Source organism: Nycticebus coucang, chromosome 10, assembly GCF_027406575.1.
Source record: "Nycticebus coucang isolate mNycCou1 chromosome 10, mNycCou1.pri, whole genome shotgun sequence".
NCBI classification, from domain to species: domain Eukaryota; kingdom Metazoa; phylum Chordata; class Mammalia; order Primates; family Lorisidae; genus Nycticebus; species Nycticebus coucang.
The window spans coordinates 122,527,575-122,669,295 of NC_069789.1; the positions used below are offsets into that span (position 1 = coordinate 122,527,575).

The 141,721-nt window shown below is 47.8% G+C and overlaps 4 protein-coding genes across 12 annotated transcripts in view; 1 reads left to right on the plus strand and 3 right to left on the minus strand.

The window, feature by feature from the left end:
• Window positions 1-1,883: 1,883 nt before the first annotated feature.
• On the minus strand, window positions 1,884-47,819 carry HNRNPUL1 (heterogeneous nuclear ribonucleoprotein U like 1). 4 transcript variants are annotated; one of them, XM_053605178.1, is made up of 15 exons: window positions 47,707-47,819; window positions 41,573-41,698; window positions 39,670-39,823; window positions 36,656-36,729; window positions 34,627-34,766; window positions 31,285-31,384; window positions 28,423-28,535; window positions 22,660-22,926; window positions 20,857-20,979; window positions 20,631-20,759; window positions 9,186-9,354; window positions 8,059-8,340; window positions 5,153-5,442; window positions 3,644-3,835; window positions 1,884-3,126 (listed from the first exon to the last, which is right to left on the minus strand). In XM_053605178.1, exons 2-15 carry the CDS (start codon window positions 41,691-41,693, stop codon window positions 3,010-3,012), a joined length of 2,271 nt encoding a protein of 756 aa, XP_053461153.1. In that variant the 5' UTR covers window positions 41,694-41,698; window positions 47,707-47,819; the 3' UTR covers window positions 1,884-3,009. The 4 variants fall into 4 exon arrangements, with proteins under 4 accessions (XP_053461153.1, XP_053461151.1, XP_053461152.1 ...); XM_053605176.1 differs by lacking the exon at window positions 47,707-47,819 and adding an exon at window positions 45,823-46,446; XM_053605177.1 differs by lacking the exon at window positions 47,707-47,819 and adding an exon at window positions 45,823-46,437 and having other exon boundaries at window positions 39,670-39,820.
• A 704-nt stretch (window positions 47,820-48,523) lies between these two features.
• AXL (AXL receptor tyrosine kinase) lies at window positions 48,524-82,979 on the minus strand. Of its 2 annotated transcripts, XM_053605174.1 has the most exons (20): window positions 82,454-82,979; window positions 81,221-81,443; window positions 80,831-80,931; window positions 80,032-80,208; window positions 74,792-74,872; window positions 74,549-74,664; window positions 69,541-69,751; window positions 69,097-69,236; window positions 68,430-68,580; window positions 68,182-68,208; window positions 66,211-66,343; window positions 65,834-65,925; window positions 60,275-60,370; window positions 60,066-60,143; window positions 59,353-59,445; window positions 58,841-58,962; window positions 58,146-58,255; window positions 54,774-54,933; window positions 54,059-54,195; window positions 48,524-50,397 (listed from the first exon to the last, which is right to left on the minus strand). In XM_053605174.1, the coding sequence occupies exons 1-20, from the start codon at window positions 82,515-82,517 to the stop codon at window positions 50,046-50,048; spliced, it is 2,664 nt and encodes an 887-aa protein (XP_053461149.1). In that variant the 5' UTR covers window positions 82,518-82,979; the 3' UTR covers window positions 48,524-50,045. The 2 variants fall into 2 exon arrangements, with proteins under 2 accessions (XP_053461149.1, XP_053461150.1); XM_053605175.1 differs by lacking the exon at window positions 68,182-68,208.
• An 8,047-nt stretch (window positions 82,980-91,026) lies between these two features.
• LOC128595949 (cytochrome P450 2S1) lies at window positions 91,027-106,144 on the minus strand. 5 transcript variants are annotated; one of them, XM_053605184.1, is made up of 10 exons: window positions 104,856-106,144; window positions 103,643-103,808; window positions 103,366-103,422; window positions 101,500-101,649; window positions 100,926-101,086; window positions 100,659-100,838; window positions 97,516-97,657; window positions 96,280-96,467; window positions 92,345-92,486; window positions 91,027-92,038 (listed from the first exon to the last, which is right to left on the minus strand). In XM_053605184.1, the coding sequence occupies exons 1-10, from the start codon at window positions 105,024-105,026 to the stop codon at window positions 91,983-91,985; spliced, it is 1,413 nt and encodes a 470-aa protein (XP_053461159.1). In that variant the 5' UTR covers window positions 105,027-106,144; the 3' UTR covers window positions 91,027-91,982. The 5 variants fall into 5 exon arrangements, with proteins under 5 accessions (XP_053461159.1, XP_053461157.1, XP_053461155.1 ...); XM_053605182.1 differs by having other exon boundaries at window positions 91,027-92,191; window positions 100,701-100,838; window positions 104,856-106,141; XM_053605180.1 differs by having other exon boundaries at window positions 91,027-92,191; window positions 104,856-106,139.
• A 28,697-nt stretch (window positions 106,145-134,841) lies between these two features.
• LOC128596593 (uncharacterized) overlaps window positions 134,842-141,721 on the plus strand; it is an 8,172-nt gene continuing 1,292 nt past the window's right edge. Inside the window, 2 exon segments of the mRNA XM_053606165.1 lie at window positions 134,842-138,834; window positions 138,836-140,082. Coding sequence (XP_053462140.1) covers window positions 134,912-138,834; window positions 138,836-140,082 — 5,170 coding nt within the window. The 5' untranslated portion in view covers window positions 134,842-134,911.

Genomic DNA, 141,721 nt, shown 5'->3' on the forward strand with positions numbered 1-141,721 from the left:
GCCAGTGAGGTCCCCAGTGCTAGACTAGGTCATCTAGAGCCTCATAAGCCACATTAAGTAGCTTAACCTCCTTATATGCAAAGTGTGCAAGGGGATCAAGGGACTGCAAATAAAAGATTTATGAGGAAGCTGGTGTAATAATCCAGAGGCTGTGGCAGAGAGCAGAGGAAAAACTTCCCTTGCTTTTCTCAACAGATCCATAGATGTGGAAGAAAGCCAGAGGTCCCTATTTGCCTACTAGATAGATGTGGACAGAGTACACTTCGGCGGTTACCAGAAGGGGCCAGCAGAGGGTGGTGTTGTCCAGCACATGAACCTACAAGGAAGGACTGGGACTTCCCACACTAGGGGCCCTTAGGCGGTCTCAGCCTGCCTTCTGGGCGGCACTCTAGAGTCCCTTAAAGCCACCAACCTTGGCCTTTTCTTGTGGTCAGATGCCTCACTCCAGACTTTGAGACAAAAGTCTCACTTTGTCTCTTTGGCATGGAGTGTGGCGACATCACAGCTCACAGCAACCTCAAACTCTTGGGCTTAAGTGATTCTCTTGCTATTGGTTTTTTTTTTTTTTTTTTGTGGTTTTTGGCCGGGGCTGGGTTTGAACCCGCCACCTCCAGCATATGGGACCGGCGCCCTACTCCTTGAGCCACAGGCACCACCCCTATTGTTTTTTTTTAATTGTAGTTGTCATTGTTCTGCAGATACGGGCTGGGTTCGAACCCGCCAGCGTGGGTGTATAAGGCTGGTGCCTTAACCACTGAGCTACAGGTGCTGAGACTTTTTGAGACTGATTGCCTTTGAGCTTCTGTGAGAGGAGCTGGGGCTGAACTGACCTCCCCTGTAGTCCCACATTGTCCCTCACAAGGTGCCAGGACATAGCATGTAAGGGAATGAAGAAATAAATGAAGTTGCTAAGGAAGGAGGGCAATGGGCAGTGAGGATACAGTCTGAAACCCAAATCTTTTACCTTGGCTCACTCCAATCATTTTTTAATCAATCCTATCTCTAGGATGCCCTCCACTCACACACCCCAGGCTCTCACAGCTGACCACCTGGGGCTGGCATTGATGACAGATCTGTGTTTTATCTCTAGAGTGGGATCTTCAGGACTACTTTGGCCATACTATGTCTCCAGCACTGTCGGAACAGTTGAACAGAACAGGTGCCCAACGTATACTGGCTGAAAAATGAAGCTCCAGGAGTCCCTATTAGTTTGGGGACCACCGATGGGAACTATCCTAATACAGCACACAGGCCAGGACAGAGGTGGTTAATCCATCTCAGCAATTATCATGAACAAACCAGCATAAGTTTCTGCCCCATCAGTCCCATTCCATCCCTCCACCTAGGAACCTACTCCCTGCCTTTTTTTTTTTTAAAGACAGAGTCTCACTTTGTCACTCCTGGTAGAGTGCCGTAACATCATAGCTCACAGCAAACTCAGACTCCTGGGCTCAAGCAATTCTCTTGCCTCAGCCTCCTTAGTATCTGGGAATACAGGTGCCTACCACAATACCCTGCTACTTTTAGAGGCAGGGACTCGCTCTAGCTCAGGCTGGTCTCAAACTTGTGATCTCAAGCCATCTGCCCACCTCGGCCTCCCAGAGTGCTGGGATTACAGGTATGAACAACTATGCTGGGCCCTCCATGCCTATTAAGAAATTTCTAGAGGGATTTTGGACAGTGAGTAGGGAACCAGTGAACCACTTTAAAAATGGACTTTAAACCAGGGGCCCTTTATTTAAGGGGGGGGGACCTAAATTGGGCTTATAAACACAAATCCTTCAGTGTTTGTTTAATGAATAATTTCCCTTGAAAGGGCCCCCACCCCAATTAAAGGCCAACTGCAGTAACACTTCAGGGTTTTGACCCTGCTTTCTTCCTGCTAGGAGGTGCCACGTCATTTATTGAAAGAAAACAAAACAAAACAGGGCAAACACAATTTCTTAATAAGTGCAGTTTGTTGAAATTCTGTTAAAACATACGGGGGTCAAGGGGAAGTAAAAATAATGAGAGGATCACTCTGGGAAAAACTTTTGGGTCTGGCACCTGGGAGACCAATGAAGAGGCAGCGCGAGAAACTTCAGGTTCTAAAGGGAAGGAGCCTCCCCCACCTCCCCTTCTTCCCTCTCACCCACTTAATCCCCACCAGAAACTACCAAGACGCCTCGAATAAAAGGTTTCAAGTTCAATAGTCACACTTTCTCCAAATACAAAAAGCAGTTACAATTCAACTGAACACAAAAGCTTGTGTGCCAAGTTATGGGGAACTGAGACATTGTATAAAAAGTTAGGTTAATGATTCTGTGGTTTTGTTTTTTGTGTGTTTTGTTTTGTTGAGGGTGTGGCTCTTCCTCGGTCACCTGAACTCAGCAAAGAAATGGTTATCTTGATGAAAAATATCAACAGCCGACCCACAGTAAAAACAGACAAATTCTAAAAATTAAAAAAAAAAAGCATAATTACCAAAAAAATATGTCACTGCTTCCTCCCTCTGCATTTCTTTTTAAACTCTTTTTTTTTAAATTTTTGATTTTTTTTTTTTTTTTTAATCCTGAAAAGTTGACAGTAAAACAGCTCCTGGAAGAATTTACAACCAACTGCATGAAGGTTTGGGAAGCCGAGGGGCTGGAGCAAGGTTGGGATGAGTGAATAAGAAAGGGGTCTCCCCTCAGTCACCATAGCCTCACTGTATGACCAAGGAGGGGGTGGAATTATTTAGTCAAAAGGAAGAAGGGAGAAAGAACAGGGGGTGGGAGGTTGGAGGGTTAAGGAGAGAGAAACAGAAAATAAAAGGTCATTGTTTCCTGTTTGAATCCAGAGGAAAAAAATGCCTGGCCCTGTGTGGAGGAAAGTAGCCCCTCAGAGGGGTGGTGGTGGGCTGGAGGGAGGCAGCCCTGGGATGACCCCATCCTCAGCACCACAGGACCTAGTGGGAGTAGAGGAGGGGCCGAGGCAGGCGCTGGTGGAGGATGCCGGCAGGGGCCTCTGGGAGCCTCTGAGGCACACTGGTTACTGTGTGCTTGTGCCACCCTGTGTGTTCCCAGAGTAGCTCCCGTAGTCGTAGTTCCCGTAGTATGGTGGCCACTGGCCCTGGTTCTGATAGTACTGGTTCCACTGCTGGGCATACTGGGGAGAGAGAAACCAAGAGCACCAAGTTGAGCTCCATCCACCCCAACAGGGGACTCATTCCTTGCCCCTTTCCCAGGAGAGGTGGGTCCAATAGAGAATTCAAGGCACCTTAGGAGGACAAGTGACTGAGCTGATGCCACACAGGTAGGGAGTGAGGGACTGAAGTCCAGTCTCCTCACTCGTCAACCTAGCATGCTTCCAGGTATAGCTAGATATTATACCCAAAATATTTAATAGCAGTTATGAGAACCGCCCTGAAACGGGATTTGAAGGCCCCTGATATTCCTTCCCCTCTGCTTGCTGCACTGGGAGAGGGGCTAGGATACCAGTTATTCAGCAATCAGTACAGAAGTATTTACCAAATAACATGGCTGATGGCAAGATAAATGCAGGCCTGAGGCCAGCAGACTATACATCTTTCTAGGGATAAGCAGGAAGTGGAGTCTGGAAATATACACCTAGGAGGGGCCCCTGAAAGTCGCTCCATCCCATTGGCCCCAAGTCTGGCACCTACCTGCTGATACTGGTTATAGTTGGGCTGAGGGTAGGTCTGTGCGGTAGGGGGTGGTGGTGGGGTATAAGGGGCTGGGTTATAGCCGCCGTAGCTCCCATAGTTGTAGGCAGGTGGTGGCGGAGGTGGTGGTGGTGGGGCTGTGTAGCCCTGGCTGTAACCTCCTTGGCTGTAGGGTGGCTGGCTGTAACTCGGCTGAGAAGTAGAAGGAAAAAACCCAAAGCTCTGTGAAACAGCCAGCACAAGGTTAGGAGAGAAGGGCCTTTATAACAGTTAGTGCTCAGAGACACTTCTCTTCTGGAATTTTGAGACGTTGAGAAGGAGGTGGGTCAGGTCTGTGATATGGCAGAACCGAACAGGACAAGCCCTAAGGCTGTGTTCTGGACTCTAATCCCAGCCCTGGGATCCTGGGAGAGCAAGGCATATGCTATCTCTTCAAATCTGAGTATCTTCTCTGTAAAATGAGAATCATCATAGAACTACCTCTTCAGATAGCCTTGTATTTTCAATAAGCTTCTATGTACAAAACACTGGGCACTCAATAAATGATGATTGGTGCTACTAGAAGAACTGCTGAGAAGAGTAGTGGTAATTTACTAAGTGGGCCCCTCAGAGAGGCTGAATCATTAACTCATTTAATCGTCACATCAGCTCTGGGGATAAATTCCTAGTTAGCCTTACAGAGAAGAAACCTGATGCACAAGAAGGTGAAATTTCACACAGCTAAACAGACTTGACCCCCAGTCTGCGTATTCCCCAGAGCCTTGAATAACAAAGCTATAGTGCCAGCCATCCCTTCTCATAAACTTTAAAAGTTCTAATACCTCTAGTACTTTGTGGGGAAAATGGGGCCCACAGAGGTGAAGCTCTCTGTCCAACATTACTAAATCAGGACATTTTAGATGAAGATAGGAGTTTGATTTTTGTCCACTCAACTCCTGTTCTAGAAAACTAGGAACTATTCATCTATCTCCTGGAAGCTGCTTCCAGGTCTGGCATGTAGAAGGTCCAGGAAATGGCTGGGCAATAAATGAAGACTGTTCTGGTTAAGACCACAGCACTGACTTTACAAAAACTAGAACTTGGAGCAAAACTCTCCAAGCAGAGGGCAAGACCTCATGACGTTGGGGCCCTGTGCTTCACATCCTGAAAACAAAGTGGTTAGTCCTTTCCCACCTGAGCAAGAGGCAATGCTAATCAAGTGCTTTCCTGGGGATTCAGTGAGGTCAGTGACATAGCCAAGAGAAATGTACTTGTTTGAATTGATGCTTATAGCCCATCCCTCTACGAATAGAAGAAGCAAATTCCAGGATTTTCTTCCGAGTTTGGAGGGAATCTGGGAATGTCTAGGGTCCATCCCAGTAAAGAGCACTGCCAGAGAGAAACGGCAAGCAGGAACTAAAAGACCAGGGGCTGGAGCATATGTTCATTTCATTAGACCTGCCTCATCTCACCTGCTCAGGTTCAAGAGCACACATGTGCACATCTACATGTATATGCTCATTCTCTCACCTGTGGAGGGCTGTAACTGCTGACGGTGGGTGTGCTGGTATTGGCGCTTGAGCCAGGGATGTTGCTGTTCTTATTGTAGCTGCTGGTCCCTGGGGGGTTCCGAGCAGGGCTGTAGCTGGGTGGTGGTGGAGGCTGCTGGGGTGGTGGTTGTGGCGGTAGTGGTTGTTGTGGTGGCGGTTGTTGCTGGGGAGCCCGGTTGTAGCTGCCTCGGTTATTGGAGTTGTTGTTATCCCGGTTATTGTTACCCCAGCGGTTCTGGCTATAGCCACCACCTCCACTGCGGTTGAAACCTACATAGGAGAAATCCAGATGAAAGTCCTCATCATTAACTTGCAATCCTTGGGAGCTGGGCTGCCTTGGTTGTTGTGGCTTCCACATGGCCAGGCACAGAGCAGAAACCCAGTTAAGGTAAATAAAGGACGTCCCCAGGGATTCCTCAGACCCTATCTCAACCCCAATAACACTGGGTCCTCACTGCCTGGTAACAGGTTTGTCTCATCTACTGCGTTGTGAGTCTCCCATAAAGAAAAGACCAAGGGCTTGGTGCCTGTAGCTCAGCAGCTAAGGTGCCAGCCACATACCCCAGAGCTGGCGGGTTTTAATCCAGCCCAGGCCTGCCAAACAACAATGACTACAACCAAAAAGTAACCAGGTGTTGTGGTGGGGACCTGTAGTCCCAGCTACTTGGGAGGCTGAGGCAAGAGAATTGCTTAAGTCCAAGAGTTTAAGGTTGCTGTGAGGGTGACGCCACAGCACTCTACGCAGGGCAACATAGTGAGACTCTGTGTCAAAAAAAAAAAAAAAGGAAAAAACCAGTCTTCCTGTATCTCAACAATTGTTGAACAAACAGAAATAAATGTTCAGGAAATGATGCTATTCAGGCTTGCACACATGGGCCAGCATCTCCTAACCCTTTATGTCATGTGGCTGTTTCTTGGGCCTAGAACACTTTCCCCCTTCCTGTGGGAACTTTTTTTTTTTTGTAGAGACAGAGTCTCTCACTTTATGGCCCTCGGTAGAGTGCCGTGGCCTCACACAGCTCACAGCAACCTCCAACTCATGGGCTTAAGCGATTCTCTTGCCTCAGCCTCCCAAGCAGCTGGGACTACAGGCGCCTGCCACAACGCCCGGCTATTTTTTGGGTTTTTTTGCAGTTCAGCCGGGGCCGGGTTTGAACCCTCCACCCTCAGTGTATGGGGCCGGCGCCTTACCAACTGAGCCACAGGCGCCGCCCCCCTCCCCCTTTTTTTGCAGTTTTTGGCTGGGGCTGGGTTTGAACCCACCACCTCCAGCATATGGGGCTGGTGCCCTACTCCTTTGAGCCACAGGCGCTGCCCTGTGGGAACTTTTTTTGAGACAGAGCCTCAAGCTGTTGCCCTGGGTAGAGTGCTGTGATATTACAGCTCACAGCAACCTCAAACTCCTGGGCTCAAGCGTTCTCCTGCCTCCGCCTCCCAAGTAGCTGGGACTACAGGCGCCCACCACAACGCCCAGCTATTTCTTGGTTGTAGCCATCATTGTTGTTTGGCGGGCCTGGGCTGGATTCAAAACCGCCAGCTCAGGTGTATGTGCCTGGCTCCTTAGCCACTTGAGCCACAGGCACCGCGACCTCTGTGGGAACTCTTTAATGGTTCTATGGACGTTAGCTCAGAGAAACACACCTCGAGAGGCCTTTCCTGAGCCCTGCTGTCAACCTCTGGTCTGTACTGGAGTCACCTAAGATCACTGCATCCCTGGGCTTTCCCATTAAACTATTTGGGTCATGGCTGTGTCCCTAGAACTGTCTAGCACAAGACCAAACAGAGCAGGAACCAGGACTTATTTATTAAATTATGAAAAGATGCTTTACTTCAAAGATGGCAACACTTTGTAAGCAAGTGACTAAGAGATCTGGCTTGGGGTCATTTGAATACCAGTTCTGGATTTAGCTGGGTGATCTTGGGCAAATCCACCAATCTAACTTTGTCTATTTGTTTTAAAACCAAAACCCAAGATATAGTCCTAACATTTGCCATGTGCCAGGTCCTTAGCAGGGACCTAGAATTGGCACTAAAATTGATATGGCCCGTATTCCTATTTCAAGGAGCTCGTGGTCAAATGGGGAAAGATTCACAAAAATGACAGCCATGCGACAAAGAGCACTAAGACATGCAAATGGGAAAAGGGCTTCATAAGCAATGCCCAGGGCAGTGGATCAGTGAGAGGGAGTTCTCCTGAAATCCCCAGTCTATCTTGTCTTGGTTCTTTTCTTTCTTTTTGTTTTATTTTATTTTTTGTTGTTGTTGCAGTTTGGACGGGGCCGGAGCTTGAACCCATCACCCTTGGCATATGGGGCCAGCGCCCTACTCCCTGAGCCACCGGCGCCACCCACTGTTTTTTTTTTTTTTGAGACAGAATCGCACTCTGTCACTCTGGGTAGAGTGCTGTGGTGTCACAGCTCATAGCAACCTCAAATTCCTGGACTTAAGCTATCCTCTTGCCTCAGCCTCCCGAGTAGCTGGACTACAGACACTTGCCATGATGCCCAGCTACTTTTTTTCTTTTTCTGTAGAGATGGCATGTCACTCTTGTTTAGGCTGGTCTCAAACTCCCGAGCTCAAGCAATCCACCCTCCTTGGCCTCCCAGAGTACTAGGATGAGCCTCGTCATGGTTCTTAACCAGAGTTCAAGTCACAGTTGGTGCTCAAAGCACCTCAGCTGCTGGCCCAATAAAGAGTCAAAGCTCGGGCAACGCCTGTGGCTCAAAGGAGTAGGGTGCCAGCCCCATATGCTGGAGGTGGTGGGTTCAAACCCAGCCCCAGCCAAAAACTGCAAAAAAAAAAAAAAAAAGAAAAGAAAAGAAAAGTCAAAGCTCAACCCTGACTTGGCAACAAAATGTGGGGAGACCTGTGTATGTGACATCTCACCTCCTCGGTAGTTGCCTCCTCCACCACTGCCTCCTCCTCGGTTCTGGAAGCCTCCTCGGTTGCCTCCAGGAGGGCCTCGGTTGTCATAGCGCTGAAAGCCACCGCCACCCCCACGGCCCCGGAAGCCTCCACCTCGGTTATCAAAGCGCTTCTCAGGGGGTGGCCCAGCCTTGCGGCCTTCCTCATTGTATTGCCTCACCAGCTTGTCTGCTTCTTCCCGCTGCAGCTCAATGAAGAGAACCTCATCCAGGAAGTCCCCAACATCTGGCAAGGTGAAGTTGGCTAGAAGGAGGAAGTGCCATCGGAAGCAACAAGGAGAGGTTACAGTTTTTTTTTTTTTCCTTTGACAGAGTCTCAAGCTGTCACCCCTGGGTAGAGTGTCATGGCGGCATAGCTATGTCATGGCGGCATAGCTCACAACAACCTCCAACTTGGGCTCAACTGATCTTCTTGCCTCAGTATTTCTATTTTTAGTAGACAGGGCCTTGCTTTTACTCAGGCTGGTCTCGAACTTGTGAGCTCCAGCAGTCCACCTGCCTCAGCCTCCTAGAGTGCTAGGATTACAGGTGTGAGCCAACAAACCCGGCCATGTTTACAGTTCTTTTTAAGGTCTGGTACCTCAAATCACTGGCCTCCCAGAAGGGAAAAGGGAGAGAAACTGTAGTAGTAAATAAGAGGCTAACAAAGAGCTTCCCTTCCCTTACCTAAAGAGGTGGCTAAGCCAAGAGTGTTTAGCTCCCTTCAGCATCGCCCCAGAGAATGGGTCAGGCAGGTGGAATCTCATCCCTATTTTAACATAAGAGCGAATGGACGCTTGCCCACTATCAGCCCACCATACAGGTCTTTCAGCTTCTGGTAACACATATCCTACCCTCATGCTACCCAAACCCTATCCAGTCTAAAAACCCCAACAAAAGAGAGACAGGTAGTTTTTGTATTCACAGTTGTGGCAGACAGAGAAGGGGCAGAACAGAGGCAGAGAAAGAAAAGAGCAAGAAAAAAAAGAAAAGAAAGCGCAAGAGCAAGAAAGGAATTATAAGGGAGCCAGGACAGGACAGACAGAGTAAAGAGCCTTTTCTCTGAAGGATCCTGTTGTGATGCTCCTCTGGGAACCACTTGTTTCCTACCTTTCATTTCTAAGACTGCATGATCAGGGACATCCTTCCCTTCCTCGTCAGTTCGCTTTATTGTTCGGTCTTTCAGGTCTTCATCAGTGGGACAAATTACAATAGCTTTGCGCTGGAAGCCTTCAAATGGTCTCATTTTTCGTCTCTGGGCTGACCCATAAACATTTGTCTAGGGGTAGATAACAGAAGAGGCAAGAGATGTTATATTAGAAGTTGTTATTTTCCTCTTAGGGGTGTTATGTAAGGCAAGGACTGAGAAAAGAATACCAGTGCTCCTCCTAGGCAAAGAAACTCAGGAAACTGCTCTTCATGTTCAAGATTCTTAAGTCCAACCTCAGCAAATGAACTGATTTAGGAAAGTGGCCACTGACAGGCATTAGGCAAAGAGTTCCTAATTGTTGGGGCTTTGCTCTTTTTTATTTATTTATTTTTATTTTTTGTAGAGATAGGGTCTCACTTTCTGGCCCTCGGTGGAGTGCCATGGCATCACACAGCTCACAGCAACCTCCAACTCCTGGGCTTAAGTGATTCTCTTGCCTCAGCCTCCCGAGTAGCTGGGACTATAGGCGCCTGCCACAATGCCCGGCTATTTTTTGGTTGCAGTTCAGCCTGGGCCGGGTTTGAACCCGCCACCCTCGGTATATGGGGCCGGCGCCTTACCTACTGAGCCACAGGCGCCGCCCCGGGGCTTTGCTCTTTAATCACGTTTGCTATTGGCATTGTGCTTACAACTTCTTTTTTACTATTTTAAAAGTAACACATGCTCACAATGAAAAAATTCACAGTATGAAGTTTACAATAAGAAACCCTGGCTCGGTGCCTGTAGCACTGTGGTTATGGCACCGGCCACATTGAGGGTGGTGGGTTCAAACCTGGCCCCAGACAGCTAAACAATGACAACCGCAACAAAAAAATAGCCAGGCTAGGTGGCGCCTGTGGCTCAGTGGGTAAGGTGCCAGCCCCATATACCGAGGGTGGTAGGTTCAAACTCAGCCCTGGCTAAACTGTACCAAAAAATAGCCGGACATTATGGCGGGCACCTATAGTCCCAGCTACTTGGGAGGCTGAGGCAAGAGAATCTCCTAAGCTCAAGGAGTTGGAGGTTGCTGTGAGCTGTGGCGCCATGGCACTCTACCAAGGGTTAATAAGTGAGACTTTGTCTCAAAAACAAAACAAAACAAAATAGCCAGGCATTGTGGTGGGTGCCTGTAGTCCCAGCTACTTGGAGGCTGAGGCGAGAGAATAGCTTAAGCCCAAGAGTTTGAGGTTGCTGTGAGCTGTGATGCCACAGCACTCTACCAAGGGCAACATAGTGAGACACCGTCTCCAAAAAAAAAAAGAATCTCTTAGAGTGGGCACAGTGGCTCACATCTGTAATCCCAGCACTCTGGGAGGCCAAGGCAAGTGGATCATTTGAGCTCAGGAGTTCAAGACCAGCCTGAGCAACACCGAGATTCCTCTCTAAAAATAGCTGGGCATTGTGACAGGTGCCTGTAGTCCCAGCTACTTGGGAGGCTGAGACAAAAGGATCACCTGAACATATAGGACTTTGAGGTTCTAGGTTCTGTGAGCTATGACACCACAGCACTCTACCAAAGGTGACAAAGTGACACTGTGTCGCAAAAAAAAGAAAGAAAGAAAGAAAAGAATCCCCCCCATCCCCCCCAACCCCCCAGTTTTTGGCCGGGGCCAGGTTTGAACCCACCACCTCAAGTATATGGGGCTGGTACCCTACTTCTTGAGCTACCGGTGCCATCCCATCCCCCTACTCCTTGTAAGTAGTGCCAGCCCTACTTCCCAGTGATTAACTCATATTAAGTTTGTTATGAATATTTCTACCAACACCTATGTGATTTTTTTTTTTTGTTGTTGTTGTTTTTTTTTTTTTTTGTAGAGACAGAGTCTCACTTTATGGCCCTCGGTAGAGTGCCATGGCCTCACACAGCTCACAGCAACCTCCAACTCCTGGGCTTAAGCGATTCTCCTGCCTCAGCCTCCCGAGCAGCTGGGACTACAGGCACCTGCCACAACGCCCAGCTATTTTTTGGTTGCAGTTTGGCCGGGGCCGGGTTTGAACCCGTCACCCTCGGCATATGGGGCCAGTGCCTTCCCGACTGAGCCACAGGCGCCGCCCAACACCTATGTGATTTTTAAAACAAATAGAATTATCTTATCCAATTTTCCTTTTCATGTCATGTTCCACTAAAATTTTTCTGTGTAGTTTTTTTTTTTTTTTGCTTGTATGAAAGGTTTTTATTGGTGAGGGAGGGATGCAGGGCAGCACCGAGGGGGGAGAAAGGAGAGAGGAGAGACCACCAAGAGAGACAGAGAGAGAGGGGAGAGCTGTGTAGTTGTTTTTAATGCCCATATAATATCTACAGAATGACTATACTACAACTTTTGAGACTGTTTTGAGATTGCTTCTTTTACTTTTATTTACTTATTTTAGGGGGGACAGGGTCTCCTCATTGCTCAGACTGGTGTGCACTGGCTGGTCATAGGCATGATTGTGGCAAATGCAGCCTCAAACTCCTGAGCTTAAGCAATCCTCCTGCTTCAGTCTCCTGAGTACTTGGGTCTACAGGTAGGTGCCTGCTACCATGCCCAACAATACTGTGCTTCTTCTATTCCCTCAGTCCTTCTTGAAACATTAGTCTGACCTAAAACCTTATAACCATTGAGCCTGACAAGGCAATTCTAGGGCTTTTCACAAGTGCCTTTTTGCCACTCATATTTTCCCTCCTTCGACACCATGGCAGGTGCGTTTTGGTGCCGGCACAGAGCAATGCTCTAGAACATGTGTAACTGAGAGCAGTAATAACAACAGATTCCACTTAGTGAATACCTCCTACCTGCCAGAACCTTTGGAACTGGGTACCACATCTATTGGACAATCGGATTCCATTGATATAGCCTGTGTAATTGAATCACCTGGACCCTACTGAAAAAGCAAGCAGAGCAAACTTCACTTACAACTTCCTGAGTCTGAACCAGGCCCGGTGACACACCTATAATCCCAGCACTCTGAGAGAGTGAGGTGGGTGGACGGTTTGAGCTCACAGAGTTCAAGACCAGCCTGAGCAAGAGCAAGAGCAAGACCTGGTCTCTACGAAAACTAGAAAAACTAGCCAGGTATTGTTGCAGGCATCTACTTGGGAGGCTGAGCCAAGACATCTCTTGTGAGCTACGATGCCACGGCACTCTCCCCAGGGTGAAAAAGTAAGACTCTTGTCTCCAAAAAATAAATAAATAAATAAAATAGAAAACTAGGGCGGCGCCTGTGGCTCAGTCGGTAAGGCGCCGGCCCCATATACCAAGGGTGGCGGGTTCAAGCCCGGCCCCGGCTGAACTGCAACCAAAAAATAGCTGGGTGTTGTGGCGGGCGCCTGTAGTCCCAGCTACTCGGGAGGCTGAGGCAAGAGAATGGCTTAAGCTCAGGAGTTGGAGGTTGCTATGAGCTGTGTGATGCCATGGCACTCTACCCAGGGCCATAAAGTGAGACTCTGTCTCTACCAAAAAAAAAAAAAAGAAAAGAAAAACTAGCTAGGTGTTGTGGCAGGTGCCTGTCATCCAGGCTACTCGGGAGGCTGAGACAAGTGGATCCCCATGAGTTTGAGATTGTTGTGAACTATGACTCTACCCAGGACAGAGTGGGACTCTGTCTCAAAAAAAAAAAAAAAAAAAAAAAGACTGCCTGAGTCTGAACCTCTGAAAGTAGAACCTAGGCATCTATACAGGTGCCCACCCAAACTCAGAAACTCAACAGAACTGGAGTAATGAACTTTTTACTGCATTTATTCAATTTTTTAGTGGCTCTCATAGGGACCCATAGGAGAAACCAGAGTAAAAAAGAATTTGTAAAGGGGCCATCTATAAATGGATGCCCCCCCCTCCCCAAAAATTATATTTTGAAAATGTAGCCTGAGAGGGTGGAAAAAGCCTATGGTCAAGTCCTGGTGTGGCTACTAACTCACTGTAGTCAGTCTTTAACAGTGCTTTATTTGTAACCGAGAGCTACAAAACCTCCTTCCCAGGGCAACTAAGAATTGAGCAGGAGGATGACCACTAAGCAACTGAACAAGTATAAGGAACTACTCAAGTGGGGAGATGCAATGTTTCCTCCATGGTGGGAGACAGGCAGTGCACTGGGATGATACAGCAGACCTTGGCTCTAACCTGACTAGGGCTTGCATGCTTGTGTGGCCGTGGATGAGCGACTTCACTCAGAGTCTAAGCCTGCTCTTCGCTAAGATCAACTTACTGTGTGTTTATTGAGTCTCAGTCCCTGAAAGGAGAAAACTATATGAATGTTCCTGGTTGCTGTGAAGACTGAATGGGTTCATGTGAGTAAAACCTCTTGCCTCAGCCCAGGCCTTGGCTCAAAGCCAACACCCTACACCTACGAGCCACCATTGACATGATCATCACTGGGCAGGGTGTTGTGGACATTTCTACTGTAACACTGATCAAAGAAAAGGTTAACTGTAGTCAACTCCCAAGTAGAAAGGCAGGGACAGAGAGATAGTAAAAAGAAAATAAGCTTTGGGGAAGAAGAAAGGGACTGAAAAGCCTTCACTACTTGTGAGACCGTAGACAAATCACCTAATTAGTCTGTCTTCATCTGAAAGGCAGGGATCATAATACTATCATTCCCCTTCTGGCTCTGGTGGGGATTTGCAGATGTAAACATCTCTGACAAGTGGCAGGGAAGAAGACAGGAAAAGAAGTCAACACACAAGGAAGATCTGAGAATATGGTCAATAGGACTGATTTTCCTAGAAGAGGCTTCCCAATGGAGAGTATCAAGGAAAATTAAGTCCTAGGAAAAGATGAGGTACGAGAGAGATCCTCTTCAAAGACAGGAAGTGGGGTGTGGATCGGGCAGGGGCCAGAAAACTCAGTGTAGACCTGTTGAGGAGATCTGGGCTACGCGTATAGCTGTTTTCTAAACCAACTAGATTGGCCTTGACACGCATACCAGGCAAAAATATTCTTCCTTGTTCCCCAGATTAAGTACTCTAACCTTCATGAGCAAGGGACATGGGTAGTTACTTGGGTGGTAGGCATAGACATACTGTTACTGCAACCTTGAGCATAAGCCCAAGGAGACGCCATAGGCCACAAATGGTTTGAAAAGGCACATCATGCTACAAAGAAAAGTGAAGTCAACTCTCCCCACCACTCATCCTTAACTCCATTTCCTAAAGCAAGAAGATGGTGGCTTTTGGTTATAGAAGATACAATTTGGCTTCTTTCAGCTAAATAATCAAGCCAGGGTAGGTAGGTGCAAGGGTGAGTGTGGCCCACTTAGAACATTCTACACATAATCTACTCCATCCTGTCTGCCTGCCTGTACGTGCCCATAGCCAGGTGTGGTGGCTCACACCTATAATCCTTTAACTTTGGGAGGCCAAGGTGGATCTAAGACCAGACGGAGCAACAAAGTAAAACTCTTGTCTCTACAAATTTTTTGAAAAGTTTGCCAGATGTAATGGCATATACTATATGGTATAGTTCCAACTACTTGGTTGATCTTGTTTGATTTCTCTGAATCCTAAGGGCATAAAAAAATACTTCCTAGCGGTTTCCTATGTAACAGATCTGCCCTATAAATGTTCTGATGAGGAGACAGAGAAGCAACACTGCCAAGAAGGCAAGTCCCTGCAGCTTCGTGGAAGAATGGGGACAAAGCAGATTTGACTCATAAAAAGCTGGCCTTTGTTTGGGGAAGTGGCTCCTTTGAAGGATGGCTTGTTAGATGCTTTGGAACTGAGGTGGCGAGAACCCTCTGCATGATGGAGTTTTGTTTTTGGAAATAGGGTCTTGCTCTGTTGCCTCGGCAATGGCATCATCACACCTCACTGAAACCTCAAACTGCTGGGCTCCTTCTGCCTCAGATGTTCCAAGTAGTTCAGATTATACAGGCACATGCCACACTATACCTGGGAAATTTCTGAAAAAATTTTGTAGAGACAGGGTCTTGCTATGTTGCTCAGGCTAGTCTCAAACTCCAGGTCTCAAATGATTCTTGTACCTGGACCTCCCAAAGTGCTAGGATCACAGGTATGAGCCACCACACCTGGCTATTCTTTTATTTTTTTAATTTAATCTGCCTTTGCCTCCCAGGTAGCCAGGACTACAGGCACATGCCATCACACTTGGCAATAAAAATTCTTTGTAGTGACAGCATCTCATTGTGTTGTCTTGGCTCATTGAGAACCCCTGACCTTAAGCAATCCTCCCTCCTCAGCCTGCACAAGTCTTGGGATTATAGGTGCAAGCCACCATACCTGGCCCCAGACATGACTTCTAGCAATGATTTCTAAAATGTGCCTCCCCTACCCTTGCTCCTTGCCTTGGCAAAGGGAAGAGCATCTAAACCAGACCAGCAGAAATGCAAATACTTGGCTTTCCTCAAGGAAAGGGAAATTACCTATCGGTGCCGTTGCCACAGCAAACATGATGAGGTCAGAGCCCCAGGCCAGCCTAGCACTTCTGTGGTCACTGGGGGCTGTTGGAAGCTGTTGCTAGGAGATTAGCACAACAGTCAGGTCAGCTTTTCCAGGTTTCTTCTGGAAACTTAGTTCTTGCTTCTCCCAGCCCTACCCTGCTTGAAGATACTGACTCTAAGAGAAAGCCCTGGTGATCTGTGTTCCCTGGCCCCCTGACCACCCTTCAACCCCGTGAAAGGGCCAAAGGACGGGAATAGGGTTTCTCAGAGGAAGTACATAGATAGTAGTTTTGGTGTATGATAGTCTGAGGGAGTGAGAGAGGAACACAGTAAAGCACAGGTAATGACTTGTAACATAGCCAAGTTCTCTAAAAGCCCCACTGTCCCCTAACTACTCTCCCTTGTCACAGTTTAACAGGGTCAGGTTGGCAGCAGGAGACACCTAGCTAGATCCCAGAAGATAAAATGTAAGGCTAATGGCAAAGAGTCTGCCTTGGGCTCCAGTGAGGGGCAAACCCCAGTGGAAAGAAACACATGTATAGGAAGAGAACTGGCCAGAAGTTCAAGAATGGATTGACCTTTAGGCTCTGGGGAAAGTGAAAAGTAGAGAAAAGCAACAGTGCCTGCTCTCCAGTGCCTGCCAACAAGGGGTGGTTTCCACTGGGCCTCTATTCTAAGCCTGAGTTTCTGTTTCAGATGAAAGTTTCATACCCACCAAGGGGTATGAAAATCAAGACTTAGCGCTCGGCGCCCATTGCACAGTGGTTATGGCACCAGCCACATACACCGAGGCTGACGGGTTCACTGGTGGGTTTGAACCTGGCCTGGGCCAGCTGAATAACAATAACAATTGCAACAAAAAAAATAACTGGGCATTGTGGTGGGTGCCTGTAGTCCTAGTTACTCGGGAGGCCGAGGCAGAGAATTGCTTCAGAGTTTGAGGTTGCTGTGAGCTGCAAAATAGTGAGACTCTGTCTCAGAATGGCCTGACTCTGGGCTGTCTGAGTTATCTAAGAGAACTCCTAGTCCATAGAGCCCAAATCTGGGGGTGATTTGGGCACCACGGCCTTGTCAGGGTCCTCTTAGAAGCCTCCAAGAGGGCAACTCTTGTCTCCCAGAAGGCTCTGTACCCCATTTTAAGGCCTTCTGGTAGCTTAGGGACAGGTCAGAAAGTATCTCATTCCAGGTTTCCCAACCATAACAGAGGCTCCCCAAAAAGACATCTAAAGCAATACCCCTCCCACTTCTCCTTTTTCTGCAGACTTTTACTAACCAGGCAAATTTAACCATATTCTTCCCTGATGAAAAATATGACCATGGCTCCCCAACGCCTTTAGGAAGAAGCCTCGACTCTTATCATCCTCCATGCCATAAACCAAACATTTACCTCCTGAAATTCCTCCCACAATCCTATGCATTCTAGACTTAGGCTATATGGGATGTCAGAGAGCTGTGTTCTATACAAGTTAACTATCGTGACTACAGATAGGGTCCTTTCCTTTGTGAGACTCTTCAGCACTCTACCGAGGGCAACATAGTGAGACACTTGTCTCAAAAAAAAAGTGGTATATGTACACCATGAAATATTATGTAGCTTTTTAAAGAAAGATGGAGACTTTACCTCTTACATGTTTACATGGATGGAGCTGGAACATATTCTTCTTAGCAAAGTATCTCAAGAATGGAAGAAAATGTATCCAATGTACTCAGCCCTACTATGAAACCAATTTATAGCTTTCTTATGAAAACTATAACCCAACTATAGCCCAAGAAGAAGGTGAAAGAGGAGATAGAGGGAAGGATGCGTGGAGGGAGGGTAATGGTGGGATCACACCTATGGTGCATCTTACAAAGGTACATGTGACATTTACTAGGTGTAGAATATGTCTTAACACAATAACTAAGAAAAGGCCGTGAAGGCTATGTTAACCAGTTTAATAAAAATATTTCAAATTGTATATAAAACCAGCACATTGTACCCCATGACTGCATTTTTTTTTTTTTGTAGTTTTTGGCTGGGGCTGGGTTTGAACCCGCCACCTCCAGTATATGGAGCCGGTGCCCTACTCCTTTGAGCCACAGGTGCTGCCCCCCATGATTGCATTAATGTACACAGCTATGATTTAATAAAAAAGAAAGAAAGACCTGTTTCTACTAAAAACAGAGAAACTAGCTAAAGCATAGTGGCAGGTGCCTGTAGTTTCACCTACTAGGTAGGCTGAGACAACAGGACTGAAATTGCTGTGAGGCATGATGTCACGGCACTCTACCCAGGGCCACAGAGTAAGAGTCTGCCTCAGGAATAAAAAAAAAAAAAAGATGCATCCTAGGGTAGGACCTATGGTCCTGGCCAGATGAAGACAGAATCCTGGCTTTCACAGGCCTGTCTGGCTTCTGCAGACACATTCTTCTTCCCTTTCAAGGATGGACATTTCTGAAGCCAATTACATAACAAGAGGTCTAGAAGAGCCAAATGCAGGGAGCTTTCACCACTCAGGAAAAATCAAAAAAGGAAAAAGATGACCCTGGGATAAAGTCTAGGAAATGGAGGGACTTTGCCTGTATTACTATTCTCCCCTTTGTAAGTTCCACCTTGCCTAGAAATAATCTATCAGCTATGTATCATCAACTTATCTGTTACTGCCAAAACTATTGGGGTGAGAAGTGCTGGGATCTGGCCAGGGGCCTGCCTGCCTGCTTAGACCTCCTACACACACACACAGCTTTGCTCAAGTTTTCTGGTCATACTTTTGGGATTTAGGCCAAGCAGTCAAACCACTGATTTAGACTTCCTTCCCAGGCCTGAGTAACCTATGGCTTCAGGCCCAAGTCAATTCTCCAATCTGCGGTTAACCAGACAATTTTTCTCCTCCCCCACCTTCAGAATTTAGATTCTTCGCCTCAATGTTGGCCTGGATCAGTGGCCAAACTTGCATGTCACTCCACCAGAAGGCCGGCACCCCTGAAAACCACAGATACCTGGTACAGCCTTGGACTCTGTCCTTTGAACAAGCCAGCACCAGCTATAAAGGCGGACAGTAAGCCTCTATGATGCCTGGTTGAGTTGGCAGGGGACTATCCTCCAGAGAAAAGCCACTTAGGATTCTTAGAGCTGCTGGACAACTCCATTCCCTGAGCATCATTCTTCTCCAATGGGCCACATATTTGAAATAAGTTTCATAGCTGATTTATCCAGGAAACCAAAAAAAAAAAAAAGGCAAGGAAAATACTTGCTGGGATATTTAAAACAGGTATATTCAGGGTGTTGAAATACTATTATTCTGTTTTTCAGGACAATGAGTCCAACTGGGGCCAAGTTAGAACAAATTTCCCAAAATGTCCGGATGAGAATGGCACAAAGTGAAACCAAAGGTCTTATAAACAAGTCTTCAAAGTGGGAAGACGGTTGGCTGAGTGAATTATTGATGGGGTGGAGGTGGGGGAATAACTTTGAGTAGCTTTCAGATTACCCTGTGTTCAACTGTTTGCATAAGATCTTCACCCATAGGTAAAGGCAACTTGGTTCCTGGTAACTCCTTTCTGACAAGCCAACCACTATCTCTAGCTCTACTCTCACAAGGATCCTTCTGAACGCATAGTAAAAAAGAGTGTGGGGCTACTTATACAGAGAGTATTTCAGTAAGGCTACAAGGGTGTGGCATTATTCAGTTTACATATTTGCTCACTCACAGGTTCTTTTCTTTTACCTTTTTTTTGTCGAGACAGAGTTCTACCCTATGCCCTGAGCAGAGTGCAATGGTGTCGTAGCTAAACTACAACCTCAGACTCAGGCTGTGGGCACCCTGCTGCCTCAGCCTCTAAAGCTGCTGGGACTACAGGCCACTTGCCATGGCGCCAAGCTGGGTTTTTCCTTTTTTTCCCTAAGTCGGGGTCTCACTCCCGCTCAGACAAGCCTCGAACTCCTAAGCTCAAGTAATCCTTCCGCCTCAGCCTTCCACAGTGTTGGGATTACAGGTGTGAGCCACCGCACCCGGCCATTCACAGGTTCTTAAGCACACATTTGGGCGGCACCTGTGGCTCAAGGGGTAGGGCGCCAGCCCCATATGCCAGAGGTGACGAGTTCAAATCCCACCCTGGCCAAAAACTGCGCGCGCGCACACACACACACACACACACACAAAGAAAGCACACATTTGAGGCTGAGGGAAACAGAAGCTTATTTGTAGATCCCCAAATACTGGAAATTAGGAAACATACTTTGCAACCTGAGAAAGTCTTCAGAACAAATGTCAAGTATGAGGTTGCACAGGTAATAACCAACTAGAACTCATTACTGAAACAGGGATCCTTAATCATTTTTGGGTCATTTATCCTTTTGAAAATTCTGGAAGTTTTTATGTGTGCATGTTTTAAAGGACACACCTGCACACAGCATTATATGTTCAATTTCAAAGGTTCCCAGATCCCTTGATGTTAAGAACTGTTCCTTTAATGGAAATGAAGGTAGAAAAAGATATGACTTATGCCAGCTGTGAAAGTTCCCAAGAAGGGCTGGGATGTTATCTATTCTGTAAAATAATTAACAATAATCACCAGCTGCCAAGTGCTAGATCCTGTTTGCTATGTGGGTGTCATTATGATTCCTATTTTACACACGAGGAGACAGAGATTCAGAGGATAAAGTTAGCTGGTACACAACTGGGAAGTGGAAGAGGTGGGATTCAAGCCCCAGTCTGTAGGCTGAGAAGTCCACACTTCTTCCCATTTGCTAAATAGCTCCCACCTGATGTGTTCTTTGGGCTCCATGATGAGCCTAAGATAGGAGGCCTAAATAATGGTCTTAGACCTCAACCACAGACCGGGCTCAAAGATATCTCCTAAGGGACTAGGACTGTGTCAGGAAAACACAGCTGAACCCCCGGATGAGCACTATGATCAAAGACCACTTAAGAAAAAGAAGTAAAAAACTAGTGAGTTCTCAGGCTCCCAACAAGTTCACCACTTCCAAGAACATCATGATCACCAGTAAGTACCTGATCTAGGATATAGTTGCGTTTCTTGCGGGCAGCAATCTGGATAAGGCGGTTGAGGCACTGGGTGGCCTGCTGGATCAGGACATCCCAGCGGCCAGCATAGTTCCGCTGCCGACGTAGGCCCATCACCTATGGGCAGGACGTGGTAAAGAATGAGTAGTCGTAGTTGCAGGGTAGCATTCAGAAGGTAGGAGGTGGATAAGGAGAGTCCAGCAGCTATCCTTACCCGCATTTTATCCATGATGGCATTGGTGCCCAGGATGTTGTACTTCTTAGAAGGGTTGGAGGCTGCATGTTTAATGGCCCATGTGGTCTTGCCAGCAGCAGGGAGGCCTACCATCATCAGAATCTACAAGAATAAGATGGTGAAGAGATGTAGTGGCATGGTACCGCCCTGGCTTGCTCGTGACCATGAGAGTGACCCTGAACCTCATGGCCATCTCTGGAAAATGGAAGCAATAACAGTATGAGGTTTGTAAGACTCTCAGTGTTAAGTCCTCGCAAGGGTGAGTACCAAATCAAGCTCTGTCATCATCAGTATTTATATTTTTGTTCACACAGGATTAAGTGGCCTCTAAAAAGCCCAAGGAAGGCAATGCACTAAAAATGGCCTACAGAGTAGGCAACAAGAAGTGGTACAAATTTTTTGGAGTCTGATATGAGAATAAAGCTGTACAGGTAAGGATACAAATACCTGACCTGTACATTTAGAATTTGAAAAACACTAGATGCAACCTAAATGTCCCCAAACAGGGAAATGGTTAGTCTGTGAGGCCAATGAGAATAATATTCAATGGTTGGGAAGGGTGGCTCACGCCTGTAACCCTAGTACTCTGGGAGGCAGAGGCAGGTGGATTGCTTGAGCTCAGGAGTTTGAGACTATCCTGACCAAGAGCAAGACCCCATCTCTACTAAACAGAAAAAACTAGCTAGGCAAGAAAGCACATGCCTGTAGTCCCAGCTACTCGGGAGGCTTTGAAGCAAGAGGATCTCTTGAGCCCAAGAGTTTGAGGTTGCTGTGAGGTATGATGATTCCACAGCACTCTACCCACGGTGACTGTGGTTCAAAAAAAAAAAAAAAGGAGAAAGGAAAAAAAAAAAAAGGCAGTGGTTCATACCTGTAATCTCAGCACTCTGGATGGCAAAGGCAGGAGCATCAGCTTGAGCTCCAGGATTCAAGACCAGCCTGACCAAGAGTGAGGACCCCACCTCTAATAAAAACTGAAAAACTAGGCTCAGCACCTGTAGCATGGTGGTTATAGCACCAGCCACATACACCCCAAAGTTGGTGGGTTCGAACCGGGCATGGGCCAGCTAACCAACAATGACAACTGCAACCCCACCATTCCCCCAAAAAAGCCGGGCATTGTGACAGGCATCTGTAGTCCTAACTACTTGGGAGGCTGAGGCAAAAGAATCGCTTGAGCCCAGAGTTTGAGGTTGCTGTGAGCTGTAACACCATGGCACTCTACCGTGGGCAGATGGCAACGTAGTGACTCTGTCTCAAAAAAAGAAAAACCAAAAAATCGAAAAATTAGCCAAATGCCTACAGTTCCAGCTACTCAGGTGGCTGAGACAGGAAGAGTGCTTAAGCTCAGGAGTTTGAGGTTGTTGTGAGCTACGATGATGCCACTGTATTGAGAGCCCACAGACTGGGCTCAAAGAAAAAAAAAAAAAAGAAAAAAGATGTTCAGAGAGATTTTCCTGAGATGGGATAAAGCTTGCAAAACGTTAAGTGAGAATGGCAGGATAGCAAAATGCTTATACCATAAAATCTCAATTATAAACATGTGTATATAAAACAGGTACCTAGCACATCAAAAAGAATAAGATAAACTTTAAACCTCTGGAAATAAACTTACCTGTGGATGGTGAAGTTATGGGAACTGGAAGACAGTTGGCCAAGTTTACTAACATAGCAAATTTGTGCTTGTTTCACCACACCCAGCTACTAAGTGTCTCCCCTTTGCTTTGTTAAAAAGGTGAGTTTGGAGAGGTGGCCATAATTCAGTCTTCTGATCCTACTCACCTCACATTCTGCCTTGCTCTTTGGTCCAATGGTGCCCCGAATCCGCTCACTAAGGGGAAGGTGCTGGATGAAGGTAAACCCTGGGAGAACAGAACAGTAGGGCTCTGCCCTCTGCCCAAAGTTGAACTCCACTGCACAATTCTTCACCAGGACATGAGGGTAGAGGGCCTGACCCCCTAAAGCTTCCTTCTGGATTCGGAAGGCAATGCCCATCCACTTCCCATTCTTGGTAAAGGAAAGTTCCACATCATTTCCACATTCAAAGTCCTAGAAAGAAAAAGTCAAAGGAATTTAATTCCCAATTCTCATCTTAAGGCACTGGGAACCCCAAGTTGGAGAAAATAGATGCAGGTGGTGGCAATACAGTTTGCTGTCTAGATTTAAACACCTTCCTGTTTTGCCAGCAAAACAGGCAAGCTGAGCAGTGCCAGAGAACATCTCAGAGAACCCTCCTTACCCAAGACCTGGAAGCTGATGGATGTGTAACCTCAAGTAATTTAAAGAAACTCCAAGTATTTGAGTCTTGTGCCTAGTCTAGGTGAAGATGAAGAGGATCCTGCCCTGTCCTCAAAACTAACAAGGGCCATCTATGAAGGTAATAGATAAAGGAAAGCCATGACAATGATTTAAACCGAACCTAGCACCACCAGTAGATTTGTCTGTTTGTTCCTATTCTTCCTGATGATATGTGTCTGTGGTAATCTGGGCCTGACAGAGCTGAAGGACCAGTTAAGAGGACATACCCAGAGCAAGTTTCTCAGAGAAGGAGACTCATAAACTAAGTCCTGAGATGAACCAAGTTTGGGGGCGAGAGGAGAGTATTCTAGGCCAGTGGTGAGAAAACACAGGGTCAGATCGGCTGAAGCATAAAGGATAAGAGGGAAGTAATTTCAGGCACAACTGGAGAGCCATGCAAGGACTACATTCATTCATTTAGTAACAACTATTTGTTGACCTGCTGAACTTTACTGGTTAAGATGCTATTGTAGAAGGTAGACAGCTTCAGTTCTACACTGTCTCAAAAAAATAAACAATAAAAATTAAAGACAACAAAAAAAGAGACCAGCACTCTCAATCAACAAATCCACCACCGAAACAGCCATCTGTCCAACAGGCAAGTGTTAAGTTGTATTGTTCCTGCCAAAATATTCCCCTGCGAATCAAGAGCCGAAATACCCAAATCTATGAAGTGTGGCACTATTTTGTGTGTGACATGCTTGTACCCTCATCTCCCACACCTGTGTTATCCCCTAAGCGCTAAGTATGTATTACGCTCTTTATGGTTTGCTGAGATAGTTATCTTCTCCTCTCCACTTGGAAAGAGGTTTTGTCCTTTTTGTTTTGTGAATTGAAGACTCCGATCTGATACAGAAGTCCTCCCCTATGGTTCCTAGAGGTCACTCATCTTCACACTTCTTTAAAGCCCTAACCCTTTTAAAAAGTGTGTCATCTTCAGAAAGAGGGACAGAGGGAGGAGGGTGGGGCCTTGGTGTGTGTCACACTTTATGGGGGCAAGACATGATTGCAAGAGGGACTTTACCTAACAATTGCAATCAGTGTAACCTGGCTTATTGTACCCTCAATGAATCCCCACCAATAATAAAAAAAAAAAAGAAATAGATGGACTAGTATAATGCACCCTGTGTACCTGGTCCCCATCTGCAACAATCTTCAACAGTGACCAACTCTGGTCAATCGTGTTTCATCTGTATTCCTACCCTCCCAACCCAGATTTTTTTTTTTTTTTGAGACAGAGTCTCACTTTGTTGCCCCCGTAGAGTGCCATAGTGTCACAGGTCACAGCAACCTCAGACTCTTGGGCTCAAGTGATTCTCTTGCCTCAGCCTCCCAAGTAGCTGGGACTACAGGTGCCCACTACAATGCTGGCTATTTTTTAAGAGTCGGGGTTGTGCTCTTTCTCAGGCTGATCTCGAATTTGTGAGCTTAAGTGATCTGCCTGCCTTAGCCTCCCAGAGTGTTGGGATTACAGGTGTGAGCCACCGCGCCTGGCCACCAACCTAGATTGTTTTCAAGCAAATCTCAGATATATCATATTTATTCATCATTATTTCAATATGTATCCCCAAAATACAAAGTTTTCTTTAAAACTGCAATTCATAATTGCTAAGTCATGGAAAAAGCCCAAGTGCCCATCAATCCACGAATGGATTAATAAATTGTGGTATATGTACACCATGGAATATTATGCAGCCTTAAAGAAAGATGGAGACTTTACCTCTTTCATGTTTACATGGATGGAGCTAGAACATATTCTTCTTAGTAAAGTATCTCAAGAATGGAAGAAAAAGTATCCACATGTACTCAGCCCTACTATGAAGCTAAATTATGGCTTTCGTGTGAAAGCTATAATCCAGTTATAACCTAAGAATATGGGGAAGGGGGAGAGGGAAGGGAGGGAGGGGAGGACACAGGCAGAGGGAGGGTGATTGGTGGGATTACACCTATGGTGCATTTTACAACGGTACATGTGAAACTTACTAAATGTAGAATATAAATGTCTTAACACAACAACTAAGAAAATGCCAGGAAGGCTATGTTAACCAGTGTGATGAAAATATGTCAAATGGTCTATAAAACCAGTGTATGGTGCCCCATAATCACATTAATGTATACAGCTATGATTTAATAATAAAATAAAAATTAAAAAAAAAAAAAGTGTGTCATCTTCTGAAAAAAAGAAAACTGAAAACTGCACACAGAATCTTAAAACTAGAAGTAGAGGTGATCTGGTTGAAGCAAAAGTCAAGGCCTGGAGATCCATATTGCCATACACCCACAAGAACTCATGTTCTGATGGAACAGAGTTTGGAAAACACTAACACATATTGACAAGTTAAATTGCTGCAACATGTCTGGAGTGCAGTCTTAGTGGTAGGTATAAAAATTTAAGAATATACCTAGCCACTGACCTACAGGCGCCACACCATAATCATCATCTTTTTGGATAAAGAAACCCTGACTGAGTACCAGTGGGCTCACAGGTAGGGAGGATATATGTATATATATGAAAAATGGGTAGAGGGAAGTCTGAAGGCAACTCCACACAGTGTATCTTTTTATATTCCTGGACTTATCTTGGAAAACATAAACTGATTAACTACTCGAAAAATGTTTTTATTAAGCTAGATCTATATTATCTGTGTGTACAGAGAAAGATTGCCAAGATTGACTGTTAAATGACAAAAAAAATGTGACATTTAGTATAGTTTACAGAGTATAAAGTTGCTTAATTATTATTAAAAAGATGATGAGGTCATGAAATGCAAAGGAAGGCTGAGAACTGTTTCAGACTAAAGAAGACTAAAAGGACATGACAAGAGACTGCAATACATGATCCTGGATCAGATTCTAAACTAAGAACTAAATTGTGCTAAAGGATACTGTTGGGATAATTGACAAAATTTAAATGTGGACTATGGAGTAAATAATAACATGATATCAATGTTAAATTGGATAACTTTACTATCGTTAATAGTTGTTTTCTAAAAAGAGATAGGATCTCACTCTGTTACTGAGGCTGAAATGCAGTGATGTGATCATAGCTCATTATAAACTCAAAAACTCCCAGCCTAAAGTGTACCACCCACCTTTGCTTCCTCGGGTGCCTAGGCTGAGCTGTGATGGCCAGCCAATAGCTTTGTTCTATAAATATAAAATGAAGGAATAAAAGACACAAAGTATGCAATCATCAAATGTATCAGATGAAATTCATATACAGTTGACACTTGAGCAAAACATATAGGTCTATGTATATACAGATTTTTCTAATAAATATATTGAAAAAAATTTTGGACATTTCTAACAATTTAAAAAATCTCATGGGGCTCGGCGCCTGTGGCTCAAGCAGCTAAGGCACTAGCCACATACACCTGAGCTGTCGGGTTCAAATCCAGCCCGGGCCCAAACAGCAATGATGACTGCAATCAAAAAATAGCGGGGCATTGTGGCAGGCACCTGTAATACCAGCTACTCGGGAGGCTGAGGCAAGAGAATCGCTTAAGCCCAAGAGTTTGAGGTTGCTGTGAGCTGGGACACCACAGCACTCTACCAAGGGTGACACAGTGAGACCCTGTCTCAAAAAAACAAAAATATAGAAGAGTACAAGCTCCATCATCAGGGTAGTCACTTCCTCTGGGGCCTCACAGCACATTTTACAACCTCTCTTATAACTCTTAATAATAAGATATGTGTGTGTGTGTGTGTGTATATATATATATATATATATTTTTTTTTTTTTTTTAATTGAGACAGAGTCTCATTTTGTCACCCTCGGTAGAGTGCCATGGTGTCATAGCTCACAGCAACCCTCAACTCTTGAGCTCAAGCGATTCTCTTGCCTCAGCCTCCCTTGTAGCTGGGACTATAGGTGCCTGGCACAACACCTGGCTATTTCTTTTTTGTTGTTGTTTAGCAGGCCTGGGCCGGGTTCGGACCAGCCCCCCCATCATGTGGCCAGCACCATAACCACTGAGCTACGGGTGCCCCCTAATAATAGTATTAAGTAGTAATTCCCAAGCAGTGTTATAAGTGCTCTTAATAGATTAATTTGATGACTCCACACATCATTCTGAGGCAGGTGTAAAGATTCTCATTTACAGAAGACTGAAAGAGAGCATAAGTTGCCCAGGGCTGTGAATGGACGAACAGAGAGTAGGTCCAGGAGTCTAGCCCTAAACATACAACCATATTCCACAGCACTATCATTGTTGGTCACTGCTTTGCAGGTACTCTATACTGTTCTGTTTTGTACTTGCCTCTACTCTTCCAAAAGGTAATGCATTGTAAGAAGCTTGGCTTAACTAATGTGAGGTGAAGAAAGGGACAAGTGTGGGGATACAATGATGCCAATGTGGGGCAAAAGCTAACACCACTGCCTTTAATAGCTATTTCCTAACATGAAAGATGAGAAATTCCTGGGTTTGGCGGTGCCTGTGGCTCAGTGAGTAGGGCGCCGGCCCCATATACCGAGGATGGCAAGTTCAAACTTGGCCCCAAATTGCAACAACAAAAAAAATAGCCAGGTGTTGTGGCGGGCACCTGTAGTCCCAGCTACTCAGGAAGCTGAGGCAAGAGAATCGCCTAAGCCCAAGAGCTGGAGGTTGCTGTGAGCTGTGATGCCACAGCACTCTACCCAGGGCAACAAAGTTAGATTCTGTCTCGAAAATAAAAAGAAAGAAATTCCTGGGTTTAGAAAACATTGCTCTGGTATCTAAAATGGGAGAAAGGCTGTGCACACCTGAAATTCCCAAACCTCTTCAGGGTGTCATCTGACAACTTCGCACACAAAATGAGAGGGGGCAGAATGATAAAAACTTTGCACATGACAGTAAACATTCTAGTCTGTTAAGCAGAGACGAAGTATGGTGAGAGTTGCTGGATACAAGGGCCGACAATAAATGGAAGTATCCTAAAAAAGAAGTCTGTAGCCCAACATCTTGTTCTGCCTTTTTTTTTGAGACAGTCTATGACGCCCTTGGTACAGTAATGTGGTGTCATAGCTCACAGCAACTTCAAACTCTTGGGCTTAAGCAACTCTCTTGCCTCAGCCTCCCACGTAGCGTAGACTACAGGTGCCCGCCACAATGCCTGGCTATTTTTTTGCTGTCGTTATCATTGTTGTTTGGGCGGCCTGGGCTGGGTTCGTACCCGCCATCCCCGGTGTATGTGGCTGCTGCCCTAACCACTGAGCTATGGGCGCCAAGCCTGGTTCTGCCAATTTTCTTACAGGCTGCTAGCACTCACCGCAAAGCAGCCAATCACATCATTCTCTGCAAATTTGTCTCCGTAGTTGTCAAACCGGCTATTGGTGGATTTCTTCCCAGTGCCTCCATAGCCATAGGAGAAAGGCTCTTCGCCTGATGGAAGAAATAGGTAGAGGAAGGTTAAACCTACAATGTTTTTTTCAAAGGAAAAAAATCGTATTGCCTCTTACAGATGTCTTTTTTTTTTTCTGTTTGGAGAGGTGGGGAAAGTTAAGGAAGCCCTTTATAACACAGAACTCTGGAGGGTCTGATGGGTGTGATTAAGACTGGAAGTAGGAGATAAACTGAACTGTTCTATACAAAAGGCAGAATTTGGAAAAGACAACAAGAAAGGAAGAGAGAAGCTGGGATGGAGGATGGCTGTTATGCTGAGATGTAACCCTTTCCTGTGACATTTAATGTTCAGTAAAGCCTACTAATGTCATTAACATTTAGCATTAATGTGTTGTTGATATAAATTAGTTAAGGGGCTAGGTTTTGGTTCTAAATATCATGAGGACTGACCCAGGGGAAAGGTATTGGTTTTTCTCAGGCTACAAACCTGGATGCTAAAGTGATCAGAGATCTCAAAGGCTCTGCTGATACCTGGATTACACAGAAATCCTTGGGCAGAACCCAAAGAGTATCCAGCTAGAAAAGCAGGAATGACAAAATTCCAGGCCTGGTTCTGTTATGAACCATCTGTGTACCTCTGGACCTTTCTGGGCTCTATTTCCTCATCTGTATCAATTGCCCACCACTCACATCTCAAAACTAAGAAAACATAAAATGAGATGACCTATGAGTCTTAAATAAAACATGTTAATACATATGGAGATGAAACCTATATACTCCTTTTGATCTAAGAATTAGTCGTTAAGTGGTCAGGCAATTACACACAAGGATAATAGCTCAAGTGTTTAAAAGCAAAAATTTGCAATATATTAAGCTTTTGTAAAAGAAGACTTGTTAAGGCTCAGCGCCTGTAGCTCATTGAGTAGGGTGCTAGCCACATATGCCAAGGCTGGCAGGTTCAAGCCCAGCCTGCTAAACAACAACTCCAATCAAAAAATAGCCGGGGATTGTGGCAAGGCACCTGTAGTCCCAGCTACTCAGCAGGCTGAGGCAAGAGACTTGCTTGAGCCCAAGAGTTTGAGGTTGCTGTGAGCTGCGACATCATAGCACTCTACTGAGGGCAACATAATGAGACTCTGTCTCAATAAAACAAAAAGAAAATTTGTTAAATAAATAATACAACTAAAAAATGGAAAATTTTGCAGTGGTCAAAAAATTATACTTACCTACAAAAATATGCCCATGATGTGTTACAAGAAATCAAGGGCAGAGCCCATAGTTCAGTGGATAGGGTGCCAGCCACATACACCAAGGTTGGCAGGTTTGAGCCTAGCCTGGGCCTGCTAAACAACGAGTACAACAAAAACTAGACAGACGTTGTGGTGGTTGCCTGTAGTCCCAGCTACTTGGGAGGCTGGGGCAAGAGTTTCAGATTGCTGTGAGCGGTGACATCATAGCACTCTATGAGGGTGACACAGTAAGACTGTCTCACAAAAAAAGAAAAAAGAAAGAAGGAAATCAAGCCAGGTAAAAGTACTCATAGCATGGCCAGTTTCAAATGGTACAAAAAATGAAAGCCCAGAAGACTGAAGTTGAAAATATTAACAACAGTTGTTATCTTTCAGGTTTAGGGAGGATTTTCATTTTCCCTTTTCTATATGGCCTTAATGTTTGCAAGGAGCACATGTTAATTTTATAATCAGAATGTTTATGTGACCAAGACAAAAGGTCTCAGCACTAGTTATTATAATCGCTTGGGGCCAGAAGGTCACTGAAAACTGGGGATCTGCAAAAATTCAACACTTTTCTTTTTTTGTAGAGACAGAGTCTCACTTTATGGCCCTCGGTAGAGTGCCGTGGCCCCACACAGCTCACAGCAACCTCCAACTCCTGGGCTTAAGCGATTCTCCTGCCTCAGCCTCCCAAGTAGCTGGGACGACAGGCGCCCGCCACAATGCCCGGCTATTTTTTGGTTGCAGTTCAGCCGGGGCCGGGTTTGAACTCGTCACCCTCGGTATATGGGGCCGGCGCCTTACCGACTGAGCCACAGGCGCCGCCCAAAAATTCAACACTTTTCAAGGGCAGACTAGACTTCCTTCTCTCTGCCAACCATCCCTGACCCCTAGTTTCTCCTTCCTCTTTTACTCTAGTGTAGGCTCTTGATAGAAAATCCAGACAAAACTTAATAGAACTTGAGAACTTATTTTTAGTATGGTTTGAGGACAGAAGACATTAATCTTTTTTAAAGAAAGGGAACTTTCCTAAAGAGAACTTTGGGCCCTTTCTTTTTTAGACAGTCTCACTTTGTCGCCCTGAGTAGAGTGCTGTGCTGTCATAGCTCACAGCAACCTCAAACTACTGTGCTCAAGTGATTCTCTGGTGTCAGCTTCCCAAGTAGCTGGAACTATAGGTGCCAGCCACAACACCCAGCTATTTTTAGAGATGGGGTCTCACTCTTGCTCAGGCTGGTCTCAAACTCCTTAGCTCAAATAATCTGCCCATCTTAGCCTCTCAAAGTGCTAGAATCACAGGCGTGAGCCACCTTGCCTGGCCTTTTGGGCCTTTTCCTAAAAGATGAAGGATAAGAATTAATTCTTCACTAAAAGGTTATTACATGATCACAGTCCTCCCAGTTGAATCTAGTATGCCTGAATATAGCTAGTGGTATATACTTGTGCCTGCTCCACCAAAGGTAATTTCTGACACTGGGAAGGGAAACTTATAAGCCTTGAGAATCCAGGAGTAGGGGTAAATCACTCTCTGGACTGCCTAGCTGACCTCCTCTTACCTAGCTGGGTGCTGCAGGAGTCCAGGGACCAGCCAACACGAACAACGTGGGGGTCAGGCTCTGTAGATGGAAGGTGCTTCACAGAGATTTCCTCGTTGATCTGTAGAGAGGATAAAAGGCTTAACACTAATTCTCTAGAGGATGGTGGGAGACAATATAGAAAGGAAGCATATCAGGCATTAACAAATAGCAATGGCTTTTATTGCTGGAGAAGAGGCATTTAAGCAGCTCTGAAGAGGCTGTTACACTGACACCAGGGCCTCCAAAAGCATCAGGAGAGTGCAGAGCCACAGAAACAGGCATTACAAAATGTAGTTTTGTTTTTGGCCGGGGCTGGGTTTGAACCCACCACCTCTGGCGTATGGGGCTGGTGCCCTACTCCTTTGAGCCACAGGCGCCCCCCAGTAGTATCTTTTCATTTAAGGGAGTCTCCTAACATCTGCTAGAAGGATAAATTGGTGCAATGCCTTTGGAAGGCAATCTAGCAACCTCTATCAAAACTGCAAATATAACTCAGCAATTCGACTCCTAGTGTCTTCTTACAGATACATTAGTATGTGTATGAGAAAGTGTATGTATGTGTGAATGTGTGTAGGCAATATTCTGTGCAGCATTGTTTTAATATAAATTTTTTTTTCTTTTTTTGAGACAGTATCTCACCCTCGGTAGAGTGCTGTCATATCATAGCTCACACCAACCTCAAACTTTTAGTGATTCTCTTGCCTTAGCCTCCTAACTAGCTGGGACTACAGGCGCCCAGCACAATGCCTGGCTAATTTTAGAAATGGGGTCTTGCTCTTGCTCAGGCTGGTCTCAAACCCATGAACTCAGGCAATCCACCTGCCTCGGAGTGCTAGGATTACAGGCACGAACCACTGCACCTGGCTAATACACATACTTTTAAAATTAGAAAAAATACCAATAAAGCACTGGTTATATTATGATACATCCATGCCACAAAATACAATGCAGCATCTAAAAGACATGAGGCACAGATAATGTGCTGGTGTAGAGACATGTCCAAAATGTAGTATTTAAAAAAAGCCAGAGGGGAAAAAAGCACTTGCTGACTTAACCTCTTATTAAGTTAGAGATTAGACTGCTTGGATACCCACATGTACCTATGGCCTTTGTAAAGTTATCATATTTTGACTTTTCAAATGCACATTTTCCACATTTTATTTATTTTTTTGAGACAAAGAGTCTCGTTATGTCGCCCTCGGTAGAATGTCGTGGCATCATAGCTCACAGCAACCTCAAACTCTTGGGTTTAAACCATTCTCTTGCCTCAGCCTCCCAAGTAGCTGGGACTAAAGGCACTCGCCACAATATCCGGCTATTTTTTGATTGTAGTTGTCATTGTTGTTTGATAGGCCTGGGTGGGGTTTGAACCCGCCAGCCCCAGTGTGTGTGGCCAGCGCCCTAGCTGCTGAACTATAGGTGCCAATTTTCCCCATCTTAGGATCTCTGAAATTACAATCTGTCTCACAACTGATGTGATAAGAAAACACTATTTGTTTAGTTAGCAAGTTTCTCTATGAGTAGTGCATAACATGCAACTTACATTCATGGTGTCTTAAGTTAATAAAATGAGACCCTCTGGGGTTTGAGGGAGGGGGAATTAATTATATGTATATGTGTAATGTACAAAAAAATACATGACGCTCTGTCTCAGCTTCTTTTCCTAAAACCCGGGAATAAGAGTATCCATTTAATGATAATACCATGAGGATTAATGGAAATAATCTTTGTAAGAAGCTTGGCATTGGATCTTGTGCATGAAAAATCTCTACACGGGCGGCGCCTGTGGCTCAGTCGATAGGGCGCCAGCCCCATATACCGAGGGTGGCGGGTTCAAATCCGGCCCCGGCCAAACTGCAACGAAAAATGCTCTACAAATGTTAACTATCATAAACATGCAAAGGATACTTGGATATGTAAAAGATCTGCAAAAATTGTTAACATAGCAATTACCTCTAGGGAGTAGGATGGAGACTGAGTGACCCTGAGAGTAACTTCTTTTTTATCCTAAATCTTTCTGGCTACACGAACTTCTATTAAACATGAGCATGTTTAATTTTCTTCCTTTTCTATTTTTGAGATGAGATTTCACAATGTAGCCCAGATCGGTCTTAACTCCTGGGCTCCAGTATTACTCCCTTGTAGTTGGAATTACAGGTTACATCCAGCATGTATTATTTTCATAAACTTAACAACATGAAACTTTGGAGATATCATGGTAAAAGATGGCCTAAGCGGCAGTTCTTTGCCCTGCTTTCCTTCTGGCCTTCCTTTAATGATACCCGGACCCAATCTTTCTGGTTTACTTTTTCTCCAAAAAACTCCTTTTTCCAGTTATATATATACATTACCACTAGAATGGCAGGCAATATAATACCCAGGTTAAATTCTACCAATGGAAAATCTGCTTAATGAAGCAATAAATGGTTGGCCTGCTTTTCTTACATGTATTTAGCTATGATATAGTTCTCTCTCTATATATGTATTTTTATGTATAAAGAGCAGAAGGGGCTCAATCTTTGTCAGCTTCTTTCTTCATGGTGGCCAGGATGTTGCTTGGCTCCTCCCACTTCCTCTTAGTGTGGATGTCTGTTCCCATCCCCCCCTTTTTTTTGAGACAGTCTCAAGCTGTTGCCCTAGATAAGAGTGCTGTCGAGTTACAGCTCACAACAACCTCAAACTCTTGGGCTTAAACCATTCTCTTGCCTTAGCCTTCCAAGTAACTGGGACTCCAGGCACGCGCGCCCCCCCCCCCCCCCAAAAATGCCCGGCTATTTTTGGTTGTAGCTGTCATTGTTGTTTGGCAGGCCCGGGCTGGATTAGAACCCATTAACTCTAGCGTATGTAGTTGGTGCCCTTGCTGCTGAGCTACAGGTGCCGAGGCCCCACCCTTTTCTTGATGAACTCAAGGACCCATTTGTCCCTGGAGACCTTCAGCAACTCCATAGCATTCACATAGGGCAAAGTCACAAACCTCTTGGATCACGTCCCACATAAAATTAAGTGTGTTTGGTAAGGTGGCTGTGGCAGTAGCTGTGCCTCAGAGTGCTTACATTCTCGGTCACCTTGTGGCCGTTGTTGAGACCCACAGCCACGGGGAAGCACAGAGCCATGGCTGCAGAGAATAGCTGGCTGCCATGGTGGAAGAGGATAGTTCCCTTGAGTTCATCAGACTTTGTGATTATTTGGACATAGTCCATGCTCAATACAATCTCTTTTTTAAACAGAGATTTGTAGTTCTGACCAAAGTTAACTAATAATAGGCTATTCCAATGGATGGACCTGCTTTCTCTTCCCATCTCTTCTGTTGTTCCCACTTACCTTCATTTCAAAGCACACGCGGCCCCTTCTAACCCCATAGCTGGCACGGGCTCCTGACCACAGGTATGCAAAGCCCTCGATTGTGAGTGGATAGCCACTACTCCGATCTCGAGCCACTTTGAAGTGGAGGTCGCAGTTATCTATGGAGGAAAAAGCCTGAAGTCAAGTGATGTTTAAAAGTCCCAAGACAGGGGCATACAGAGGGAGATTCCCCAAAAGTTGACCAGGAATAAACAAGTGGGTTCAAGAGGAAGCAGCATAATCTCTAGCCTCTCTCCCTTTGAGTTGAGAGCGTATGGACTACTGCAAACTGGCCTGTCCCACCCCAGAGAAGAACTGGGGTCCTCCACCTGGCAGACTACGAGATGGGCTTCCAGGGGACCCTGAAATTGTACACAAATGTTTCTGAGAGGAATGTATACTTGCTAAGGAGAGGGTCCACATCCTTAGCAGTTTCAAATTTAGATTTTAGAAGACAAAAGGCTGACCCCCCTCACCTCCACCACCTTATACTCCAATCCCTTCCCTGTGCTAACTCTCTCAGCTTGGGAGCCAGACTTCTGTTGCCAACAGCTATAAAAGCATCTAAACCTGACCCCCACCTGCTACCCAGGTGCACCACAGGATCCTATCTCTTCTGATGGGCCTCTCTTCTGCTGCTGCCACTCTTCAAGGAGCCAGTCATGCCTCCAAGAAACCCTTTCCTGACCATTTTGGCCACAAGATGCTCTCCTTACTCTAAAGGCTGAGCAACATGGTCCGTACATTTGACATTTGATTAGATGCTGCTTCATGGACCACTACCACTCAATACTTATAAAAACATTTAGTTTTCAGTTAAATTCAAGTGGGGAGAGGGGAGTAGGGAGATTATTAAGCTCTCACCTAATAGGTACAATGCAAAGGTATGTAGCACACCCCCTGGGTGAATGGCTCTTGAACTTTACCTAACAAAAACCACATAATGTAACCTAATCATGTGTACCCTCATTTTAATATGAAAAAAAAATTTTTAAGATTTAGTATTCCAGGCAGATTTTGTCTTTGAGAACTTGTAACAGAAAAGACTGTATGTCTTTATTTCTTACCAAACATGTAGCCAGTGCTCTATAAACATGAGCTACATAAATACATGAATGAAATGCTGCTAACTTTCTACTCTGTTGCAAAGTGCAGTATTCACAGACCTGACCAAATTACCAGGTGTATGTAAAAAATTTAGATTCACAGGCTTTACCACTTAAGATTCTGACGTAGGAGGTCTGAGGAAGAACAGAACCTCTACAATCAATCCTCCAAGCGTTTCAGAGGTCCTCAAACTTTTTAAACAGGGGGCCAGTTACTGTCCCTCAGACCGTTGGAGGGCCGGACTATAGTTACAATCAAAACTATGAACAAATTCTTATGCACACTGCACGTATCTTATTTTGAAGTAAAAAAACAAAACGGGAACAAATACAATCACACCGCCTCATGTGGCCTGCGGGCCGTAGTTCGAGGACCCCTGCAAGGGAAAAACCACTTATCTAGTAGAAAGAAAACTAAATTGGAGGACAGAGAGCAGAGTGGGCAGGTTAGTGCCTCAGAGGACAAAGTGGTATTGATTTCACCAGGACCATGAACAGCCGATGCAAACTGGGGAACTGGTTGTCAAATAGTTAGGATTCTCCAGCAGCAATCAGATTCCCTTCCTGATTAGATGACAACCCTCTGTGTGTACAAGGTAGTTTAGGGTTTTCGAAATTACTCTTGTATCCATTATCTGAGGAGTCTTACTGAAAATCCTATTACAGCAGGATTACTCCTCAGAAGTAGAAGCTCAGAAGTAGAATGATTTGCCCAGAGTCCCATAACTAGAACTAGGAGTAGATCCTCTATCTCCAAACAGTGTTCTTGCTCCAGAGCTATGCTATCTATGTCTCTCCTCTGGACTAACAATGGCTTTGGATGGTATAAGGCATCAAGGTCAAGAAATAATTTCCCAATACTAACTGGAAGGCAGAATCAGATGGGCACTCCAAGGACTTACATGTGTCAATGGCGACAAGGGTGTCATCAAAATCATCTTCATCCTCTTCAGCGGGAGGCTGAGGAGAGCGGCCCCTGTATAGGAAAGGGGGTAGGTCACAGGAGAAGAGCTGGATAAGCACAGAGAAATGGAAATGAAAGTTCTGCTGGAATTTACTAGTGCTCTCCAGATTGCTTCCTGGATCTCAATTTTTTCCAATAGAGGTTAGCAAAAGAACTCTGTAATACTATACTTGCAATGAGAGCAATGACTGTTAACTCCTAGGATGGAGACAGAGTATGGAAGGGCAAGCTCTGCTAAAGGAAGCTTAAGAATCATTTAGGGGCTTTTCCAAATATTCTTTTCTCACACCCCATAATGCTGATCCATGCCCTCTGCATGTTGAGAAATGCCTCCACACTGAATTGTTGCTGACTGGAAGCTGTGGTATCCCAAAGGATGCTGGCCAGAAAGGAAAATGTGCAATAGCCTAGATCAGTGGTTCTCAACCTTCCTAATACTGCGAGCCTTTAATACAGCTCCTGTGAGTCACGACCCACAGGTTGAGAACCGCTGACCTAGACAAACTCCAGTAATCACAATCTATCCATCAATCAGCCTTCTTAAAATCCTGTATCTGAAAAGGTTTGAAATGACCTATTTTTTTCAGTTTCTTTTCTCTTTCAAAACTGTCCTAAATTATGAACAAGATTCATCTTCCTACCAAAATACTAAAAATGGGACTTTGTTAAAACACTACTAGTTTCTGTCTACAGGAATAAGGGAGAGGGGTAGAAAGATGGGGTCTAATGCCTAGGGTCCTGCTTGGACAGTCTAAAGGGCCCTGGACCACCATGGATAGTGATCAGGTAGCCCACACCCACTTGGCTGTTAGGACTTCCCCCAGCAGCAGAGTTCCACCAGAGCCTGGTACAAAGAGGCTCATCACATATTAAATTCATGCTAGGAAGCTTTCCCTGCCAGCCTGAGATCAGAGCAAGTATTCCTCCTCTGTTCTCCATCAGCAACTAGCCTGTAGGCCTCTGCTCTTTGGAAGGCAGTGTAAGAAACCCATGCAGTGGGTACCATGTCTTAATTTTAATTATAGTGTGTGAGATCCAGGCTCTGTCTCAGAGAGTAACAAGCTTGTTTAGAAGGTGTACTCCACAAGACAGGAAATAAAATGTCGCATAACCAGTCCATATTAGTATAAGAGTGGTCATATCTAGTGTCCAAAATTAGGGTGGGACTGGGCCTTGAGGGAAGGGAGGGAGAGGGGTTGTCAGAAAAAGGAAAAAGGCCTGGCGCCTGTAGCTCAAGCAGCTGAGGCGCCAGCCACATACACCAGAGCTGGTGGGTTCGAATCCAGCCTGGGCCCGACAAACAATGATGGCTGCAACCAAAAAATAGCCAGGCATTGTGGTGGGTGCCTGTAGTCCCAGCTACTTGGGAGGCTGAGGCAAGAGAATCGCTTAAGCCTAGGAGTTGGAGATTGCTGTGAGCTGTGATGCCACGGCATTCTACCCAGAGAGACAGCTTGAGGCTCTGTCTCAAAAAAAAAGAAAAGGGAAAAAGGAGGCCAAGGACAGTGGCTCACGCCTATAATCCTAACCCTCTGGGAGACTGAGGCAGGTGGACTGCCTGGGCTCAGGAGTTTGAGATCAGCTTGTGTAAGAGAGAGACCCCTTTACTGAAGATAAAAAAAATTAGGTGGATGTCCTAGCTGGCATCTATAGTCCCAGCAACTCGAGAGATTGATGCAAGAGGACGGCTTAAGTCCAAGAGTTTGAGATTGCTGTGAGGTAGGCTCACAGCTACAGCTGCCATGGCACTATAGCCTGAGAAACAGAGTAAGACTCTGTCTTAAAAAAAAAACAAAAAACAGGCTGGGTGCCCATACACTGTGGTTATAGCGCCAACCACATACACCAAGGGTGGTGGTTTCAAATCCGGTCCAGGCCAGCTAAACGACATCTGCAACAAAAAAATAGCTGGACGTTGTGTCGGGTACCTGTAGTCCCAGCTACTTGGGAGGCTCAGGCAAGGGAATTGCTTAAGCCCAAGAGTTTGAGGTTGCTGTGAGCTGTGATGCCGCAGCGCTCTACCAAGGGCGACATAGTGCTCTGTCTCTAAAATAAAATAAACAAAAACAAAGAAAAATGAAAAGAGACATAACTAGAGCAGAAGCTACTCCTGAAACTCACCTGTAACCTAACTACTCACCCTTGAGGTTGTGGGTTACTTGTGTATGTGTCTGTCTCAGTCTTCACAGTGAGACAATGAAGGGTAGAACCCACTATTCAAATTATCTCTATGTCCCCAGTATCCAGTCCAAGATAGGCACCTTATGAAAGTACTGTGAGGGCTGACTGAATGAGTGAACGCATGGAAGGAGGATGTGTGTTTTGGAGTAGGGTTGGGAAATAGATCTTTCAACCAAGCATTTGCTGAGCATTCTCTGTGCATGAATGCAGGGGCAATAAGGCAAAGAACTAAAGAGGCAGGCTGGCACCTCCTACATGACAGTCTAAGTTGTTTACAATTTACACTGCAGGTAATAAGAAGGGAGAAACTGGGTGGCGCCTGTGGCTCAGTCGGTAAGGCGCCGGCCCCATATACCGAGGGTGGTGGGTTCAAACCCGGCCCTGACCAAACAGCAACCAAAAAAATAGCCGGGCGTTGTGGCGGGCGCCTGTAGTCCCAGCTACTCGGGAGGTTGAGGCAAGAGAATCGCCTAAGCCCAGGAGTTAGAGGTTGCTGTGACCTGTGTGAGGCCACGGCACTCTACCGAGGGCCATAAAGTGAGACTCTGTCTCTACAAAAAAAAAAAAAAAAAAAGGGAGAAACTGAGGGAGAGACCAAAGTTTTAGGGAAGCCAAATCTGATAGTAAGGGCAGGAAAGATTAGCAGAATAGTGTAAGGGCATGAGGAACCCTGCTCAGCCCCTCTAGATTGGTCAGAAACCCCCAGCAGGCGTGGAGCTACAGGCATACAGACCTACTGGAATAAGGGTGACTGTCGCCTCATACACCCACCTCCTATCCTCTCGGTGCTCAAAGTACCCTCGTCCCCGGTTTTCTTCGTAAGGCCTCTTGCGACTCTGGAATTGTTGTCTGTCTGGCTTGAGTTGAGAAGCGTCAGGTGGGAAGAAGCTGGTGGGTGCTTCTTGCTTTATCTCTGTCTTTACTTCTAGTGTCAAGACAAAACCAGATAGTCAAGACACTTGGAATCTTCCCAGATACTGCTTTTCTGGTCCCTTTTGCCTCAGGAGACATCAGCAGGATCCTGACCAAGCTGGTGAAGGGCTGTGCACAGGTAGCTTGCTGGGTTCAACAGAAACCTGCTAAGCCAGCCAAGAAGGCAGTAATGGACACCAGGACTAAAATGGCATGACCCTGTATTTTCCAATTTCTTCTCCCAAAGAACCTCTCCACCTCAGTTCTTATAAAGATTCTTCAGTCTGACAAGGGAGGGGGAGAGGGCTAATTCAATAGAGAACTATGGTCCTATAGCTAACTCTACTGGCTCCATACCATAAAGCCCAGAATCACTCTAAGAAAAGGGGACAGATCTGCAGTTAAACTATCCATAGGTGGGATAATCTCATTAAGTCATCCTATAAACAGGAAGTCAGGATGGAATAATAGACTATGGACCATGGAAAAGTCGCAGGGTCAGGTAGATTCCAAGAGTCGGTGCCTAACCAAATGCAACCCATATACTCAGCCTAGCTTCCCATAGCACTTAATCTGGGTCACTCCACTCTACTCATTTTAGCATTCAATCTAAGACCACCTTCGGACACTTCCTAGCTTTGGCATGTAGACCAAATCTCGCAGAATCTCCTAGTTCTCTAGGGCAGGGATGATGCTCAGTCATCTTGAAGAGAGCCTCCACGGATCCCAGCACAGGGCTGGGCTCTCAGATAGCCCTGGGTGAATATCTGTGGATAATGGCACAGAAAATATTCTCCTTGGGCCAAATGATCCTACGAGTTTCACAGAGCCTGACATAAATCAGCAGTTTAACCTACATTAATTCAAGTCCTGAGCCACCCAAGAATGCCAGGGGATTTCACTTTGTGGAGGAACCAGGATGGAAAAGAAAAGGCACGGGGGCTATAAAACAGCGAAATGAACACAAGATTAGAAATGTTAACCAAAAAAAAAAAAAAAAAAAAAAAAAGATTAGAAATGTAATCACTCTTAGCTCCATCATTTTTCAGCAGTGGGACCCTGCTCTCCAAATAGTACCACACAAATGGTGAGGAATGCTGTTTTTTTAAGCAAGAGGACTAGCCTGGCAGCCAGTTTCCCAGGTACTAGCCACAGCTCTGCCATTATACAGACAAACTCCACAATCTGTAAAATAGGAAGATGAAAGTTGGATTACATCTTTTCCCAAAACAGCTTTATAGGGAACTTTGTTCTGTAAAAATAATGTATATTTGGAATCCTAAGTTTATATATGACAGAGTTTTTTTTTTAAACCCAGGACTTTTCAGAGCCTTTAATGCTCTAATGAACGTAGTGAGTCTCCAAGAGGTGCCTATGCTATATTTTCCAAACATATTTGGCTAAAAAACCTTGTTTTGATGAGGTCCCAATAATATCTCCTGAAAATAATATTCTTTAGAAGGTAGAAATAGCAAAGTAGACTTAGAGGGCTCTCTCTGGCTTCCACATTCTAAGATTCCAAATAGATATTTATTAGTCTCCAGGTCTAAACTCTCCAGGGTATGGATACTAACATCTAAAAACATCAATACTTACTTGAGAATGAGACTGAGTTTTTTTTCTTCAAATTAACCTTATCAGAGTGACAAAGCCCAAGTGAATTGCCCAAGACACAAAATTTCTCTGGGAAGATAAGCTCTCAACAAAGGGTAAAGGCACAGGAGATTCTCTATTAAGAGATGAACCACATGTGTCTTCCTACCTGGGCGATAGGCCTGTTGCTGTTGCTCCATTTCCAGTGGTCTCCTCTCATAGCCTGACTGGTTTTCTTGCTTGATGACTTGGGTCTCGTAGAATTGATTCTGCCTGGTAATATTGTCCATGGCATCTTAAAACAAAAAATCCCAACCAGTTAAAAAGAGTGCTTCATGGAGGACCTTGAACCAAAGGTGGCTTCTTTTATGCCACATGACACCATCCCCACTAGGCTCAGTTAGTCTGCCAAAGGCTAAAGTGTGAAAACACTTTCTGATGGTAATCTATCTGGGTAGTCAATGGCCTCAGATGCCTGAGGATATGCCCTCTTACCCCTTAGAAAGTTGCCTATCTACCTGTGACTAGGTTCTACAGAAACCCAATAAAGAAAACCAATCAAAGCAGAACTGTTCTAATTGAAGCAAGGAGATGGGAAGGTCAGAGAAAGGGTACAGTTTGACATCCCCGACTAAGTCTCCACTCCAGCGCATGGGGCATCTCCACAAAGAACTGGAACTTTGTGGAACATAGTTAAAAAACCACCAAGATGGTATAATACTTAGGTAGTCACTTTTAGGGCACAACCTTAAAAATGGTCAGGCCGGGCATGGTGGCTCACGCCTATAATCCTAGCACTTTGGGAGGCCAAGGTGGGAGGATTGCTTGAGGTCAGGAGTTCGAGACCAGCCTGAGAAAGAGCAGGACCCCCGTCTCTACAAAAATAGAAAAATTAACCAGCATGATGGCATATGCCTGTAGTCTCAAGCTACTCAGGCGGCTGAGGCAGGAGTATTGCCTGAGTCCAGGAGTTTGAGGTTGCAGTGAGCTATGCCACTGTACCCAGGATGACAGAGTGAGACCCTGTCCTCCACTCCTACCCACCCTACCCCCCAAAAATGGTTCAGAGCAAAAGCCAGCCCTTTGCTCAGTCACTATTCCTACCTGCACAGCCAACCCTCTTTAAGAATCTCTTCTATTGGCTTGATGCCTGTGGCTCAAGCGGCTAAGGCGCCAGCCACATACACCTGAGCTGGCAGGTTCGAATCCAGCCCAGGCCCGCCAAACAACAAATAGCAACAAATAGGCTGCAACTAAAAAATAGCTGGGCGTTGTGACAGGCGCCTGTAGTCCCAGCTACTTGGGAGGCGGAGATAGGAGACGCGCTTGAGCCCAGTAGTTTGAGGTTGCTGTGAGCTATGATGCCACAGCACTCTACCCAGGGGGACAGCTTGAGGCTCTGTCTCCAAAAAACAAAAAAGAATCTCTTCTATCCCACAATAGCTGCAAAGGTAAGGGGTAATGATGACAGCTGAAGGGAAAATGGGAAACCAAAGAAAGGAGCTGTTATGAAAACAAGAACCATAACAGTGACCTTCAGACTCATTATGGACAGGTTCTGAAATATCTGAAGTTGGAAGAGTTTCAGGAAGGCATCTTGTTGGTCCAGGAGCTCAAGTGAAGAGTGGTAGTGTATACCATACTCCAGACACTGAGATACAGCTGAAGATAAACTTACCTCACTGAAACCTTCCGTTTAATGAGACAGACACACATTAAAGAAATACACAAAAATGTAATTATGACTGTGTTAGAGGCTAAAAAGTACCACTTGGGGCTAACAAAGTGACCTAGAAAATAACAGATAAGCTTCGACTGAAAGGATATATAGGAGATGATGACTCATGAGAATTGAGAAAAATTTTCCTGAGGTTGGGATAACACAAATGAAAGCTTAAAGGTAGGACTAAAAGAACTTAGTCAAGGAGGAGAACCTTAAAGGCAACCAAAACAGAACTTTAGAAAGGTAGGATCGGCAACACAAGCTCTCCACCCAAGAGGCAAGCTCTGTTAGTGCCCCAGGGCCCTACTAGGAGCTGTGCCAGGAGCCATGTGGCAGAACCAAAGGGAAGGAGAGATTACTACTGTTCTGCCACATGCTAAATGATCAGATCCTTTCTCGGAGGACAAATATATCTGGGCACAAAGGAGATGCAGCCCAAAGGGAGGAAAGTCACAGGTCACATGATTTACTACAGGTTTGTTTACTAAGGCTAAAAGGATTGGAAGGGGAAATGATGGGAGAACTCAAAGGATTTTGTTGTAGCGTGTAGAGGAGAGAGGAAGATATATAATTATCTTCTTAATTGGAACAAGAGGATCTTTCAAACTGTTCTGCTTTATCCAGGCTCCAAATCACAGTGCTCTTCGCCCCACAAAGCCTGGTGTCTCTCTTCTCAAGCATGTTTCTATGCTTAGAGGTGGCCTCACCTTGAGAAACTATGATTCTAGAGTCTTTTTCCACTCTCTAACAGGGTGTCCAACTTTTTTTCTACTGCACATTAGAAGAATAAGAGTTGCCTTAGGCCACACAATAATTAAACTCTATGCACACTTTTCATCATACTGACACCTCAGATAAGCAAAAAAAAAAGTTCTCACAAAAATCAGCATGCTAGGGCACAGGTTGGACACCCTGCAAAAAAAGCCCCCCTCCTAATATCAGGCAGGCCCAATGCTAAACTCTGGATACATGTGATCTCATTCATAACCCCCTTCCCCCGGGTGGGGGGCACTGTTATTAACCCCATTTTACATACAAGGAAACCAGACTCACAAAGGTGAAGTGACTTGCCAATGTCATGAAGCTAGATTTTTTTTTTTCAAGGCAAGCAAGGAACAAAGTTTATCCAGGAAGAGAAAGATTTACAGAGTAGAGCGAGATACATTCAACACAGATGAATGAATCTCCATTGCCAGGACAAGTGGGCAAAGAGGCCCATTAAGCCAGAACTGAAACAAAGTCTGTGTCTAGAATCTACACTCTGAAATACAGAACTTGTTTTCTCTTAGCAACACACTTCTGGCCAGAACACTGAGTCAGGACTGTTTCACTGCTCCTCTTCCTAGGCATTCCTTCCAGTCCTTCCTACTCTAGACACACACACAGGACCACTCCTTCCCTCACAAGTGTCTGCATTGTGAAATCTTTTCCTAGCACCTAGGTCCTGACAGTTCCTAGGCCACTGTCTACCCTAAATGTACACTTGAATTGCTTCCCTCCATGAGACCCTATTTCTCATGAATGAGTATCCAATGCCCACCAGAAATCTAGTCTCTTATGTGACCTCATCTCTCATTCCCTTAGCCCCAAGTCCTCTTTTTTCAGAGAAACACCACAAACTCTGGATGCCAGAGTCCCTTGTACTTACTCTTAAAACTCTCCAGTCCCCCATTTTCCAGTCCTGCTAGAGAACTACCCTTTTTTTTTTTTTTCCAGAACTGCCCTTTTCTAACTCCCGATTAGCTCCCACCCACACCAAGGTCTCCTCTCCAAAGACAACTGCAGACCTACCCTAACCACTTTTTTCCCCAGGGACGGTACTACTGGCCGAGGAAGACGGTCTCTGCCACTTCCCTGGGGCTCCCGCTCCCACTCCCTGAGCACACAAGAGTTTTCTCCGCTCTAAACCTCGGGTCCTTTGTCCAGCACAGCATCCTTCCCTCCCCCACCAGCCTCTGGACACCAAGATTCCCTACGCCTCCTCTAGAAACCAACCAGGAAGTCCTCAGATTTCCAGCACCAAACGTCCGCGCTGCGCCTGTCCCGAGGGTGGCCTTCCAGCCCAATCACAAGCTGGCCTCACCATCCCCTACATGCTCACCATCCAACCATCAGAGCACTCAGTGCATCAGACTCCCCAGCGCCTCCACCTCACCAATCCACCCTGATACCACATACGAGAATTCCCATTATCCCGTCCAGCCACGAACTCCAGGATTCTCCTCCCTCAAAACTCTGTAACAGCCTCAGACACCTGGCCATTCCTTCCCGGTCCCTGGAAACTCGGCTCCCAATTCCCGGCCCAGAAGGCGGGCTAGGACCGCCAACGAAGCCCACCCAGCCCTGAGCCCCAGGACCTCCACGACCTAGACCCTCCCCAGCCCCCAAACAGAAAATCCCTCGTCCTTCAGACTTTCATTGGCCGCAGAAACCAGTTTCCGGTCTCCGAGCCCGAAGGTCCGGAATCCTCCCGTCCCCACCCTCCGACCACCCCGCCCCAGCAGCGCCCCTGCGCCGAAAGTCGGGATCTACCCTCCGGTCGTCCCGAGGCCCTAGTCCCCAAATCCTCTTAGCGGCGGGTAGCAGGAGCCCCCGGTCCTCAGACAGCCCGACCTCAGGGGCCGGACTCCCGTGGCCCACAGCCCTTCCTCGGCCCAGACTCCGGGCTCCCCGGCCCCCGCCCCGCGCACTCTCACAATGTCCGTCCGGCCCCGAGTAGCCGCCGGGCTCCGCGTGCGACTGCAGCCCGGACGGCGGCGGCTGTGCGGTCCCCTCCAGCTCGGAGCCCCCCTCGGTCTCGACCTCCTCGTTGTTGCGCCCGGGTCGCCCCGGTTCGCCGTCGGTCTCGAGCTCCCGCTCGTCGTCAGGCTCCTCGGCCTCCAGCGCCGCCTGCAGCCGCTCAGCAAGCTCGGCCTTGAGGCCGCGAGTGTCCAGGCCGCGGCGCTGCAGCTCCTCGCGAAGTTCGTTCACCTTCAGACGGCGCACATCCATGGCCCGGGCCCCCGGGGTGGCCCCCGAGCCCGGCCCGGCCTCCCAGGGCTCTGTCCCCCTTAAGCCTTTCCTGTCAGAAGGCGAAGGGGGAAACGGGGGGGCCCCCCACTCCAATGGCGGCGGCGGCTCAAAATGGCCGCCGCCGCCACCTCCCCCTCCCCCGTGCCCCGTGCTATGCAACACCAGTTCTAATTGGCTAACGCGCGGGGGCAACGGGCGCGGGCCTGGAGACTCAGCCAACCAGAGCGTGGTTTGCAAAAGAACAGCCAAGAGAGGGGCCAAGAGCTGCCGGGAAGGAAGCGTTGGTCTACGTCTAAGCCGCTGCCGGAGCGGAGGGCGGGAAAAGGCAAGAGGCGAAACATCCGCTGATTGGATAGCGCCCGCGCGCCAGCTGCCGTAAGGTTAAATGAGGAAAAGGGAGTAACGACTTGAACCAATCAGCGATGAGATCTCAGAATGAGCACCGCCACACATACACACCATAACCTCGCCTGCGCAGTCCTTTGATCAAACCGTCTCTGTAACCCACATTCTGATTGGTCTACATCTCCCGCCCCTTGAGCAGTGCGAGCGGGCAAAATCACTAGAACCAATCAAATGGAGGGTCAGCAGAAACCCCGCCTTCCTGTTGCCCTTAAGAAACCGGAAAGAGATACAATCACCAAGGGCCCGCCCCTTGCCGTTAGGGCGGTTTCACAACAATCTGTCCGCCAATCGCAGTTATTGTTTTATCTCACTAAAGCTGGTCGTTTTAGGAAAAGTTAACCAGATTAGTTATTCTTCAGTGGATTGCCTCACAAATTTGGTTGTACAAGATGCACGAAATAAAGATTAGGTAGATACGCTATTCATAATCTGGAAGAAACTCAGTTGCCTTTAAGAAAAGCAAAATTTTGACTTCAGAGAGTGCTGTAGGTTTGAAAATACAAGCTAGACTAACAACGGGGGGAAAGTTGTAATGGCAATTGCCCTCCTCCTCCCCCCGGTGGTAGTGCACAGAGCGCCTCCCACGGTCACAGCTCGGCCGTCCCGCCCCGGATTCGGTACCTGTAGTGGGATGCGCGCTGTGCACGCGACCACACAGCCTTCCCCTGCACAAAGATCGCCAGAGATTCGCCGAGCGCTATCCTGAATCCTCTAATCGTCTGTCCAGTGAATCTGGCTGTTTGGCGTCTATCCTGACAAGCTTAAACACACGGACCCGTCAATAAGCCTCACGCCAGTAAATAACAACGCTACAGTTTCACCGTATCTAACCCTGCACCACCTGTCGCCTCTAAAGACAAAACTTCAGTGAGATACACAATGCAGACGCCCACTGCCCACCGAGTCCTATCTTAAGCCCACGAAAGGCCACACACGGTCTGCTTAGACAAAGGCACACACCACACAGATAAACAAATAGGCGGGAGTCAGATCAGATGCATCAGATCAGGGTAATGCACCAGACTGCAGTGTAGATGTGCCCCCTAAGGTCCGCTAGGTAGGCGGCATCAAATAATAAAGATATACAGGACACTTAAGCTACAAGCGTACACTACGGAAACCTAGACACCCAGCACCCACTCAGAAGCGGGACAGACACTCACGTGGGCCCGGAGGTTTCAATTCAGACACCCCGCCCCTCGCCCACGTCCGACTTCCTCTCTCCTCCCAGCTTCCCACAAAGATTTGTTCTCAAAAAAGTTTGTGGCCCGGATTGAACTGTCCCCGGTTCTCAGGAGCCACCACCGGGGGGCGTCCGGGCGCTGGCAGGGGTTCCTCCCTCTGCTGCGGGCCACACCCAGGAACGCGCGCGGGCGAGTCTCGGTGGGCTGTCCCCGGCTGCTTGCGGTCCCGTTGTGCGTCCGTGATTGTCGCAGGTGTTCTGTGCCTGTGCTTGTGAGTCTGGACGTTCGGGGCTGTGAGTACATGTGGTTCTACTCCCGGTGTATCTCTTGAGTATCTGTGTCATTTTACTCTAGGTCAGTTACTCAAGTTTTCCTATTGGTGGTGGGTATCTGCCTGTGCATGGTTGTAAATATTCTTGTTATCTGTGTAGTTTTGTGTGTCTCGTTTACACTATGTGTCTAAATGTCAGTGACTTTGTATTTGTGATCAGATGTACCTGAGTATGCCCATTAATTCGTGGTGTCTGATGTTTGTGTAACCTGTGAGTGTTTACGTGCCTCTTCCTCAGGAGTTTCTGAGACTGCATTTCTTTGTGTTCTTTGTTCGCGGGCTTTTTTTTTTTTTTTTTGCCTATGTGTATGTCCATTTCTACCCTCCCTAGTGAGGAGAGAATTCTGAGACCCTCACTAAGCCCCCCATCCACACCCCTTTTTCTTTTTTTGCAGATGGGGAAACAAAATTGCCAGGGACAGGGACCACATCACAGCTGAATGGAGACAAGAGGAGACAGAATTGTGATTACAACGTTTTATGTGACCTAAGCCCTTCCAGAGGCACCAGAGTCCACAGTCTGTACTTGAGGGGTGAGGGACTGGCTCAGGGGGCAGCATGGCCCAAAAGGAGGGAGATCATCCATCCCCTGGGGGGAAAGGAGGCATCCCTAATGCATTGCACAGGCTTGAGGGGGCACACCCCCCCATGAGGGGAGGAGGAAGCAAAGGAGGCTAAGAAGAAGAGGGGGACATAAAAGAATACTGCAATACAAACTTAAAACCATGGGATTGTACCTAATATTCTATACCTGTGGAACCTTTAAAATCTTAGAAACCTGGAACATTTGAATCTTATAACTATAGTGCCTAGAACGTAAAGATTTTAGAAATGTGAATTCATGGACCCTTATCTATGATCCTAGAAAGGCAGAGTGCAGCATAGAACCTAAAGATGTCCAACAATAGGAATGATTATAATTTTGGTGTCTAGTTAGTCACAGCTGAGTGTGAGAATCTTGTAACTTAGATGCTTAGCATCCAGAATCTTGGACCTAGAATCTAGAGTGTCTTGAGACATAGAACAGACCAACATTAGAATCTTAGAGTTTAATAATTTAGAATCATGGAGCATCTGATCTAGAATCTTAGCCACAGAGAATCTAGCTTCTTAGACTAAGTCTTAGAATATCAACCTTGGAACATTAGACCTTAGACTCTCCATCTTTAGACTCTTAGAACTTTTGAATTTCAGATTTTAGAACCTTAGACACTTGGGATCCAGGATCTCATACAAGAGAAGATATGATCATAAAGCCCAAGAAACTAAAATTGACCATCACTAGAATCTTAGAACTTGAGAAGATAAAATTTTGAAGATTTATAATCTAGGGGCTTATAGGCCAGAGGATCTAGACTCTAAAAGCCCCAGAACATCAAATTTTAGGACAGTATACCTTAAAACCTCCATGTCTAGAATTACAGAGTCTTTACAATTGTAGGATCTAGAATCTTAACAATCGAAAAACTCAGAATTCTAGAAATATAATAAAATCTAGTCATACAGCCTTAGATCCTAGAACTATTAACAGAATCTTAGAGCTTTAGAACCTAAATCTTGGGACTTTATCAAGAATCTTAGAACCAGAAAATCTAGAGCCATAGACTCTCAGAGCCTTAGAATAGTAGGCCTTAGACTTTCCATGCCTAAAACTTTAGCAGGAAATTCAGGTCCTTAGAACCAAAGACTCATGGCATTTTTGAAACCTAGAACCTTTGAATCTAGACTCTTGAAGCCTTAGAATCTAGAATCTTGGAATATTACACCTGGTAGGACCCTTAGAGACTGTAATCCATCCCTTTCCTTTTACAGGTGATGATGCTTGGCATCACCAGAGAAGGGGGAGGATCTGTCTGAGATGGAGGTGGTATGAGGAGGAAGATAGGGGTGCAGATGGGGATTGGGCTTAGGATTGGAAGGGGGAGTGGGGTTTTCCCCATTGGCAGTGCCTAGCTTGGGTCCTGAGAGTCTCAGGTGGAGGGTTGTCTCAGGCGCCATCCTCCTGCCCTGGGGATGTTGGGGAGCCCCTGTCAGCAGGCAGAGGGGGACCAGGGGCTGTGGAAGGGCAGAGGACATAACGTCCAGCAGGATGGACTTCAGCTGCAGTGAGACAGCTACAGGAATCCTTAGGGTCAGACTGGGTTGGTGGGTCAGCTCCTCCAGCAGCTCCAGGGGGTTCCAGATGACTGCTACCCTCATCCATGTTGACATAGAGGATTTCATCGGGCTCCTGGGCAGGGGGCAGGGCTTTCAGCGTGTTCTCCAGGTCTTCTCGCAGCTCTGCAAAACTTGGCCGGTCCCGGGGGTTTAGCTCCCAGCACCGGGACATCAGGGCATACCTAGGGCAGAAAAGTGAGGAGTGGAAGACTCAGCAGAAGCTCAGAAAGGGAGTGTCTGGAAGCTTGGGATTATTTTAGGACACTCAGGGGATTGGGGGGATTTTAGGGGGCTGGAGGGACCCTCAGCAATTTGGGGTCATCTGTGGGAATTTGGGAATTCTCAGGAATTTCTGAGGAGGGTCCTGGGAGACTCAAGAACAGGGAAGAGTCTTGGAAAACCTCTCTGGTTATGAGGTTGGTGTCTAATGAAGATGCTAGAGCAGAGATTTCCAGTGTTGCCTCTAGAACAGACTCTGGCATCACAGGCTGCCTCTGCCACTTACAAGCTGTGCTGGTTTAAAATAGGTCCATAGACTGGGCATGGTGGCTCACACCTGTAATCCTAGCACGCTGGGACGGCAAGGTGAGTGGACTGCTTGAGCTTAGGAGTTCAAGAGCAGCTGAGCAAGAGCAAGACCCTGTCTCCACTAAAAACAGAAAAACTATTGGAGCATAGTGCCACATGCCTATAGTCCCAGCTACTTGGGAGGCTGAGGTAGGAGGTTCGCTTGAGCCAGGAGTTTGAGGTTGCTGTGAGCTATGATGGCACTATGGCACTCTACCCAGGGCGACTAAATGTCTCAAAAAGTAATACAAATACAAATGAAATATGTTGGCTCGGCACCTGTAGCTCAGCAGCTAGGGTGCCAGCTATATACACCAGAGCTGGCAGGTTCGAATTGGGCTTGCCAAACAATGACAGCTACAACCAAAAAATAGCCGGTGTTGTGGTGAGGGCCTGTAGTCCCAGCTACTTGGGAGGCTGAGGCAAGAGAATCTCTTAGCCCCAAGAGTTTGAGGTTGCTGTGAGCTGTGACACCACAGCACTCCACCAAGGGTGACAGCTTAAAGACTCAGTCTCCAAAAAAAATGTGTCCATAAATTCTTTGACTCTCCTCCCTGAAAAAATGGAGACTAAATCCCCTTTCTTAAGAGTTTGGGCAGGACTTAGTGGCTTGTTTCCGACTTGGCAGAAGTGATGGTGTGAGTGACTTCTGAGAGTAGGTCATAGAACGCATCATGGCTTCCTCCTTGCACTTCGTATTGGATCACCAACCATGTTGTGAGGAAGCTCAAACGGTACTATCAAAGGGTACACATGGCAAAGAACTGAGGCCTTCGGCCTCGGCCATATACATGAGTCACCTTGAAAGTGATCACCCAGTCCCAGCCTTCAGCTGACTGCAGCCCCAGGTGACATCGCAATTGTAACCTCATTAGAAACTCTGAGCTGGGCGGCACCTGTAGCTCAGTGAGTAGGGTGCCAGCCCCATATGCCGAGGGTGGTGGGTTCAAACCCAGCCCCGGCCAAATTGCAACAACAAAAAAATAGCCGGGTGTTGTGGCGGGCGCCTGTAGTCCCAGCTGCTTGGGAGGCTGAGGCAAGAGAATCGCGTAAGCCCAAGAGTTAGAGGTTGCTGTGAGCCGTGTGACGCCATGGCACTCTACCCAAGGGCGGTACAGTGAGACTCTGTCTCTACAAAAAAAAAAAAAAAAAAAGAAACCCTGAGCCATTAGGGCACCAGCCACATGCACCAAGGCTGGTGGGTTCGATCCCTGCAGCCCCAGGTGACATCTCAGTTAACCTCATTAGAAACGCTGAGCCATTAGGGCACCAGCCACATGCACTGAGGCTGGCAGGTTCAATCCCAGACAGGGCATGCTAAAGAACAGTGACAACCACAACAAAAAAATAGCCAGGTGTTGTGGAGAGCTCCTGTAGTCTCAGCTACTTGGGAGGCTGAGGCAAGAGAATTGCTCAAGTGGAAGAATTTGAAGTTACTGTGAGCTGTGATGCCATAGCACTCTACTGAGGGTGACATAGTGAGACTCTGTCAAGAAAAATAAAAAGAAACCCTGAGCCAGAATTAACCCCACTAAGCTGTTCCCACATTCCTGACTTTCAAAAACTGTGTGATGTAATGTTTGTTGTTTTAACCTGCTGGATTTTGGTGTATAGATTACTAATACACCAGCTGTGCAACCTTTGGCAAATGACTAACCCTTAATGATACCAATCTCCCTCATGTGACTGTGGTAAAGAACAAATAAGTTAATACATGCAAAGCTCCTAAAACAGTGCCTTCTAGTAAGTTCTATAGAAGTATTAGCTATTATATTGTTTCTATCCTTGACTTTTGGAGTACCTAAGAATGACCCGGGGAGTCTGAAGCCCCAGGCTGTCTCCTCTTGATCCAAGCAACATCCCCTCTTTCTTTTTCTTTTTTTTTTTTTTTTCTTCAGAGACAGTATCACTTTATCGCCCTTGGTAGAGTGCTGAGGCATCACAGCTCACAGCAACCTCAAACTCCTGGGCTTAGGCAATTCTCTTGCCTCAGCCTCCAGAGTAGCTGGGACTACAGGCGCCCGCCACAATGCCCAGCTATTTTTTTTGTTGCAGTTTAGCCAGGGCCAGGTTTGAACCCGCCACCCTTGGTATATGGGACCGGCACCCTACCCACTGGGTCACAGGTGCCGCCCCCATCCCCTCTTTCTTTTATATATTTTTTTAATTTGAGACAGAAGGCTGGGCATGGTGGCTCATGCCTGTAATCCTAGCACTCTGGGAGGCTGAGGTGGGTGGATTACCTGAGTTTAGGAGTTACAGACAGCCTGAGCCAGAGCAAGACCCCATCTCTAAAAATAGCCAGGCACTGTGGCAAGTGCCTGTAGTCCCAGCTACTTGGGAGGCTGAGGCAAGAGAATCGCTTGAGCCTAAGAGTTTGAGATTGCTGTGAGCTAAGACACCATGACAGTCTACCAAAGGTGGCAAAGCGAGACTCTGTCTCAAAAAATAAAATAAAATAAAATAATAAATTTGAGACAAGAGTATCACTCTATCACCCAGCCTGGAGTGCCATGGCATCATCATGCCACTCCCAGCAACCTCACACTCCTGGGCTCAAGTGAGCCTCCTGCCTCAGCTTCATAAGTAGCTAGGACCACTTTTGCACCCACCATCACACCCAGCTAATTTTTTGATTTTTGGTAGAGGCAGGGTCTTGCTCTTGCTCAGGCTGGTTTTGAACTACTGCACTCAAGTGATCACCCGCCTTGGCCTCCCAGAGTGCTAGGATTACAGGCATGAGCCACCAGACCTGGCCACAACATTCTCTTCCTTCAAAGTGCTGGCTAAATGTCATGCCTTTGTTCACATACCCTGACACCGTAAAGGTTGATAACATCTCCTGACTGATCCTGTGAACATCTCAGCGGATACCTAAGAGTCTGCAAGCTAGAGGGTCCTACAGAGAGGCCTGGATGTTGAACATGTGGGGGAAATGTGGGGTGCTCAGGAGTCTGGGATGAATTAGAGGTCTCTGGGAGTAGGGGATCCTAGAGGCAGGGCCACCAAGTAAGGTTGCACAGTTATAGCCTGGAGGAGGAAGAAAGGGGCCAATCCAGCCTGCATCCCATGCACAAGGCAAGGGAGAAATGGAACCTATAGCTCATTTACACCTGGTTGGCTAGTAGTAGTCCTACTCAGAGCATTGGGTCACAAATATTCTGAGAGATTTTGTCCAGGTTTCAGAGGGCTCTGGATATGTTAGGGCCATGTGGGAGTGCTCTGGGGTTTGGAGTGAACTCTGAGATTGAAGGAGAGGGTCCTAAGGGTCCTCACAGTCCATCCAGACAGTCCACAGGCTGCTTCAGGCGATTTCCCTGGCGCAGGTAGTCGTAAATCTCGCTGTTCTCCACTCCCGGGTATGGGGTTTGGCCCCGTGTGGCAATCTCCCACATTGTCACCCCAAAAGACCACTGTGAGAGGCAGAAGGGAGGGATTAGGGAGTCTTTCCTGTACAAGGTCACCCCCCAAAAAAACAGGTTCATAGGCACACCCACACTTATGTACATGTATTCACAACCATCCCAATAGGTGCATCTGAATATTAAGAGAAATATGTTGGCACAGGAGTGAACGCACATATAGATGACTTTTGTGGATGCACAGACATGCTCACTCACACATATTTGCCCCCTTCATGGGTACATGATCTTATGTGTCATCCTGCACATCCTGGCTGTACACATTGTATGAGTTTGGGCACATGCATGCTCTGTCACTGCTACTTCACCTAACCTGAACTGTCCACACTACCACCATGCACACATGGGTCTGTATATGTCCTGGGTATGTGCACAGAAGTCCACCATGCCCCCAGACATGCCCAGCCTGCATGGACATGCCCTTGTGCCCATGAAAGGAAGGAAGGAAGGCCCATGGAAGGAAGCCCACAAGTCCCTTTAAGTTCCATGACCACAACTGCAGAGGCAGGGCAGGAGATGGTCAGGTCATGCCCTCCGATGGTTCCCCATTCCTGGTGGGGTGTACATACCACATCACTCTTGCTGGTATAGACGCGGTCAGCCAGGCTCTCAATGGCAATCCACTTGACTGGCATCTTGGCAATGCGTCCCTGGCGGTAATAGTCCCCATTATAGATCTTCTTGGACAGCCCAAAGTCTGCTACACACACGGACATATTCTCATTCAGCCTGCCCGGATGGGGGAGACAAACAGTCAGCATGTCGGTCACGCGTGGAGGTGCCTGCCGTGGCTTTCAGGCACATCTTAGCCTCCTGCCCCTGCTGTCCTGCCTGGGGGTGGGGATCTGTGTCCCGACCCCTGGCCCCAGTCTAGGAGGAAACTGCTTCACTTTTGTTTCCTCTGTAAAATTAGGATGGAACAAGGAACTTCTAAAGGCCTTCCCAGCTTTGGCTTTTTGCCAGATTCTAAGATCCTAAGGCTCCTTGGGTTTATTCTCTGATTGAAAAAAAAAAAGCCAGACCAGGAATGGTGCTCACTCCCGTGATCCTAGCATTCTGGGAAGCCAAGGTGAGTGGATTGCTTAAGCTCAGGAGTTCAAGACCAGCCTGAGCAAGAGTGAGACCACATCTCTACTTAAAAAATAGAAAAACTAGCTGGGCGTCATGGCGAAAGCCCGTAATCCCAGCTATTGAGCTATTTGGGAAACTTGAGCCCAGGAGTTTGAGGTTGCTGTGAGCTATGATGATGCCACAGCACTCTACCCAGGGTGACGAGTAAGACACTGTCTCAAACAAAACAAATAGTTTTCTTGAAGTCTACATAAAGAAAGGTGCGCAAATCCTAAGTGTAAGTAATCACAAGTGATAAGTAATTCAGCTCACTGAATATTCACAAAAACACCTACGTAACCAGAACCAGAACATCCTGCGGGGCACAGTGGCTCATGCTTGTGATGCTAGCACTCTGGGAGGCCAAGGTAAGTGGATTGCTTGAGCTCACGAGTTTGAGACCAGCTTGAGTTAGACCTAGACCCTGTCTCTAAAAGTAGCCAGGCACTGTGGTGGGCACCTGTAGTACCAGCTACTTGGGAGGCTGAGGCAAGTGGATCACTTGAGCCCAAGAGCTTGAGGTTACTGTGAGTTATGATGCCACGGCCCTCTACCCAGGTTGACAGAGTGAGACTCTGTCTTAAAAATAAATAAATAAATAAATAAATAAACAGAAAGAAACAGAACATCCACAGGACAGACGTCCATACAATGGAATTCCACACAGCTAGGAAAAAGAACAAACCACTGACACACACAACAACATGGATTCATCTGAGAAACATGTTGTGCCAACGAAACCAGATGCGAATGAGTACAAACTACACGAGCCCACTTGGACAGCACTGAACAGATGAAACTGATGCTGCTGACAGAAATCAGAATAGTGGTTACCATTGTGGGCAATGACTGGGAAGGAGCACCAGGGAACCTGATCTAGTGGTGGTTATGCCGTCTGCACACGAGCAAAGTTCATCAAGCTGCACATGCACAATGACATATACAATGTGTGTCTCAGTGTATGTGAAATACACATCAATTTTTTGTTGTTGTTGAGGCATAAGAAAGAAAGAAAGGCTGGGTGTGGTGGCTCATGCCTGTAATCCTAGCACTCTGGGAGGCTGAGGCAGGTGGATCGCTTGAGCTCAGTTCAAGACTAGCCTGAACAAAATCAAGACTTTGTCTCTAAAACCAGCTGGGTGTGGTGACTGGTGCTTGTAGTCCCAGCTACTTGGGAGGCTGAGACAAGAGGATCACTTGAGTCCAAGAATTTGAGGTTGCTGTGAGCTATGATGCCACAGCATTCTACCGAGGGCAACAAAATGAGACTGTTTCAAGAAAAAAAGAGAGAAAGAGCCCACATTACCAGTCTCCACTCCCTTCTTCTAGTAAGTACCCCTCCAGAGGTAACCACCATCTTCACCTTTAATAGCACCGAGTACTTTTGCTTGATTTTGTGCTTTATATAAATAGAAGAGTCCCTGATTCTTAAATATGATCTTAAGGAGTTCTACTTTGTTGTTGTTGAGACGGAGTCTCACTCTGTCAGCCTGGGTATAGTGTTATGGTGTCATCACAGCTCACAGCAACCTGAAACTCCTGGGCTCAAGCAATACTCCTGCCTCAGCCTTCCAAATAGCTGGGACTACAGGTGCCCACCACAATGCCTCGCTAGTTTTTCTATTCTCAGTAGAGAAGAGGTCTCGCTCTTGCTCAGGCTGGTCTGGAACTCCTGAGCTCCAGGGATCTTTCTGCCTCAGACTCCCAGAGTGCTAGGATTACAGGCGTGAGCCACAGCACCCAGCCTGGAGTCCCACTTTTTTTTTTTTTGTCGAGAGAGTTTCACTTTATCGCCCTCGGTAGAGCACCGTGGCATCACACAGCTCACAGCAACATCCAACTCCTGGGCTTAGGCGATTCTCTTGCCTCAGCCTCTTGAGTCGCTGGGACTACAGGCGCCCGCCACAACACCCAGCTAAGGAGCCCTACTTTTTAAAGAATTCATAATTCCTAGCCAGAGACATGGGCTCGGGCAATGACCAGCCAGAAGAGCCCTTGGAAGCCCCTGATAGGCGAAGAGTCAACTTTGAACTGCTGCATCCAGGAGAGGTACTGCAGGTCATGTGGCTATGGAATATGTGGGCGGCTCGAGGTAGTGGTCAATAGCCAACAGGTAATGAAGTATTTCGATGTTTGAACTTAACCCAAAGCTCAACAGGTGCATAACAGTTGATGATACATCTTGATTCTCAGTGTCATTGTCACAAAGAGGACTTGATAGGAATCAGCCCAAATTATAGAAATAAAGGAATTTTCATTCTGACTCAATCTATTTAAGATTTTAGAAGTACTTTCCAGTTTATAGGAAATACAGGGGACAGCAGAACAAGGCAAATGCCATCACAAGGAAATGGGCACTCTTGCATGTGGGACATCCAAAAGAATATGCCATAAAAATATAAAAAGAGTCTGGGCACAGAGACTACGCATGTGCACCACCCCGCCCAGCCTGGTTCTGGCCTATATTCTGCTTGTTCCTTGGTGGGGAGTCTGGTCTTTTTATCCAATGTGGCCCCTTCCTAAGGGTAGCACCAGGCAAGACACTCAGCATAGAGAGGGACACAGGTGAGGCTGTCATGTCACCCCTCCCCTTTGCTCACCTCATCTTATGCATACTAAGCCTGTCCTCTCTTCTCTCTCCACGTCCAAATACTCCTTCAAGATCTTAGTTCAGGGCCCACCTCCTCCAAGAAGCCTCCGCATACCCCTTTGCTGAGTTATCTATCCCAGTTTATCTAAGTTCTGACCTGCTCTGAGGGAGTGCCTAGACTCCTTCCCAGGAGTTGAGGGGGGTTGAGGGGGGTGCCCTTGAAAGACGGGTGGACACTCACATGCAATTCCTGGCAGCCAAGTCCCGGTGTATGAATCTCTTGGTACTCAGATATTCCATGCCACTGGCGATGTCTGCCATAAACTTCACTAGCATCTGAGTGGGCAGGAACTAGGGGGCCAAGTTTGGGAGGAATAGAGGTCAGTATAGCCCCGGAGATCCATCTCTCCTTCCTTCCTGCCTGTCTCTGCCTGTGGTGGTTCCTATGGCTCCGAGATCCAGCCCCTTTGCATGGTCTACGATGCCCTATAGGGCTCCTGCCTCTCTCCCTGCCTTTCTCTCTGACTTGATCTCCTATGTTCTTACACTTGACAGACACTCCAGCCAGGGGCCGCCTGTCTGCCATGCCTGTTCCCACCTCTAAGTCTTCGTCTGTGCTGGGCCCTCTGTTGGGACTGCTTGTGGCCCGAAACTCCAGACATCCTCCCAGCCCCTCCTTTAAGGTCACCTCCTCAGTGGGGCCTTCCCTGTCCACCAACTAGTGGCCTGGCCTCCTTATCATTTATCTTACTTCCTAGCGCTTAAATTATCTTGCTTATGTATTTGTTAGCTTGTTTATTGCCTGGTCCCCTCACTGGACATGATCCATGGCAGCAAGCTGTCAGTTGCCATGGTCTACTTGGTGTCTGAGTAGTGCTGAGTACCCAGTAGGTGCTCAATTAATAACTGTGGACTTGACGATTAAATGCCTCTCACCATTGGCTGGTCCCCAAGCCTGGAGTAGAGGAGGAAGCTGTGTAGGTCTCCATGTTTCATGAAAGGCAAGATGACCACAGGGGCTGGGAAGCCCTCTCGTTCGGAACCCTGGAAACAGACACCTGAGACCCGCCCCCCCAAGGCAGCACTGTCACTCACTCCTGCTAGGCGAAGCCAAGCCCCCCTCCCAGCCAGACTCCAGCCTGTCCTTCTGCATCCCCCTCAAATCTGGTCTCCACTTTGGGATGGCAGTGGTAAGGACCAAGCTTCAGGGAAGCCATTTCCAGCAGAGTTCCCAGGGATGTTTCTGGAGCCCTCCTCAGCTATTTCTGGGAATGGTCAGAGGTCACATTCCAAGCTGAGGGAGAGTAGGAGGGGGAGCCTGCAGACCCTGAAGGAGGGGGTAACAGGAAGCCTGGAGGTTTGATCTTCCTAGTGCCAGAGGGAAGGGTGTTCCTTCCGGTGTGGCCCCCTTGGGGCCTGTAGACCCCTTGAATCTGCCCCTCCCTCACCGATGAGCCGCATGACATTGGGGTGGTCGAATTCCTTCATGCAGACAGCTTCACTCAGGAAATCCTCCAGCTCTGACCTTGTGCAGATGGCAACTTGGGGGGAAAAAGAAGGTGGATGAGGATGATGGAGGGAGGATGCTTCCTCCCACCCCCATTATCATCATCATCATTTCATCTTTATCAAACATGATTAGGAAATACCAAGTGCTATGCACAGCAGTTTACATAGATTAACTCATTTAATCCTCTGAGGTACTACTGTTATCATCCCTACTTTAAAGATGAGGAAACTAAGGCATAAAAACTTAAGCAACTTGCCTAGGAGCACGCACAGCCTGGAAGTGGAATAGGCGGGATTCAAACCCAGGCAGTCTGACTCCAGGGTCCAGTGCTCGCTAGCACACTAGGCTGCTTCCCGGAACCTTCCCACCAGCTCTGGGGACCACATATCATGATTATCCCATTTTACAGTCCAGGACACTACTGCCCATTTTCATTTCCTTCAGGGAAGCCATTTCCAGCAGAGTCCCGGTGTATGAATCTGAGTGGGCAGGAACTAGGGGGCCTATTGGGATATCTGGCATGGGCTCCCATTTCCCATTGGGAAACACTGGGTTCTATGCTGTGGCTAATTTGCCACAACTGCTGCCCTCCCTGGGGCCATAGGGGAAGGACTAGGGGTCCCACGTGTGTGCACACATGCCCAGACTCACTCTTCATCGTCTTCACAGCCACTTTGAGGACAGAGTCGTCCTGGTTGAGCTGGCCCTCCATCACGGCACCAAACTCTCCTATAAAGGGCGGGAGGGAGACATTGAACTTGGGTGGGACCTGTGGGGACTATATTTCCTATAGTTGGGTAGGGGTGGGAAAGTGGAGGATCTCAGGGTTTAGGAGGACACGTGAGTGCTGAGGGACTCACCTTCTCCCAGGGTCTTCCCCAGGGCCACCTTGTGCCGGTCTACCATCACATCCCGAAGCTTCTCCTTCAGCTCTTCGCTGATGCCCAGGCTGTTCACTGCAGGCAGGGTGGGGGTGGCCAGAACCATGGAGCAGGGCTGGCATTCGGGTAACACTCACCCATAAGGATATACCCAATGTTGAAATACTGACATACTTCCACATCAGTTCAAAATTAGCTACTGGCCTGAGCAACCCTTCGTCTCTACCCTAACTATTCCTCTGGACCTCTAGAACCTTCCCTCAAAGCAGCAACAAAGGGTTAAGGCGTGGCCACAATCTTGCTCCAGTAGGTACTCTGATGAGTCGGTACCCTGCTGGATAAATTGTTAAAAATATTTCTTTTTTGTTTGTTTGTTTTGAGACAGAGTCTCACTCTGTCACCCTGGGTAGAATGACCATGGAATCAGAGCTCACAACAACCTCAAATTCTGGGATTCGAGAAATCCTCTTGTCTCGGCCTTCTAAGTATCTGGGACTACAGGCACTCACCACATCACCTGGCTACATTTTCTTTTTCTTTTTTTTTTTTTTTTTGAGACAGAGCCTCAAGCTGTCGCCCTGGGTAGAGTGCTATGGTGTCACAGCTCACAGCAACCTCTAACTCTACGCTTAAGTGATTCTTTTGCCTCTGCCTCCCAAGTAGCTGGGACTACAGGCACCCACCACAACACCTGGCTAGTTTTTGGCTGTAGTTGTCATTGTTGTTTGGCAGGCCCAGGCTGGAATCAAACCCGCCAGCTCTGGAGTATGTGGTTGGCACGTTCGCCATTTAAGCTACAGGCACCAAGCCTACATTTTCTATTTTTAGTAGAGATGGGTCTCACTCTTCCTCAGGCTTGTCTAGAATCCTGATCTCAAGCATTCCACCTGCCTTGGCCTCTCAGAGTGCTAGGATTACAGGTGTGAGCCATCATACACATACACATATATATATATATATATATACACACACATATATTTTTATATATTTATATTTATCTAGGCCAAGTGCAGTGGCTCATGCCTGTAATATCTGCACTTTGGGAGGCAGAGATGGGAGAATCACTTGAGGCCAAGAGTTCGAAGTTAGTCTGAGCAACATAGTGAGACCCTGTCTTTACAGAAAAATAGAACAATTAGCTGATGTGGTGACATGTCCCTGTAGTCCCAGCTACTTGGGAGACTGAGGCAGGAGTATCTCTTGAGCCAGGGAGTTCGAGGTGTGAGTAAACTATGACCACACTACTGTCCTCATGCCCCAGCAACAGAATGAGACCAGGTCTCCAAAAAAGAAATTTCTTTTCACTGAAGGATAATCTGCACCAACCATAAGTAAGCAGCTCGGTGAATTTTCACAAGCCAAACACAACTGTATGACTAGTGCCAAGGTTAACAGCAGAACATGACCTGCCCTCCTGGGGGAAGCCATGTTGTTGGCTTCTCTTACAATAGATTAGTTTTTGCTGTTTTGAAATGTTATAAAACAAAAAGCACGTACTATATTTTCTTTTGTCTGTCTTCTTTCGCTCAACATTATGTGTTTGAGATAGTTGTAATTTGTTGTTGTTCGGTATAGTTATAATTTATTCATTTTCATTGCCGTGTATTAACAGTTCTCAAACTAATTGACCTCAGGACCCCTTTACATTGTTAAAATTACTGGGGACGCCATAGAACATTTATTTGTTTATGTGAGTTATATATATAAGTGTGTGTGTCAATATTTATGGTATTCAGAATTAAAACTGATCTTTTCATTTTTTTTAATTGAGACAGAGTTGGGCTGCGCCTGTGGCTCAGTGAGTAGGACGCCGGCCCCATATGCCGAGGGTGGCGGGTTCAAACCCGGCCCCGGCCAAACTGCAACAAAAACAACAAAAAAAAATAGCCGGGCGTTGTGGCGGGCGCCTGTAGTCCCAGCTACTCGGGAGGCTGAGGCAAGAGAATCGCATAAGCCCAAGAGTTAGAGGTTGTTGTGAGCCGTGTGACGCCACGGCACTCTACCAAGGGCGGTACAGTGAGACTCTGTCTCTAAAAAAAAAAAAAAAAAAAATTGAGACAGAGTTTCACTTTGTCACCCTTCGTAGAGTGCTGTGGCATCACAGCTCACAGCAACCTAAAACTCTTGGGCTCAAGTGATTCTCTTGCCTCAGCCTCCCAAGTAGCTGGGACTACAGGTGCCCACCACAACGCCTGGCTCCCAGGTTCGAACCCACCAGCCCCAGTGCATGTGGCCAACACACTAACCACTGAGCATGGGCACCCAGCCCTTTTTTTATTTTTATTTTTTTTCGAGGCAGGGTCTTAGTCTGTTGCCCCAGACTAGAGTGCTTTGGAGTCATAGCTCTCAGCAACCTCAAACTCTTGGGCTCAAGTGATCCTCCTGCCTCAGCCTCCTGAGTAGACAGGCACCTGCCATAACACCTGACCAGTTTTTCTATTTTTAGTAGAGATGGGGGTTTTGCTCTTGCTCCCTCTTATCTCAAACCCCTGAGCTGAAGCAATCCATTTGCCTCAGCCTCCCAGAGTGCTAGGATTACAGGCATGAGCCACTGTGCCTGGCCAAAAGTGATACATTTTTATGTATGCATATATGTACGTATGTATTTATTTCTTGAGACTGACTTTTATTTTGTGGCCGTTGGTAGAGTACTGTGGTGTCACACCTCACAGTAACTTCAAACTCTCGGGCTCAAGTGATTCTCTTGTTCAGCTTCCAGAGTAGCTCTGGCTCAGGTTGGTCTCGAACTCCTGAGCCCAAGCCATCCATCCACCTCAGGTTCCCAGAGTGCTAGGATTATAGGTGTGAGCCACAGTGCCTGGCCCCTCAAAACTGATAAATTTTTAAAACACACAAACATATGTTCCATCAACTGTCACAGTCATTGAAGACCTCATCTCTCACATCAGGCTCTGGAAAACTCCATTGGCTGCTCATGAGAGAATGTAAGTGTAAAAGAGCAAATAATGAGTTAGTATTAGTTTTGACCTCATGGACCCTCTGAAAAGGTCTCAGAGACCTCGGGGGACCAGGCTCACACTTTGAGAACTGTGCTGTACTTATTCTTGTTCACCGTGACCTCCTTGCTCCTTCTTCCTTCTCTTTTTTTTTTTTTTGGCCGGGGCTAGGTTTGAACCCACCACCTCCGGCATATGGGACTGGCGCCCTACTCCTTGAGCCACAGGCGCTGCCCCTTCCTTCTCTTCTTAAATAAATGTCTTTCCCCGGCCCTTTTTACACATCCCCCTGGGATCCTGGCAGTCTTCTTACTATGTGCTAGGAACAGACCTAGCTCTGTCCCCTTTCTTTCTGGATTTCAGTTTCCCCAACAGGCAAGATGATATTTGACTGGGCTTCCAAGGTCCCTGCTTAGCTGGGACTATCCATGACTCAACAATTTAGACTTAACGATTTTTCAAAATTACAAAAGAGTGTATGGTACTGAGCCTATCGTTCTGCAGGCCAAGATCAACACTTTTTTTTTTTTTTAACCAAGATCAATTCTATGTCTCTAATATTCTGTAATTCCAAGAGGCAGTAGAGTGTGGCAGTTAAGAATACAGACTTCAGGGCAGTGCCTGTGGCTCAGTGGGTAAGGCATCGGTCTCATATACCAAGGGTGGCAGGTTCGAACCCAGCCCCCGCCAGCTAAAACAGCAGTGAGAATTGCAACAAAAAATAGCTGGGCATTGTGTCAGGCGCCTGTAGTCCCAGCTACTCGGGAGGGTGAGGCAAGAGTATCACTTAAGCCCAAGAGTTGGAGGTTGCTGTGAGCTGTGACGCCACAGCACTCTACTGAGGGTAACAGTGTGAGACTCTGTCTCAAAAAAAAAAAAATATATAGACTTCAGGTTCGGTACCTGTAGCACAGCGGTTATGGAGCCAGCCACATACACCAAGGGTGGTGGGTTCAAACCCAGCCCAGGCCAGCTAAAACAACGATGACAACTGCAACAAAAAATAGCTGGGCATTGTGGCAGGCGCCTGTAGTCCCAGCTACTTGGGAGGCTGAGGCAAGAGAATCACGTGGGCCCAAGAGTTTGAGGTTACTGTGAGCTGTGACACCACGGCACTCTACCGAGGGTGACATAGTGAGACTCTATCTCAAAAAAAAAAAAAGAATACAGACTCAGAGCAAAACTGCCCGGGTTCAAATCTCAGTTACCCAACTTATGTGGCCTTCAGCAAGTTACTTAACCACGCTATGCTGCAGCTTCCTCATCTGTGACGTAGAAATAACAAGTACTGCCTCCTTGGGTTTTCATGAGGATTAAATGAGGCAATATGTATAGATTGCTTAAAATAGCACCTGTCATGTAGGAAGTACTGTCTGTCATCGTTGTAACCATCATTGTCACCATTATCTAATCTCCACATTATCCCATCATTTGCTTTATCATCATCTCTCAACATTATGTTTATTATTATATGTTCTAAAATCCGATAGTTTTGAGGTTTGGTGTTTTTAAGATTCACCGTGTCTAACATTCTGTTATTTTAAGGTTCTGTGTGGTTCCATAATTCTGTTGTCTGTAGGGTCTGTGTTTTTCTTTTTCTTTCTTTCTTTCATTCTTTTTTATTTTTTTTTGAGACAGAGTCTTTTTAGTTTTTTTTTATTTTTTTTATGAGACAGAGTCTCACTTTGTCACCCTTGGTAGAGTGCTGTAGTGTCATAGCTCACAGCAACCTCAAACTCTTGCGCTTAAGCGATTGTCTTGCCTCAGCCTCCCTAGTAGCTGGGACTATAGGTGTCCACCACAACATCCAGCTATTTTTGTTGGTTTGTTTAGCAGGTCTGGGTTGGGTTCGAACCCATCAGTTCTGGAGCATGTGGCCAGCACCCTAACCACTGAGCTGTGGGCGCCCAGCTGAGACAGAGTCTTTTTTTTTTCTGAAACAGAGTCTCACTATGTCGCCCTTGGTAGAGTGCTGTGGCATCACAGCAACCTCAAACTTTTGGGCTTAAGTGATTCTCTTGCCTCAGCCTCCCAAGTTGCTGGGACTACAGGTGCCTGCCACAGGGCCTGGCTATTATTTTGTTGTTGTTGGAGTTGTCATTGTTGTTTAGCAGGGCTGGGCCAGGTTCGAACCCACCAGCCCCAGTGTATGTGGCTGGCACCCTAACCACTGACCTATGGGTGCTGAGCTGAGACAGAGTCTTTTTTGAGACACTTCTCTATTGCCCTGGATAGAGTGCTGAAAAATCATCATAGCTTGCAGCAACCTCAAACTCTTGGGCTCAAGTGATCCTCTTGCCTCAGCCTCCCAAGTGGCTGGAACTATAGGCACCTGCCATAATCTCCAGCTATTTTTTTCCCTTTTTAGTAGAGACAGGGTCTCACTCTTGCTCAGGCTTGTCTTGAACTCCTCAGCTCAAGCAATCCACCCACCTCAGCCTTCCCAGAGTGCTAGGATTACAGGTGTGAGCCACTGCACTTTTGGCCAGGTCTAGGGTTTTAACACTCCAGCACTGCAAGCCCTTCTCTTGGCTTCTGCATCTACAGAAACCCAGGGCAGTGAGGTATAGTATTCACTTACAGGTAGCTTCAGTGGTCCGGCGACTGTAGGACTTGCGGACACGGTACCTGACCACTAGTTCACCTCTTTCCACTGTTGGTTCAAACACTTCTCTGGGGGAGGGGCATAGATGGAGAGAAGTTGAGGGTAGGGAAAGACCATGTGAAACCTCTTCCTTCCACTAGCAGTTAAGCAAGCACCACCCAGTCCCAACCCCTGACTCCTCTCTCATTTGCTGAGCATGTCTTGGACTGCGACCTTCTGCCTTCCATTCCTTCCCCAACCCCATGGTGCTCATTCCGATTCTTGGTCATCTTTCCTCCAGCACCAGCCTCCTCATGGTCTCCCTGCCTCTCCATCCCAGTCCACAGAAGCCTCCCCATGGGGTTCCGACTCACCCATAGCGTGTCTCCTTCTTCCGCCGGTGGACAAGGAATAGGGCCAAGATGAAGACACAGGCAGCGGCCACAACTGCTCCCAGTAGTACATACCACCAGGGCCACGAGAAGGCGGGAGCTGGGGGCTCACTCACTGTTGGGGGCAGGGGGACAGGTCATGGCTAAGGCCCTGGATCCAGCTCCCTGGTACTCAAGAGAGTGATGCAAGAGGGGAAGTAGGAGGCATGGAAAAAGATGTGGACATACTTGAGGTGTGTGATGAGTGTATTCAAGAACCTGGTGAACCTGGGCTGCACTGCACAAGGCACAGGGCATGCAGTGCTGGCTGTGATGGGAGTGCACTAAAGTAGAAGGAGTGTGAAGCTTTTAGGACAGGTGAGTTAAGAGTGGGATGGATATTTGAGGAGTGTGGAAAGGGAGTAAGAGATGTGTGTGGAATGGGTCGTGAGGGTGAAAGGAGACTAAATGAATAAGAGCTGAACGTGAGTAAATCTCAAGCTGCACAGTTGTGTGTGAGATATGTGATGACAGCACCCAGAGGGTAGACTTGGGTGTGGAAAATAGGCGAGTGGAGAATTCACGCAGGGCAGGATGGTGCATGGGGTGTGTGCAAGGAATGTGGAAGGGGTGTGAGGCTGGTGAGCAAAGGACTAAGTCATATCTTTGGGGGGTGAGAAATTACTATAAAAGACTTTTCATAAAACAAGGAACAAGGGTGAAATAAATATACAAAGGGGCACAGTAAGTGTACCAGACTAGGTAAGTGCACCTGGTATGGAATGGCTGTTGAATGGGTTTGGGGTATGTGAGGAAGGAGGAGTAGAAATTCAAGGAGTTGTTGATGCAAAGAGTGAGCAATGATTGGTAAGGATGTCACCTTGGTGTGTGAGGAGCGTGCAGTGAGCACGTGAGAGATGTGAGAGGGGCAAATGATGGCTATGGGATGCAGGGAAGGTGATGCCAAAAGAGTGGGAGCGGAATGGAGCATGTAAGGCCTGGAACGTGGGTATGTGCTGAGTGTACAAGGAGCTCAGTGTGAGTGTGTGTAGGAGTGGGATGGGTTAGGACTGGTGAGGGGCGAAGGATGGGTATGCAAGGAGACCTGCAGGGCGTGGGAGAGTTGTGGACTAAAAGTTTTTCAGTGTTTGTGAGGGGGAACGTATGGTGTGTACAAGGTGTAGAGTTCGTGAAAGAGAAATGTGGGTGTCCAATGGGTTCATGGGGTAGTGTGTGTGAGAAATGAAGCATTATAAAGAGCTGTGCATGAAGGAAGGGTGAGATGAGAATGGAAAGGGTATGTGCAGAAATGTGGGAAGATATTGCAGAGTATTTACAGACAGTGGGTTGGGTTTCAAGAGGCGAGTTATAATAGTGCTAGTAGGGTACAATGGGTGTAGGAGAAATGTTTGAGAATTGTTGGAGAAATATTTGAGAAGGATGGATGTGGGGAGGATATCCATCTATCTGTCTGTCCATCTGCCTATCCATCCCTCCATTTATCCATCCGTCAATCATCCATCCATCCACCTGCCCACATGTCCATACATGCACCCACCCATTCACTCATGCATCCATCCATCCATCCACTCACCCATCCATCTATCCATCAACCATCCAACCATCTATCTATGCATCCATCCACCCATCCGTCCATTCATTCATCCATCCATCTACCCACCCATCCATCCACCCACCCATTTACCCATCCATCCATCCATCCATCCATCCACTCACCCATCCAACCATCTATCTATCCATCCACCCTCCATTCATCCATTCACCCATTTTCTGTTCACTGAATACCTACAACATTCTAGGCACCTCCATCAAGGACCACACAAACCCAAGAAGTAGATTAGAGTGAAGAGTTTGAGAAATGTGACAGGGTTGTTGATTGAGTATGTGTGGTGACACGGCCTTCCCTGGATATTGAGAGGAGGCAGGGAGAAGAGGGGGTGCAAAAGCCCTTACCCAGCTGGTGGATTGGCTGTCCTTGCCCTGTGAGGAGAAAGGACAGAAAGGAGATGTGCTCAGAGAGGGCAAGAATGGTGTGACATGGGTGAGGGAGCGAGACAGGCTTCCAGTAAGGTTCAGGGTAGGATCAGAGACTAGACTGGGGGCAGGTACTGAAAGGTACGGGGGAGCAAGTCAGTGGTGTCAGGGAGAGACAAGGTTCCTACGAGTATGTTGAAGCAGGTTGAGCATGGCTTTAGACTTACCTGGGCGCCAGGGCTCCAGGGGAATGGGGAGGCTCCAGGGCCCATCCCCGGCAGCAGTATAGGCTGCCACGCACACTGTCAGGTTGGGCACAGGCCCATCCCCCCGAAGCTCCAAGGTCACCTCTTGCTTTAGCCCTATGTCCAGTAGCACCTAGGAGGTCCAGAAGTGGCATCAGGGTGAAACCCCGGGCCCCTAACTCTTTAGCCTTCACCTACTGCCCGTCTCTTTCTCAAAGCCCTCTCCTCATCCTCCAGTACCTCATTCCTCTCCTCTTCCTCCCCTTCATCTCTTACCCCATCTTTTCATCTTCATCTCTCTATCTCTTTCTACCTTCCTTTCCCATCCTATCTCTCCACCTCTGGATGTTGTTAGCCCAGATAGTGACCTTGTGCAAATTAAGAAAAGGTACTCCTTCCCCAAGATACTATACAACCATCTGCTAAGATTATTATAGTAAATATATAAATCTAGTGAAATGCTTTTGCTGTGGTTCATAAATAGTCCCTTCTCTGGACTTCCTGAAACTTCCCAGGATGTGTTCCCTTAGGAGTAGTTCAATTGTGTAACACCCATCTGCAAAACTGTCCATGTCTACCTTGCCACCCTCCCCTCCCCATTTCCCTCCTCCCCCAGCAACTCTGCCCCAATCCACCCAGCAGCACCCACCTCAGGGGCGTCCTGGCCTCGATATGCCAGCCGGTACCCTAATAGGGTGCCCTGCAGGGGCGCCCTTGGCTCCTGCCAACGCACGAAGGCCTGGCTCCCATTCCGCATGGCACTAACGTTCTCAGGGGGGCCCAGGGGCACTGGAGGACAGGGAATAGGGGAAACTGGCACCCCCACCTCTTCCTGACCCCCTCCCCTGTTCCCAGGAAGTGGGGGTAGGGTGCAAAGGGCACGCGCGTGGGCAACTCGTGCAAGGCCCCCATGAGCGGAAGCACAGGGTAGGGGAGGTCCTTTAGGGAAGACAGTGGGTGGTGCTGAGGACTAGATGGGAAGGAGATTAAGGCCATGTGGGGTGAAGGGGTGAGAGGAGACACTGGAGGTGGCGCTGATGTAAGCAAGGTCCAGAGGGGCAGTGGCAACATCTCCCTCTCCAGCCCTGCTTACCTCCCTCCGGTGTCTCCACAGGAAACCAGTGGGTCCAGGCCGAGGGACCCTGGCTGCTGGCACATGCCACACGGATGTGATAAGGAGTATGAGGAAGAAGGCTGCCCAGGCGAAGTTGGTGAGGGGGCACAGATGCTTGCAAGGTGAGGGGCTCCTCTGGGGGGTCTGGCTGTCCTGGCCAGACGTCCACCCCATCATCTGACAGCACAGCCTGGAGAAAGAGAAGGGTGTGAGGATGGGACAAAGACACAATCACAAGAGGTGGCCACACAACGTTCAACTGAGGTGGCCCTACACAACTTTGCAAGGACGTGTGTGTGCATGTCGTGTGTTGCAGCTCCATGCTAGGACAACATGGGCACCTGGATTTGCAAAGCAAGGAGACCATTCAGCTGCATGATGTGGCTCTGTGCCACTTACAAAAGCGACTTCTTGCAGGGTGTGGTGGCTCATGCCTATAATCCTAGCACTCTAGGAGGCAAGGAGGGTGGATTGCCTGAGCTCAGGAGTTCAAATCAGCCTGAGCAAGAGCGAGACCCCATCTCTACTAAACATGGAAAATCTAGCTGGGCATTGTGGCAGGCACCTTTAGTCCCAGCAACTTGGGAGGCTGAGGCAAGAGGATCACTTGAATCCAAGAGACTGAGGTTCCTGCGAGCTATGATATACACCACAGCACTCTAACCTGGGCAAAAGAATGAAATTCGTCTCAAAAAAAAAAAAAAATGCCACCTTTGACAAGATCTTTTCCTCTCTGAGCCTCAGTTTCCTCTTTAGGAAAATAGGAGTTTAAAGAGCCAAAATGCCATACAGGATTGTTGAAAGATTAAATGTAGGCTTGGTGCCTGTGGTTACGGCGCCAGTCACATACACCAAGGCTGGTGGGTTCCAACCTGGCCCAGGCCAGTTGAACAATGACCACTGCAACAAAAAAATAGCCTGGCGTTGTGGTGGGCGCCTGGAATTCCAGCCACTTGGGAGGATGAGGCAAGAGAATCGCTTAAGCCCAAGAGTTTGAGGTTCCTGTGAGCCATGATGTCACGGCACTCTACTGAGAGCAACATAGTGAAATTCTGTCTCAAAAAAATTAATTAATTAATTAAAACAAATAAATAAATAAAGATTAAAAGTAGTTATGCCTAAAGGACACCACAGTGCATGGCAGCTAGTCAGCATTGATAATAATGGTGCTAGCTGGAGTTACAAAAATAATAATGATAATAATGAATAAAAGTTCAAGGCTGGGCATGATGGCTTATGCCTATAATCCCAGCACTCTGGGAGGCCCAGGCTGATGTTATTGCTTGAGCTCATGAGTTCAAGACCAGCCTGAGCAAGAGCAAGACTCCATCTCTAAAATAATAGCCAGGTGTTGTGGCGGGTGCCTCTAATCCCTGCTACTTGGGAGGCTGAGGCAAGAAGATGGCTGGAGCCCAAGAGATTGAGGTTGCTGTGAGTTATAACGCCATAGCACTCTATTGAGGGTGACAAAGTGAGACACTGTCTCAAAAAAAAAAGTATGATATCGTGAGATTCCACACATATGATGTTCTACCACAGGCAAAGGCAATGTCTTCCAAGAGAAGCCAGAAGAGTGGTTATCTCTGGAGGCTGGAAGGGTCTGTGTGTTGACTCGGCATGCAGTTACATGGCTGAAGATGTATACAAACCAATCTAGGTGGACACTGATGATTATGCATATTATGTACTGTCTTAACAAAAAAAAGACAAACATGTCCATCATTTACTGAGCACCATTCTAAGCCCTTTACAAATCAAATTCATTTATGTGACCTTCACATCAACTCTATTGTACTGTGATAGGTATGATGTTTACCCCTGAGGCCCAGAGGGATGGAATCACTTGTCCAAGGTCACCAGTTTGTCAACAATGAGCTGGGACCTGAATCCTGCCCTGTCTCCAAAGCTTTTGCTCTGCTTCTGGTAACATGGTTAATAGTAATATCACCTATCTGTCCAGAGAGGCAGTGCAACCTGGTGCTGATGAGCATGGATGCTGGATCTGGGGCTCAAATCCAGCCTTTACCATTCCCTAGCTCTGTTTCCTCATCTGTAAAATGAGAAAACAGTGGCTCCCTACTTTTCAGGACTGAGTGAATTGGGGCATGTAAGCATGTGCCTGTGCACAGTGAGCTTTAGTCATTATCTTTTGTGTGTGTGTGACAGAGTCTCACTCTGTTGCCCAGGCCAGAGTCCCATGGCATCAGCCTAGTTCACAGCAACCTCCTACTCTGTGCTCAAGCAATTCTCCTGCCTCAGCCTCCCAATTACAGTTCCCCACCACATGCCCAGCTAGATTTTCTATGTTTAGTAGAGATGGGGTCTCGGTCTTGCTCAGGTTGGTCTTGAATTCCTGAGCTTAGATGCTCCACAAGCTGCAGCCTACCAGAGTGCTAGGATTACAGGTGCGAGCCACTGCGGCCAGCCAACAGCTAATATTTCTTTGGTGCCAAATATGTGCAAAGCTCCCTATTAAGCATATTCCTGGATGAATTCATTGACTTCTCACCACCACCTTTTGGGGTTCATTTTTTTTCTCATCCCCATTTTATAGAGGAGGAAATGGAGGCCCAGAGAGGTCCAGCAGCTTGCCCTAAGTCACACAGCACCCACGTTGGCAGATGACACCACCACAAGACCTGGGGAAGAGGGGGTCAGATGGTGGGTAGTAGAAGGGGGTGAGGCTGTCCCCATGCCTGCCCTTTGACCTGCAGACAAGAAGAGGAACCTCTGCTAGGACAGAGGGGAGAAGGGTACAGACAGTCAGCCTCTCTGTACCCACTCCCACTTCTCTTTTCCCGAGGACAGCTGTGACCCTCCCTCTGGAACCCTTCAACCCCAGCCCATAAGCAGCAGGAAGTGAGACCTGGAGAGGGAAGAGGACACACTTCTGCTTTCCTAGGGACACTTGATGGATGTGGGTGGGGGTGCAGCTGATGCCAGACCTGGCATTTGAGGTCTCCTACATCTGTCTGGCCACTGAGATTGAACCTCACTTAACTTTACTCTTTTAGCCACTAAGGGGAAGGGGGATCTTCCCCTCTCTGGACCTCGGTTCTTTACCTTGAAAATGGGAAGATTAACAGCCACTGTTAAAATGACAAACAGGAAGCCCAAGAGTTTGAGGTTGCTGTAAACTAAGCTGATGCCGCAGCACTCTAACCTGGGCAACAGAATGAGACTGTCTCAAAAACAACAACAAAAAATTCAAAAAAAAATGACAAGCAGATGATGTTGTGTCCAGGGTACATAAAAGGACATCTCTGGGGCAGCACCTGTGGCTCAAAGGGGTAGGGCGCTGGTCCCATATGCCGGAGGTGGCGGGTTCAAACCCAGCCCCGGCCAAAAACCACAAAAAAAAAAAGACATCTCTGTTTAATTAAGCACTGGCTCTAAGTGGTTTCTAAGGAGGTTAGGAGCACTGGTTCGTTTTGATGAGGCAAAGGTTTGTATCCACCCTCTGCCACTTTCTGGCTGTGACCTTGGGAAATTTGCTTAACTACTCAGAGCCTTAGTTTTTCCTTCTGGAAAATGGGCATATCCATATACACCCTCCTTCACAAAACTTTAACACAATGCTCAGCATGCAGTTGACACTAGATAAAGGTTGACCATTAGTCTTTTTTTTTTTTTTTTTTTGTAGAGACAGAGTCTCACTTTATGGGCCCTCGGTAGAGTGCCGTGGCATCACTCAGCTCACAGCAACCTCCAACTCCTGGGCTTAAGCGATTCTCTTGCCTCAGCCTCCCGAGCAGGTGGGACTACAGGCGCCCGCCACAACGCCTGGCTATTTTTTGGTTGCAGTTTGGCCGGGGCCAGGTTTGAACCCGCCACCCTCGGTATATGGGGCCGGCGCCTTACCGACTGAGCCACAGGCGCCGCCCTGACCATTAGTCTTTACTTTCATTCCCCATCAAAGGCACTCTCACTCTCGTCTCCAGTGTCCATACCTCAGAGGACTTCAGATCAGAAGTCCTTATACTTACAGATCTGTGTGTTTGGTTTGGTTTTGGTTTCCTTATGGAGAAATTTCAGGGAGGTGGGTAGGTCTAGCTGATCTCAGTTGTAATGTATTATTATTTTTTCTTTTTTCTTTCTTTTGGAGACAGAGTCTCACTCTGTCACTCAGGCTAGAGTGCAGTGGTGTCATTATAGCTCATAGCAACCTCAAACTCTTGGGCTGCAGGAATTCTCCTGCCTCAGCCTCCCAAGTAGCTGGCACTACAGGTGCCCTCCACAATGCCTGGCTAATTTTTCTATTATTTTGTAGAGATGGGATCTCACTGTTCAGGCTGGTCTCAAATTTCTGAGCTCAAGAAATCCATCAGCTTCAGTCTTCCAGATTGCTAGGATTACAGGGATGAACCAAGATGCCCGGCCTGCGATGTATTCTTACAGCAAATATTCCCTACTTTGTGTCTAACCCTGAACTGGGCAGTAATGAGGAGCCGGTGGTGAGTGGGACAGCTTCAGCCCTCCCCTCACAGAGCTCACAGCCTAGTGGAGGACCGAACTGCTTCCAGACAGTGACCACCCAGGATGCTCAGAGGTGGGTACCCAGTGGTGACAAAGACAGCTCCAGGCTCTGCTGTCTATCTCAGGGCTCCCACTCTGGCTAGAGTTAATATCACTAATACTAAAAATAATCAAAACAGCTATAGTTTCTGACACATTTTCTATGTTCCAGATACTATTTTAAGTTGGTTACTTGCATTCACTCATTGAACTCTCACTAGCCTATTAGGCAGACACTACCATTATGTCTATTTGATAGATGATATAACTGAGGCCCAGAGAGGTTAAGCCACTTGCCCAACCTCATGCAGCCAGCAGGTACGAGAGCCAGGATTCGAACCAAGGACATCTAGCTTAACTCCAGGCTTCACTGTCTCTCAGCACACCACTAGCTGGGAAAGCCTGGCCTCCCAGGGACAGTGTGCAAGGAAGGATTGCTGAGACTGGGGGTAGACAGGTGTGGGGGGCTCACCTGCAGTGTGCAGTGGGTAAGGGGGTAGATGCCACTCAGTCCTGGGGTCCAAGCCACCTCCAGCTCTGTGGGCTGGCGGGAAACCAGACGGAGGTCGCGGGGTCGTTGGGGAAGCACTGTGGACAGATGAGGGAGGGACTGACCCTGGGGGACTATGCTGAAAGCTCCCCACCCGCACTGTGTCTCCCCTCTAACCCCTGACCCAAGCCCTACACTCTGACACCCAACTCCCTTTCTTGTCACCTGTGATGGTGGCTGTGCGGGATGTGGTGACCCCCTTGGCATTATGGGCTTCACAGGAGAAAGAAGACGTCTTGTTCAGGCCTGGAGAGTCATATGAGAAATGGGCCTCATGTCGGGGGGGAAAGAAGGGGCCCCCAGGCCATGCCAGGTCACCTTGTGCAAGCCCAGTCTGGCCAGGGTCAGTGGGGAGGGGAGAGCAATGCATCAGGAATACAGCCTCCACCCCCAACACAGGACAGGCCTGTGGTCTGGGCCCTAACCCCACCACAGAAACACACGCACACACACATACAGGCACACACAAGCACATACACGCACATACTCTCACACCCACATACACACATAGACACACACACTCATGCATATGCATACTCAGACACACACAGAAGTGCACACACTCACATACATGCACAAACACGGATACACTCACACTACCCTGGGCACACATAGAGGCACATACACCTAATGGACAGGAACTTAAGGAAACAGGCCTGTGTGTGCATTTAAATGGGGAAGTGTGTGTTCACTTACAAGCTTATCTCCCACCAACCCCTCTCTCTCCCTCCCCCATTGCTCAACCTGCTCCTGCCACACTGGCCTCCTGTGCACGTCCTTGAGCGTGTTCCCACCCTGGGAACTATGCACTTCTGTTTCTTCTACTTGGAACAGTCTTCCCACTCACACCCTCCCTCCTTCACATTAGTCACTAGACAGACTGACTGAAGTCAGGGCCTCCCCTCCATAGCTGGCCTTTTCCCTGCTTTACTTGTTCTCTTTGGCTCCATCACCCAGCACCATCGGACAGAAGAGACACAGATACACAAACACACACAGCTACGCAACGTACAGCAGTCCTCCCTTATCCATGGGGTTTGTTACCCTCAGTCCAACACTGTCTAAAAATATGCCGTGGAAAATTCCAGAAATAAACAATTCATACTTTTCAATTGCTCCCATTCTGAGTAGCATGATGAGCTCTCACGCTGTCCCACTCTGTCCGCCCGAAACATGAATCATGCATGCCCTGTCCAGCAGCTCCATGATATATCCGCTACCCACCCATTAGTCACTCAGCAGCCCTGTGGGTTATCAGATCCACTTGGTTATCACAGTGCTTGAGCTCCAGAAACCCTTAGTTTACTTAGTAATGGCCCCTAAGGGCAATAGTAGTAATGCTGGCAATTCAGATGCACCAAGGGGAAGCCATAAAGTGCTTTCTTTAAGCAAAAAGGGGAAAGTTCTCAGCTTAATGAGGAGAGAAGAAAAATCTTAATGTAAGGCTGCTACCATCCCTTGTAAGAGCAAATCTATTTGTGAAATTGTGGAGAAAAAAGAAATTTGTGGCTCGGGGCCTGTAAAGAGAGAGAGAAAGGAAGGGAGGGAGGAAGAAAGGAAGGAAAAATTTATGTGGCCAGGCACCTGTAATCCTAGCACTCTGGGATGCTGAGGCAGAGGACTGCTTGAGCTGAGGAGTTCCAGAGCAGCCTGAGCAAGAATTAGATATGGAAAAACTAGCTGGGCATTGTGGCGGACAACAGTAGTCCCAGCTACTGGGGAAGCTGAGTCAAGAGGATCGCTGGAGTTCAAGAATTGGAGGTTGCTGTCAACTATGACACCACAGCACTGGCATTCTATCCAGGGCGACAGAGTGAGACTGTTAAAAACAAACAAAAAAAGAGGCTCCGTGCCTGTGGCTCAAGTGGCTAAGGTGCCAGCCACATACACCTGAGCTGGGGGTTCGAATCCAGCCCGGGCCCTCCAAACAACGATGACTGCAATCAAAAAATAGCTGGGCATTGTGGTGGGTGCCTGGGAGTCCCAGCTACTTGGGAGGTGGAGGCAGGAGAATCGCTTGAGCCCATGAGTTGGAGGTTGCTGTGAGCTGTCATGTCACAGCCCTCTACCTAGGGGGACAGCTTGAGGCTCTGTCTCAAAAAAAAAAGGAAGAAAAGAAAGAGAAGGAAGGAAAGAAAGAACGAAAGAAAAAGAAATTTATGCATAGTATATACAAGATTTGGTACTATCTGCCATTTCAGAAATCCACTGAGGTCTTGGAATTTATCCCGCATGGATAAGGCGGGGACTGCTGTGTACAGACACACGCATCAGTGTACAAGTGCGACCGCTTGTGCATCTGTGTGTTAAGGTGTGGACATATTTGCGGCCCGTGTGTATTCGTGGATGCTGTGTACTTGTGTGCGTTGGGTCTCTCGGTGTGCGTCTCTTGCATTTGTCCAGAGTTCCCACCATCACTACGTTCACCACCAGAGGCGCTCAGTCCGCAGACACAAAGTTTCCTTCTCCCGGTCAGCAGGGGGAGTGGAATGGGCGGCCGGAAGGGGGTGGGGCAGGGAAGCTCCTGGGCTGCGGCTGCGGCTGCCCGGGCAGCCAGTTTTCAGCCAAGGTCAGGTGCCCGCGCGCGCGCACCCGCAGCCCCCGCGGCCTGGGGGAGGGACAGGACAGCCCCGGGCCGGCAGTCGGAGAGGGGGCAGGGAGCCTGGGCCCGGTCCAGCCACCTGGCACGTGGGGCCCCTCCAGGGTCACCGCGCGGGAGCTGGCGCCGCGGGCCTAGGAGCCCTGGAGCGGGAGAGGGATGCTGGAGCTGGGTCCTGTTCCGACCGCAGCATTCCAGCCCCCGCGTGAGTCACCGGGGCGCCTCCCGACCCTAGCACTTCCGGCTGGCCTGGGGATGCGAGCCGGGATCCCCCTTCCCAGGCCCCAGCGGCTGCACCTTGAGGGAGGGGGACGGGAGAGATGAGTTGGGACCCCTTCCGTCAGCGGGCTCTTGGTCCACGACAGGACAGGAGCAGGCCAGTGGACTCCAGATGTGCTTTCCAGATGTACGACTCTACCCCGCCGTCCGCTCCCCCCTTGGCTTTTCCGAGGGATGAGAGGGATGGAAGGAGGGGGGTATGCCTTGAGTCAGATGGAGGGAGAGGCACACACAAACTGACAAAATTCCGTCACACAGCACCCCACACACACAATGAATCACACTTAGACACACAAAGGCCATTATTGGTACAGATACACAGATAATGGAGCACTCAGTAAGCTGTACACAGATACACAAAGGCTGACGGTGTCACAAACACGTAGGGGCTTAGATACACGGAGACAAACATGTATGCGGATGGGCCAGTGTCATGTGGGATAACCACCTAAACAGACAATCACACTAATACACGCTGATGACACCTAGCAACACAATATACTTCTCAACTGATTCTGACAAACCCATAAACCCAAGCCTCCTAAGGTACATTGAGGTGGAAGTGGACAGTAGGTATGCACCAAGACATGATGAAGTCTCCTGTTGACTTGCCCATGCGCAAACTCATTGACACGTGCAGACACAGCCAAGACTTCATCTGCGCCAAAACACAGCTGGACATACTCAGGTTGCCTCATGTTCATAAGAGGCAGACTTACACAGAAGCATAGTTTCCTAGACACTCAGGCTTGCGGCAGACACTGCTGTGTACACGTAGGTGGGCACAGACACACATACACATGCTGGCTGGTAAGCACCGTAGGTTCATCGCAGCAGGACCCAGTGCACAAGGGGAGACCAGACAAAAGCAGAAGGTGTTATTATTTGTGAAATGCCACACAGATGCACACATATGCACACACATACGGACATAGGGTCCATGGTAACAGAATCACATATATCAACATGCTTACTTTGTGACATGCACAGACACCACAGAGACACCGATACATAGATATACACACAGAACAGCCGATAAGAAACACACCAAGTTAACCAATGACACGCATTCTGATTCCATGGGAAACGGCAACCCACACCAGGACATGCTCACACCCATAGCTGCACACTGTCACTTCCATAACAGAAGTGTGTGAAATAGCCATATGATACGCTAGCTCCCCATGGACACTCCACTCCCACACTGTGAGTCTCAGCTGTGAACACACAAATACAAAGAGGGACAGATACACAGGCTGACTGTGGAAGACTCAGACACACACACACACACACACACACACACACACATCCATAGAAGCCGTCCTCCCTAAGATACACCTTCATACAAAGAGGTTGATGCTGGCAGATAAAATGATACACAGATTCACATGGACATACATCCAGAGACCCCCCACACACTCAGACACACACAGACCCTCTCACACACATGCACCCCCACTTCTTCTCCCTGGGATGGGACAGGAGGGACTGCATTCTCCCCTCCCCCTCCCCTGGGTCCTGCCAGGCTGACTCAGGCCCCATCCCAGGCCCTCATCCCTACAAGGCCAACTGGGCCATGGGCCTGAGTCACCCCTCTGGGGCCAGCATACACACTAGAGCTTCCTTGTAACTCAGGGCCCCTGGAATGCTGAGAATGTGGGCACCTCCCTATACACCAGAGCCCCTCACCCCCGAGGCCCCGCCTCATCCCAGTAGCAGGTTGGGGGTCTGAGGACGTGATGCCTTTCAGGGTCCAGCTGCCTCCCCTGACTGAGCCTCCCTCTCTGTCCTCCTCCATCTTTCCTCCCTCACTAAGGAGGAACCCCCAAAGTCCAGGGTCCCCCTAGCTCTGCCTCTGGTCACTGTGTGACCTCAAGCCAGGTTCTGCCCCTTTTGTGTGGTTTAGAGGGGGTGGTTACCTGGAAGGAGAGGATTCTGTCCCTCAGACTTGTGTGTCCCATCACTCTTCATTTGGGGGTACCTCCGTGGCCCATCCCTCTAGTGTCTCTTGTTCTTTCTGTAACTAACCCCCTCTCTCACTTTCTACTCCCTTTTGTCTTAGAGTTCTGTCCCCCCAGTAGGCCTGGACTGGACATCCTCCTTTGACTGAGGCCATCAGGGCTCCTTCAGGGATGAGTTGGGCAGCTTGTGTAGGGAGGTGGAGGACAGGGGTTATGGTTCATTCTGCTTGGGTCAAGGGCTGACAAAGGGGCACCAGGCCCACACACACTTGTGCTGTGGCACAGCATAGAGGAAATCCAGGACAAAGAATTCTATTCAGAGAGAGGCTGGGGTGAATGGAGGTAGAGAGAGAGGCAGACACATACACACTGAGAAAGAGGGAGAATGAGCTCAGAGAGACAGCAAGAGAAAGGCATACAGAGAGGCAGAGACTGACACTCAGAGACAGAAGGACAGAGGGACGGGCAGACACACAGTAGCAGCGAGGACTCCCTTGCTCCCCATTTCTGCACAGCCCAGCCCTCTATGACTCTCTACACTCAGCTGACCACACTTTCAGACTTACCTGGAACATGCAGGCTGTGCTGGGGGCCGTGACCTGGGGCTGCAGCCAGGGGGACTGCATCCTGGAGCCAGAGAAGGTCCACAGGTTCTGGGGGTCCCTGGGCTCGGCAGCTCAGGTTGAAGGGGGTGTTGGCAGCCATAGTCCTGTCCTCAGGCTCCTCCAGGAAGTAAGGCAGGCCTGGAGGGGCAGTGGTAGAAGCTGGGGCTCCCTTGAGCTCCCCAGGTGTCTGACCCACCCCTAGGATGCTGGAGGCTTTGGACACCAGGCCAACACCTTAGGGTCTTTGATCCTCCAGGACACCTGAACCTCCTTCAGATGTCTGCCCTTTAGGCCTCTGTCCCCCCCAAACATGTGATCTCAATGACTGATTCTTCCCATGTCACACCTCCAAGATATCTGATCCCGTTTGCCTTTTTTCCAGAATATCTGATTCCTCATCTCATTTTACTGATGAGGAAATCGAGGGTCCTGGGGTTGGAGGAGAGGGGAAGGTCTCATACCTCTTGTCCCTTATCTGATCCCCAGACTGTACTATCCTAACCATCTGACTTCCGAGTCCTAGGGCATCCCAGGACAGACATCAGACAATCTTTAAGATGTCTTTTTCCCCAGGACATATGGCTCACTTCCCCATAACCTGTGGACTTCCAGCTTCTCGATGCCCCAAGATTGCTGACATTCCAGGCAATAGGTCTCCTAGAGTCACCCTGAATCCTCCAGCACCACAGGGTTCCTGACCTCCCACAACATGCTCCCCACATCCCTCTGACTCCTCAGGACCTCTGACCCCAGAGCTCACCCTCCAGCCCTACGTAGCCAGGCTGGGACATGAAGGTCTGACCTCCCAGGACCACCAGACACTGATACTGTCCTGTGTCCGAAAGCTGTAGGGATGAGATTCTGGCAGGGCAAGAGGAGGGACAGAGAGATTTGGGGGTCAGAGCTGGACACTGGGAAGGGGTCATCTGAACTGAAAATGGTGGGGTCTGGGCTAGAAACTCATAAGAACTACGCAGTCACATAAGAACTATTATTAACTCATTTTACAGAAGAGGAAAGTGAAGCCCAGAGGTTATGTCACATGCTCAAAGTCAAACAGCTAGCAAGTGGTCAAGTTGGGGCTCCAGCCCAGGTAGGGCCCATGTGATGGAGTGGGGTGGGGGTGGGGCATAGGGATGTGGCTGGACACCTGAGTTGGCTGACCACTTTCCAGTCGTCCTGCCCATCGTCACCCAGGGGCACCTGGGTCTGGGTGCTGTCCGCCAGCTCTAGGATCTGTCCATCCTGAAGCCAGGTCACCTCGGGGGGCTCCCCTTGAACCTGAAGCTCACACCTAAGGGTCCCCACAAGTCCTCGGGCACCTGTGATATTTCCTGGGTTCCCCACAAAAGGGTCTGCTTCAGCCTGTGCACCTACAGGGGAGATGGGGAGGAGTTAGCTTAGGAACCCCCAGTTCCACCCCAACTCTGCCTGCCCACTGGCTGCCAGGACCCTGCCAGGCCCTTAGGCCCACATAGTTGTAGAGTGACCTCAAGGAGGGTGGAGAGAGGAGACTTCCCAAGGGACTGGTGGGGTCCAGTGTCCATCTCACTGGAAAGGAGGTCCGGCATCTGGCAGCCTCCCATGTCGGGGCTGCCCCCTCTGTCTTCCCTTAGGGTCTCTAGGGACTTAACAGATCAAGGGGGAAGAAAAGGTCCTGGGGAGGGAGATGAGAGGGGAAGACAGAGAGAGAGAGGAAGGCACCAGTGAAGCCAGAGAAAGTCAGGAATGGGGAGACAGAGGAACAGAGCTATAGAGAGAGACAGAGAAAGCGATGGAGAGAAACACCCCTCAAGATGAGGGACAGAGTCACCCAGGGAGACTGAGAAGAGAGAGGGAGGGAGACTTAGGAAACAGGGAGAGAGATAAAGGCGGAGATGAGAGAGAGAAGTGGACCCACAGAGATGGCAGAGCTGGAGGATGAAGACAGACACCCTCCTCAAAGACAGAGCAAATAGTGGTGGGACGGGACAAGTTGGGGGGTTGACAGTGATGAGGATTTCCCCCAGGCTCATCCCGCTGGCTGTCTAAGTGCTCCTTGGGGGAATACTCCTCCTTCCCTGTCCAGGCCTCCGACTCAAGTCCAGCCCCCACTCCTTCCCTGGGTTTCTCTCTATCTCTTCCTCTCTGGCCCTCCCAGTTTCTGTTTCTTGCCCTTCTGTTCCTCTCTCAGGCTCCTTCTCTCCCTTTGCCTCTTTTGGTGAGTCTCTGAGTCCCTGTGGCTCCCTGTCTCCCTCGTGCCAAGTGCCTATTCTGTTTCTTCAAAGAAATTCCCTAAGCTGCCCAGGCCCCCCACACCTGCCATCCACCCCACCTCCTGTCCTTCTTCCTGCCCCAGCCCCTTGATGGGTGGCCTGACCCCCTCCAAACCCCCATCACTCACCCTTGGGGGCCAGGCACCCCCAGCAGCACAGCGCCAAGCACCAGGCCAGCGAGGTCCTGCCCATCCTGAGGCACCACCACACCACAGATGCCAAACTTTGCTCAGAAGTTGCTGGGCACCCCGCGGGGAGGGGGCAGGGCCGGGCTGTCCCCGGCCCTCCCCCCTAGCTCTGGGCTCCCCGGATTTGGCACTGCCTGCCTGGCACAGAGAGAGCCCCTCGCCCAGCCCTGCTCCACAGTCGCCTTCCCCTAGCTCCCCTGCCTCCTCCTTCTCTCCCTCCCAACTTCGGGCAACCCTTTCCCCGCCCCTGGCTCCCCCCTTGCCTCCGCCCACCACGCCAAACCCAGGGGCCACTTGGACTGTGAGGGGTTAACTCTGAGAGGAGAGGACCAGCCCTGTCTTAAAGGGGCCCAGGAGGGAGGCTGAGGACACTGGGAAGGGGACCCTGTAGGCTGTGCCTCTAATCCTTGGCCAGGGAGGCTGGGAGGCTGTGCGTCTTTCTGTCCCGACTCTGGGCGCTGTCCCTCTGGGCTCTCTGTGTCTGGTAAACATTCCTCCAGAACTTCACTCCCAGCTCAGTGCGACACCCCTCGCCCTGCCTCCACCCCCAGCCCAGCCCCAGCCAGGCTTCCTTGGCCCTTCACTCCCCCTCACCCTCAGGGCTCCTTGGAGGACACACACACACACACACACACACACACACACACACACACACACACACACACACACACACACACACACACACACACACACACACACACACACACACACACACACACACACACACACACACACACACACACACACACACACACACACACACACACACACAGGCTGGGACAGGCAGAGACACGCTGCAGGCCCATAGCCACGCTCAGACAAGCCGGATCAGGAGCTCCACTCCTGGAGAAACCAGGGAGGACACGGCTGGTGGGCACTTACTCCCTCAGGAAACCTGGATTGTAGGACACACCAAAAGCCCATAAAGATATATAAATGGGTCACCAGTGAACAGGCATACGTGGGGGTGGCCAGAGACCCGAGTTGGAATTCTAGTTCTTCCACGCGCAGTGTGATCATGGGCAAGTGAGCCTCAGTTTGCTCATCTGTAAGATGGGATAAGAACGGAATCTGTTTAGCCAGCTAGTGAGAGAATGTTCTAGTCAGAGGATGTGCAGTTCCTTGCATGCAGAGACCACATGTGACAAGGTGCCCACTGTTTTTTGGATCTCACCTCCATCTCTCTGTGCACTTGTGCTGCCCTCTCTCTCTGGAAGGGTCGTTTTGCAGATCTGGTGCCTGTGCACTGGTGTGCTGGGTATCCACTTCTGTGTCCCTGTGTGCTTTGCATGTGGGGGCGCTCTAGGTGCCTGTGTAGGAGGGGGCTGGGCTTCCATCCATCTGCTCGTGGCCATTTCTGTCTGGGTATTGGTATCTGCAGCTCATCACAGAGTCTCATCTGTTTGGCCTTCTGATGTCTCTCCTACCTGCCCCCTTTCTACACTCCCACCCTGGTTGGTTTTCTCTTCTCCTGCCTCCACTCTTACTTCCTCCGACACAATTCCCCCTTCACAAAGACACAGACATTTGTGAAACTCATATCATCCCTCTTCTGCATAACTGAGGCCCCCCTGCTGGCCGCTCTGGGCCCTTCACATTAAGCTCCCTAGGCTGTCCCATTTTAGTGAAGGCTCCGTCCATGCTGGCCCTACCTCCGCCCCGCAGCCTGAGCCTTGGAGTCCTCCTGGACACCCCCCACCTGGCAGTCAGTAAACAAGTTCCATGGAGGATTCAGTGTCACAAACCACCTTCCCACCCACTCGCATCTCTCCCCACAGCGTTGCCCTGGTCAGCCCTGTCCCCTCCTGCCTGCACCCAGCTCCGGCCTCCTTTCTGGGCTGCTGGCCTCTGCTCTTGCTCCCTGCAACCTGCCTTTGCCTTCCATGCAGCAGCCAGAGGGATGTTTCCCAAACCCAAACCTTCTCCTTCTCCACGTCCCAAACCTCTCAGCCAAAACCCCAAACTCCCCAAACTCCAAGGCCTACAGGGACTCCCTCTTGTCTAGGCAGCCCTCCCCTGCCCCTCCTCTAGCTCTTCTCCCTTTCTCCCCCTAAGAGGATCCTCCTGGAGAGTACTTTGTCCCCAACTCTTAACACCCTTCAGCCCATCACCATCATCTCCTCTCCATGGTATCACTGCCTGGCCTCTCTCAGTCTAATCTGGTCCCCATGCTGTCCATTCCCTGTCCTTTGGCAACACTTTGCATGCATTGTCATTATATATTTATTGGCATAATTATGTGTCCCACATCTGTCTCTTCCCACGGGTACATGGGCTCTGTGGGGGCAGGGAAGGGGGGTATCTTGGTCACGGCTGCACTCTCACCATGCTGTAAAAGGCCTGCCAGGAAAGGGGACAACTAATCATTGTGGAATTTTGAGGAGTACAAATATGTGCAAGGGTCTGCCCCCTTTTTTATTTATTTTTATTTTATTTATTTATTTATTTGAGACAGAATATCAAGCTGTTGCTCTGGGTAGAGTGCTGTGGCGTCATAGCTCATAGCAACTTCCAACTTGGGCTCAAGCTATCCTCTTGCCTGTTTTTCTATTTTGTTTTAATAGAAACAAGGTCTCACTTTTGCTCGGGCTAGTCTCAAACTTATGAGCTCAAGCAATCCACCCACCTAGGCCTTCCAGAGTGCTAGGATTACAGGTGTAAGCCACTGAGCCTGGCCTGTCCCCTTGTTTAGATACACTGGGGGTCCTACCTGGGTAGGGCTCAGTGGACACAGCTGGGTGCGTGGCTAACTTTAACCTGTGAATTTGTTCATTCAAGAACTATTTACTGGCTGGGCACAATGACTTGCTCCTGTAATCCTACCAATTTGGGAGGCTGAAACAGGAGGATTACTTAAGCAAGAGCTAGACCTCTGATCTCTACAAAAAGTTAAAATATGAAGGGCCAAAGTGCAGTGGTTCATGCCTGTAATCCTAGCATTCTGGGAGGCTGAGGCAGGTGGATTGCTTGAGCTTAGGAGTTTGAGACCAGCTTGAGCAAGAGTGAGACCCCATCTCTACTAAAAACAGAAAAACTGGCTTGGCGCCTGTAGTTCAGCAGTTAGGGCACCAGTCACATATACTGGGGCTGGTAGGTTCGAACCCAGCGTGGGCCCGCTAAACAATAATGACAACTACAACAACAAAAAAATAGCTGGGTGTTGTGGTGGGTGTCTGTTGTCCTAGCTACTTGGGAGGCTGAGGCAAGGGAATCGCTTAACCCCAAGAGTTTGAGGTTGCTGTGAGCTGTGACTCCATGGCACTCTACTAAGGGCAACACAGGGAGACTCTGTCTCAAAAAAAAGAAAGAAAAAAGAAAAACTGGCAAGCTATTGTGGCAGGTGCCTGTAGTCCCAGTTACTCGGGAGGGTGAGGCAAGAGGATTGCTCGAGTCCAAGAGTTTGAGGTTTCTGTGAGCTGTGATGCCATGGCACTCTACCCAGGGCAACAGAGTGAGAGTCTGTCTCAAAAAACAAAACAACAACAACAACAAAAAAAAAACACAAGAAAAAAGAAAAAAATTAGCTTTATGTGGTGGCACATACCTAGTGCCAGCTACACGGGCGGTGGAGGCAGGAGGATCACTTAAGCTCAGGAGTTTGAGATTGCAATGCATTTTGATGATATGACTGCACTCTAGCTTGAGTGACAGAGCAAAACCCTGTCTAACAAAAAGAAGGGAAGGGAAGGGAATGGAGGGAAAGGAAAAGAACTATTTGCTGAGCACTTACTATGTGCTTGCCACATGTGGATAAAATGTTCTTTTGCTAGGGGCTTGGGCTTCTACAGTGAGCAAATCCATGTCCTCAGGGACATGGACTTGCTCCCATTCTAAGGGAAAGAGAAACAGCAATTATGTAAATGTTTATCAAGATGCATGATGGGCAGTAAAGAAAAAGAAAACAGGGGGAAGGGATCCTAAGGGGTGTGGTGCTATTTTAGAGAAGATGGTCAGGGATGGCCTCTCTGAGGTTTTATGATTGAAATCTCAAATAAATTTCAAGTGAGCCATGTTGGGAACAGTGTTCCAGGTAGAAGGAAAGGCCACTGCAAAGGCACAGAGGCAGGCATGTGCCAGGCACGGTGAAGAACTTTAAGGAGGCCCCTTTGTGGCTGGAATGGATGGCATGGGGGCAGGACAAAGATGGGGTCAGGGAGGGACTTTGGCCTTTATTCTAGCAATGATGGGAGCCAATGGTGGGCTTTGAGCAGGAGAGACATCATTTGTTTAGAGGAGCCCTCTGCTAAGGCCAGTAAGTGAAAAGTTGGCAGACTTTCTATCAGAGGGATCAGGACTTGGACACACCAATTTTAAAGGTCACTAACCATGGGACCATCAGTTATTTTGATGTGATGCAATGAGAAGGGGCCCAGCATATCCAGTGAGGAGTTCTTGCCAGAATGAGCCCAAATCTGATGTAATTCCTAATTTATAAGACATCTTGGGAACGGAAGGACATCTTGAATGACACCATAAAGATGCTGTCAGCCAAATCCAGAATATGAAAAATTGTACAGGGCCAGTGACTCAGTTTATTCAAGAAATAAACAGCATACAAAAACATGGGAATGATAACAGATTTTTAAAACGTCAAGGACATTTCAAATGGAATTTGGATTCTAATTTGATCAAACTAATTCTGAAACATGTTTATGAGAGCATCAAGAAAATGTGAACACTGACAGAACAGAATTGGTTTTCTTTTGGAGATCATGAAAAAGTTTGGGGCATAAAATATTGGTAATATTTACGCAATATTGTGAATATATTTAATGTCCCTAAATTGTACCCATATGAATGGTTAACATAACATTATGTTATGAATATTTTACTATATACAGAAAAATATCTGAACACTCAATTAATTCTAAATATTTTTACTTGGGGTTCAATAGTTCTTTATTGTTTAAGACACTCGGCGCCTGTGGCTCAAGTGGCTAAGGTGCCGGCCACATAAACCTGAGCTGGCAGGTTTGAGTCCAGCCCAGGCCTGCCAAACAACAATGATGACTGCAATCAAAAAATAGCTGGGCGTTGTGGCGGGCGCCTGGAGTCCCAGCTACTTGGGAGGCTGAGGCAAGAGAACACTTAAGCCCAGGAATTGGAGGTGCTGTGAGCTGTGATGCCATGGCACTCTACCCAGGGCAATAGCTTGAGGCTCTGTCTCAAAAAAAAAAAAAAAAAATTACAAGGTTGAGCCACTGCTCCCTGCCCCCTGAATGTGAATTATGAATGCACATTACTTTATTTTATTATTTTTGAGACAGAGTCTCAACTCTGTCACTCAGACTGGAGTGTAGTAGAACGATCATAGCTCATGGTAATCTCCAACTTGTGGTCTCAAGTGATCCCCTGTCCTCAGACTCTCAAGTAGCTGGGACTATAAATACGTGTGACTATGCATGGCTAATTTTTAGTTTTTTGTACGAGGGTCTTGCCTTATTACTCGGGCTGGTCTCAAACTCTTGACCTCAAACAATCCTCCCTCCTTGGCCTCTGCATATGGTGGGATTATAGACATGAGCCACCACACCTGGCCCATTGCCTTAATTTTAAAGGGAGAAAAGCTTTAACCTCTTTTCTCTTCTTTTTCTTTTTTCTTTCTTTTCTTTTCTTTTTTTTTTTTTTGAGACAGACTCTCACTACATCACCCTCAGTAGAGTGTCATGGCATCATATCTCACAGCAACTTCAAACTCCTGGGTTTAAGCGATTCTCTTGCCTCAGCCTCCCATTGTAGCTGGGACTACAGGCGTCCGCCACAACACTCGGGTATTTTTGGTTATTGTTGTTGTCATTGTTGTTTAGCAGGCTCGGGCCAGGCTTGAACCCTTCAGCCTTGGTGTATGTGGCTGGCAACCTACTCACTGAGCTACAGGCACCAAGTCTAAAACTAATTTCTTGGCAGCGCCTTTAGCTCAGTCGGGAGGGCGCTGGCCATATACACCAAGGGCAATGGTTTCAAACCCAGCTTGGGCTAGCTAAAACTATGATAAGTGCAACAACAAAAAAAATAGCCGGGCATTGTGGCAGGTGCCTGTAGCCCCAGCTACTTGGGAGGCTCAGGCAAGAGGATCCCTTGAGCCCAAGAGTCTGAGGTTGCTGTGAGGTGTGATGCCACAGCACTCTACTTCTTGTGGCTAAGACACCAGCCACAAAGTGAGACTCTGTCTCAAACAAACAAACAAACAAACAAACAAACAAAACTAGCTGAGTGTGGTGGCGCAAGCTTGTGAGGCAAGTGGATCCCTTGAACCCAATAGTTTGAGTTTGCTGTGAGCTGTGACCCCACAGTACTCTATCTAGGGCAACAGAATGGGTCTCTATGTTGAAACAAAAGAAGAGAAAAAAGAAAAGGAAAGAAAAGACCGTAAATCCCTGGTCAGGGTGTGGTCAGCTAGGGAGTGGCACAGTCAGGATCTGATTCCAATCTCGTCTTTCCATTCTCTCTCTTTTTTCTTCTTTTTCTTTTTTTTGAGACAGAGGTCGCCAGCTTATCAACCTCAAACTCTTGGGCTTAACTGATTATCTTGCCTCAGCCTCCCAAGTAGCTGGGACTACAGGCACCTGCCACAACGTCCGGCTACTTTTTGTTGCGTTTGCCACTGTTTTAGCTGACCAGAGCCTGGTCTGAGCTTGCCACCGGGTTTGAGCTGGCGCCCTACCCACTGAGCCGCTGGTTCCGCCCTCCATTCTCTTTACATCCCTGTTTTCTGGTACCTCTAAATGTGTATAGAACTTATGCTGATAAAGTAACAATACTGTGGAAACATTTTTTTAAAAGGAAACTTTAGGCTCAACGCCTGTAGCACAGTGGTTATGGTACCAGCCACATACACTGAGGGTCGCAGGTTTGAACCTGGCCAGGGCCTATGAAAGAACAACAACAGCTACAAAAAATAGCCGGGCATTGTGGTGAGCGCCTGTAGTCCCGGCTACTTGGGAGACTGAGGCATGAGAATCGCTTTTTTTTTTTTTTTTTTGCAGTTTTTGGCCGGGGCTGGGTTTGAACCCACCACCTCCGGCATATGGGGCCAGCGCCCTAACCCTTTGAGCCACAGGCGCTGCCCAGCATGAGAATCGCTTAAGCGCAAGTGCTGTGAGCTGTGACAGTACATCACTCTACAGAGGGTGACAAAGTGAGAGTTTGTCTAAACTTTAGCTAATGATATTGATATATGCATTGCTAGTTCCTATAAGATGAACTGATGTCTGCAGTTTACTTGGAGATGCCTACAACAGTCTCAAGCTGGTGGCCGGGTGGGCAGCCAAATTATAAAGCAGTGTGACACAATGCAGGTGGGAGAACACAGGAGCTGGCGCGTAGGTATTTCCTGTACAATCCCAACTTTGCCATATGTTTGAAAACTGCCATAAGACTGGTGGTGGCGGCTTGGTGCCTGTGGCTCAAGAGGCTAAGATGCCAGCCACATACACCTGAGCTGGAGGGTTCGAATCCAGCCTGGACCTGCCAAACAGCAATGTCGGCTGCAACCAAAAATAGCCAGGCGTTGTGACGGGCGCCTGTAGTCCCAGCTACTTTGGAGGTGGAGGCAGGAGGATCACTTGAGCCCAGGAGTTGGAGGTTGCTCTGAGCTGCGATGGCACGGCACTCTACCCAGGGTGAAAGCTTGAGGCTCTGTCTCAAAAAAAAAAAAAAGACTGGTGGTGATGGTGGCTCCGGGAGGCTGAGGTGGGTGGATTGCTTGAGTTCAAGAGTTCAAGACCAGCCTGAGCCAGGGCAAGACCCTGTCTCTGCTAAAAACAGAAGAACTAGCTGGTGTTGTGGCGAGTGCCCGTAGTCTCAGCTACTCAGGCTGAGGTAAATGGATGGCTTGAGCCCAGGAGTTTGAGGCTGCTGAGCTATGACGCCATAGCACTGTACCGAAGGCAATAGGGTGAGAGTCTATCTCAATAAAAAAAAAAAGAAAAAAAGAAAAGAAATGCACATTCAGTTATTTTCTGGGATTTGCCTTAAAATAATCTTTATAAGAAGTGATAGATGAACCAAAAGCAATGGAGAGTTGATTATTGAATGAAGTTGGGTTCATCGTGTCCTACTTTTGCATGTTTGAAGCCTTCCTTACTAGATAATTAAGAAATAAAAAAGATGGCTCTGGTTTCCTCAGGAAGGGAAGGCAAGAGAAAAAGGGTGGAGGAAAAGTCAGGAATGGAGTTTGGGTCTGTGCAGTCCTCTGGTGCCTGAGTCTAAGTATGTGCTTTCAGATTTAGATAGTCCCTGGCCTCTGGATCTGGTCAGCTACGGCTTTCCTCAGCCTGCAGGTCGGGCTTGTGTTACCCACTCCTTGTCCCTTCCTGCCAGGCACCTTGGCCCTCTCTGGAAGAGGCCCAGGCCAGCCCCGGCCTAACCCTCCCTTCCCCCCAGCTCCACATCTGGTACTGATATCAATAGCCAGGGTGGGCGAGGCCATGTTTTTCAGTTCCCGCCCAGCCTCAGGGGAGAGGTGGGCCCCTCTGTCCCCACCCTTACTCACAGTGACTGACAGTCACACACAGGCTAGGCCAAGGGCCATAAACAAACTTTTATTGCAAAAAACCAGAGACCTTAAGTCAGAAGGACTTCACATCTGGCTTCTTCCCTGACACTACTTGCTCTTTTAGGCCCCTCTACTGGGTCTAACAGGGACTTTGATGCTGAGAAGGGGGGTATGGGTCAATGAATGAATGTGTGTGCACCAGAAGGCTGCTTTTGACATGGTTACATAAATAGGGGCTTGGTGTGGGGTGGGTATTCCTCTGGTCTCAGGCCTGTGAGCACAACTGCAGACTGGGATATGTTTATATTTGGGAGAATCTGTAGATCAGATTGCCTGGAAAGGGGCAACTTTGGGGGCTGAAGTTACGGAGGTGGCCAGGGCGCTGCAAGAGTGGTGCCTCAGTGGGAAGAAACTTGGGGGAAGCCAGGATGGTGTCATATGTGAACTCGCTGTGTATAGACCTGAGCCTAGGGGCACATGGACACTGGTGGTCATGTGCCTGGAGAGTAGTAGAGCCACATGACGGGATGTGCTATTCTCTGTGCCAGGTACTCAGTGATGGTGGCATTTATATGCTTGATGAATGAAGTCTATGTGAGCTGTGAAGATGGTGGCAGATTCTATGGCGTATAAGGACGGCAGCTGCACTCCCATGTGTGAACTGAGTTCAGGAGAATTGTGTGGTGTACGAGTTGGTGGGTTACCTGGGCATGTGCTTGTGATTCCGGATGGACCAAACTTATGTCAGCTGCCTAGTGGTCCTCACAGTTGTGTGTGTGGTCGCATGCTTTGAAAGCAACGTGGGCTGGGTGAGCATGTGGGCTGTGTATCTGTGGGACAGACTTGAGAAAACAGCTATGGCAGTGTGAATGTGGCTGCCTATGGTGTGGCTCTGGAGACACAACTCTGTCCATGCCCAGTTGAGGCTAGAGGAACCCTTCCAGGCAGCCATCACCTCCAAGGTGCCCTTCTTCATCTGGTCGGCATGGTGGGGTGGAGGTCAGCAGGCTGCACCTGCAGCTGGAAGGCTGGGGGAACATTGAAAAGGCCACTGACAGCTGGTTGGAGGCTCAGGGTGCCTGACAGGCATGGGCTCTCCAGGGAGAAGGCCTGCAGGATGGCAGTGAAGAGGAGGAAGATCTCTGCTCGAGCCAGGCCCTCCCCCAGGCAGACGCGCTTCCCTGGTGAGGAGAAGGAGACAGGGCTGAGCTGGCCCTCTTCACCCAGGCCCAAAGAAGGGACAATGGGCAGGGCGAACAAGAGGGACCCCAGCTGCCAGGAAGGTGCCCCCAGCTGGCACAGATGCCCAGAGACAGCCAGGTCCCAGCAGATACCTAAGGAGAAGGGCAGGAATGCCTCATGCTTCTTGAACCGTCCATCCACATCCAAGAAACGGCCCGGGTTGAACTCCTCTGGTTGCTCGAAGACCTCAGGGTCATGCAGAATAGAACCAAGGAGGGGGAAAACCTCAGTGCCCTGAGGGGAGATGACAGTCAAACTACAAATCCCTCTCCATCCCAGGCCATTCAGTTCCCAGCCCAGGATACAAGCCTGAAGTGCCAAGGACACCAGTTCAAAAATACATAATGACATCAATAGCTGTGGAGTGCTTCTAGTAGGCCAGGCACTTTATATAAATTATCTCATCTGTGAGGCAGCACCTGTGGCTCAAAGGAGCAGGGCGCCAGCCCTATATGCCAAAGGTGGTGGGTTCAAACCCAGCCCTGGCCAAAAATTGCAAAAAAAAAAAAAAAATTATCTCATCTGTAACAGATGCATGTATTGTACACGTACTCTCTTTCTCTCTGAACCTTTTGAAGAAGGCTAGGAGGCAGGTATGAATATTACCCCCATTTTATTTTATTTTTTGAGATAGAGTTTCACTCCGTTACCCTGGAGTTGAGTGCTGTGATTTCATAGTTCACAGCAACCTCAAACTCGTGGGCTCGAGTGATTCCCTTGTCTCAGCATCCCCAGTAGCTGGGACTACAGGAGCCCACCACAACGCCTGGCTATTTTTTTTTTTTTTTTTAGAGACAAGGTCTTAAACTTGCTTAAGCTGGTCTCGAACCTGTGAGCTTAGGCAATCCACTTGACTCAGCCTCCCAGAGTGCTAGGATTACAGACATCAGCCACTATACCTGGCCTGCCCCATTTTTTAAACAGAGTCTCACTTTGTTGCCCTCTGTAGAGTACTGTAAAGTCATAGCTCACAGCAACCTCAAATTCTTGGGCTCAAGAGATTCTCTTGCCTCAGCCTCCCTAGTAGCTGGGACTACAGGCCCACCACAACGTCCAGCTATTTTGTTGTTTGTTTGTTTAGCAGGCCCAGGCCGGTTTTGAACCCACCAGCCCTGGTGTACGTGGCTGCTGCCCTAACCACTGAGCTACGGACACAAAGCCCCTACCCCCATTTTAAATATGGGAAAACTGAGGTCCAGAGAACTTCAGCAACTTATTCAAGGTAACCAGTTGGACATGGCAGACCTTGTTATTTTTTAGTAGAACCTCCATAGTTGACCACTTTCTTAAGTTGACCTAATTTTCATAGACCAGACATGTACCACATGTACATATTAATACAGTAGGCCGGGCGGCACCTGTGGCTCAAGGAGTAGGGCGCCGGTCCCATATGCTGGAGGTGGCGGGTTCAAACCCAGCCCCGGCCAAAAATCACAAAAAAAATAAATAAATAAATACAGTAGGCCTAGTTCTTTGACTACTTCCATGTGTTGAGCTGTTTGTTACTGTCCCTTGGGTGGTACTAGAGGTTTACTGTATTTTCTTACAGTAAGAAAGAGGCTTACTTACAGAGGCTGTACTGTATTTTTTTCTTTCCTTTTATTTTTGAGACAGTCTCCCTATGTCACCCTCAGTAGAGTGCTGTGAGTGGTGTCATAGCTCACAGCAACCTCAAACTCTTGGGCTTAAGCAATTCTCTTGCCTCAGCCTCTCAAGTAGCTGGGACTACAAGCACCTGTCACAAAGCCTGGCTATTTTTTTGTTGCGGTTGTTTAGCTGGCCTGGGCAGGGTTTGAAGCCATAACCACTGTGCTACGGGTGCTGAAGCCTGTATTTTCTTTTTTTTTTTTTTTTGTAGAGACAGAGTCTCACTTTATGGCCCTCGGTAGAGTGCCGTGGCCTCACACAGCTCACAGCAACCTCCAACTCCTGGGCTTAAGCGATTCTCTTGCCTCAGCCTCCCGAGTAGCTGGGACTACAGGCGCCCGCCACAACGCCCGGCTATTTTTTGGTTGCAGTTTGGCCGGGGCTGGGTTTGAACCCGCCACCCTCGGTATATGGGGCCGGCGCCTTACCGACTGAGCCACAGGCGCCGCCCAGCCTGTATTTTCTTTTGAAACTTTGGAGGTTGACATGCTGTGATTCAGCTGTGGCTGTTCTAACCCACCTTTTCTGAGTATCTGAGAGTCAGGCTTTTTGTAGCTATGGACCTTTGGAGGTAAAGTCAAGGGTCAGTGGGTGAGGGCTATTCAAGAAGGTTCCAGGTTCAGGGAGAATGGCAGCCCCTTCAGCAGAGATTGGAGCTTCTGTGTTCCCAGGGCTATGGGGTAGAAGATGAAGTATCGGGAGACGGGGTGAGACCTTCTTTGCTAGAGACTGGTTAATGGGGGTCTGAGTTGGGAATGTGAGGGGGGCTTCAGGAAAAGACAGGGTCATGTTACTACTGTTAAAATAAGAGAAAGGGGCCAGGTCTGGTGGCTCACATTTGTAATCCTAGTACTCTGGGACGTCAAGGCAGGTGGATTGTCTGAGCTCACAAGTTCGAGACTAGCCTGAGCCAGAGTGAGACATCCACCGGCCCCCAGTCTCTAAAAATAGCCAAGCATTGTGGCAGGCACCTGTAGTCCCAGCTACTTAGGAAGCTGAGACAAGAGAATCACTTAAACCCAAGAGTTTGAGGTTGCTGTGAGCTGTGATGCCACAGTACTGTACCAAAGTTGACAAAATGAGACTCTGTCTCAAAAAAAAAAATTAATTAAAATAAAAAGAGAAAGGCAGGTGGTAGTGATTAAAAAGCACAGGCTGTTGGTTCAAATCCTATTTCCACCACTTTCAGGCTGGGTGACTTTGGCAAGTCTTTCTAACCTTTAAAACTGTTTCCTTATCTGTACAATGGCCATGCTAATGGTATAGGGTTGCTTTGAAGATTAAATAAAATGATACATGAAGCATTCAGAATAATACCTAAAACAGAGCAAGTCCTCAAGTGTTGATAACTGGTATACTGTTAGCATAGGGCTGAGTTGGTGATTTAAGAGAATTATATTACAATTCTAAGTTGATATTATTATTGTTCTTTATTAAGAAGAGGAGTATACTGAGGTTTAGAGGGTGAGGCATTTGCCCAAGACCCCAGCTAGGAAACAACAGGACTGGATCCTAACTGCCATGGGTTTGATTCTGCAATGAAGTTGGAAAAATGAGCGATTTGCCCTAAGCTCTGGGGGTTCCTAGGGAGACATCGCCCCCTGGTGGTTCTGTATCAGAGCTGCTCTCCACTGAAGAGGCAGGGTCTGAGAAGAGTTTGTGAGTGAGTGTGTGTGTGTGTGTGTGTGTGTGTGTGTGTGTGTGTGTGTGTGTGTGTGTGTGTGTGTGTGTGTGTGTGTGTTAGAAACAGAGAGAGACAGAGAGAATGTGTGTGTTGGGTGTGCCTCAGCACGAGCTAAGGGTGAGGAAGGCCTCCATAGGTTCTCAAATTGCTTCTGTGTGTGTGTGTGTGTGTCACCTCACAGGTTGTCCCAACCACCTTGGAAGGAGGTAGCATTAGGATAGGATACCTGTTCAACAGGTTGGGGAGCCTGAGTCCAGAGACAGAAGCAAAGGGCAAGAGAAACAGATACAGAAAGGAACAGAAAGAGTAAAAATGCAGAGAGAGAAAGAGAGGGGTATGTGAGAGAGAGAAAGGGAGAAAGATGAAGAGACAGAGGGACAGAAAGACAGGCCAAGTGTGGTGGCTCACGCCTGTAAATCTAACACTCTGGGAGGCCAAGGCAGGTGGATTGCTTGAGGTCAGGAATTCAAGGCCAGCCTAAGCAAGAGTTTGACACTGTCTCTCCTAAAAAACAAAAAGAGAATCGCTTGAACCCTGAAGTTTGAGGTTGTTGTGAGCTATAACACCATGACAGTCTACCCAGGGTGACAGAGTGAGACTGTATCTCAAAAAAAAAAAAAAAGACAAGACACTAAGATCAAGGACACCAATAGCAACTAATTCCAACTCGGGCCCGAGGCTGTCCCACACACCCACCTGGGGCAGGGTGTACCCCCGGAAGCAGGTGGTCCGTGTGAGGGCGCGGGGTATCCCCATGGGCACCAGTGCCAGGAGGCGCTGGGCCTCATGCAGAACCGCATTGGTATAAGGGAGACGGGTCTGGTCCTCCAGGCCCGGCGCTCGGCCATCCCCCAGCTCCCGAGTCAGCTCCTCATGCACACACTCTGCAAGAAGGAGGCAGAGGTTAGAGGTGGGGAAGGGGGGGTGTCTGTGATTTTCCTCCATCATCTTGGGCAGCCATGGCAGGTGGGGAGGAGCAGTTCCCTAGCCCTTGCAGAGCTCTGAGCTCACACATCTGTGTGCGGGGCATTCTGTCTATCCTCTAGTTCCCATAGCAACCCCATGAGGTAGGAAATATCATCTATGCTCATTTCCCAGATGAGAAAACTGAGGCCAGGGAATCCAAATCACTTGCCCTACATCAGTTAATACCACTCCACCAACACCAGCAGGCCCCCGCAACTGCCATTTTCTAGGTCAGCCTGTCTCACTAGCCTACTAAAATGCTGGCGTTCCTTAGGGCTCATTCCCAGATCTGCCCTTTATCCAAGCACCCTTCTTATTACTACAACCTCAGTTCCTGCCAAGTGCTCTGATGATCCCAGTTCTTCATCCGCCATCCTGACCCAGGCATCTTGTGGTCTCCCAGATGCCTGCCCCTGGGTGGCCCCAGGCTCATACTCAAATTAATCCAAACCAACCTCGGCATCTCTCCCTGAAACCAGCTCTTCATCCCTTTCGTCCCTGTTTTAGGGTGGCACCACTGTCCCCCTGTTCCCTGGGCCTGTCCTTGAAGACCTCCCCTCCCTTTTCATTTTCCCACAGCCCCCAAGCCTGGCCCAGCTCTGCACACCTATGTAGACCCCTGACATCATCTCTCACCTTTCACAGTCCACTTCTTTGGGGCAGCCCAAAGGATTTTTCTCAAATGTAAATTTGACCGTGCTCAAAGTTCCTCCATGACTCCCCATGGCTTGGGATAAGACACACAGGATATCACCAAGGTGACAAGGCCCTGCAAATGTCTCCTTCTTCTTTCACTACACTTGATGCTGCAACCAGCAGCCCCTCAACTTCTTACTCCTCAAATACCCCAAATGCCACATTCATTCTCACTTCCAGGATCTGCCTGGGCCTGTCCGTTCTGCCTGCAGTCTTTCCTCTCATACTCTCACTCTGTTCCCAAGGCCTAGCTGGTGGAAAGGCTCTCACTTTGGACCTGAGGATATTTCACCAGGAGCAGGAGGGTGTAGCCGACCGTAGCACTGACAGTCATGGTCCCAGCGAATAGCAGATAAGTGACTGTCATCAGCAAGTTCTTCTCTGTGAATTCTGTGTTTGGGTCTTGTTCCTCCTGGGGAAAACCAGGCAGAGGGGCTCAGAGAACACAGGCTGTGGATAGTAAAGGCCTAGGGCAGCCAGGCTTGGGGTGCGGCACAGCAAGGTAAATTGTTTTCAGAGAGTTTAAGCTCCTGATATTAGTACTCTCTGATTGAAACATTATTAGAAAAGGAAAGAGCATGGCTACTAACATCACAGGAAATAACAAGTGTTGGTGAAGATATGGAGACTTTGAAATCCTTGGTACCACTGGTGGGAACATAAAATGGTACAGCTGCTATGGAAAATACTAACAATAGTACAATTTTTCCTCAAAAAATTAAAAATTAGGCTGGCTGGTGCACGCCTGTAATCCTAGCATTCTGGGAGACTGAGGCAGGTGGATGTCTTGAGCTCAGGAGTTCAAGACCAGCCTGAGCAAGAGCGAGACCCCCATCTCTAATAAGAACAGAGTGTGGTTGTGCACACCTGCAGTCCCAGCTACTGAGGAGGCTGAGGCAGGGAGATTCCTACAGGAGTGTGAGGTTGCTATGAACTACAATGATACCACAGCACTCTACCCGGGGTGACAGAGTAAGACTCTGTCTCAAAAAAAAAAAATTAAAAATTAAATTATCATATGATCCAGCAATTCAAATTCTGGGGGTATACCCAAAAGAATTGAAAGCAGGGACTCGAAGAGATAATTATATACCCATGTTCAGAACAGCAGTTACTCATAATAGCAAGTATGGTGGAAGCAACCCAAGTGTCCACTGATGGATGAATGGACATACAGAATGTGGTATATACATACAATGGAATATTATTCAGGCTTACAAAGGAAGGGATGCCTGTCACATGCTATGACATGATGAACCTGAGGGCATTATGCTAAGTGAAATAAGCCAGTCACGCACAAAAAATAATTGTACTTATGAGGTGCCTAGAGTGGTTAAATTTATAGACAGAGGCCAGATGTGGTGGCTCATCCCAGCACTTTGGGGGGCCCAGGAGGGAGGATCACTTGGGGCCAGGAGTTTGAGGCCAGACTGGGCAACATAGCCAGACCCCATGTCCATACAAAAAAAATAGCTTACAGGGCATAGTGGTATGTGTCTGTAGTCCAGGCTACTTAGGAGGCTGAGGCAGAAAGATAACTTGAGCCCAGGAGTTTGAGGTTACAAAGAGCTATGATCTCAGCACTGCATTGTAGCCTGGGTGACAGAGTAAGACCCTGTCTCTAAAAAATAATAATAATAAAAATGTATAGATAGTCAAATGATGATGGTTGCCAGGGGTTGAGGAAATAGGGAGTTGTTTGACAGGAATGGAATGGAGATTCAGCTTTGTGAGATAAAGAGTTCTGGAGATTGATTGCACAATTTGAATGTACTTAACAACAGTGAACTGTATATTTAAAAATGGTGGGCCAGGCCTAGTGGCTTATATCTGTAATCTCAGCACTTTGGGAGGCCAAGGTGAGGGAAGATTGCTTTAGGCCAGGAGTTCCAGGTTGCAGTAAGCTATGATTATACTACTATAATCTAGCCTGGGCAAAAGAGTGAGATCTTGTCTGTTAAAAAAAATAAATAAAAATAAAAAAAATAAACATTGGCTAGGTGTGGTGGCTCATGCCTGTAATCCCAGTACTTTAGGAGGCTGAAGTAGGAGGATTGCTTGAGGCCAGGCAACATAGCAAGATTCTAATATCTACCAAAAGAAAGAAAAATGGTTAAGAAAGTAAATTTCTGCTTGTAATGCTGGCATTCTAGGAGGCTGATGCAGGTGGATCGCCTGACCTCAAGTTCAAGAGTTCAAGATTAGCCTAAGCAAAAAAGAGACTCTGTCTTTACTAAAAATAGAAAAACTAGCCAGGCATTGTGGCAGGTGCCTATAGTCCCAAGTACTTGGGAGGCTGAGGCAGGAGGCTCGCCTGAGCCCAAGAGTTTGAGGTTGCTGTGACCTACGATGCCACAGAACTTTACACAGGGTGACAAAGTGAGACTGCCTCAAAAAAAAAAAAAAAAGAAAAAGAAAAAAACATAAAGATGATAAACTTTATGATATGTGTATCTTCTACAATTAAAATTTTTTAAAAATTCTTTTAAATGAAAGTTGGGCGGCGCCTGTGGCTCAGTTGGTAAGGTGCCGGCCCCATATACCGAGGGTGGCGGGTTCAAACCCGGCCCCGGCTGAACTGCAACCAAAAAATAGCTGGGCGTTGTGGCGGGCGCCTGTAGTCCCAGCTACTTGGGAGGCTGAGGCAAGAGAATCGCTTGAGCCCAGGAGTTGGAGGTTGCTGTGAGCTGTGTGATGCCATGGCACTCTACCGAGGGCCATAAAGTGAGACTCTGTCTCTACAAAAAAAAAAAAAAAAAATTCTTTTAAATGAAAGTGAAAACAACTGAGGCCACAGAGTTGAGAAAAACTTTCTTTCTCCAAAAATAGAGTGGCTGCTTTTATTCAAAGGATGTGGCCCTGAATATCATACACACTTCCAAAATTTGTACAATTCAAAATTAGCTCTTTCCTTAGGAGTCAACTTCATTTTCATTTTCTCATCTAATAGTAAATTGTTCTCATATAACTAACAAAGTAGACTATATTAATATAACTTTATTTTGCAAGGTTTCATACTTAAATGATCATAATTTTGCATAAAATGTCTAGTGTGGGTGTAGGCACGGGGAGTGATGTGATACCGAAAATTGCTGGTGTAGGACCCTGGGCATGGTGCGTAGACACGGGCTGAGGGAAGACAGAGAGGAAAGAGGAGAGATGTGGGAGGACTTGGGAGCCTGGCACCAACACACTCCAGGTGTGGGGCAGGGAGAGGCAGAGAGACCAATGCATAGAGACAGACGGACATACGATGGACGTAGAGATATGCACACACATGCAGACTTACATGCACACAGAGACACGCAGAGAGGCAGGAGAGAGACTGAGATCCCCAGGTACACCGGGGGATCAGGTGGGCATCAGTCATGCCACCAGCCCCATTTTGGGGAATCTCTGCACCCTGTCCCCACCTGTGCCATCTTCAGCAGGAAGGCGTCAACAAGGTCACGTACAGGACCTGAGGTGTCCAGACTCCCTTGGTGCCGCTGCACCTGCTGGATAGCGAAGGCAGCCAGGGTACCCAGATGGTGGAAGAGCTGCTTGTGAGGGCCTGGCAGGGGCCGCAGGAGCCGGAAGAACATCTCATAGGTCTGGAGGGAAGTAAGGCAGTTGGTTCTCACAGAAGCTTGGCAGAAACCTTTGGGGAAAGTGGCCAGAGAGGGGTCCCACCCACTTACCTGGCCCCATGGGGAGCTGACCCCCAGCAGGACACCGCCAGCTGCCCGGACCACAGCCTGAAACTCCTCATCCTCGAAGGGGAAGCGGAGGCCAAAGACGAGGGAACAGGCTACATTGGAGGTGGCCTGGGCCAGCAGCAAAGAAGGATCAAAGGGTCGTCCTGGGGGAGCAGAGGGCAAGGAGGAGGCTAGGATGGAGCTGGGTAGAAGAGAGCTAAGGTGGGGCAGACCCCCATATAGGGTGGGGGCTAGACCCGACCATAGAGACAGACAGGGATACATACAAACGTGGAAAGAGACACAGATGGGGGAAGGACAGAAACAGAGCAACCATCAGAGTTAGACAGGGAGAGAGAATTAAGACAGACTTAGGGCCAGAAAAACAGAGGAAAGTTACGAAAAGAGGCAGAGAGAAAGATGGTGACCAAGAAAGAATGAGATGACAGCACCAAGGACACAGGAAGAGCTGTTGTGACAGCCACAGAGAGACAGCTATAGAGTTCAAGGCTTTGCCGCCCACTGTTTCCTCTCCCCACTCAGCCCAGGGATCTGGGGCTGACTCTGCCCTGCTGACCTTTTGTCTCCCGGAATGCCTCCACCAGATGCTGGGCCTCTGACTGGATCAGCTTCTGGCCTTCTGGCTTCCCCATGCCCAGGTCCCGCAGAGCAAGCATGGTGAATTTTCTCAGCTGCTTCCACCGCTCTCCATTGGAAAAGAAGACCCCTGTGCAAAAGGCTAGACTCAAGAAGAGACTGGCACCTCTCCCCATTCCCCAGGACCACCCTGTTCCTTCTAGTGAGGCACCTAGTGGGGGACTCTTCAGCTCCTGTCCTAAGTCCATACCAGCCTAGCCCAGGGATGAGGACTTGGTAGGTTCTCAATAAATGCATAATCAAACTGGTTTCTTCATCTTTGGACTTTGGGGCAGAGGGTATGTTTTCTGTAAAATAGGTAACTGGGATAATGCAGGCTTCTTCTGCTCCTTAATTAACCAGGGCGAGTAAAGATATCTTCCTTCCATTCACATTTTATCCCTTTTTCCTCTTCTTCCCTCCTGTCATCTACCCTCCCCAATATTTATGGAGTATCAGTGGTCCCTTACCTCACACAGGCTGGATGTTGAACAGAGAGGGAAGAGGATGGTCCTGCACTGTTTTCCTCCTTTGTCCAAAATACCTGGCCAGACAGACCCTCCCCTTCACTGAACTTAGTGTTTCCATCTGTTGAATGTCATCCTGTAGGGGCCTCTTGGATACCCCATCCCCACTGTGTCCCAAACTGGCCTCAGCTTCTCTCCTCCCTGTCTCAGCTCACCATGCATTCATTCTCTGCTTCCTGGCCAGAGCCCCAGCGTTCTCCCTGCTGACTCTCCCAACCACTCCCTCCTCCCCATCCTACCACAGCAGGCCTCGTCTAGCCCAGTCCCTTCCCCAGGTGCCCAGCCTCCAGTTTTGCTCTTTCACAGAGTGACCAGAGCACCTTTCTAACTCTTATCTTCCCTGCTTAAAATCTACTGCTCCCAGGAAAACCAAATGTTTGAACACTCTGGCATGACTCACGGGCCTTGCATGACCAGGGCTCCGCTCACTTCTCAGCTTTATTACTCATCTCTCTACAACTGCACCGCCTCCTCTCACTTCCTCAAAGGTGTCAGGATCCCCACACCCACCAGGCCTTTGCCCCTGCTGCTCCCTCTGCCTCCATCACTGGCACCCCATTCCCATCCTTCATAGGTTAACTCCACTCATCCTTCCTGTCTCAGCTCAAATGGCACCTCTTCTGAGAAGCCTTCCCTGACTCCTCCCCAAACCACTCACAGGGGGTCTTCTGTGCCCCACGTCTTGCTCTCAAAGCTATACTTATTCTAGAATTCTATTCCCTTCCTCCATTGTCTCATCATGAGACTGCCTCTCCCACAGTAAGAGAGGATATCACATCTATCTCAGTCACCTCTGTGTCCCCAGTACAGGACCAGGCATAAGGAAAGTTTGAATGAATGAATGCTTCCTCTCTCATCTCCATGTTTTTATAGGCAATAGACTTTGTTGCTGGAACACCCTTCCTGCTCATCTTACCAGTCTTACCTCAGATATGCTCTCTTCTAGGAAGACTTACTGAAAATCTTCCACTAAACCAGCTAGATCGGGTACCTCCTCCAGATTCCTACAGTCCCTGGGCCTCCCTCATTCCTGATCTACACCCCCCCACTCCCCTCCGGCCTGTGCTTCCCATCCCGCCCTGACCTTTCTCCCTATGTTTCCCCATCTGGCCCTAACCACTCTGGGCTTTCACTGTCTGGCAACAGGTTCTGTCTCCCATCAGCCTAGCACTGTGGGGGAGCAGTACTGGGGCTGTCTTAGTCACTGTTGTGACCCTGGCTCAACATGGGCCTCCTGCTTTTTCTGCACACAGAATGGTTTACATGTTTTCAGAGCTTACCCACCAATTCCAATGCCTTCAGCTCTCTCCTGTTGCCTCCTGAGGCCTGGGCTTCCCCTGGATCAATGATGGCTATCACTGATACAACCTGGTAATTAGTGAGTACTTACTTAGTGCCCCACCCAGTCCTTATTCAATTCTTAGGACAACCCTATGCACTACCATCAGCCTGTGACTTTACAGATGAGGACATAGGACCACCAGGCCATGTCACATACCGGTAAGTGGTGGTTGGCTCAGAGTGAAGGGCCTAGCAGCCTACCCCAGCCCCACTCACCATGACCATCAAAAGTCCCATCCAATGTCGCCAATGCTCCTCGCCCACTGAACTCCTCAGCCTGGCCTCCCAGGGCCTCCCGTACAGCCTTGTGCCCAACCAGGACCACCACACGCCGCCAGGGGCCCAGGTACACGGTGAACACAGGTCCATACCTCTTGCTTAGCTGGGGGCAGGGAGACAGAAGGGGTGGGTGCTGTGGGGCTCCGCCAGCCAAGGTGCCTCCATCACCGCCGCTGTCACTGGCTGAACTGCCTGGGCTGGCTTCTGCATCCTCTTGCAGAAAGAACCCCCTCGGGAGGATCAGTTCTTTTTGCACCAGGCTCCTGGACCCTTCACCAAAGTGCCCCTCTCCCCCAACACTTCCTTCAGTCCCCACCTGCTCACTTCCTTCCTGCCTAACCTCTGACCCTGGGACAACTCTTTGGTATCCCTTAATTCCTTAGCACCCTGCCCTCCAAATGCCCAGTCACCCCTTCCAATCACTGCAAACCCCTCAAATTCTGGAGCAGACATCGCAGAGCATCTGCCCATCTCTTCCCAGAAACCCCCCCTTTCTATGTCCTTAAAGTCCCCCAGAATCCTTCTGAATGAGGAACGTAGGGCCTCTTTCCACTCCCACCCCCACCTCAAAGGTGAGGACTTCCTAGCCTTCTTTCTTGCTCTCCTTCCCTCCTTCCTCAGACAACTCCCGGCCCCCACCCATCCTCCCACCTGGGATTCTCTACAGACAGATTTCTTCAGCCTGGGATCCCCTCGAGCCTACACCCCCCAGCCTCTTTCGCCCCCCCACGGGCTCCTCCTCCTTTTCCCCTTTGCCCCCCTCCTCTGCACACCTCACCTGCACGTCCCAGCTACCTCTCCCACTGTGACGCGCCTACCCCCATCTGCTTCCCTTGGGTTGGAGGACTCCTGCTTCTCTCTGCGCTGGTCCCTGCCTTTCACCTTCCCAGGATTCTGCCGGCAGAGGTATTTGCCCCTCCTAGCCCTGGCGCCCCACCCCAGGATCCTCTCTCTCGGCACCCTTCCCTTCTCGGTCCTGGACAATCTCCTACCCCTACCCCAGGGCACTGCAGCCCCTTTGCCCTGGGACGCCTGCCTCCTTAAGATACCCGAACGCCCCTATTTCTCTCCCAGGGCACCTCCCCCCACCCCGCTTTCTCTCTTGGTCCTGGACCCCCACCCCTGGCCAGGACGTCCTCGCGGCCCTCACCCGCACGAACCCCGAGTACAGCGCCCCGGGCCGGAGCTGCAGGAGGTTTCCCAGCAGCGGCAGCGGCGCAGGCCCGGGGGGCAGGTGGCCTGGGTCTCGGGTCCGGGGCAGCGCCAGCGTCAGCAGCAGGAGCAGCAGGAGCAGCAGCGCCCAGGTGCAGACCGCCTCCATCTCGGCAGGTCGGCTCCGTCTCCTCCTCCCAGGCGCTCCACGCGGCTGGGCCAGCTAGGGGCGGGAGCCGGGTGCCTCCCTCCCCAGCGAAATCAGGCTGGGGGCGGGGCAGCTAGCCCATCCCCCCGCCTGCAGGCAGGCTTCGCTCCCCGTGGCCAGATTTCTCCCAGACCACCGCGGCCGCCTCACGTCTGGGACTCACGCTGGAATAGACGTCTCCCGGGTCACACAGGTTTAACCGGGCTTCGGGGGGCGGGGGTGTTCAGGGCCCAGGTAGGGCGAAGGCAAACAGTAAGAACCTGGAAGCCAGAGACTTTGGTCGCCTCTAGGCGGCCACACCCGGCTCCTGGCGGTGACCCTAGCCGCCCTCCCCAGTTCCTACCTCCCTCCTCGCGGCAATCGGGGTGTGCGTTCGCGTGTGCGTGCTTGTGTGTGGTGTGTTTTGGAGCCAGTTTCCCCCAGCATTTTAAAATCTTCACTTCTAGGAGGAGAGAAAGAATCCGAAGTCTAGAGAAGTAAATCGGTTGGCCCTAGGTCATACGGTTAATTGGCGGTCAGGATTTGGACCCAGGCCACTCTAGTTTAAGTGATTCATTCATTAGCTCAGAAGCAGAATAGTGGTTATGATTATTATGACGAGTGAAACCAGACTACTTGAATTCATATCCTAGTTCTTCTGTGCCTTTTGTCAATTCTTGTAAAATGGGGTTAATTTTCACGATTCAGTAAGTACACATGTGCAGGCATACATTTTAAAACAGGGCCAGGCATATATGTAACAAGTGCTAAATAAATTTGAGCTAATATTTGTTCAACTAATTGTTATCCTGGACTTTGTTCTAGACCTGATAATGTTCCTATGAGCTTCCCTGCATCTCCACATGCAGATTAAGTTGAAATCAAGGCAATTTCTGGAAGTGAGAAGGCTTGCCAGGGGAATGGGTTTATTGAGGAAGAGGCAGAATGTCAGATCCATGCACGCATAGATTATTTTAGGTGTTGTTCCTTGCTCTGTCTCTGGTATCGTACCTGGCACACAGGTGCTTAATAAATATTTGCTGCATCAAAGACAGAATGTAGGAGATGAAGTCAGCAAAGTCTGCCAGAGCCATCTTGCAGGGTCCTGGAAGAGACTTTGCCTTTTATTTCTAATGCAAAGTGAAGCAATCTGAAAGGTCTGCTGCAGGGAAGTTACTTACTGTGCTTGGTATTTTCATTTAGCATTTAATTAAAAAAAAAACTTTCGGGCGGCGCCTGTGACTCAGCTGGTAGGGCGCCGGTCCCATATGCCGGAGGTTGTGGGTTCAAACCCAGCCCCGGCCAAATTAAAAAAAAAAAAAAAAAAAAAAAAAAAAAAAACTTTCTAACATACAGTGAACACCTGTATACTTGTCACCTAAATTCCACCAATAAAATTATATTATACTTTATTTGTTGTGCGCATAATTCTTCTTGCCCCGCCGATCCTTTTCAAAATCAGTCGCAGGGCCCATGGGTGCAGTGGACTGTTTGAGCTCACAGGTTTGAGACCAGCCTGAGCGAGATCGAGACCCTATCCCTAAAAATTTCCAGTTGTTGTGGTGGGCGCCTGTAGTCCCAGCCACTCGGGAACTTGAGACAAGAGAATCACTTGAGCCCAAGAGTTTGAGGTTGCTGTGAGCTGTGACTCTAGAGCACTCTACTGAGGGCAAGTGAGACTCTTGTTTAAAAAAAAAAAGAAAAATCAGTTGCAGACATCAGTATACTTCACTCCCAAATCCATCAGCATGCATATTATTGGCTAAAGTTCAATGTTTGATTACAGATCATTTTCACCCCAAGACTAATTTACATATGGTGAAATACATACATTTTAAGTGTATTATTAGATGAATTTAAACAGATGCACACATTTATGTAACCCAAATCGCTGTCAGGATACAGGAAGTTACCATTACTCCAGAATGCTTTCTCATGCCCCTTCCTAATGAATTACGCACCCCCTGCCACTGAACTAATCCCTTTTTCCTCCCACTCTGGATTAGTTTTCTCTTTACAGTTAAAAAGACTTTTCTGGCTGCCATCCAGTTAATGAATTGTGGAGGAGGGGGAGAGAGGAAAAGGAAACTAGTGCCTCAGTGGAGAGGCCACTCTAAAATCCAATCGGCTGATAACTAGCTTAGATCTGAGTGGGTGGCAGTGTGGATAGAAGGAAACAGGCAAATTTGGGATGTATTCGGAGGTAGAGCCAGCAGGATTTGCTGACAAATTGGGTTTGAAGTCCAAGGGCGGGATCAAGGTTAAATGTGTCAAATAAAAATAAATCTGACCTTAGTGAAGTAGAGACTTTATTCAAAAAGATTATTGCAATGGGGGAAGGAGACCAGAATTTGATAAGGAATGTTGTCTAGTGAAGCTGATTTTTTTTCCTAATCCTAAATTTTGTTGTCATCAGCAAGTGGAAAGAAGGTGGTACCTTTTACATGGGTGAAGAGAGGAAGAAGATGAGAGAAAGGGGATCAGGTGAAATTGGAAACGGGTAGAACCCATTTTGCAGGGGGCGAGGAGGGAAGTCAGGAATTCTCTTTTGGTTGTTAGGTAGTTAGGAATGGCTCTTCTGGGAAGCAGAACAAGGGGGAGGGATGTCTAGGCCTCCATTTTGTTGCCTATCATCTTTATTTTGCCCCAAATGATTGCTCACACCCTGGGAAGGGGGGAACATTCTACCAATATACCAATCAGAACTCAGCATGCCAGCTGTAAAAGGATATAGCAGATTCTGGAGTTTAGCAACAGGTATAATAGCATCTTAAAGGTGATCCAAAACATGGGTGGTACTTGTGGCTCAAAGGGGTAGGGCGTTGGCCCCATATGCAGGAGGTGGCGGGTTCAAACCCAACCTCAGCCAAAAAAAAAAGAAAAAGGTGATTCAAAACAGTCTTAAGACTAATTATTATGTCATTAGCTTCAAAAAAAATTTTTTTTTTAGAGACAGAGTCTCACTTTGTCACCCTGAGTAGAGTTCTGTGGCATCACAGTTCACAGCAACTTCCAGCTCTTGGCTTTAGGTGATTCCCTTACCTCAGCCTCCCAAGTAGCTGGGACTATAGGTGCCTGCCACAATGCCCGGCTATTTTTTGTTGCAGTTTGGCCAGGGCCGGGCTCAAACCCACCACCCTTGGAATATGGGGCCAGCGCCTTACTCACTGAGCCACAGGCGCCACCCTCACTAGCTTAAATCTGTATATTGTGTTTCACACCTCCAATGGGCTCTCAATAGAGGCTTATGGGAGGTCCCCATGCACAGTGAGGTTCCAAGGTGACCTTTGAACCATGAAGTAGGCCTGACCCAAGCAGTATAAAAGAAAACCAGTGGCCATAACCTTTGCCTCTTTGCCTATTGCCCTGGAGAATGCCCTGTTCACTGTCGATGGTGAATGTATCCTACTTTTTAAACTTTCTTACAGGCTGGGTGGCTCACACCCGTAATATTCATACTCTGAACGGCCGAGGCAGGTGGATTACCTAAGCTCAGGAGTTCAAGACCAGCCAGAGCAACAGTGAAATCCCTGTCTCTATGAAACAGAAAAACTAGCTGGGTGTGGTGGGGACATGCCTGTAGGGAGGCTGCAGCAAGAGGATTGCTCAAGGCCAAGAGTTTGAGGTTGCTATGAGCTAGGCACTTTACTCAGGGTGACAGAATGAGACTCTATCTCACAAAAACAAAAAACTTTCTTACTCAGTAAACCTATCTTTCTCTTCCTGAATAAACTTTGTTTCAAGCTTACTCAACCTGAGAGTGTCTGGTCATATTTCAACCAAGAGCACTCCAAGAACAGACAGACTTTCAGACTTACCCCTGTCTGAAACCCTGATATTGTAGGGTGCAGACAACTGCCTTGAAACCCAAAGTTCCATTCAGTTTGAGATGTCGGAAAGCCCTCCCAAGGTAGAGCGAGGGGGCAGACAGGGTTGAGGTTGGATTTGGGACGCTCCAGAACCAGGCAAAAGAGGAACTAAGAATTGGCATCTATTTCTTTCCAATAAGAGTGTGAGCCAAGGGCGGCGCCTGTGGCTCAAGGAGGAGGGCGCCGGTCCCATATGCCGGAGGTGGCGGGTTCAAACCCAGCCCCAGCCAAAAAAAGAGTGTGAGCCAACCTCCTTGTTCCCCTTTCCTCGGTTTCAGGCACACCCCTGGGGTGTCAGAGGCTAGAATCAAATCTACAGGAGACTGAAGTCAAGGGTTCCCAGACTGCAAAGAACATTCTGGTCATGTTACGGAGAAAAAGTGCTCTGGCCTAGAGTAAAAGTTGTTAGACTGGGCTGGGTGTGGTGGCTCACGCCTAGAATCCTAGCACTCTGGGAGGCCGAGGCAAGTGGATCCGTTTAGTTTAGGAGTTTAAGACCAGCCTGAGAGGGGCGGCGCCTGTGGCTCAACGGAGTGGGGTGCCGGACCCATATGCCGGAGGTGGCGGGTTCAAATCCAGCCCCTGCCAAAAACTGCAAAAAAAAAAAGGGAAAAAAGACCAGCCTAAGAAAGAGTGAGACTCCATCTCTACTAAAAATAGAAAAAGTAGCCAGGCATTGTGGTGGGCACCTGTAGTCCCAGCTGCTTGGGAGACTAAGGCAAGAGGATTGTTTGAGCACAAAAGGTTGAGGTTGCTGTGAGCTAGACTGACATCACAGAACTCTACTCAGGGCATCAGAGTGAGACTCTGTTTAAAAAAAAAAAAAATCTGTCCACTGGTTGCTGAACTTGACATCATCTTGGCCCACTATTCTCTGCTCTTTATAGTCCATTCCTTTCAGTTTTTCCATTTCCCCCCCAAACCTCAGGGCCTTTGCACTCGCCCTAGAGATTGAGGTTGGTTCATTCTCTGTTCCCTACACAAAGACCAGCCCCCTCTAGAAGAGACCTTCCCAGACAATACAAGCTGAATAGACTCCCTCTCCCATCCCAGACTCTGCTTTATTATTATAGGGTCTATATAAAGGTTAAATGAGTTAATATTTTTAAGTATTTATAATAAGTGCATAGCGTATAGTACATTTTGAATGTGTTCTATACATAAAACATTTTCTTTTTTTTTTTTTGTAGAGACAGAGTCTCACTGTACCACCCTCGGTAGAGTGCCGTGGCGTGACACAGCTCACAGCAACCTCTAACTCTTGGGCTTACGCGATTCTCTTGCCTCAGCCTCCCAAGCAGCTGGGACTACAGGCGCCCGCCACAATGCCCGGCTATTTTTGGTTGCAGTTTGGCCGGGGCTGGGCTTGAACCCGCCACCCTCGGCATATGGGGCCGGCGCCCTACTCACTGAGCCACAGGCGCCGCCCACATAAAACATTTTCTTCATAAACTGTCATCACCACCTGAAAGTATCTGATACATATAATGATTGTCATTTTTCTTTTCTTTACCCACAGATTGTTCTTTCTATGAAAGTAGGATTTCTGTTTTGTTCACTGCTCTATTCCCAGTGCCTGAGACATAGTAGGTGCTCAATAAACATTTTGTTGAATACAATTTGTAAATCTCTAAAATTCATCTAAAAAGCAATCAAGGTTCCAAAATTCTCAAGTCTAGGGAGCAAAAACTCAGAGGTTCCCAAGATAGATTTTGCCGTAACTTCATGCCTGGTGAATCCTGGTCTCCTTCTCACACTGAATCCTCCCCTGGGCTGGGAGATGCCACACATAGTGTTCAGCAGCAAAGAGCCTGACCTTTTCTGCCCCTTGCAGCTACTTCTCATCAGAAATTCTCTGATCTGGGAGGGCAAGGTGGCTCACACCTGTAATCCTAGTGTTCAGGGAGGCTGAGGCAGGTGGATCACTTGAGCTCAGGAGTTTGAGACCAGCCTGAGCAAGAGTGAGACCTCGTCTCTACTAAAAACAGAAAAACTAGCCAGGCATGGTGTGGTGGGTGCCTGTAGTTCTAGCTACTTGAGAGGCTGAGGCAAGACCATCACTTGAACCAAGAGTTTGAAGTTGCGGTGAGCTATGACACCATGGCACTCTACTCAGGGCAACACAGTGAGACTCTGTCTCAAAGAAAAAAAATTCTCTGATTTGGGCTGCACAGTGCCAAAGACTCTTTGAGTCTAGCTTCCCACCATTGGATTTTCTTTTCTTTTTTTTTTTTTTTTGCAGTTTCTGGCCAGGGATGGGTTTGAACCCGCCACCTCCGGCATATGGGGCCAGCACCCTACTCCTTTGAGACACAGGCGCCATCCACCGCCATTGGATTTTCTTAACCACTCTGGAGGCTGCCAATCCCAGGGTTTCAGCAGGCTGAGTGGTGTGTGGGTTCTAGAAATTGCTGGAGAGTTTATTTTGCTTGGAATATTCCTAGCCTGTGATTCTGGACCTCAACTTGCTGCCCAGAGCTAAGCCATAGTTCATCTGCTCTCCATCCACTTTCCTGGACTTATTCTACTGGCCTGCCTGCCTTTCTCCTCCCAGCCTTGCTTATCTTAGCTTCTCTCCTTTTTCTTCTTCAGAGCTGCCCATATAACACCCGGAAAGGGGAACAACACAGGCAAAGAGGAAGGCCAAGATGAGTCTCGCTTCCTTCCTGCTTCACCAGGCCTTGGGCTTCCCCAGATTCCGAGAGCATCTTCTCTGGCTGGGAATGTTGTCAGGGGCTTGATTACGTCACAGACCACAAAGCAGCAACGTTCTTTTCTTCCTTCTCCTGCTGTCTCCTCATCTCAGCCAAACGTCTCTTCCCTCTGTATCTCTTCATCCCTTGCCCTCACTCCATCCTCCTTTTCCTGATACCTTCTGTGTACCATTCCTGGTAACTGGGAGGGGATGGGAGCAGGAAAAAATAAGGCACTGCCCCCCTCAGTTCACATCAGAAAGATATCCATGGACCGAGAAAAATAACACTGTGGGTCTTTTTGCTGCTAGTTTGTGTTTTCTACCCTTATCTCCTTCTGTATCTATTATCTGCTTCCATCCACTTGTTAGTTAACATTTTATTTATTTATTTATTTTTTGGAGACAGTCTCACTATGTCGCCCTTGGTAGAGTGCTGTGGCATCACAGCTCACAGCAACCTCAAACTCTTGGGCTTCAGCGATTCTCTTGCCTCAGCCTCCCACGTAGCTGGGACTACAGGTACCCTCCACATCGTCCGGCTATTTTTTTCTTTTTGTTGTTGTAGTTGTCATTGTTTGGCAGGCCTCCGCCCGGTTTGAACTCGCCAGCCCTGGTGTATCTGGCTGGACCCCTAGCCGCTGAGCTATAGGCGCCATGTCATTTTTATTTTTTTGAAACAGAGTTCACTCTGTTGCCCAGGCTAGAGGGCCATGGCATCAGCCTAGCTCACAGCAACCTCAAACTTCTGGGTTCAAGTGATCCTCCTGCCTTAGCTTCCCAAGTAGCTACAAGCACCACCACTATCCCTGGCTAAATTTTTTTTTTTTTTGTAGAGACCGAGTCTCACTGTACCGCCCTCGGGTAGAGTGCCAGAGTGCCGTGGCGTCACACGGCTCACAGCAACCTCTTAACTCTTGGGCTTATGCGATTCTCTTGCCTCAGCCTCCGGAGCAGCTGGGACTACAGGCGCCTGCCACAACGTCCGGCTATTTTTTGGTTGCAGTTTGGCCGGGGCTGGGTTTGAACCCGCCACCCTCGGCATATGGGGCTGGCGCCCTACTCACTGAGCCACAGGCGCCGCCCCTGGCTAAATTTTTTTATTTTTGATAGAGGGTCTCACTTTGCTCAGGCTGGTCTCAAACTCCTGAGCTCAAGGGATCCTCTGACTTCAGCTTCCCTGAGTGCCCTGGGGCACCCGCTTGTTAAATAACAAAGGGCTGTAATAAACTGGTCAACATACAGAGTTGGTCAACATGAGGAATTAGGCCTAAGTACATGTGGTGCATGTCTGGTCTATGAAAATTAGGTCAACTTAAGAAAATGGTCAATGTACAGAGGTGGTCAACTGTGGAGGTTCTGCCATGTTTCAAAAAAAAATGTTATTTTAAAAATAATTATTTCAGGCCAGGCATGGTGGCTCACGCCTGTAGTCCCAGCGCTGTGGGAGGCCAAGGCTGGTGGATTGCCTGAGCTCGGAGGTTCGAGACCAGTATGAACAGCAGTGAGCCAGAGTAAGACCCCGTCTCTACTAACATCAAAAACCGCTGGACGTTGTGGTGGGTGTCTGTAATCCCAGCTACCGGGGAGGCAAAGGGAAAGAGAATTGCTAAAGGAAGAACATAAAAAAACAAAAAAGAAAATAAACAACAACAAAAAAAGTACTTCAAACGAAGAAGAATGAACAAGCTAGCTGAAATTAAAAACAAAAAAAATTTTTTTAAATAATTATTTCAAATACAGAGACAGGATTAGAGGAATTGTCATGATTATGAATGCACGCCTACCTTTACAATAGCTTAATATTCTCACCATTATTTATGTAGAGAAGTAAAATGTTTCTGACCAAGTTGGGATCTCCTGTGTCCCTTTCCAAATGTCATTATCTCTCCCTAATGCAGGGGAACCACTGTCTTATAGTTAATATCCAAGATACTTCTTTTCCTACATGCAACCACCAACAATTCTTGGGAAACTGTTCTTCTGCAAGGTTGAAAACTTTATACATAGCACATTGGGGACCACATGTGGCCTTGATCCTTGAGCGAGGCTTTTTACCGAATCCAAATTTTACAGAACAAAGCCTTTAATAAAGTGATTTGTTGGGTGAAGTTTGGATTCAGTCCAGGGGCCTCACCAAGGGATCTGGAGGGCCACATGTGGCCTTGAGGCTGCAGGTTCCCCACCCCTGGGGCAAGCGACCTTTTTTCTTCAGCTTTTGAGATTTGTTCACATCCAGATGTGTGGCTCTGGTTCATTAGTTTTAAATCCCAGAAAGTGTTTCAGGGAAGGACTTTGACCCACCTTCTCCTAACATTTCTCCAGGAACTGATCTGATCTCTAGGTTTTTTTCTAGCCTTTTCCTCTTAGGACCAGCACAGCCTGCATCTCCAGGTGGAAAATGTCCACATTTCAAATGCCTGAGTCACTGGGGTGCGGGTGTGTTGGGGGCCCGGTTCCCTCTGCCTCAGGCTTTGGCTTTGATCTGCTCCCTTCCCAATGGTGCAGCCCAGTCCCCTCCTACCTGAGTCCTGCCCATTCTCCTCCCAGAGCCCCAGGCAGCCAAGCTTGCCTCCCCCAACTACCCTTTCCTGGCAGCCGGGAGACTCTCCAAGGGTTATCAGAGATTATTTGTCTAAGGCTTGGTTTCTCCTTGTCCAGAGTGGAGCCAGGACTGGGACAGGGCTGGCCTGTCTTGCACACCAGCAGGCTGGAAAGACACAAACATTAAGTGGGAAACTGCCTTTGGAAGCCAAAAAGTGAACTTAATAGTTTTGCAATCAAAAGGAACTGGAAATGTTCAGGGGTGGGTGATAGGGGTGGGGTAAAAGGTGGGGGAGGATGGGGATGGCTGTGTAGGGAGGAGGTGGAGGCCCGCATTTGAGGTTTGGAGGCTGGAGCCTCCGTTTTGGAAACTTTGGGTAACAGAAATTACCTGAATTCAACTCTTCACTCTGCTACTGCCTCTTTATGTGACTTTGGCCAAGTTGTTCAACCTCCGTTTTCCTCATCTGTAAATGGAACTCATAACTGTACCTGTGCTCCCCATTAATTCTTTAAGGAAAGTAGTAATATACCTCCACCATGTTCAGATGAGGAAATTGGGACTGAATGTAAGCTCCAGCTTACAGTCTGGAATCTCTTAACAGTCTTGGGTATTGTTCTGGATGTTTCTTCACTCCTGTCTGTCCTTCTCTCCCTTGATCCCTCATCCACTGCCCTCTGATGCTGGGGACTGTTTTGCTCCACCCCTCCCTCCCAACCTGCTCAGGAGAGTGGTTTCTCTTTGCCCGGATCGTGAGCTCTACTGGGCCGTCCACCTGTCTCCCCCTCGAAGGCGCCCCCAACGCGGCTGCACCCTCATCTGCCGCCGCCCTCCATCCCCGCCCCCAGCACGGCGCACACGGCTTCCACCAGGGGGCGCCCGAAGCCTCACACGTCAAGCCCTCCGGACTTTTTCATTTTTTCTTTTTCTTTTTTTTTTTTTTTTTTTTGAGACTGTCTCCCTTGGTCGCCTTTGGTAGAGTGCAGTGCCGTCCCAGCTCACAGCAACTTCAAACTCTTGGGCGTAAGCGATTCTCTTGCCTCAGCCTCCCAAGTAGCTGGGACTACAGGCGCCCGCCACAATCCCGGGCTATTTTTTTGTTGCTGTTGGTTAGCTGGCCCGGGCCGCGTTCGAACCCGCCACCTCGGTGTACGTGGCTGGCGCCATAACCACTGTGCTACGGGCGCCGAGCCAAGCCCTGGGGACTTTTGGAGGATGGTCCTGAGAGGGACTAAAAGTTACATGTGCAGGGCAGCGCCTGTGGTTCAAGGAGTAGGGCGCCAGTCCCATATGCCGGAGGTGGTGGGTTCAAACCCAGCCCCGGCCAAAAAAACCCCAAAAAACTACATGTGCTTGTGTGGGTGGGTGAACCAGAAAGGAACCAACTACAGTCCTTTCCCTCCTTTGCTCCCCTCCTCTACTACTTGGGTTCAGATCTCGCAGTGGCCTTTAGCTGTGTGACCTTGGGCAGGTGACCTATGTTCCTCCATTTCTCATCGGCCCTAACCCTAACCCTAATATGAGAAATGATTAGATAAATTATATGCAGATTAGTACCTCCCTCGTACGGTTAATGCCTGCACAACGTTTAGAGCAAATCCTGGCACGCACTCCATGTGTGCCTGCTCAAGTTCGTGTCTTTCTTGTCCTGGGTGCTTGGATTTGGCACCGAAATCTTGTAAGAGCCCCTGAGTCAGTACCTTGATTATCTCCATTTCATTATGACTTTTCATAGATACCCTGTTACGCAAGTAGTACATGTTTATGGGTTTATTACAAATCCTTTCTTCCCTTCGACCCCTCGCTTTCTGGTTCCACTTCAGCCTCTATCCCTCGCTCTCAATCACAAACCGCTCCAGCGGATACTTCTGTTCTTCTGCTGCCTGAACCAGCCTGAACTGGTTCCATTCTTTTCTATCTTTATGAAAAGTGAGACCCACCCTTTGTCAGGAGGTTACTGGCTCCTCTGTGTTACTTTGGTGAAGTCACGTTCCCTTTTACACACCCGTTTCACCACATTTGAATAAAGAATAGCTGGGAAAAATCCAGAAGGTAAGCGTGCAGAAGGCCCCTCTGTCTATGCCACTAAACGAGGCATTGGAGGCTCTCAGAAACTCCTGACTTCAGCTTTTTTTTTCCCCACTCTGTCGCCCTGGGGAGAGTGCCAGGCATTATAGCTCACAAAACCTCAAACTCCCTGGGCTCAGGGAATCTTTTCGCCTCAATCTCCGGCAAGAAAACAGAATTTTGGACCAGGGATTTTCTGAGAACAGAAAATCCCCTTGCCTCGCCTCCAGACTACAGGTGCTGGCCACACGCTCATCTAGTTTTTTTTATTTTGGTGGACACAGGGTCTCTCTCTTGCTCAGGCTGGTTCAGAACTCCTGAGCTCAGGCGATCTACCTGCCTTGGCCCCTCAGAGTGCTAGGATTACAGGCGTGAGCTACCACGCTTGGCCTATCCTAATATATTTTTATGTATGACTCATGTTTACAGATTATTCCATCATATATTTCTGCCCAACAAATATATTTAAATAAGTAGAAATAAAATTTAAATTTATTGTGAAAATTGGACTCTAAGAAATAAAAAAATTTCGCCTAAATTGGGTTTTCCCTCTTTTTTCTTTTTATTTATTTATTTTTAATTCTTTTTTTTTTTTGTGGTTTTTGGCCGGGGCTGGGTTTGAACCCGCCACTTCCGGCATATGGGGCCGGTGCCCTACTCCTTTGAGCCATAGGCGCTGCCCTTATTTATTTTTAATTCTTGCTGTTTCTTTTTTGAGAGGTCTTGCTCTGTCATGCAGGCTGGAGTACAATGGGGCTATCAACGTTCACTGTAACCTCAACATCCTAGCCTCAACTGGTTCCTCCCTTCTCAGGCTCCGAAAGTGCTGAGATTATAGCATGAGCCACTGCTGCTGGTCCTGAATTGGGTTTTTATTACGATTATTATTTGTACACAAATGATCAAAACATAAGTCCTTATATAATTTGACATGGAATTATTAAGCAAATGAAGTTAAAATTGGGGTTTCCCCCCAATTAGTTGTGTCTGTGAATAAATGCTGTTCATTTTACCAATAGAATTTTATTTAGTGTGGATAATATTACCATGAACATTTAAAATACAAGCCTTTTGAAGTATATTTATGCATTTTTGTTGTGTATATCTCCAGAAGAAAAACAGATGGGTCATGAGCTGTGCATTTCTTTCACTTGAGTGGTACTTACCAATTTTCCAAACTGTCCAGACTCATTTATATTTGGACCAGCAGTATGTGGGATTTTCTGTTCTACATCTTTGCCAATATTTGTGTCAGATCTTTTAATTTTAGAAAATCTGTGGGTGTGTAGTAGTACTGTGTTGTGGTTTTAATCTGCCTTCTCTGATGGCTAATGAGACTGAGCATTTTTTGATGTATGTATTAGCCATTTAAATTTGTTCTTTGTTTTTATTTATTTTTAATTTCAGCTTGCTTGTTCGTTCTTCTTCGTTTGAAGTTTTTTTGTTTGTTTATTTCTTTTTTTTTTTTTTTTGTAGAGACAGAGTCTCACTTTATGGCCCTCGGTAGAGTGCGGTGGCCTCACACAGCTCACAGCAACCTCCAACTCCTGGGCTTAAGCGATTCTCTTGCCTCAGCCTCCCGAGTAGCTGGGACTATAGGCGCCCGCCACAACGCCCGGCTATTTTTTGGTTTTGCAGTTTGGCCGGGGCCGGGTTTGAACCCGCCACCCTCGGTATATGGGGCCGGCGCCCTACCGACTGAGCCACAGGCGCCGCCCTGTTTGTTTATTTCTTTTCTTTCTTTCTTTCTTTCTTTTTTTTTACTGTTCTTTCTTTGGCGATTCTCTTTTCCTTTGCCTCCCCAGTAGCTGGGATTACAGATGCGTGCCACAACGTCCGGCTGTTTTTGATGTTAGTAGAGATGGGGTGTGTGTGTGTGTGTGTGTGTGTGTGGTGGGGCGGTGGGGAGTTGGGTTTCACTCTGGCTCCCTCCTGCTCATACTGCTCTCTAACCTCCGAGGCTCAGGCAATCCACCCGCCTCGGCCTCCCACAGTGCTGGGACTAAGGCGTGAGCCACCACGCCTAAATTTCTTCTTTGTAAATGACTGCAAATTTGTCCATTTTTAGGGGGACTGTCTGCCTTTTTCTGAATTATTTTTAGGAAATCTTGATATATTCTGGATACGAGCTCTTTTTTTTTTTGTTATCTGTTGTAACCATCTTCATCCTGTGGCTTGCATTTTCACTCTTTTCCTGTCTTCTGATGAATTACCTTTGATCATCGTCCAATTTTTCAGTCTTTGCATTATTGTTTCTGCTTTTTTTTTAGAGACAAAGTCTCACTTTATTGCCCTCGGTAGAGTGCTGTGGTGTCACAGCACTCTAACTCCTGGGCTTAGGTGATTCTCCTGCCTCAGCCTCCCGAGTAGCTGGAACTAAAAGCACCGGCCACAATGCCTGGCTATTTATTTTCTTTTTTGGTGCAGTTTGGCTGGGGCCAAGTTTGAACCTGCCACCCTGGGTATATGGGGCCGGAGCCACAGACACCACCCTGTTTCTGCTTTTTTATGTCCTTTTAAGGAATAGTTTTCCTTCTTTGTGGACATAAAGATACACTCCTATGTTATCTTCTAAAACTTTTATTGTTTTGCTTTTCACCTTGAGATCTACAGTCCATCCAGAATGAAGACTTGGTGCGATGTCAGGTTGGTGTCAGATTTTTCTTTTTCTCTGTAATTACTGTATACTCAATTGTCTCAGTCCAAGTAAAAAAGACCATAGTTCTCCATTGCTCTGTAACATCTTTGTCATCAACCAACCTCTTTGGGACTGACTAACCCTTTCCATTGATGTCTGCTCATGTTGAGGGCAATTCTACACTGTTCTAATTGTTATAGCACCATAGTAAATTTTGCTGTCAGGTAGAGTAAATCCTCTCATGTTGTTCTTTGTCATTGCTTTGCATTTCCATATATATCATAGAATGAGCTTATCAAATGCCAAAAAATTTGGGATTTTGATTTGGTTTATTTCAAATCCATACATTTCTTTGGGGAGAACTGATATTTAAAATAGTAAGTCTGCAGATTTAAGAACCTGGTGTATTTTCCCATTTATTTAAGTTTTTTTTTTTTTAAATGTGAAGTACAACACATACGTATGCACATTAATATAAGAGTATATAAAACATACTTTTAATTTAGGGAATAATGACATTATTTAAGAGATAGGACATTGCCAGTACCTTTGAGGCTTCAGGACCCCAGTACTGTCTTCTCCCTCCTACAGATAAGCACAGCTTATTTTTTTTTTTATTTTTTTTTTGGTTTTTGGCCGGGACTAGGTTTGAACCTGCCACCTCCGGCATATGGGACTGGCGCCCTACTCAGGCGCCGCCCAAGTTTTTTTTTTTTTTTTTTGAGACAGAGTCTCACTCTGTTGCCTTGGGTAGAGATCCGCGGCATCATAGCTCACAGCAACCTCTAACTCCTGGGTTCGAGCAATCCTCTTGCCTCAGCCTCCCCAGTTGCTGGTACTACATGGACCTGCCACACACCGGCTAGTTTTTTTTATTTTTAGTAGAGACAGGGTCTCGCTGTTACTCAGGCTGGTCTCCAACTCCTGAGCTCAAGCAATCCATATGCCTCAGCCTCCCAGAGTGGATTATAGGTGTGGGCCACCACGCCTGGCCTTCTTTAACTGTTATTTAATTTATCTCAGTATTTCCTTGTTTTTCTCTGTAGTATGCTTGTATATCTTTTTTAGATTTATCACTAAGTATTGGAAATTTGATATTTTTAAGTACTACAGGTGTTAGAGACCTTTAAGCATTTTTTTTTTTTTTTTTGGCCGGGGCTGGGTTTGAACCCGCCACCTCCGGCATATGGGACCGGCGCCCTACTCCTTGAGCCACAGGCGCCGCCCTAGAGACCTTTAAGCTTTGATTCCCAAGACCAAGAACCTGGCCAAGGAGAAGAAAAATCCGGTATCACTACTTTAAAATTTCAGGTGCTAATTGTTGCTTTTTTTTTGAGACAGAGTCTCACTTTCTTGCCCTGGTAGAGTGCTGTGGTGTCACAGCTCACAGCAACATCAAGCTCTTGGGCTCTAGTGAGCCTCTTGCCTTAGCCTCCCGAGTAGCTGGGACTGCAGGTACCCCGCCATAACACCTGGGTATGTTTTAGAGACAGGGTCTCGCACTTGCTCAGGCTGGTCTTGAACTCCTGAGCTCAAGCAATACACCTGCCTTGGCCTCCCAGAGTGCTAAGATTACAGGCATGAGCCACCATGTCCGGCCAACTTAATTGTTGCTTTTATCCAAAAATACAAATGTGTTGATTTTATAACCAGGAGTCTTTCTATGGATCACTTCATTTTTAAAAAATTGCTTAATAGATTTTTATTTTTAATTAATTTATTTATGAAATCATGACTGTGTACACTTATGGGGTACAGTGTGCTGATTTGATATACAATGTGGAATGTTTACATCAAGCTGATTAACACAACCTCACTTACTTATTTGTTGTGGTAAGACATCTATACTCTACTCTTTTTTTTTTGTAGAGACAGAGTCTCACTGTACCGCCCTCAGGTAGAGTGCTATGAGGTCACACGGCTCACGCAACCTCTAACTCTTGGGCTTACGCGATTCTCTTGCCTCAGCCTCCCGAGCAGCTGGGACTACAGGCGCCCGCCACAACGCCCAGCTATTTTTTGGTTGCAGTTTGGCCGGGGCTGGGTTTGAACCCGCCACCCTCGGCATATGGGGCCGGCGCCCTACTCACTGAGCCACAGGTGCTGCCCCACTCTACTCTTTTTTTTTTGTAGTTTTTGGCTGAGGCTGGGTTTGAACCTGCCACCACTGGCATATGGGGCTGGTGCCCTATCCCTTTGAGCCATAGGCGCCGCCTCTATACTCTACTCTTTTTTTTTGTAGAGACAGAGTTTCACTTTATGGCCCTTGGTAGAGTGCCTTGGCATCATACAGCTCACAGCAACCTCCAACTGCTGGGCTTAAGCGATTCTCTTGCCTCAGCCTCCCGAGTAGCTGGGACTACAGGCGCCCGCCACAACGCCCAGCTATTTTTTTGTTGCAGTTGTCATTTTTTTTTTTGAGACAGAGCCTCAAGCTGTCACTCTGGATAGAGTGCTGTGGCATCATAGCTCATAGCTCTTGCCTCAGCCTCCCAAGTAGCTGGGACTACAGTTGCCCATCACAATGCCCAGCTATTTTTTGGTTGTAATTGTCATTGTTGTTTGGCAGGCCCAGGCTGGATTCGAACCTGCCAGCTCTGGTGTATGTGACTGGTGCCCTAGCTGTGGACCTAAAGGTGCCAAGCCATATTTTTATTTATTTTTATGAGACAGAGTCTCACTCTATTGTCCTAGGTAGAGTGCTGCGGCATCATAGCTCACAGCAACTTCAAACTCTTGGGCTCAAATGATCCTGTTGCCTTAGCCTTTGGAGTAGCGGGGACTACAGGTGTGCACTACAATGCCCGCTAATTTTTTCCATTTTTAATAGAGACGAGGGTCTCTTGCTCAGGCTGGTCTTGAACTCTTCTTTAGCTCAAGGAACCTACTGGCCTTGGCTTCCCAGAGGGCTATGATTATAGGAGTGAGCCACTGTGCTCCACCAATGTTTTTTTTCTTTCTTTTTTTTTTTGAGACAGAGTCTCACCCTGTTGTAGCCTTGGGTAGAGTGTTGTGGCATCATAATAGCTCACAGCAACCTTTTGTCTCCTGGGCTCAAGTGATCCTTTTGCCTTAGCCTCCTGAGTAGCTAGGACTACAGGTGCCTGCCATGATGCCTGGCTAGTTTTCTTTTTTCTATTTTTAGTAGAGATGGGGTCTCACTCTTGCTCTGGCTGGTTTCAAACTCAGCCTCCCAGAGTGCTCGGATTACAGGCGTGAGCCATGGTACCTGGACTGAGTATTGCAATTTTAATAGTTTTTTTCTTCCTTAAAATGTGTACTCATTTTTGGGGCCTCCTCTGTAGATTCAATTTCTTTAATCATTTTAAGATTATCTATGGTGTTGATTTTTTCAAGTTGTATATTTTTTAGGGAATTTGTCCACTTCAAACTTTTCTTTTCTTTTTTTTTTTAAATTTTAGCACTTTATTTTTTTATTTATTTATTTTTTTGGCCGGGGCTGGGTTTGAACCCACCACCTCCGGCATATGGGACTGGCGCCCTACTCCTTGAGCCACAGGCGCCACCCACTTTTTTTTTTTTTTTTTTAAGGAGCTTGAGGCTTTTTATTAATAATGCTCCATATACACAAAGATCATTTTCATTCCTCTCCAGTGTACGTAAAGCTCAAGATACTTAGTTCTCTCATCCTGTAACAGAACAAAGGGGGTATACCAAGTCCCGCCTGGCTCCCCAGGGATAGACATCTCCAGAGGCCTGGGTTGGGTCCCTGACTGCCAAGCCCATGCTAAACTGTGTGGCCTGGCGAGAAAGCTGACCTAAGATGTGTCCCTCGTCTCCGCATCCTGCCTCCTCGGTCCCTACTCCCCGGGTATAGAAACTTCTCAGCCATCTTTGGTTCTGGGCCCCAGGCAGCCCGTAATCCGAAGTTCTCAGTGGTAGAGGCCCCCGTTCCTTTTCATCCCATTCCCTGTGCTACATGTTCCCAAGAACCATCACTTCAAACTTTTCTCCACAAAATTGTTGCTGGTACTCTTACGTTTATTTTTATTTAAAAAATTTTTATTCTCCACACCATCCCATGCCTTTTAATACAAGCACCCAGAAAATGTGTTCATGTAACTAAAAAGTTGGGATTTCTTAGCTGGCAATGGGCCTAGGTCTTCCTCCAGTGTTGCTGAAAGCAAAATATAGAAAAGCAAAGACTTCCAAGAGGATTCATTACTCTGTAATTGGAGTTTCTCCCTATCACAACACCAGTATATATATATATATTTTTGTAGAGACAGAGTCTCACTGTACCGCCCTCGGGTAGAGTGCCGTGGCGTCACACGGCTCACAGCAACCTCTAATTCTTGGGCTTACGCAATTCTCTTGCCTCAGCCTCCCGAGCAGCTGGGACTACAGGCGCCCGCCCCAACGCCCGGCTATTTTTTTTTTTTTTTGCACAACACCAGTATTAATGTTCTATTTGGTCACCAGAGGTTTTCTACACTGAAAGCATGAATTGAGGAGCGGAGAGAGGTAGGGTTTTTTTTTTTAATAAATGGATGATGGTGCTGAGCACAATGGCTCATGCCTGTAATCCTAGCACCCTGGTAGGCTGAGGCAGGTGGATTGGCTGAGCTTACAAGTTCAAAGCCAGCCTGAGCAAGAGTGAGACCCCATCTATACTAAAAGCAGAAAAATTAGCTGGGTGTGGTGGCACATGCCTCTAGTCCCAGCTATTCAGGAAGCTGACACAAGAGGATTGCTATGACCGCATGGCACTCTACCTAGGGCAACAGAGTGAGACTCTGTCTCAAAAAAACAAAAGAACATTTAAAAAAGTGGATGATGGGTAGAAAGGGAAACAGGATATAGGTAAGTCATTCCAGCAGAACTGGAACATCTTTTTTTTTTAGAGACAGAGTCTTCCTTTGTCGCCTTCGGTAGAGTGCTGTGGCGTCACAGCTCACAGCAACCTCCAGCTCTTGGGCTTAGGCGATTCTCTTGCCTCAGCCTCCTGAGTAGCTGGGACTACAGTTGCCCGCCACAGTGCCCAGCTATATTTTGTTGCAGTTTGGCCGGGGCTGGGTCTGAACCTGCCACCCTTGGTATACGGGGCCTGTGCCCTACTCACTGAGCCACAGGCGCTGCCCAGAACTGGAGCATCTTCAGGCAGGTCTTTTCAGGAAATTGTGCCTTTGGAAGTTGATTAGGGCATTTATTTTTTTTGATTTATCCCTGTATCTGTCAATTCTGTGGAAAATCTTCCGGGGCCCTTTTAGATGTATATCTCTAGGCAAAGGACCAGTCACCACCCTGAAGGGCTGTTGATGTTTCCTATTTTACACTCTCTGATCTGTTAGGACCTGCGTTAATGAAAGAGTTATTGGTACTGTCACAACCTGGAGTGCCTAGAATGCTTGGTCTCAAGTGTTGGGTGGGTCCTAAGGCCTGGGTGGGACTCTGTCTCTGTTGACATTCTGATACCAAGGATGTTGACACAGTTTCTTGTGAGGATAAAAAAATACCTGGCCCTAAGCTGATGTGTATTGCTAACGCACACCTAATTATAAATAATCATATCAAACTCAACAGTAATGACTTATGGTCTAGGTACATGTCAGACCCTGTGTTCAGAGGCATTGCCTATTTAATTCCCGTTTTGAAGGTATGGAAACTGAAGCTCAGGAGTGTCAGTCACTTTCTCAGAGCTGCCCAGTCAGAAGCTCTCAGACTTAGGGCTCACACTCTGTTTGACTCCAAAGCCTGTGTCATGCTGCCTGCTGAGTCTAGACTCAGAATTACAGAACTTTAATCTCAGGGCCCCATGAGAGACTCTTTCTTTCTTTTAATATATTATTATATATTTTTTTTGCAGTTTTTGGCTGGGGCTGGGTTTGAACCCACCACCTCCGGCATATGGGGCCTGCGCCCTACCCCTTTGAGCCACAGGTGCCACCCGGGAGACTATTTCATCCACTGCCTTTGTTTGGCAAAAGAGGGTCTAGGGCCAGAGTCAGGAAGTGGGTCAAAGGAAATCCTTCCCCCAAGTCTAACAGGTGCAAGGTATGTGGGGACCCTGTCCCTATTGACATTCTCAGAATCTAAGACTTTGGCACAATTTCTTTTGAAGATAAAGAAATACTTAGGGCAACCGAGGCATTTACCAAGTCAAGTAAATTCCTTAATCTCTTGAGAAATTTCTCCAGGAGGGCGGGGCACGGCTGAAATGATCTCAGGGATGCCCAAAGCAGATGTTCCAGCAGCTTGGATTAGCTTCCAGGGCCCACATGAGCAGAGGCTGGATGATCTCAGAGGACTGATAGACATTCAGGAGAGTAAAAATCATCAATTGGCACCCTGACGGCAGAAACATACCAACTGTCATTTCAGATCTTAGAAATGCATCTTAACCCTGGACCCACAAGGAGCCCTAAATCCAGCCACAGAGGGAGTGGGGAGAACCTAAGCAAAAACCAAGAGTTAGACAACACAGGGTGTGATGAGAAGTCTGGGCTGTTCAAGCCTGAGAGATTCTCTGTTTTGGGAAAAATCCCAGGACAGTATACAAAAACCATCCGTCATTGGTGGTACCTGTAGCTCAGTCAGCAAGGCGCCAGCCACATACACTGAGGGTAGTGGGTTCCAACTTGGCCCGGGCCAGCTAAAACAACAATGACAACTGCAACAAAAATAATAGCCGGGCCTTGTGGCGGGCGCCTGTAGTCCCAGCTACTTGGGAGGCTGAGGCAGGAGAATCCCATAGCCCAAGAGTTGGAGGTTGCGATGAGCACTGATGCCACGGCACTGTACCCAGGGCAACAGCTTGAAATTTTGTCTCAAATAAATAAATAATTAAATAAAAAGAAAAAATAAAAAACCCAAACTATCCCTCAAACTGAGAGGGAGCTGAGAAACCAAAGAATGACTCAGACAAATCCAGCTTGGTGAGTTAGATGAGCTTATTAGAGATTACTTCTAAGGAGACTTAATCTTGGGTGGCACAAGAATTTCTTCCATAGGAGCTTCTTTGACTGTAAAATTTGCATCTGCCTGCCCTGTGGTATTGCTTTAAATCCCTTCCTGATGAGCAATGCAAAGTGTTTACATTGTATCTTTGCAGTGAAAACAAATCCGGTAGCATCATCATGTGTCACCATGAATACTACAATTTGCCACTAGGCGGGGAATTTAATTACACCTGCTAAGGGCTCTGTAGGCCAACCAAAGTATCCCTAAAGAAGGTAGGGCCCGTTTCAGCTGGCTGTTTCCGGGCAAGAAAGTGCTGAGACACCCTCAAAGTGCTAGGCACTACCCCTCAGACCCTGGCCCCAGTAGACACCTTGGTACCTGCTTAATCTGGTTTGTAACAATTTTGCTGAGCACTCCAGGATAGATGGTATTCTGTGGTGGGCAACTTGCATTTTTTCCCCTCATTCCCCAACTCTTTGTTGCCACATACAAGCTACTGCAGGGGTATAGAGGGAGGAAATTGAGGCTGGATAGCATTCAGGTCCTGGACCTGCCTTGTATCCCATTTGAGGGCTTCTATTCTTCTTCTTTTAAAATTGAGATAGAGTCTCACTCTATTGCCCAGGCTAAAGTGCTGTGGTATCATCATAGCTCACAGCAATTCTTGGGTTCAAGTGATCCTCTTGCCTCAGCCTCCCGAATAGTTGGGCCTACAGGCACCTGCCATGACACCTGATAATTTTTCTATTTTTAGTAGAGACAGAGTCTTGCTCTTGCTCAGGCTGGTCTTGAACTTCTGAGCTTAAGCGGTCCTCCTGCCTCCACCTCCCAGAGTGCTAGGATTACGGGTGTGACCTATGCAGTAATTACATTTCCTTTCTCCTACAACCTTGTTCTTCCAAAGTTAATTACTACCTTATCTTTCATTTGGTTACTTTTCCAAGCCCTTCTCAGTATTCTATCCCTAGACTCTGACGTGTCCATAAAACACACACTATGATCAAGCATGTCAGGGAATCATCACGACGGTCAGAACCCACAGTCACCTTGAAGGATGCTAAGGAACCATGTCATTATTATGAAAACTAATAAAGGAAGATTCAAGCATGTCTCTTCCGTTTTCTTTTTAGAAATAGGGTCCTGCTCTATTCCCAGGCTACAGAGTGGTGGTGCAATCATGGCTCACTGTGGGCCTTGAACTCCTGGGCTCCAGCAACCCTCCTGCTTCAGCCTCCAGAGTAGCTGGCATTACAGGTGCTGGCCACCATGCCCTACTCTTCTCTTGCTTTTTCTATACAAACTGTACATCAGTACTCCCTTTCTCTTAAGCAGAAGATCTTGGTTCTTTTTTTTTTTGTGATTTTTGGCCTAGGCTGGGTTTGAACCCGCCACCTCTGACATATGGGACCAGCGCCCTACTCCTTGAGCCACAGGCGCCACCCAAGATCTTGGTTCTTAAAGACATTGACATAGTTGGCCTGGTGCGGCTCATGCCTGTAATCCTAGCACTCTGGGAGGCTGAGGTGGGTGGATCGCCTCAGCTCAGGAGTTTGAGACTAGTCTGAGCTAGAGTGAGACCCGGTATGTACTAAAAATAGCAAGGCGTTGTAGTCCCAGCTACTCAGGAGGCTGAGGCAAGAGGATCACTTGAGCCCAAGAGTTTGAGGTTACTGTGAGCTGTGATGCAACGGCACTCTACCCAGGGCACAGAGTGAAACTCTGTCTCAAAAAAAAAAAAAAATATATATATGTATATAAACATAGTTATTTATCTGTTTTGTCTTCTCTAGATCATCTATATCTATTTCTACATTCTTGTGTCTGTACCATATTTATATCGTCTGTGTTTGAATTATCTATATCATTTACATCTATATAATCTATCTTTATATCTACATTATATATCTATATATTACATATATTTATGCCTAAATCATTTATATCAATATCATCTATATATCTGTGCTAATTTTATATATTCATATCTAATGTTTCAGAATAACATATTGTTTTTTTCTTTTTTGCAGTATTGGCTGGGGCCGGGCTTGAACCCCCTATCCCCGGTATATGGGGTCGGCGCCTTACTCCTTGAGCCACAGGTGCCGCCCATAGAATAACATATTGTTATTACTATGTAATTACTGAAAGTCATTTAAGTTGTTTTGGTGGTTCTTTTTTTTTTTTTTTAAATATATAGCTTTTTATTTTATTTATTTATTTTTTTTGTGGTTTTTGGCCAGGGCTGGGTTTGAACCCGCCACCTCCGACATATGGGACCGGCGCCCTACTCCTTGAGCCACAGGCGCCGCCCTGTTTTGGTGGTTCTTTTTGTTTGTAGGGAGGTACAGTGAAGCTATTGGATCCGAATAATATACAGGCATCCCTTTGTCTCTGAGAACTCTGAATCGGTGGATTCAATCAACTTTGATTTGAAAATATTTGGAAAAACATACCCAATAAAAAATAACAATGCAATAATAAAAAACCTAAAGAAACCAATCAAGTATAACAATTATTTAGATAGCGTTTACATTGTATTAGGTGTTATAAGTAATCTAGGGATGATTTAAAATATATGGGAGGACGTGCATAGGCTGCATGCCAATACGTTCCCATTTTATAGAAGGCACTTGAGTATCCGTGGAGCTTGATGTCTGTGGGGATCCTGGAACAAATCCCCTGTGGATACCAAGGCAGGACTATTTGTGTTTTCACATCCATATACATCATCTCCACAGCACAGGTACCCAAAGGGGTTCAGATGTACCCTTAATATACTGCTGGGAGAGACTTGAGCACAACCAGTCTTTGGTACTCAAAAGACTTCAGGTTATAGCCATCCCAGACTTTTGTTTTTGTTTTTGTTTAGCAGGCCCTGGCTGGGTTCGAACCTGCCACCCCAGTGCACGGGGCCAGTGTTCTAACCATTGACCTAAAGGTGCTCCATCCCAGACTTTCAACGACCCCCCCACCTACAGCCTTCCATGGGAGAACCCATGCATTCATGGACCCCATACCCAACTGGACTCAGACACAACATGCAGAGGGGCACCCACTCCTCTCCTAGCCCCTCTTCCTCTACTGTATGGACCAAACCAAAGCTCCTCAGGTCTCTTTCAGCAATAACAAGTGATGTCCCATGCTTCCATAATCCTCTCCAGCCCAGCACCTCCCCCTCACCCACATTCACCCTTTTTTCAGCTGTCAGAACTTTCAGTGTCAGAACCTTCACACCTCCAGGTGGCGCTGTGATTTCTAGCTGAGGTGCCAAAGTGTATGGTTCAGGGACAGTGGCAGGAGGACAGAAACGGCTAGAGTGGGAGAAAGAAGATGGGGGGAGGGAGGAAAGAAAAATGTGATGATCACATTTAATAATCAGAAATCCTGAGGGAAATAAATTTATGATTCCCGCTTTGCAGATAAGGAAACTGAGGCTCAAGTAGGAGACGCAAGTGCTTAAATTAACTCAGAAGCTGCTGAGCCAGGACTGAACCTGGACGCTCTGGCAGCTGAGCCCTTGCTCTGAAGCACTGTGTGTGTGGCAATATGTAGCTAGTGTGTTTGGGTGTGGGTGGGCTTTCCTTTCAGCATAATTACCTGTGTGAAATAATGATTTATTGATAACAAAAGTAGCTAATGTTTATTATTATTTTTTGCTGTTGTTGTTGAGACAGTCTTGCTCTGTTTCCCAGGCTAGAGTCCTGTGGCCTCAGCCTAGCTCACAGCAACTTCAAACTCCTAGGCTTAAGTAATCCTTTTGCCTCAGCCTCTTGAGTCGCTGAGAGTACAGGTGCCCGCCATAATGTCCAGCTAGTTTTTCTTCTTTCTTTTAAACACTCTAGAAAATTCATAACATGAAATCATTTTTCTAATTTTAGTAGAGACAGAGTCTCACTCTTGCTCAGGCTGATCTTGAACTCCTGAGTTCAAGGGATCCTCCTGCCTTGGCCTCCCAGAATGCTAGGATTGCAGGTGTGACCACTGTGCCCAGCTGCTACTGTTTATTATTGATGGCTCCCTCTGTACCAGGACTTGTGTGTTAAGTCATCTGTTTGTTTGTTTGTTTTTTGAGATAGAGTCTCACTCAGTCACCTTGGGTGGAATGCCGTGGCATCACAGTTCACAGCAACTTCAAATTCTTGGGCTCAAGCAACCCACCTGCCTCAGATTCCTGAGTAGCTGGGACTACAGGTGCCCACCACAACGTCTAGCTAGTTTTTCCATTTTTAGTAGAGATGGGTCTCACTCTTGCTCAGGCTGGTCTGGAACTCCTGAGCTCAGGTGATTAGCCTGCCTTGTTCTCCCAGAGTGCCAGGATTACAGGTGTGAGCCACCATGCCGGCCTCATGTTAAGCCTCAACCTACATGTCTTGAGAGTCTTCACAACACCCTTGAGAAAGTAGGTAGCATTTCATTTTCATTTTAAATAGAGAAAGTAAAAATTAGGTCATGATGAGAGAGTAAAAAACCTATCCTGTTATTCATCAAGCTGGAATGATAGGGATGAAGGCAGCTGCAACATTAACAGGAAATTATTAATATTTCTCCCAAGAACACCCTGAACTTATAAAGTGTCACAATGACCCCCTTCTTTGAGTGATTGCTGCTTTTTTCCTCACTGAGAAAATTTTGTTTTCTAAAATCACCAACTATCATAAACTTTGCTGTTTGGAACATCCCACTGTTGCCTGGGGGTGAGGGTGGGGGTCTAAGCCACTCTGACACAGAGAAGCAGCCTCGATTTCCAACAGGGACGCAGAGCTTCAGATAAGGGATTTCCAAATACACAATCCTGCATTTAACTTAACTTTGAGGGTTCTAATAAAATAAGTCTGAGTCTACTTCCTAGTCTAGAAGTTGGTCCTTTTACACACAGCTCTGCTTTGCTTTGCGCCTGTCAACGCGCTGCTTCACTAATCACTACCCTTCCCCCAAATCCTAGATACCTCTATTTTTTTCCTTTGTTCTAGTGTGGATCTGCCTCATTGTAAGGGGTTAGTGAGCCTAATTTAGTTAGAATACAAGTTAGTGCCTGGTCCTCTTAAACTGGTGGGTGAAGGTGTTGAGAGTATGACCCCCAAACATGCCATTCTGGTGTAATGATTATTATTACCCTTTTTTTTTCTTTTCTTTTTTTTTTTTTTTTGCAGTTTTTGGCCAGGGCTGGGTTTGAACCCACCACTTCCAGCATATGGGGCCAGCACCCTACTCCTTTGAGCCACAGGCACCACCCAGATTATTATTATCTTTTAAAATTTATTTTTATTTTATTTTTTTGTAATAATTATTTTGAGCTAAAGGCAATTGAGAAAAAGAAGACACATTCAAGAATTCTCTGCCCTCTCCTTCTCTACCAGGAAGAGAAAGTTGATTCTTTTTTTTGAGACAGAATTCTCATTCTGTTGCCCTGGGTAGAGTGCTGTCACAGCTCACAGCAACCTCAAACTCTTGGGCTCAAGGGATCCTTTCGCCTCCCAGCCTCCCTAGTAGCTGGGACTACAGGGGCCCACTGAAATGCCTGGCTACTTTTTTTTTTTTTTTTTTTTTTTTAGTAGAGACAGGATCTCACTCTTGCTCTCTCAAACTCCTGAGCTCAAGCAATCTATCTGCCTTGGCCTCCCAGAGTACCAGGATTATAGGCATGAGCCACCATGCCTGGCCAGAAAGGTGATTCTTAACCACAGAGACAAACTGACTCTTAGCCAGCCCAGAGATGGCACCAGAGGCATCTATATAAAAAACTTTACTAACAAGCCATGATTTCCATTAGTTTCTCCACATATTTACCTCCCCACAGTGTGTCCTGGAATCTCAAAATGCTTTTCCTGTACTTAATAATCAGGCTAGAATAACAAAGATGAAGCCAGCTGCAATGTTAACAAGAAATTATTAATATTTCTCCCATGAATACTCTGCATGTATAAAGTGTCGCAAGGACCCCCTTCTTTCAGTGACTGGTGCTTTGTTCCTCACTGAGAAAAAAATGTCTTTTTTTTTTTTTTTTTTTATTAAGATGCTATAGAGCTGCAAGTTCATTGGCAGAGGTGGGGCTGTGTCTAGTTAAGTGTTAATTCTACAGGCTTGAGGTACTTGAATCCTGCACATTCCAAGGAATGGACTGGCCCCTGACTAGCTCCTAGGAGATAACCTCTAAGCCCTTGGAACATCCTGCTTGATAACAGTGTCTGTGTAGACTTGGGTCTTGCACCACACCAGGACAGTTTATGCAAACAATGCTTTATAGTGAATGTCTGTTTTTATATATCCGGGCTTTGGGCCACACTATATCAGTTTGACCTCTGGAGGCTGGAGACTGAGTAGTTAAGCTCAGTCCTATGTAACTGACTCCTGATAAACACCTTGGACCACAAGGCATGCGTGAGTGTTCCTGGTTGTCAGTACTCTATACTCGTCACATGTTGCTGGGAGAATGAAGCACTGTCCATATGACAAGATTGGGGTGCTCTTGAGGCCTCTCTTGGATTCTGCCCTACGTGCTTTTTTTCCTTTTTGATGGCTGAGAATTTTAAACTCTTAAAAACTTTATTGCACTGTTTGATGGACTTAGCTTAGAGCCATTGAGTCTCAGTGCGGAGACTTGGCACATTAGAGCTAAGCGATGATTTGGTCTTGCTCCTTCGAGTACCTGAGCTCTAGAAACAGGAAGTGGCCTTGCACAGGGTCACTGAACAAGTTCCTGGCAGGGGATGGATCAAGGATACAGCTCTGTTAACGTTCCTGAACTTGAGCTTTTCTCAGACCCTATTTTGAAAGTAAATACATGTGCGGGGCAACCTCTGGAGTAGCAGGATCATGCTAGCTATGCACAGAAACTTAGGACAAAGAAGCGCTTGCGTCTTGAAATAAGAGTACCTTAGAACTGTGGATTGTTGCAGACACAGACACCCCCAATGTTGGAACCACCCCATTTTTACAATCATAGGCCTTCTGTAGTCAGGAATCTTGTAATGGCAGTTGATAATGGTGATGGATATTTATTAAGCCTCATTTCTTTCTTTACTTTTTTTTTGGAGACAGAGTCTCATTCTGTTACCTAGGGTAGAGTGCAGTGGCATCATCATAGCTCACAGCAACCTTAAACTCTGGGGCTCAAGTGATCCTCTTGCCTCAGCCTCCTGAGTAGCTGGGACTATAGGCACCTACCATGACACCCAGCTAGTTTCTCTCTTTTTGGTATAGATGGGTTCTTGCTCTTGCTCAAACTGGTCTTGAACACCTGAGCTCTAGCAATCCACCTGCTTCAGCCTCCCAGAGTGCTACAGTTACAGGCGTGAGCTACTGCACCTGGCTTAAGCCTCATTTCTGCTATAAACTCTGTATATATTAAGTGTCACTTAATATTCTCATCAACCTGGTAGGTTTTGAATCTCCAGGATACAGATGAAGATGGTAATTGCTGAAGAAGGGAAGTTACTTGTCTACAGTTTTTTATCAACCTCAATATGGCCCAGGGAGAACTCAATTTTCTCCTCTCAAGCTGTTTACCTCCCAGTCTTTCTCATCTTGGTAAATGGTATTTCCATCCACCTGATTGCTAGAGTTAGAGACTTAGGAGTCATTCTTTTTATTTTATTTATTTTAACTTATAGTATGAAGAAAACATTCCGATATCTTCAAAAGTAGGAAGAAGAATACAATGAATTTCTATCACCTAGCTTCACCAGTTATCGGCATTTTCCCAATCTTGTTTTTTGTACCCCTATTTTCTGAAGCATTTTATGCACATCCCACATATTTGCTCCATAAGTATTTCAGTATGCCGTGCTAAATAATAATGATTTTAGCATTAGCACTATGCCATTATCCCAGCTGGCAAAAATAATAATTCTTTAATTTCATCTAATACTTAGTTCATAATCACACTTCTCCAAAGCTCTAAAAAAATCACTTTTGGTTACTTTTTTCAAAATAGTATGCCAAAAAGTCCTAGAGATTATATTTTCTTGTTATATTCCCAAAGTCACTTAGGGAAAAAAAAAACTGCCTGGTATAGGTAGCTCACACCTGTAATCCTAGCACTCTGGAAAGCTGAGGCAGGCGGATAGCTAGAGCTCACCAGTTCAAGACCAGCCTGAGCAAAACCAAGACCCCCCATCTCTACTAAAAATAGAAAAACTACCTGGGTATTGTGGTGGGTGCCTGTAGACCCAGCTATTTGGGAGGCTGAAGCAAGAGGATCGGTTGAGCCCAGGAGTTTGAGGTTTCTGTGAACTATGATGCCATGGTGAAAGAAAATATTACCATGAGAATGTGACCACTTCTCGCTCCCTACCATAGGAATGTGACCTTTTGTAACTGTTCCAGGAGATAGCCCCAGGAGCTTCAGCAAATGTTTACTATTAAGTAAATATTTGACTTAGTCTTGTCTTAAGACAGTTGAATAGTGAACTAGAGTTCTCCTTGTCTAGTTAGAATCCCAGGTGTGTGTATTCTCTCTTACTTTGTTAAGAGTCCCTGGCATGTCTGCTATTCCCGCCTACTTTGTAGTTTTTGCCTTTATAAGCTTGTAAAAAACTGCTGTGGGGGACTTGATTTCTCGGCTCCTAAAAGAGTTGTGAATCAAGTCCCCATATACAGGAATAAAAATCCTCTTGCGTTTTTGCATCAAGAGACGACTCTTGCGGTTGATTGGGGTGGTCAGAGCTCCGGGCTGAGTGGGGGGTTCTGCCCCAAGTCTTTCATTTGGGGGCTCGTCCGGGATATAACGACCACCCCTCACCTGCAGAGTCGACCTTGGAGGTAAGAAAGGGGTACCCCGAAAACTGTCTAGTCTGTGTCTTCAGTCCTTTTGTTTGACTTTGTGTGCGCGCTTTCGATTTCGCAGCCGTTCGGCACCTCGTGAGAGTGGCCGGACAGTGGTCGGTAGACGTGCCCGGAGGACCACAGGCTGAAACCCTGGGGGACGCCCCAGGAACTGAGGAGAACCAGGGATGCCTGGTTGTCTCCTGCTGTAAGGGCGCTGGTCGAGTCTGGTTGTTCGATCAAAAATTATGGGAAACGCGCCCGTCTGATTCTGTTATAGGCTTGTGAAGGACCAAGTGTAGTAGGTGGGTCCTTGTACCTGTAATATTTCTGTTATTTCTGTTATTTGTGTTTCTGACATATCCACTGACGATGGGACAGACTGTGACGACCCCTCTGAGTTTAACTCTAGATCACTGGACTGAAGTGAAGAGAAGAGGTCGTGATCTGTCAGTAGAGGTTAAAAAAGGCCCATGGCAGACTTTCTGCTCCTCGGAGTGGCCTACTTTTAACGTTGGCTGGCCCTCAGGAGGAACCTTTGACTTATCTCTTATTTTTGCTATTAAAGAGATTGTTTTTCAGAGAGGACCGGGAGCCCATCCGGATCAACAACCTTACATCATAGTCTGGCAGGACCTGGTGCAGAATCCGCCCCCCTGGGTTCGGCCGTGGACTGCCACATCCAGGCCCCCGTCTAATCCTCAGGTGCTCGCTGTCCAATCTTCCGGTCCCAGAAAAGGGGGCGACAGTTCGGACCCCCCTAAGAAGATCTACCCGGAAATCCAGACTGATCATCTTCTCCTCGACCCTCCACCCCCTCCTCCCCCATACCCTCCCGCCTTGGCTCCTGTCGGGGGGCAGGGAGGACCAGCATCGCCGGATCTGGCGATTGCCCCCTCGGCACCCCCGGGGGAACCTTCACTGGGGCCCGCACAAGGTACCAGGAGTCACCGCCGGGGAGGAGTGTCTCCCGACACTACTGTTGCCCTACCCCTGAGGGCATACGGCCCCCCGCCGGTGGCAACAGATGAGGGACCACCTCCTCTCCAGCCCCTCCAGTACTGGCCATTTTCTTCCGCAGACCTGTATAACTGGAAAACTAATCACCCCCCTTTTTCAGAAGACCCCCAACGCCTGACTGGGCTGGTAGAGTCCCTGATGTTCTCTCATCAGCCCACATGGGATGACTGCCAGCAGCTCATACAGACTCTCTTCACTACTGAAGAGAGGGAGAGGATTTTATTAGAAGCTAGGAATAATGTACTCGGGGCGGACGGGCGTCCTACCCAGCTCCCCTACATCATCGAGGCTGCCTTTCCCCTCTCCAGACCAGACTGGGATTTCAACACGGCAGAAGGTAGGGAGCGACTGTCAGTCTATCGCCAGGCTCTAGTGGCTGGCCTCCGTGGGGCGGCAAGATGCCCCACTAATTTGGCTAAGGTAAGAGAAGTAATACAGGGGGCCACGGAACCCCCCTCCGTGTTTCTTGAGCGTCTAATGGAAGCTTTTAGGCGCTACACCCCATTTGACCCTGCCTCTGAAGGACAGAGGGCTTCCGTGGCTATGACTTTCATAGGGCAGTCAGCTGTTGACATTAAAAGAAAGCTGCAGAGAATTGAAGGATTGCAGGACTATACCTTGCAGGATTTAGTTAAGGAAGCTGAGAAAGTATACCATAAAAGAGAAACTGAGGAAGAAAAAGAGCAGAGAAAGGAGAAAGACAGAGAAGAAAGGGAAAATAAGAGAGACCGAAGACAGGAGAAAAACTTAACACGGATTTTGGCCGCAGTAGTAGGGGAGAAGAGCCAGGAACAGACCCAAGGTAGAACTAAGAAGTCAGGTAGTCTGAATAACCGCATCCCATTAGATAAGGATCAATGTGCCTACTGTAAGGAAAAGGGGCACTGGGCCAGGGAATGTCCTAAAAAAAAGAAGAAAGAACTCTCCAAGAAAGTACTGGCCTTAGAGGAAGAAGAAGATTAGCGGGGACGGGGCTCGGAACCCCTCCCCGAGCCTAGGGTAATACTTAAGGTGGAGGGGAAGCCAGTTGAGTTCCTAATAGACACCGGAGCTCAACACTCAGTCCTACTCGAACCATCAGGACCCGTCTCCAAGAAAAAATCCTGGGTTGTAGGGGCCACAGGGCATCAGCAGTACTCATGGACTACCCGAAGATCAGTAGATCTGGGAGTGGGACGGGTAACCCACTCATTTTTAATTATCCCTGAGTGCCCTGCGCCCCTCCTCGGGAGAGATTTACTCACCAAAATGGAAGCCCAAATCACTTTTACTCCTGATGGCCCAGAGGTAACCCAAAATAAGAGGGTAACAGCCCTGACCATGCGTTTAGAGGATGAACATAGACTCTTTGAAAAGCAGCGGGAGAAAGGGACTAGTCTCGTAAATGACTGGCTAGAAAAATATCCCGGGGCATGGGCCGAAACTGCTGGAATGGGACTGGCCGCAGAAAGGCCGCCTATAGTCATAGAACTCAAAGCTACTTCCACTCCTGTGGCAGTGCGCCAATATCCTATGACTAAGGAAGCTCGGGAAGGAATTAAGCCTCACATTCAGCGTCTCCTACAGCTGGGCATACTAGTAAAATGCCAGTCACCATGGAACACGCCCTTATTACCCGTCAAGAAACCCGGCACAGGAGACTATCGCCCTGTGCAGGACTTAAGAGAAGTAAACAAGCGGGCGCAAGACATCCACCCCACCGTGCCTAACCCTTATAATCTGTTAAGCTCTCTCCCTCCAAACCATATCTGGTACACCGTCCTGGATTTAAAGGACGCCTTCTTCTGCCTCCGACTACACTCCTCTAGCCAGAACATCTTCGCATTTGAATGGAGAGACTCGGACTCTGGAACAACGGGGCAATTGACATGGACCCGACTTCCACAGGGGTTCAAGAACTCCCCAACCATCTTTGATGAAGCCCTCCACCAAGACCTAGCTCACTTTCGCGCCAGCCACCCTCAGGTAACGCTCCTACAATATGTAGATGACTTACTACTAGCTGGAACAACAAAAGAAGAGTGCTATTGGGGCACAGAACTGTTGCTAGAAGAACTAGCCCGCTTAGGATATCGAGCCTCCGCCAAAAAAGCCCAGATCTGCCAGAAAGAGGTAACGTACCTGGGTTACACCCTAAGAGGAGGGCAGAGATGGTTAACGGAAGCCAGGAAGCATACTGTGACTCAGATTCCAGTTCCCTGCTCGCCCCGCCAGGTGCGAGAATTCTTAGGAACTGCGGGGTTCTGCCGCTTATGGATACCGGGGTTTGCTACTCTGGCAGCTCCCCTCTACCCTTTGACCAAGGAAGTCACTCCCTTCGAGTGGGGTGCCAGCCAACAGCGGGCCTTTGACAACATTAAAAAGGCCTTATTATCAGCCCCGGCCCTGGCTCTACCAGATGTAACAAAGCCCTTTGTCCTATACGTAGATGAGAAGAGAGGAGTGGCCCGAGGGGTGCTGACGCAGCCTTTAGGGCCATGGAAAAGACCGGTAGCATACCTCTCCAAGAAATTGGACCCCGTCGCTGGTGGTTGGCCAGCCTGTCTGAGGTCTGTGGCGGCAGTAGCGGTACTGGTAAAAGATGCAGACAAATTGACTATGGGGCAGAAGTTGACAGTCATTGCCCCCCATGCTTTAGAAAGCATCATCAGACAGCCCCCTGACCGGTGGCTGTCTAATGCCCGCATGACACATTACCAGAGTCTCCTATTAAACGGAGACAGAGTTCAGTTTGGCCCGCCTGTCATCCTCAACCCAGCTACCCTATTACCTGATACCTCTGTCCAGAAAGATGTATTACACACATGCCAAGAAGTACTGGCTGAGGAAACTGGAACTCGGAAGGACCTCTGTGATCAGCCCCTGCCGGATGCCCAGCTGACCTGGTTCACTGATGGGAGCAGCTCCATAATAGAAGGTAAAAGGGTGGCCGGGGCGGCGGTAGTGGACGATAAGCAGACCATCTGGGCAAGTAGTCTGCCTGAAGGGACGTCGGCCCAGAAGGCCGAGCTGGTCGCCTTGACCCAGGCCTTACGTTTGGCAGAAGGGAAAAAAGTTAACATATACACCGATAGCAGGTATGCTTTTGCTACGGCCCATGTTCATGGGGCCATTTACAGGCAGCGAGGACTGCTGACTTCAGCAGGAAAAGAAATTAAACACAAGGAAGAAATCCTAAGTCTACTGGAGGCTGTTCACCTCCCTAAGAAAGTGGCCATTATCCACTGCCCTGGGCATCAGAAAGGGGGGTCCAGAGTTGCCGAGGGAAACCAAGTGAGCGGCTCAAGGGCTCAACATCCTGCCGCTATATGAAAACACTTTAAGGCCTAGCCTTAAAGAAATAGCACCCCCCCTTGTCAAACACTTTAAATATTCGGAGCGGGATCTCGAGAGAATGAACAGATTAGGCCTCCACTTAGAATCCCCAGAGGGGATCCGAGAAACTCCGGAAAGAAAAATCATCCTCCCTGAAGAGCAGGCGATCACCTTTCTCAGACAACTTCATAAATTAACTCATTTGGGCCCCAAGCATCTAAGAACTATTGTTCAGTCCTCCCCATACTATATTATGGAATTAAGTAAACTCGTTGACGCAGCTGCAAAAGAGTGCAGACCTTGCCAATTAGTAAACACCCAGCCTAGCACATTACCTCAGGGAAGACGACTCCGAGGAGATCGTCCTGGGAGCTACTGGGAAACAGATTTTACAGAAATTAAGCCGGCCAAATACGGATACAAGTACTTGCTGGTGTTCATAGATACTTTCTCAGGATGGGTCGAAGCTTTTCCTACAAAAAGGGAGACTGCTCAAGTCGTAGCCAAAATAATATTAGAAGAAATTTTTCCAAGATTTGGGCTACCCAAGGTAATCGGATCCGACAACGGTCCCGCTTTTGTTGCCCAGGTTAATCAAGGTTTAGCCAAAATCCTGGGGCTCGAGTGGAAATTACATTGTGCTTATCGGCCCCAAAGCTCAGGGCAGGTAGAGAGGATGAATAGAACCCTAAAAGAGGCCATGACTAAATTATCCTTAGAGGCTGGCATTACTGACTGGACAGTCCTCCTTCCCTTTGCCCTGTTCCGTGTGCGCAACACCCCTAGCACTCTCAAGCTGACCCCCTTTGAAATCCTATATGGAGCTCACCTCCCGCTTGTTGCCATGCAGCACCTCCCTTCCCCAGAATCTTACTCCTCTCAATCTCTATACACCAGATTAAAAGCCCTTGAAACCGTGCAAAAGGAGGTGTGGAGCCAGCTGATCGAGGCCTACAAGCCCGGGGATCTGCAAATACCTCACCAGTTCCAGGTTGGAGATTCGGTGTACATCCGGCGCCACCAGACAGCCAACCTTGAACCACGGTGGAAAGGACCATACCTGGTGCTGCTCACAACCCCTACGGCAATAAAAGTCGATGGCATCGCAGCCTGGATCCACACATCTCATGTCAAACCAGCACCGCTGCCAGACTCCGGGTGGAAAGTGGAAAAGACAGACAACCCCCTCAAACTCCGCATTCACCGCAGTAGCCCTGCTCCTGCTGATACAACTCCCGGTGATAAGTAGTTCCGGTCCCAACCCCCATGCCCCCCAGAGGTTAACCTGGCAGGTTCTCTCTCAGACTGGTGATGTAGTATGGAGTACTACAAAAGAAGACCCTCCTTGGACCTGGTGGCCGTCCCTCACCCCAGATATTTGCGCCTTAATAGCAGGGCTAAATAATTGGGATATCTCCGATGAGACCTTTAAAGAGGTTCCATCAAGCCTTGATCACCATTTAACGAAGCGCTCACTTACCCAAGGCTCCACATCCCAAGGCCAGTACGTTGCAGACGCCCCTGGCTGTGGCAACTTGCCCGCCCAGCGCCGGATGCAACAAACGGAGTTCTATATCTGTCCCCGGGATGGGAGAACGAGAAGCCAAGCCAAAAGATGTGGGGGGGTAGAAAATTTCTATTGTAAACAATGGGGATGTGAGACGACTGGGCAGGCCTTCTGGCACCCCTTCTCCTCTTGGGACTTAATAACCGTAAAGAGGAGCAGTACCGGAGCAGGGTCAAACCCCCTAAATATTTCCTTCACGGAGAGGGGGAAACAAGCCCGAGACTGGATAAAAGGAAGAACATGGGGATTCCGTTTCTACATGTCAGGGTGGGATAAAGGATTTACCTTCTTCATCAAATTAAAAATAGAGACCCCCGTCGCTGTCCAGATAGGACCCAACATCGTACTCTCAGGACAGCAGCCGCCAGCTAGGCCGCCTATTTCTCCCCGTATGCCCCAGACTCCGGGGAGCACCCAATTTACTGAGGCCAGCACAGCCCCATCGCCTGCGAAACTGTCTCCCCAGGTAACATCCCCGGAGACTCCAAGCACCGGGCAGAGACTTCTTAACTTAATACAGGGGGCTTTCAATGTCCTCAATACTTCCAACCCTAATCTTACCGAATCTTGCTGGTTGTGTCTAGCCTCAGGCCCGCCCTATTATGAAGGAATCGCCTTCTCAAGTATCTTCCAAAATACCACCTCCCATAATTCCTGTGACTGGGGATCCAAGATCACCCTTACAGCAGTCTCTGGGCGAGGCATTTGCCTAGGCACGATCCCCGAAAATCGCCAGCATCTGTGTAATCAGACCATTAAAAGCCCATCAACCACTATCAATTATTATCTAGTGCCCCCTAAAGGAGGATGGTGGGCTTGCAGCACTGGGCTAACCCCGTGCATTTCCTCATCAGTGTTCAACTCCACTGCAGACTACTGTATCTTCGTACAATTAATACCTAGAGTTATCTATCATGAGGCGAGTTCCTTCGAGGCAGAATTCGATCTCAGACCCCGTAGACAGAAGAGGGAACCAGTCTCTATTACTCTAGCTGTCCTGATGGGTATAGGGGTGGCGGCCGGAGTAGGAACAGGAACGGCTGCGCTTGTCCAGACCCCACAGTATCTCGAAGAACTGAGAGCAGCTGTAGATGAGGACCTAAAAGCCATAGAACAATCGATCACAAAATTAGAAGAGTCACTAACATCCTTATCAGAAGTAGTATTGCAGAATAGACGGGGACTCGATCTCCTGTTCCTAAAAGATGGAGGGTTATGCGCTGCACTAAGAGAAGAATGCTGTTTCTATGTAGATCACTCTGGTATGGTTAAAGACTCCA

What these genes read in the sequence shown, in the direction of transcription:
- HNRNPUL1 (XM_053605176.1), bottom strand. Translation starts at nt 46,117, where the DNA reads ATGGATGTGCGCCGTCTGAAGGTGAACGAACTTCGCGAGGAGCTGCAG. An exon ending in CCTTGTCGCCATTGACACAT is followed by an intron (nt 34,767 to 36,655) that starts GTAAGTCCTTGG and finishes TTTCCTCCATAG; the next exon opens with ATAACTGCGACCTCCACTTC. An exon ending in CTCCTGCAGCACCCAGCTAG is followed by an intron (nt 28,536 to 31,284) that starts GTAAGAGGAGGT and finishes TTCTTCCATCAG; the next exon opens with GCGAAGAGCCTTTCTCCTAT.
- AXL (XM_053605174.1), bottom strand. Translation starts at nt 82,517, where the DNA reads ATGGGCAGGACCTCGCTGGCCTGGTGCTTGGCGCTGTGCTGCTGGGGG. An exon ending in AAGAAGGAGACACGCTATGG is followed by an intron (nt 65,926 to 66,210) that starts GTGAGTCGGAAC and finishes CCCCTCCCCCAG; the next exon opens with AGAAGTGTTTGAACCAACAG. An exon ending in CAATGTCATGCGGCTCATCG is followed by an intron (nt 58,963 to 59,352) that starts GTGAGGGAGGGG and finishes GGCGGGTCTCAG; the next exon opens with GTGTCTGTTTCCAGGGTTCC.
- LOC128595949 (XM_053605180.1), bottom strand. Translation starts at nt 105,026, where the DNA reads ATGGAGGCGGTCTGCACCTGGGCGCTGCTGCTCCTGCTGCTCCTGCTG. An exon ending in GAAATATCCTCAGGTCCAAA is followed by an intron (nt 96,468 to 97,515) that starts GTGAGAGCCTTT and finishes TCCTTCTTGCAG; the next exon opens with AGTGTGTGCATGAGGAGCTG. An exon ending in GGGGGTACACCCTGCCCCAG is followed by an intron (nt 92,487 to 96,279) that starts GTGGGTGTGTGG and finishes ATCTCCCCTCAG; the next exon opens with GGCACTGAGGTTTTCCCCCT.